General features: G+C 50.9%; 4 protein-coding genes across 7 annotated transcripts; 1 reads left to right on the top strand and 3 right to left on the bottom strand.

Annotated features, from left to right (window-relative positions):
- The first annotated feature begins 41,655 nt into the window (after window positions 1-41,655).
- Window positions 41,656-56,463, top strand: GALNT5 (polypeptide N-acetylgalactosaminyltransferase 5). The gene is made up of 10 exons (XM_074828218.1): window positions 41,656-42,761; window positions 46,575-46,741; window positions 48,552-48,671; window positions 49,037-49,172; window positions 49,551-49,670; window positions 50,151-50,268; window positions 50,449-50,772; window positions 52,913-52,993; window positions 54,414-54,575; window positions 56,097-56,463. Exons 1-10 carry the CDS (start codon window positions 41,656-41,658, stop codon window positions 56,235-56,237), a joined length of 2,475 nt encoding a protein of 824 aa, XP_074684319.1. The 3' UTR covers window positions 56,238-56,463.
- Window positions 56,464-60,133: 3,670 nt separating this feature from the next.
- Window positions 60,134-68,561, bottom strand: ERMN (ermin). Its single transcript, XM_074828431.1, has 3 exons — window positions 64,683-68,561; window positions 64,288-64,374; window positions 60,134-62,204 (listed from the first exon to the last, which is right to left on the bottom strand). The coding sequence occupies exons 1-3, from the start codon at window positions 64,927-64,929 to the stop codon at window positions 61,741-61,743; spliced, it is 798 nt and encodes a 265-aa protein (XP_074684532.1). The 5' UTR covers window positions 64,930-68,561; the 3' UTR covers window positions 60,134-61,740.
- A 3,308-nt stretch (window positions 68,562-71,869) lies between these two features.
- CYTIP (cytohesin 1 interacting protein) lies at window positions 71,870-98,721 on the bottom strand. 3 transcript variants are annotated; one of them, XM_074828430.1, is made up of 8 exons: window positions 98,594-98,721; window positions 80,099-80,148; window positions 79,713-79,767; window positions 76,886-76,988; window positions 76,660-76,753; window positions 76,122-76,191; window positions 73,221-73,287; window positions 71,870-72,716 (listed from the first exon to the last, which is right to left on the bottom strand). In XM_074828430.1, exons 1-8 carry the CDS (start codon window positions 98,594-98,596, stop codon window positions 72,244-72,246), a joined length of 915 nt encoding a protein of 304 aa, XP_074684531.1. In that variant the 5' UTR covers window positions 98,597-98,721; the 3' UTR covers window positions 71,870-72,243. The 3 variants fall into 3 exon arrangements, with proteins under 3 accessions (XP_074684531.1, XP_074684530.1, XP_074684529.1); XM_074828429.1 differs by lacking the exon at window positions 98,594-98,721 and adding an exon at window positions 86,955-87,020; XM_074828428.1 differs by lacking the exon at window positions 98,594-98,721 and adding an exon at window positions 83,326-83,543.
- ACVR1C (activin A receptor type 1C) lies at window positions 93,160-127,032 on the bottom strand. Of its 2 annotated transcripts, XM_074828426.1 has the most exons (10): window positions 126,898-127,032; window positions 114,966-115,196; window positions 106,334-106,378; window positions 103,535-103,780; window positions 101,184-101,414; window positions 100,809-100,976; window positions 100,145-100,301; window positions 99,602-99,726; window positions 99,218-99,348; window positions 93,160-98,896 (listed from the first exon to the last, which is right to left on the bottom strand). In XM_074828426.1, the coding sequence occupies exons 1-10, from the start codon at window positions 126,968-126,970 to the stop codon at window positions 98,771-98,773; spliced, it is 1,533 nt and encodes a 510-aa protein (XP_074684527.1). In that variant the 5' UTR covers window positions 126,971-127,032; the 3' UTR covers window positions 93,160-98,770. The 2 variants fall into 2 exon arrangements, with proteins under 2 accessions (XP_074684527.1, XP_074684528.1); XM_074828427.1 differs by lacking the exon at window positions 106,334-106,378.
- Window positions 127,033-141,198: the final 14,166 nt, after the last annotated feature.

Here is a 141,198-nt window from a genome sequence, read left to right as displayed (position 1 = left end):
AACCGCTTTGGCTGTTTTTGAAAATGCCCGCTCACCGTGTCTGTAAAACAGGTTTTCCATTTATCGTATGGTCCTTGTTTCCCTTTAATAAACCTGTAATTGTACATGCTCACGGATATTTGCTATGCTTCACGCTTTGACATCTCCTGCATGAACCTTATCCAGGTTAAGAGAGGTCACTAGTCAGTAATGATTTCCCAAGAGCCCAAAACCAGAATCTATTTTTTTGTTTGGAATATCTTTTATTTAATTAAGCACCGAATCAGGCAGACGGTGTTCCCTGCATAACCTACCGGTATAGGAAATATCTCAGTGAATTTCCAACAGGAGAATTTCTCCCTCCCGCAGCGAAGCCTCCCGCTGCGTGTCGCGGGCAATGCCCACAGCACCAGGCTCTGGGCTCCTGCTTCCTTTCCCCCCTCTTTTCCTCTCTCTCTTTTTAATTATGAAAATCAAGGAACCCATAATTCCCATGACAGCTGTGACTACATTCAGACTTAACCATAAACTATGCAGCAAATGCTTGGTTTGTAGAAAATCATGTTCTATAACATATGTTTCTCATTATGGGGTAAATTTGCAAAAGAATACGGCTCGCTCCTTCTGCAGGTGCAAAGCCAAGCCGTTGCATTTCCTGCTACCTGCTTCGCACCTGCAGCCCGGCGCTTGGAGGCACAAGGACTGAGACTCACTTGAGCGATGCAGCCAGAGGAGCAGTCTCTGCCTGCGTGTGTCTCTCACCGAGGGCACGGCTGCCTGTCGGTGGTACTTGCCGTGGTGAACCCACCGGGAGAAGAGCAGCACCATTTGTTGGTGACAGAGAAGGGGTTGGGTGGGAAGGCTGTAGTGGAAGCACCGGGGGCAGTGTGAGGCAGGAGGTTCTGTGCTTCTGCAAACTGCCCCTGAGCTCTCCCCTGACCCAAACCCTCCCTGTCCCAGCTCGAGGAGGAGGCACCACTTTGCAGGTATTTCAGCACGGGGTGTTTTGCCCCAAAGCGCTTTCTGAGGTTACCAGGTCAAAGCCAGCCTTGGCATCAGCAGCCCCCCTTGTGTTTGTACCCCTTGGTGGCTGGTGGGACTGACCAGCCCCCTCTGGACCCCAGCACCCTCATCCTTGGACTTGTTCATATATATTTGTGCATGACATGCAGCTGTGTCCTGCTCGGCAGGTGCGGAGTGCCCTCAGCACCACTTGACTGCCCTGCTCGCGGCAGGATTTGGGCATCGCCCGCAGACAGAAGACCCCCACGTGCTCCACAAACGAGCACAGAGGTGCAGCCGGCCCCGGAGCCGCCCCGTCCCCTGCCCCGTCCCTTTCACACGTGTTTACGGGCTGCCTTGTCTCCAGATTTGATTGTCTGCACCCAAAACGGGTGTGGGAGAAGGGGGTGGCTTGGCCCTCGCACAAACCAGCCCGGGTCTCTCGGAGTGTCCCTGAAGTCCCAGAACCGTGCAGCGGGATTTGGATTGTTGCAGTGGGAACTGTCTCTCAACAGAGCTCCAAAATCTCGGTCAGTCCCCTGTGCTCAGAAACAAGGGCTGCGGCAGTGGCAAACCTGCAGCGGCCGAGACAAGACTTGAGAGAGTGAATGTGGGACCAGAGGGAGGTTCATTTTCATCTGAGCACTCAGAGATGGTGACAGCCCCGTGGGGCAGATGAGCCGCTTTAGCCCGGTCCCCGAGCCGAGGGCAGCTCCCCCCGTCCCTCCCGTGGCCTCGGCTCCGGACCCCCAGGAGCTCGCACTGCACCCGCAGCAGGCTCGTGCAGCAGGGCTCAGCTTTAAAGTCCTCCTCCATCTCCATCCCCAAGTAAAGAACACTTCCTCCCCCTCCTGGCTGCTCTGATTTCATCCTTCCATGGCATTAACCGCGTGTCCCTGCTCTCCCATGATCGAATCTTTTCATTTCCATTCCCTCTCCTCATCCATTGTCTCCACCTGCCTCTATCCAAGATGCCTCGCTCCATAAAAAAGTTTGAAAAATTTGGCAGAAGCACGTTGCAAACGGAAAAGAGAATTTCATGTTAATCAAAACGAGTGTTGGCAAATTCACTAGCAAGAAAAATGAAAACAAAGTTTCTGTTTCATCTGGAGCAGCCAATCCCGCCTGCAGGAACCGCTGCGGGGAGAGCTACTTCACAGCTCAGCCCAGCCGAGGGCTCTGCGGGAGGTACAGCCGAGCCCTTCCTGTCCCCTGCCTCTGTCTCTGGCCATCATCTTCCCCACACCCGTCTCCCGCGCTGGCACGGCTCACGCTGCAGCTCCCCAATTCCTGGGACAGGGGCCGTCAGCTCGGCTGCGGCCGCTCCCGGGCAGCGCCTGAGGCTGAGCCTTCCTCGTTTCCCGAAGCAGAGCGCCCGCACACCTCATCCTCGCTGCAACCCACGCTCCTCTTCCTGAAGGACGCTTTCACTTGTGGGACGCTTTCACTCAACGGCTTTTGCCCACCTCAAAATCTTGGCTTCCCCTTTCAGAATTAGGGGGAGTGTTTTGCTGCAGGTAGTTCTGTGGAGAAATGTGTCTCAGAAGAAGCTTAGTCGTGCCAGTCCCTCTAACATATTGCAAAATGAAATGGCCCTCTTTGTCCTGAAACACCAGCAGAATAAGTCTAGCCTCAATCTATCTTCCAAAAGCCTCTTGGGATAGCATATTTGATCCTCATCACTCCATTTTTTCAGTTGAAATCTATGCAGATTGGGATTAGAAATAAAGAAAAAGAGAACAAAATATTAGATGTACAGAAGTATGCTTTCCTACAGATGTTATAAAATTGCTTCATTGGCTGTAAGAGCAGAGTTGCCATCAAGTATTAACTAGACAGGTATTAGCAATAGCCCATGTCACTGCTTTAAAGGAAATCAATACACAACATAAATGCAAAATCAAAAGGTTCTTCCCCTGATGGTATCATCTTACCAGCACCAAACAAATAAACCCCACATCACCTTTCACTACTCCCCTTAACCTCACTTGAGTTGCCCAGATGTCCCAAGACACGCCCATTGGGGATCAGCGCAGAGAAGGGTCCGTACATGGGTGGGCTCCGGCAGACGTGCTCCAGCCTTGGGTGGGTCCAGCCTGAGGCCACGCTGGAGCCGGCCATGACCCGGGGAAGCACAGCCACCCCAGCCCGCTCCTCTCCGCACAGTTTTGTGAGGACAAGTGGCTTTCCCAGGCATACAGGACATGTATTGCCATAGTTCTCAGATGGGTAGTGTTGTAATCCCAACGGCCTGAAAAGCAAAGCACTTTACCTGCTGTATCTTCTACAGGCATGGGAGGGCTGAGCTGCCCCAGGCTGCCCCGCTGGAGCAAATCCACGTGGAGCATCGCAGGGGACAAGTCTCTGCTCCTGCAGGTCCGCAGGCACCGCCCAAACAGGGGACAGCGGAGCCCGGGGCCGAACGGTGACCACTGCCACTGTCCACCACCAAGCTGGGTTAAGGCAGATCCACTGGATGGATATGTAATCTGGTTTTAATGACGAAGCCACGGGGGTGTGCTACCTCCCCTGGTAACTGCTCCATATGTTTAATTATGCTTGCTGCTAGGAAATTACATTTTCTTTCAAGGCTGAATTTGTCTAACCTCAACTTCCAAGCATAACTTTAAGTGAAGAATGAAGATTATATTTTTAGGATGTGTGATCATTTGCTGGGAGAAAGCATACAGAACACATAACATATCAAGAGAAGTTGCCTCATTAGATTAATTAACTTGTGCAGGCAAAGCCTTACATGCCAGCTCTGGAAGGAGCGAGAGCCCTCAGCTGCTATCGCTTCCCAGGGAGGGGGAGCGCCCGATGCTGCCAGAATATTCAACTTCTCGTGGGCTTGCAGGGGCAAAGTCCGAAATGTGTGGCCCTTGTCTGCAGTATAAATGGGTATGCAGCTCTTCTGTCAGTCCACCTGGAACATTTATAGAACATACGTGCCCTTCAGCAGTAGAAGAAAAGGAGCCCTGCGTGGGAAATGACCCCCCAGCCAGTGCAGTGGCTGCACCCCTCAGGGTGGTTGCCTGGAGAGCAGGGGGGACCTGCATCTCCAGGGCTGTCAGCATCTCCAGGGGTGCCGGCATCTCCCAGGCCACTGGCTGCTGAGGTGGCCACCGGCTTCCCCAGTCCCATCCCACCTCCCCGCGCTGCGCAGCCCGCCCCCTTCCCATCCCTGAGCCTTATCATTCAATGTCAAGGGGGCTTATGTAATATTTAGGCGTGTATTACACTAAATTAATCTTAACATGAAAAATCTTTTGATTACATAGTATGTTTTTGTCATTGATTGATTAATTCATTTATTCATATAGTAATGCTATGTCCAACTTCTATTTATATTCAGTTGTAAGAGAAAGTTCCTATTCATGTCAGAGGAGATGAATTAAAATAGTTATCACCGCTATTTGCTACCCTACTATTTAGTGAGGTCCCTTTCCAATATGCACTTCCTTCCCTGGACAAGCTGCCTGCCACCAATCCATACGATTCTCACCCAGCCGAGGTGTCTGGACCCGAGCGGAGGCACCGATCCCACCCTGCACGGGGACTGGGAGCACAGGGAGCCGAGGGGAGCCCTGTGGCCCGGGGAGCGTGGGCCTGGCAGCGGAGGCAGCATGACTCCGAGTGGCCCGCGGGACCGTGCCATGGGCACCCTGGCATCTCCATGCCACCCGCCATCACTACTGCAACATTCATTCCTGGGAAGCAATATTGCAGGGCTGAGCAATGGGAAAGGCTTGGTTGCCATGGCGTGAGATCACCCTGATGCAGGAGAGATTTCTCTTAATTTAAAAATAATGCTTAATTAATTGTAATTCTTTTACAGGCTCAATCATGCCGTTAAGGCCGAGCCACCAAGAGCCCCACAGGGCAGTAACGACTGAGACATGTGCATCTCCTCGGCCCCCAGCCCCACGGCCCTGGCCCCAGGTCCCCTCACTGTCCTCCCGAGTGTGGAGGGAGCGACCGGCTCTGGGATCGTGTCTCCCACCCTTCACCCGCAGCAAAGCTGGGGGACCCCGGCCCCATCCGCTGTCCCTTGTCCCTGTGTCCACACAGGGCTGAGGATCAGAGATGTAGCAGCGCTCGCCTTGTTCACTAACAATAAAGCAGGCTAAAATTATCATCAATATGTTATTTTAATTTCACGCACAATAATGAAGCCATTGGAAAAGCGGTTGTGTACACATGAAATATACCTTCTGCTATTTATATATGTTTTTCTAAATTAAAGGGAATATAAAACCGGTGAGAAATCAACTTGGAAACATTCCCCTTTTGGGTAGAACAAAATTTCAAGCCAAGCAATATTAGCCAGGAAAGGCAAACGCACCAGGGAGCAGCTCCACACGCCTGGGCGCCGCTTGCGATGGCAGCAGGACAGCCGGGGGGTCGGCGGCCACCCCTGACGTGCCCCACGGGCAGCACCGGCCTGGCGGGCTCCCAGCACATGGGGCTCAGGGCATCCCGCCGGGCTCGGGATCATCCCGGAGAGCTGTGCCCAGCTCTGCCGGTGCTCGGCAGGAATGCTGGGAAAAGAGCAGAGGTGATGTGGGGTGGGCTGGAAACGAAACCACTGCTCAGAGGGCTGGAGGGCTTATGGAACTCCACATAAGCCAGCAGCAGAGAACTCAGAGGTGACTTTAGCATCTCTAGAAGTAAAATTTTCTGTCCTCCATCAAAGGCACCTGGACTGGCAGCTAAAGCCAGGCCAGCCAGATCACAAATGCACCAGTTTCTTACATGGAGATAATTAACGACTGGCACAACATCCCCAGCGGTACAAACGAGCTGCATCGGGAAGGGCTGGGTGTTTCTCTGAGGCAACCCCATCCCTGCAGCAAACACTGCGGCCTCCTGTGAGGCAAAAGCTCTGCCCTGGATGCTCAGAGAGCGAAGCCATAGTGGGGGTCCCTGGGGCAGATGGGAGTGTGTCAGGGTACCCGGCGCTGCTGCACGGGTGCAGATGGAGCCGTCCCAGTGCCAGGCTGGCAGCTGGAAGACTCCTCGCTGCTGGAAACCGGACCCTGCAGGGACACAGGCCGGTGCCACGGAAAGCAAAGAGCCACACAAGGGTGTCTGATTGGCATCTGCTGATTAGCACCTGCAATTAGAGCCTCGCTGATAAGGATGGCAGTGAGGACAGGCTTTCCCAGCTGCAGGGCAGGTCTCTGTGCTCCCCCACACTGCTCCTTGTCCAAAGGAATCAGCAGAACAAGGCAATCGCCTTCTTTGGGCAGGGACATCCCAGAGCCGTTAGCCCTTGAAGAGGGTACAGCGCCAACTGGGCAGGCAAACTCACGGTCCTTCCCTGCACTACCCTTATTCTAATGCTAAAAATCATGCCTAAAGGTCAAGAAGACCCTTGCCCAGGTGAAGACCCTTCCCCTGAGCATGCGTAATAGTAGCAGTATTGTGTCAGCAGTGTTATAATTGTATGTAAATTACTAACCAGTCATTCTAGAGAGGATGGACTTGGAAAATTACCAACTCTGCAAGTTTTGTGTATAAATATAGTGTGGAAAGTCCTGTTGGTGGGAAACGACCAAGCACCCAGGCTTGCACAACCCTAAAATAAGTAATGTGTCTCCTGAGGGTGTGATTATTGACCTATTGCACACCGGGCAGCAAACCCGCTTTTCGGACAACACCAGAACTGGTGGCTGGAGATGATATAGTAAACTTCATATTTACTAGTAGCCAGGGTTAATAGTTGTGCCAGTAGCTACAGTTGGGGACAATGATGAGGTTTTGAAGCTTGGTTGAACAAGACTTTGAACCACGGTCAAGATGACCCTGATTAGCGATAAGAAGTTCATCAGGGATAGACTTTGATCTCCAAACCCTAGAAAATAAGCAGAACGTCCTGGAGCATCAAGACAATATCTGGGGTTGTGCTCAGGATGAGTTAATTGACAGCCTGGCAAAGGGACTAATTGGTTAATTAACTTGGCAATGAAACAAAGTTTTGAGTGTCCCAACAGTGAACTACCTTCATTATAATACTAAAAAACACACCCACAGGTCAGAAAGGCCCCTGCCCAGGCCAAGACCCTTCCCCCGAGCACGCGTAGGGGTAGAAGCATTGTGTAAGCCTGTTACCGGTGTATGTCACTCACTGACCAATCAGTAGCTAATAGGCGTGTTTGGAAAAGCACTAACCTCGGATTTTTGTGTATAAAATAAGCACAAAAACCTGCTGTTGGGGTGCTTGATTTGTGGAAAAGTCCCCCGAGCACCCAGGCCTGGATAAATCCAGTATCTGTCCTGAGCGTGGTAAGATCGGGGTGTTGCACGCTGGCACGAAGCCGCTTTTCGGAGAGCAGTGGCACGGGGCAGCGCGGGCAGGGCACAGCGGTGTGGAGTCTGATTTTAACAGCATTGCTCTCTGCTATTTGTACCTCTTAGGTGTGTGTGTACGTGTGAGAGCTATCAACCGCTGCAGCCCAGGCTCAGGAGGGCTGCCTGGGCTCGGGCTGTGGCTGTGTGACCTGCAGTGGCCACCCGGCACCAGAGCACACCGAGCTCAGAGCCCGGCTCTGAGGAACTGCACCTCTGGGACCCAGCATCACCCTGGGATTTCCACGCTGCAGGTACCCACTCTGGGCATCCTGCTCCTAAGCTCTCCCGTAACCGAAACCTTTAAGAGACAGAGCAGAGGAGAAGTGCACTAATTGTGCACTTACTGGCCTAATCTTGAAGCCACTGACAGATGAGAGCTGTTTCAACTTTTCAGCAGATTTCTGGGCTGGAAAATCGAGCCAGCTAAGGAGGGCCTGGCTGCCAGCTTCTCCTCTTACTGCTACTCCAGGGGAGACCTGGCCAGGAAAGGGCTCTGTGGTGCTTTATCCAAAAGCTCTTGTTGTGGGTTTTCCATCCATACACTCGCTGCTGTTCATCAATATTTTACATATGTAGGTGTACGTAATCTTCATTTTTATGCAAATCTCTCTGCAGCCAGACAGGTGCATTTTCTGATCTCTATTCATCATCAAGAAATCCAATAACTTGGCTGTGTACTTACATCTGGTTAGGGGTTGACCCAATGTGCACTTAAGCATGGATTTCAAATGTGGGCAGCAGGGAAATAGCTTATTTCCCCCCTGGCCTTTATAAAATTAAATGCAAACCCCCCAGTGTTAATGCAATGTTAATGTTGCAAGATCAAGCATTTAAAAGTCAGGAAATTCCACAACTGGAGGTTGCTCCAGTGATGCTGAGTTGATACATTGCCCATCCCATGTATTTTTTTTACCCTTTAACAATAAATATTAATCAATAATTAAGCAATTAAATAAGCAGTATTAAAATATTGCTAGTACTTCAGCAATACTGAAATAAAGGGAAGTCTAGCAGTAGTCCCCACGTCTGGTAGGATGTCCGTCCTTAGTACAGATAACAGTCCAACAAAAAGGTTTTGAAAAGGTAACCAGATTTTAGACAAAGCAGCGTGTTTGGGGACCGAGAGGTGTCTGTTCGCCGTGGTAATTTTTCATTTTTATTGCAGGAAAACAGCTCAAAACCAGAGGCTTTGGGAAGGTGCTGGCACACTGCTGCCCTTCATGCAGACGAGGGACCTCGTGGCCTTCGCCTTCACCCGGGCCAAGCCCCCCCTCAGGGGGACACCAGCTGCAGAGGTACTCCCAAATAGAATAATTCTGTTTCCTCCTTTTAATGAAAAAGAAAAAAACCCTGAACTTTTCAGGGAGGGTGCCCAGCCCCTGGCTCAGCACCTGTCCTCTGCACTGTAATGGCACGGCGGTTAAACCAAATGTGCTGGTGGCCAGGGAAATGTGTGGGTCCTCCCTCTGCCAGCCTTCAGACGTCGCCAGGGTTCTGCTGTCCCTGCTCCCTCCGAGACATGGCGCTCGGGCCTTGGTTTGCTCGGCTCAGGAGGGAACAGTGTTTTCTGTATCATCTTGGAAATAGAGAAAGAAAATGGATTCTTTTTTTTTTTGAAAACCGAGGAGCAAAAGGACATGTGGCCTGTGGAAATAGGCCAAAAATTAACTCCTTTGACCTAAGAGGGGAGTATTTCCCACAGACAGGCTTCTAGGTGGGCACTGGACTGGCTCAGCCCCTGCGCTGGGAGCTCCCCTGCGGTCCCCGCAGTTCAGCTGGGGACCCAGACCTGGAGCAATTCAAACTATAGCCATGGTGGAAAGTCATTTTTAAAGTTACAGGTAGGCTCCCAAATCACATAGGTGCTCTGGAGGGCTGTTGGGAGACTCGAGGCACAAGCCAGGCAATGGCAGCCTCACACCCCCTGCCCGTGCTCCCTGGGGCACCCGCCGGCATGTCTGCTGGTGGCACCACGGGGTCTGCAAATGAACTGGATGCCTCCCGCAGTGATTTTGCCATCATCACAAAACCACACTGTGTTTTGACCATGTCTGTATTTACGAGTCTGCATTTGCCTTGAATAGGCTCGGATTTCAGGTTTCTGGTGTCTTGTCCCCCGCTGTTTGGGGCAGTGTCCCCTTGCCAGTGCTGGCTGACAGGTCTGCAGTCCCCGAGCTTCCCGCAGCACGAGCTGGCCAGCTCTGCCTGTGGCTGACCTCGGCGAGGGCTGGGCGAGGTTTTCAGGTTTCCCTTGATTGCACTCACTCACCTGCTGCAGTCCCTACCAGAGCCCACGTACAAAGTCTGGGCTACATTCTGGGGCTCCTCGATATCCTGTTAACTTTGCGCAGGCTCCTGTGACTAACCAAAAACAGAACCACGCTTGTTTCTGGCCATTCAAGGACTCCTCTCTGCAAGGAAAGAAGGGAGGAAATCCCCTTACAAGGACGAAGGGCTCTCCCGCTTGGATTAATTCTCTTCCCCAAAGCAGGGACCGCTGCCCACTGCCTCCCATGGCTCTGGAACCGCCTGCCCACGCTGCCGTGCCGGAGGGATGCTGAGGATGCAGACCCCGTGCTTACATCCCAGCGCAGAGGTAGAACTGTGCACCTCCTGTTCTTCCTGCCTGGCTGCTGCAGCTGCTACGCCTCCATTCCAAAATAATATTTTTTCAAATGAAGTAGCAGAAAACAGCTTTACATTTTTGTTATCCCTTCCAGCACAAAATAAAAAATGCCTGTGCTGCCACTACCTGATTCAATCAAGTGGAGTACATTGGATACCCACAGGCTACAAGTACTGGAAAAAGCTGACTTGTATTTTAATTAATAATGCGATACAGTGTCTCAACAACCAGGCCTCTGGCAATATGCTTTGCTTTGTTCATTATTTCCTGTAAACAATTTTCAAGCAATGTGTAGACAACCCTATTTTTTAATTTCTGCTAATTCATAACATTAACAAAATGCAGGATTTTTCTTGTGCAATAAAGCAAGTGATTAAACCTCCTTTCTAGCTCATGAAAGATTTCAGAGCGGTTCTGATTTCAGGCCAAAAAAAAATCCACAGCTGTTCAGCAAGGTTCCCACTGGGCCTGGCAGTGCTACGGGTGATGCTGGCAGGAAGGGGGTTTGGGGGGACAAGGGACAGCCCCGTCTCGGGATGCAGGGGGTCGCTCCCCTCTCCAAGTGGCGGGTCCAGACTCCGAGGTGGAAGGGGAATGGGCTGTAAACAGCCCTGCTTGTGCTTGCCTGAGCTCTGTAACCTTGGCTGCAGCGTCGGTTGGCGATGGCTCGGCCAGAGAAAGCCAGGAGGGGGTGGGCAGCAGCACATGGTGGGCAGGGATGGCTCCAGCCCCCCTTCCCGGCCAGAGCAGGGCCTCCTCCTCCACGTTTACCCTGGCTGGTGCTGGTTTTCTGCTGCCTCTTGAAGCACCTTTGGTGTGTTCAATGGGTCCTGGGGGCCTCGTGTGCTGGGGTGCAGGATGTGACTGCACCAGCCCCCAGCCCAGGGGCCAGGCCCAGAGGCACTCACGGCCGTGGGGAGCCCCAAAGCTCAGCCAGAGGCTCCTGGTGCCTCCTCCATCACTTCCATGGGCATCTGCAGGCTCAGCCCCTCGCTCCTGAGGGACCGCGCAGGGACAGGGCGAGCAGTGGGCTCAGGCAAAGAGCTGCTCAGCCACAGTGACATTTTTCTTGCAGAGAATAACTTGTATTTGGAAAGAGCCGAGATCCAGGCTGCGTGCCTCCTAGTCTGCTTTCGCTGCTATTTGGCAGGCAAGGAAGGCCCTTCCAGCCTTTGCCGTTCTGCAAATCCTCCTCGCGAGCACAAATAGCAGGCTCCCGCATGCAGCAGAGCCCTGCTCTTAATTAATGTCTCTTCCCTGGGCCATCTGCTCAGCCCAGATCAGGCCCAGCCCTCCTGCCAGCCATGCGTGCCCCAGCCCCAGGGAAATCGCTGCTCCTCGGGGACGCACGGGCAAGTGAAGCGCCTGGCTCCGGGTCCCCACCTCGGCCGGTGCCGGTGCCTGGCCAGCGCGCTCATCTCAGAGGCACAAACCTGCACCCCACCTCCCCGCTGAGCCCCACAGGGGCCTGGCGCGGTCCCCTCGGGAGCAGGCACGTACAGCCCCATGCGTGCCCTCCCCGGCGGGGATCACCTCTTCTCTAGGCTCCCTCCTAATGACTTGGCAGCAGACTCGCTGTTTGACGCTACCAGGTAAGAGGCAATTGGTCAGAGCACAAAGTAAAATGTCACCCAAATGTCACAGCAATTTTCTAAGTGTCCACAAAATGGCAGATGCTCCTTTTCAATAGCACGTCGGCTTCTTCTTGGAACAGCAGCACCTCGCTCCTGTCTGCTGTCCCCCTTGTCATCGCTCTGCGCTAGCGCGGGGTGCTGAGGGACACCGCTGAAGAAGAGACGTTACCGCATCAAAAGAAGAGACCTTTCCTGGTCATGGAAGCAGGGATGTTCACTGCAGCCTTTGCCTTTCCCAGCTTGGCTGGGGGGCAGCTGGGTGTAGGCAGTGGCCGAGGCAGACCACTTCTGCCAGACTGGCTCTTCCTCCCTTCAACATCAAGCCCCGTAGCCAGAAGGAGGTCAAGCACTTCCCAGGGCTCAACAGAGAATCTAATCTATGTTTCTTCTAATTTTAGAAGGGCAGAGCTGAGGGGTAGCACTCTGAAACCGGTGGTCAACACAGGCAAACAATTGCTCACATGTGTCTCCTCGGGGCTGGGGGCTCCTCACACACACTGGCAACTACAGCCATGGCTGTGAACCTCTCATCTCCTAAACCGTTAACCACTGGATTAAACAGCGTGATCACAAAATTATCCTGGGCCATCGTCAGCACTTCACACGCTTTCTCTAGGATGGCCGCTCCCCATCTCCTCACCTGTGGAGTTGCTCTCCTAGGTGTGTGAGACCTCAGAGCCACCTGAAATCCTGCATGGACGCTTCCAGAGTGTGTTTGTGTTTAAGGACTTGCCAGAACCACTGCACACCAATTTCTGTGGACATCTGAGGTTGCTTGGACTGCACCAGGTGGGGAAGAGGAGAAATTGCCTCCAGCCCATCCTGTTCCCAAAGCCTCCCAAGGTCCATGGGAAATCCCTTGCCCCACTCCTCGGACATGGGTGATGTTTTTGCACTTCTGATTCCTGCAGGACTGGCTTCCAATAAAGACGCTGGGCAAACCCTGTTATCACCAGGGCTTGGTTCCTGATGGTTGGATAGCTCTTCCTGCTGCTGCGTCTCCCGACCAGCAGGTTTGCCACAGCAGCAGCAGATGGTGACCTGAAGAAGGGCTCCAGTTTGGTCTCACCTTCTCCTGTGCCTGGTCATCTTCATACAACACGCACTGCTGGAACTGCGCTTGTCTCAAAGGCATGGAAGATGCCCTCTGACGAACGTGGTCATGACGGCACACTGGTAAGGTGGATTTATCTTCACAACGTTGCTGCGTGCGCGGTGTCTTGCTGTGCCTGGCACTCCCGGTACAAGACGCACCACTCAAGTGTGAGCTGGAACATTTCTAAAGAGGCTGGCAGAGCCGCACAGCCTGCTCCCTCCTGGCAGCACGCTTTCTTGGACATGACCTCATGCAACTGAAAAGACGTTGCAGTAGGAACACCTCTCCCTTCTCTCCTGCTCATCATCAGCGTGTATGCAGCACAACACAACAGTGACACATGCTCACAACGTAAGACAAGTGTCAGAAACAGCGAGCTCTGACGGCTCTGATGAATATGTAAAAATATCACCAAGAGCCACAGAGGAAAATGGACCAGAAATAAGAATACATATTCTGAAATAGCATACCATCTGCTGCACAAAAAAATCTTATACAACCACAGCCAACCCATTGGTACGTGGTGTGTGGAGGCAGATCTCCCCTTCCCAAACTTCTTCAGCAGCCTATTCTTTACAGCCCTGGAGGGAAGCCACAACTCCTGCAAGAGCCGGAGACCCAGCAGAGGGTCCTGCCATACATGTTGTCTTCTTTCAGTTGAGCTCTGTTACCCACCTGACAGCGACCACACTGTCATCCCACCATGACACCAGCATGCAAACTTTGGACTTGGTGGAGATGAAACCTTGGCCCTGTTCAAACCAAAATCCCATTTGTGTGGCTCTGAGGATGCAAATTCTCTGGCTGAGTTTGCAGGCAGTATGTAAAGCTGCACGTTGACAGTTACATGCAGCTGCTGTGCTGAAGGGATTGTTCTGCCTGTGATCACCCCATTATTTTGTGACATTAATTCATCTGATCCCTTCATGCTTGTATGTGCATTTAGTTCTTGCAACTTCAGGATCAGTTTTCTAAATATCTATGCATAAATAGCTATACTTTCTATTTTGCCTGCTTAGTGCATTAAGGACTCGAGACACTGCTTTAAATGACTTGTCAGACACCTACGAAATGTGCATTAACATCATAGCTGGTTTGATGAGCTGCAGTTTGATAGCTCTGATGAAAGCCCCCGCCACTGCAAATACAGGAAATTATAGTATCACAGAACGCGCAGTCCCTGCGTGGCAGTGCTGTAATTATACAACTTCTAACAATTAAGTGCTTACTGATTATGTGTTGAAAGGAAGCTGAACACCATCAGATCATATCTTTGCTGATTTATTGAGTTATTATTGGCCACATCCTGAATCTCTGACTGTCCTTCCTTGATCCAAACTCCTCATTTACCTGAATAAAGATGAAGAATTTTGCCCTGTAGTATTTCAGGCTGTAGTGTGTAATCTCAAAACCTTTCCAAATGCTCTTTATAATCCTGAAGCATATTGTTTTATGCTTGTTGAGTCTTATAAACAACTATTCTTCCTGCAAGGATAAAAATAAAGTCAACCAATGGCTTCTGCATTTAAGTCAGGTCACCACAAAGTGCAATAGGCAGGATTTTAAAAGGTCTGGTTTTACAATTTATTGAAGGCAAAAGAAAGAACACTCTTGAGAGCTTCCTGATTTTGTGTGTGCTACAGTATGCTATGTCTAAAATAAGGTCATATATGCATTATCTTTACGCTAGACATTAGGCATGAAATGAAACAAAGCTGACAAGTGGTTTACTGCACGTTTTTTGTTAATTTCACAAACTTAATTCATCTGCAAGAAAAGTCTTTGCACAGAGCATGTCATTGACAAAAAGGTACTAGACAATCGTAAAGAGAACAAGGTAAGTGATCTTCATCATTAATATTATTATTTATTCCATCTCTTCCCTTTTCCCCCATTAAGCATTTCATTTGGAAATTCACTGGGGAAAGAGAATGGGAGGAAATGCGTTCTGCTTTTCCATCTGAATATCCTTAAGTCACATATGTTATAATATATTTGCATTTTTAAATAAATACCCCTCACAAAAACAAATTAGAAATGGTTATTTATGTCTTATGAAGCTCTGTTACCCTGCAGTGCTGTCAAAAGGTCAACCATTGCCTCTAACTTTGCTGTGCACACAATGACCTGGAAGTACCATCGATAACGACCCTATGGCTGCAAGTCTTGAAGACTTAATCATCTGACATACAAGGAGCCCTTCGGCATTCGTACTTGGCATTTGCCTTATTGAAATGTACACAGACAATATGCATTTTAAACAATTCCAAGCTGCGTGCCTAAAATAGTCATCGGGCCACAGATCCCTTTCTGAAACAGGCTTCTCGCTATTTCAGCTCTCTCGCCTTGATGAGCAAGTCAGCTAACGAAACAATCTGATGCATCTGGAGCTAGGAACTAGCTGCATTTATTATTGGCATTTGCTCCATATTGCAAGGGAAAGTTATCATCTGCGTCATCTGGAACTTAATTACTATCTGCCACCAGCCAAATTTGATTTTAAGCCTCTCTTAGAGAGAGTTCATAAAACACAACAACAAAAAGGGGGGGAAATTCTGCATTAAAAGAGAAACCCACACACAACTGCAAAAGCAGCTGCGTAGGTGTGGTGCTGGGTCAGCAGGCCCTGCTCCAGGTCTTAAAATGGTCCAGAAAAGCCAATTACTGCAAGCCTTCCTTTGGTCTGATAGAGCAAACCCAAACCTACAAGGAGGGAGATGAAAACTCCCTCGAGTCGGCAAGCCAAAGTCAACGTTAACTATTGCGATCACGAAGCACATTATTTAACGATCCCCTGCTCAGGAACACTTTTGCAAGACCACCATATGCTGCTGAGTGAAACAGGCCTAGCAGGAACATTTTCTGATCTATAGCCATCGGCAGGCTCCGCAGAGCAGATGCTCTCACCTTGAGCAGCCGTGGACACGCCGACGGGGACCAGAGCCCACTCGCCTGTTGCTGTGGCTGTCACGCTCCTTCCAGCTAATTAAAAGCTTCTCTGGCAGAGACCCGCGGCCGTCTCCAGGTGATGGTGAACCTCCGGGTCCGTGATAAACCTGCAGTCCTCTAGTAACACCCATATGATCCTCTTGAGAGGGTGTCCTGTGCCCCCCCAGCCAGGGGGGACGGAGGGGTGGGCAGGGATGGATGTCCCCCCACCAAGGAACAGCCACAGGCCACCTCTGCCCGCTCTGCTCCAAGGAGGAATTTTTGAGAATTTTGAAGATCCTGGAGCACTCACTGCTGACTGGGCAGAAGAGGCAGATGGTTTTGAGATGGCGTCCAGCTGGTGATGGGTAGGTTGGGCAAGGTGGGATGTCACCACGTCACCAGGAGTGACTCCTGTTGACAGGAGAAGCCCGTGCAAGGTCTGCAGGTACCCGTGGGCCCCCCGAGCTCCTTCCGTGGCTGAGCAGGGCTTTGCTGCGTGTTCCCATCCAGCAGCTCACCCCTACAAGTCCACATGGGCCATAAAGACCCTACCAAGGGGAGAAGCTGGAGCTGCCCAGGCCCCGTGGTGATGCCGGGGCAGCCAACCCACCCCAGGCAGCCCCAGGCCCAGCCCCTCGGTCCCTCACGCTGCCACAGGAGAACATGGAGCCGTGGTGGCTGCTTGGGAGAAGTGGCGACATATGTTAGTGGAGATGTCGCTGTTTTCTCTTGTGTGTTTACCCTCCTACATAGCTTCTCAGAGGCTCGAAGGAATTATGCTTGATACAGAAAAAAGAAAAAAACTCAGAAAAAATCTTCCCTTTTCTACCCACCCTTGAAAAATATGCCCAAGTGATGTCTCTTTCTGGTATTTCACATTGCTGGGAGTCAGGAAAACTAGCCCGTGCACTTTCCATGTCTTCTGTTTTAATAAACTGCACATTAGTTTCATTCAGCAGCTCCAGCCTCTGGCTATCCGTTGCGCTGTATATTAGTTTTAAATACACATTGCTTGCAATAACACTGGAGCAGGAAGCTGTGCCTCAAGTTAAGAAATGGTTAGGATTGCTTTACATTTGCAGTCTCATTGAAAACATTTATTCAATCAAAGGGAAAAATAAATGTGGTCCCTCCGCTCTGTCAAGTATAAACTGTTATTGATCCCCTAAATGAAATTTGTCCATGCTGATCGATCAAACACATTATCTTTTTTCCCCAGTCTATTACCAGCAATTGGAAACTCTCAAGCATCGATAGCAGCTTGACCACACACAACTGTAAATTTAGCCTATCAGCTCCCAAAATCCGAATTATTCTGGTCCCCCTCCTTTCTCTGCAAACAGTGGGATCTCTGCATTATGACCATATTCTTCCTGAGCTGAAGGTTGGAAAAGGTAAATTTCACAAAACACCAGTAATCATTTGTGTCATGTTAAACTCCAGTCGCGTGGTAACAGCCATGTGACAGCGTGGGGACTGGGGCCGGGTCCCGGGGACGTGCCTGCATGCCAGCCCGTGGCTTCCCGGACGGCCACATCTGCCAGAGCAAGCCAGCAGATTTTAGTATTTCCAGGTATTTCACTTGGGATGAAACTGAACTTTATCACGAATGCTCCGCCGTATAAGCTGCACGGAGTACACACATTGGTGGGTCGTCGTGTTACCCGTGCCGTTGGGGGTATTCCTCATCTCCCCAGACTAGCGAGAGCTGGGGAGGAGGGGAAGCTTTACACACCCTTTTCTGACTATCAGACTTTTTCTATGAGGATGTGGAAACGCCCTCTCACGTGAACCTGGCTAATGAGAAAGCTCAGTAGATCCCTAATCGCAAAATCTTTGTCCTGGCAAACCACCTGCCTTATGGACACCGAGGCCCTGGTGCAGCCTCCCAGGGCCCAGCAGAGCACCGATCCTCAAAAAGAACTTAATTTCAGGTAGGCTGTGGAAAAAAAAGGTAACGCTCGTCTCTTAATAGCCATCATGAGGGGCTTACTCTCCGCTGCTGTCAATAGCTCATATGTTTGTCTTCCGTCTTGCTGATAGGTAATAATTTTCCAAGCAAGCTTAGGGAGCAGTGGCTCTTTATTAAAACTAATAAGGGAGGGAGTCACGGGTTTTTAAAAATCACTCAGGAAATTATTACTGACAACTCTTTCTTACCTCACTCCACAGAAGGAAAGCAATGAGAAGTTAAGATGCCTTGCAGGATGTCAGGTCGTGGGTTTGCTGCCACATACGCTCAGGACATACAGGCTCTGTAATGCAATGCCTTGCAACAGCAGCTCACGTTGCAAATGAACCAGTCCTGAAACCTCACCTGGAGTAACAGAAGATTCTAGTGTAAGTTGTTACAAACGTCTAATTTTGGCTAAGTATGGCAGAAATTATGTTCTAAGGAAATAACTAACTGTGAAACATTTTGTGGGCTTTTTAGTGCCTGCTTAGGTACTGAAAATTCAAATCCTGAGAAAAAAGCAGTGAAAAACAGCACTGAGCCTGTGAAGACGGACAAGCGGAGTGCTGGCCTCGCTCACGGGCACGGCACCCAGATGCTCTGCAGGGTCCCTCTGATTCCCAGGTGTAAGACAAGGGCAAAGCACAGCAAAGTAGAGCCGACCCCCCCACCCGGCTTGACGGGGCAAACCCCTCCTTGTCCGTCCCTCCACCCTGGGGAGGGGGGGCTGCCCCCCACAGCAGAGCTGCCAGCGTCCGCAGCTCCAAGCCATCGTGGGTTTTAAAGGACCATGATATAACATAGCCAGAGCTTTTTTGCAACCAGACCAAAAACTTCATCCACCCGTATCAAGACCACATCTCCTGATCTCACATATCTCTCTAAAAAACCCCTTACCTGGGCGTAGCGCAAAACCAACCCTTTCCCTAGACAGGTTGCTCTGACGGTTCATTGCCTGCACAAATCTGGACCATATTTCAGTCTGAATTAATCCAGCTTCTGCTTCCCGCTGCTGCTCACCATGCTGCCATCCCTTCCCGCAGCTGGGGCCGTGGGCCTCCTCCACCAGGCAGCCCGCAGAGCTTGACCAGTTCGCCAGGATCAATGCGACTGACTTTCTGAGCGTCGCAACTCGAGCCCGGTTTGCTGCACCTCTGGCTACTCTCATGGCTGGTTTTGGGACACTTTGAGACTTCTAAATCTCCTTCCCAAGGAGCAGACACCGGACCTGGATGCAGCAGTCCCGTGACACTCCCGCTGGTCCCGCAGTGCTCATTGCACCTTTCCAAAATATTATTTAATATTTTCCATCACTTTACCCACAGCATTTATGGAGGGGGTTGACATCTTTCCCCTCCCAAGCCCCACGGTGGTATTTTCCCCTGCCCCATCCCACTGGGCTGGCCAGGTCCAAGCCCCCTCACCAAGCCCCTACTCCCAGGGGGGAACTGCCATGCTGGGTGCTCATTTTGGGTGCTATTTAGCCCAAAGTTTGCTGCTTCTCTTTCAGACCTCAAGAACAGCCCGTGTGCCCAAAGCCTTGTCTGTTTTGCAACTGCACAAGCAGGTCTAATATCAGCGATGACCTCTGCCCGCGCTTCAGCTGAGAATATCATCTCAATGAAGTTACTTTTATCAATCACGCTTTTAACCTAATAAAAAAGATGACGGGGGAAATGACATAAAGTCCAGTTTCTTGCCAATATTGTTGCATTTCATACTGTTATAACAATATTCTGTGGAAAAAAGAACATGACCATGTGTGGCCACATCCATTTCCGTCTTGAGAAATGCCAGCAGAAACGCTGCCTTATTACCCCCCGGGATTTGTCCCGCCGCGGGGAGCGATCCTTCTCCCTTACTGGTGGGGGCTTTGCCTCAGCCGTCTGCAGAGCTCCTCCTGATTTCCCCCATGGTGGGATTTTCCTCCTGTGCTGTTTCACAGCTGGACTATCACAAAGATAGCGATGTGATTTCTACTTCACCACCCGTGGAAAGGGAAAGATAGAGCCATTTTTTACAGAAGAATTTGACACATTGGCTGCGTTGTTGGAACAGCAGAAGAGGAGGCCAGAAACTGGCCTTGGCTAAGGGACGGGGTGGGCATCGCCGAGACACGGTGCCAGTGGCCACGGTCCCCACAAGGCTCCGTCCCAGCACTGCCGCCACCCCGGCAGAGCCCCCCATGCCCTGAGACGCTCCTGCACCCCAGACACGGTGTGGGCAGTGCTGAGCCTTCCTTAAAGACAAGCACCCAGCGCATCCCTGGGAAGCTCTGGCGGGCTGCCGAGGCCCGAGGAGCGGGATCCAACAGCCCCGGATCTCCCAGTTCAACTCGGTCATGCGCAGCCGCATGCGAAAAGCGCATTGTCTGCACCGCGTCCTGCCGGGCACGTCGGTAACAAAACTGCACGGGCTTTTCCTGATTTTCCATGTTTTGCATGGCCTTCAGAAAGGCAGTTGTGTGGCCACGGCAGCCCTCCCAGGGGGCCCTGCCCCACACCAGATCCTCTGTGCTGGGACTGACTGGGAGACTCTCCAGTGGCATATTTACAGGCGGGAGGAGGAAAACGGAGACGAGGACTGGGATGTCCTCCCCGCGGTGTGCAGGGATGTGCCCGCAATGTATTAGTAGCATCAGCCCCATGATACTACCATTGTTTTGCATTAATATTTCACTTTTTCACTCTCTTTGTGTTTCACTGCCAGGCTACAGGAACACAAGTCCCTGGGCCGGAGCGAGTGCCAATACTAGAGCCAAAGGGGAGATTGAAATCTAAGTTTTTAAGTGTGAAATGATATCGGATTGGCGGGGGGCGGTTTCTGCTGCTCATCCACAGGTCTCCAGAGGGCACAGGAAAGTGCTCTGTGGTCTGGGGTGGGGCCCCACAGCTGCGTTTGGTTCCAGGTAGGTTTGGTGGGCACCTTGTAACAAAGTCCTAAAGGTCTAAGCGTGGCCTGAGCTTCTACAAACAAGATTAAAAGGGAAAGAAAACTCTAAGAGTAAAGTGGCACAAAGCGCCCTTGGTGCGAGACTTGCCTTTGCTCTTTGGGCTGCACTGGAAGGAGGAAGGCTCCCCCAGTGAAGGTGACCTCAGTTACACAAGGGTCCCAAGCCCTGACCTGCCTCCAGGCGGTGGCAGTGACATGAGTTGCAGCAGGTCTCAGCCTGCCTCGGGTCCCGCCCTTCCAGCAGGATGGCAACTGGCTTTACCAAAGCCAACAGGGCATCAACTAATAGAGTAGACTAGAATAAGGATAAGGATAGACTAGATTAGACTTGACTACTCTAGACTAGACTAGACTAGAATAGAATAGAACAGAACTAAGGACTCTTAGTCCTGAACTTAGATTTAAGAACAAAAGATTAAATTTTAATATGCCTCTTTTTTCTTCCAGTTTGTCCATTGATTTAAAACCAGCTGAATTAATTATGCTCCGGTGCCTGTTCTCCCATGACCCCTTTGGCTCTTTAACAAATTGTGTCAAAATGTGGATGTTCTTCCCCAAAACATCCCTTATCTCCTTTACTTGCCTTTTTTTGGCCATGTGCCTATTCCATTTTTGGTGTGAGTGATAAATTCTCTTACCTTAGAGAACCAGACAGGAAAAGAAACCCACTTTAGGCGAGGCTTTCCAGAAGGGCCCCGCAGCTTCAGCAGCCGCAGGTGCTGCCGCATCCCCCTGCCTGCGCTCAGCCCCGGCCGGGGGGAGAGGGGCCTGCCCCACTGCTGGCAAAGCATTCGCAGGGCCCTTCAGACCCCAAAATTTTAGCAACCTGACGGTCTTAGTTTGCAGAAGAAGTAAGTTTAAACTTTTTTTAGTTTTTTTTAAATTCTAAGCGTGGAGCAATCCGGAGCGTGGCGTGGCTGCCCAGAGCGCTGCCGGAGCGGATGCCAGGCGCTAAGGCCTGAGACACAGCAGCTTCCCACGTGCTGCTGCCTGCCCTTCCTCTGACACCATGGGCTCAGTGGAAGCCTCGGAGCACTGAAAAATAAAACGCACCCAAAAGAGATGTGGCTTTATTAGGTTCCCAGCACCTCCTAGTTCAATAAGTTGTAATTATACAAGCCAATTTTTCTCTTTAATCATGGGGGGAGCTCTTAAAAGGAAAACAGCCAAGTCAGTCAGGTTCTATATGTGATATTTGCTGGTAGATAATTCAATTATTGTAGAAAATTATTTTAAACATTAAGATGCACAAAGTTCAGTTTTTCCCCGTTTCTGCTACTATCACACAAGCTATTGATAAGATGTCTAAATTTATTGCAGAATAATTCTGCAGGAAAAGAGATAAAAGGTTCCTGAATAAAATATGAGGCGAGAGCTGTAAATTGTAGCAATGCATATCATTTCATTCAAATGTAGGAAGCAATTACCATCTGCTATACTCATCAGTTCCCTCCTTTATGACTTAATTATATGTTTAATGCTATCAGATCAAGGAAAGGGCACAATAGATGAATGAGTGAAAGAAATAGAAAAGATTCAGCAACAAGACAAAAGGCAGATGAAAAGTAACCCAAGAACAGAATTGATTTCATTTGTTGGGAGAGAAGTTAATTTAAATAGTATATTCTATCATCTCCTGTGCTGTGCTGAGATAATATAAATCATGTGTTTGTGAATTTGCTTCATACAATTTTAACAAAAGCATTCAAGTTTCTGAAAACCTAGGGTCTGCAGGTTTTGATTTATTTATGAAATGAGTAACATTTACAAAGAAAGAGCAGTGACTGACAACCAAAGCATTTAAATTATTATTAACAGTACTTTGCTGTACAAGTACGAGATGACAGAAGGAAAGCTGACAAGCTCTCCTCCTTCCCCTCCTAGCTGGCTTTCAATATCTGCTGGGATCACATCCCGGCAGACCCGTGGCCGAGAGTGTGGGGTGGTGAAAGAACCCGGCCACTGCAGCCACCTCCAGCCACCCACCGCGGCCACCTCCAGCCACTGATGCCTTGGTCCATCCCCTGCTTGTGCTGCCCTCCAAGCAGCTCCCCCATGCCCCTGCGCTGTGCTATGACCCTGCTCCCTCAGTCTGGGACAGATCACATCTCACTGAAATAACAATTCACAAGCTGCTGAACCCCTTAGCGCCAAATATTTTCCTACATTTGAAGGTCCTGCTGCTTTAAAATATTTATCAGTTAAGTTTGACAATGCACCTGCCTGCTAAAGACTGTGTTTAAGTTGAGGGGCTGCATACTGCTGTGGAGCCTGGCCCCAGACAGAGGGGCTCCTCCTCGGCCTCAGGGGTGCTGCCGGGAGCAGCGAGGCAAGCGGAGGGGAGCGGGGACCCCACCGACACAGCCCAGCTCCCGTGTTGCCTCAGAAAGCCGAAACTGCCTTTTCTTGACATTTAGAAAGGATAAGCTCTCGATTTAAAGTAATCCACTTTAGCCAGCCCTCGTTTGTCAGGGATTGTTTTGACTAAACAGTGTGGCACCCACCAAAACTCCAGGAAACTGGTGGAAGAGAGTCCCTGGTTGCGAGCCCACCCGCCGGAGCACCCCGGGTCCTGCCCCCCAGACAAGAAGCAGGATTTGTGCCCAGGGCAGCGGCCAGTGACCCAGAGCCGCCTGGCCCAGCCCGGCCGAGCTGGGCGGCCACTGGTGGGGTGCCCAGGGTGGGGGTTCGGGGTGTGGGGATGGGGCACTTGAGCAGCTGCAGGTGGTGATGCTCGGGAGGGAACCTGATCTGTGCCGACGGGCTCGAGCTTTCAGCTGTCTCGGGAGCCCGTTTGCTGAAGTCCACACAGCGTACGAGCAGAACTCAGGCTCAACAGCTTTCCAGAGCAGCCTCGTCAAAGAGGCCGTATCCACCCCCTGCGAGAGCCGTTTGGGACAGCTGAACGCACCCAGGCACCTGTGTGACACTGCAGGTGAGACATATGCTGCCCAGCCAGGTCCCCCACGCCTGGACACAGAGGAGAAACATCTGAAGAGCCCCAGCTCCCACGGGCCGTGCCGGCCACGTGCCGTACGCCACGCCAGCCTCAAGGACAGCAGTGCAGAGCCTCCTGCTCTTCCCCGTTGGAAAGGCCACGGCTGGGCCGGGGGGACCGGGATGAGCTGGGGCATTTCAGAAAAGATGTGGGCAGGTGGGAAGCGGAGGGCGGTGGTGGGAAGAGCAGCGGTGCAGGACGCCGGCCTGAAAACCGGATTCAACAAATAATCACAAAGTCCTGCCTTCATTCCTGATGTCCAGAAAACTGGCCTTCGTTTTCAGGCACCCGATTGCTGGAGGCTTCCCACAGCTGACAGAGCAACAGCCGCAAAGACAAAGGCATTGCTTGCTGTGGATAACCGACTAGGAAATAAGAAACCCCAGAATAATCCTGGCAGCAAACATCCATAGTTCATCCAAGGGCTCAGACTTTCTTAATTTGCTTAGCTATCTATTTTTTCCTTCCCCTTCTCTCCTCTCCCCATCCCCTGGGGGTCCCAGGGCAGTCAGTCACAGGAGGGAGCTCAGGATGTCTGTGCAGCACCAGGGACAAGCTGGGGCTGTGCCGAGCCATGGGCAGCAGGGCTGGAACCTCTGGGCTGGAGAGGAGCCGAATCTGTATCACCGTGAAGAGCTTCCACGTGATATTTGAGACAAATCACGAACCAAAGCTGCTGTGGAGGCAGGGGCAGGGCTGGGGGGTCCACAGCTGTGCTGGCTGATGGCACAGGGGTGCTCTGTGCTTTTGGGGGGGGTAAGGAGAGATCTTGCCAGGGAACCCCCCTGCAGATGCCGGAGACCAGCTCTGATGTCCTCCTGCACGGTGCTGCGCCGGCACTAACTTCACTCCTGAATGGTTTTAAGGTGTAGCCCCATGTCGAGTCTATCGTATTAATCCATCCTTAATGGCATTGCATACGCCAGCACTTCATTAAGTGCCTTCCCTTCATCTGTGTGCTCCCACCAATGTGGATGGGTCTGAGAAACTCGCCATTGATTTCAGCGGGAACTGTCTGGTCCTCTCCGTGTGAAACAGTCTATTTTCCAGCAGCTATTGGAAGTGAAAATTAATGCACAGGCTCTCTCTTTCCCCACATCTCTGAGCGTTTCTAGAGCTGGGCTGGGCTGGGTTCAGCAGTGAGCACGGTGCTGGAGGGGCTGTGAGGGCACAGGGGGATTTGCGAGGAGGTGGAGGGGATGAGCAGAGGAGGGTGCAGGGTTGGGGGCTGTGAGGTGGCCTGGACTGCCGTGGGGGGACAGGGGAGCCATGCACAGCTCAGTGGCAGCCTCTGCCCCCCCATCCTCTCCCCTGGGTTTGCTCTGCAGCCATGGCCGCAGCCGCAGCTCCCCGGGGCCGGGACCCCCGGGGCACCCGCAGCCGAGCTCTGTGCAGGAGCCAGACAGTCCTGATCACACGTGTCCATAGAGGAAAATAATCCTGGAATAATGCAGTTTGCTTAAACATCACATGGTGGGGTTAGAACACAAAAAAGTATGTCATTCTTCAACAGACCTTCTGCTGCTTTTGATTTTCACTACTGGTTTCAGTAATGTGCGCAAGGCAATTATACTGCAGTCAGAAATCAGGGGCTTCTAGGAAGTAAAGCAGGATGCCTCTCCGGAAGACCCCAGCAAAGCTGGAGTTAGAGACTAGCTGGGCAGTTACAGACACAGGAACTCCTCACAGATGGTATCTAGACCTACCCATCCCAAGAGGTAAACATGATGGGCATCGAGTGTTCCTCTAAAAGAGTAAAACAAATAAAGGTTTAATACTTCTTTCTTGAAGTCTGAATCCAGGTTATATTCCGATCACAGCATCACACTGTTTCTTGCAAGCTCAAACAGCTTGTTTGTCTACAAATTATTTTCTCGCTTGCATGCATGAAGCACCACTTCTAGTGGCCGATGGCACCGAGAAGGCCCCAGTCAGCCACAGAACCGCTTCCTGAATTAAAATAAATATCTAGCTTGAGTTGCCAGGCAGCAGTGAACGTGCTGAGCAGCTGTTGTGGCAGGTCAGCTAAGTGTGCCGGAGCCGGCGCCACCGAGTCCCCCGGCAGAGTGCCAGGGGAAATGCCCCGTCCTGCTCTGACGTGAGAGCGCCCAGGGCATGGGCCGTCAGTAGGGCCCAGGGCACACAGAGCAGGCAGGGAGGAGAGAGCCAGCAGAGTTGTTACGCGAGGCTGCCCACATGCCGCGGGTGCAGGCAGGAGCCCAGCAGCCCCATGGACTGTACACAGTGTGCCAGCCCAAGGGGTCGAAACGAAACCTGGGCAGGTGGAAGCAAAACGCTGAGCAGCACTGGGCGCAGGGTCTGCAGGCAGGCCAGGGGCTCCGCACCCAGCAGTGACCCGCAGCATTCCCCCAGCCCGGCGGGGGCCTGGCCTGCGGGTTCTGCCCCCACTAAGGGTGGGCACGGGCCCTGCGAAGGGCTGAGCAGCCGCCATCCTGCGCAGCAGAGCTGCCCTTGGGCTGCACCCTCATCCCTCTGCGACACAGATCTGTGTGGGGAAGTCTACAAAGGAAGAACGCAGTTTTATACTAATTCCCTTAATTTATTCACATCAAATGTCAGTGCAGTGTCATATAAAAATCTTTAATGATTTTAAAACAAATGGTCCCTGAGGCAGGAAAATAGTTATAGTGCCATTTCTAAAATTAATTTAATTCTTGTGGAATAGAAATAAAAAAAGTGCCTGCTCAGTTGCATACGCATTACAAAATAGCATTAGAAAAATATCTGAAGAGTCTTTTCAGCTGAAATCACACAGGGTTTCCCAGCCTTTCTGCCAACTCTCTCGATGCCAGCGCTGGGAGCACCTCGCTTTGCTCCTTGCGCCTCAGGCAGCCCTCTGCCTGCCGCTCCCCCCCCCACCGCTCCCCTGGACCACACAGAGCACCCAGATTAATTAGTACCTGTTATTTTCTTTACACAGTAGCAGAACCTATTTTTATTACATTTCTCAATGACTCATAATAGTATATCTTCTCCACCATATGCGCACCAGCTCAGGACAGCGCTGCACTGATATTCTGGGCCTGGAATCCTTCCTCTCGCAAGCTCATGGGATGATCAGACGCGGCCCCGCTTCGCTGCCCACCACCCCGCTCAGATGCTGCCGTACCTACTCACCATATGGTACGTTGGTTTCACACTGGGGCGCTGCTGGCAGCGGCTCCGATGGGCAGCCAGCACCGTCTTCCTGCCACCGGCTCCCCCTGGCCTTCTGGCAGGGTGGGGGACACGATGCCATCACGCCCCGCTTGGCTCTGCCCAGCCAGCCCAGCCGTCTCCTGAAAAGCCCCTCAGCCCCCACAGCTCTGGGGGCAACGGGCCCAACTCAGGGCGACAGAGAAGTGGCGAGAGCTGCCCCCACATCCTCCAGACCGGGGGGCTGGGGGCCCGCAGAGAGCCCGGCCGGTGGGAAGCTCTCAGCCCGCTCGTGTCGGGGGCCGTGTGTTTTCCAGAAGAAATTGTTGTTAAAATTAAGCTCAGCCCAAGGAATCAGTAGGAAAAGCCAGTCCCTCAGCTAGCGCTGCCACGGAGCTGAGGTTTGGCACAACAACCCCACCTGACCAGCTGGGACCTCTGGGGACACAAATAATAAATTCAGCATAAGCACCAAGTGTTCAGGTCCTTCACTGCCCCCAACCCATGAGCTTATCTCAGAAATCAAGCACTTCTATTTTAAACATGATACTGTGATACTGAATTTTCAGCTGCATTTTTAGATCATTTGTGTACCCCATCATGTCTGAATTTGTTGCCAGACCTCCTAAGTGCCCCGAATGAGATGAATTTAGAGCTAATAATCCTCCATGCTGCCTATTTGTACAAATTTCCTAGTCTCTCCCCACACTTCCAGATCCTAACTAATGATTTTTCCCCTTCCCCCAGCCCTGAAATGAGTTACATATGCCTCGGTGGTCCCCCACCAAGAGGCAAAGTAACTCCAACATATCTGAAGTTTGAAGTGTCTGACTTTGCAAGCTAAAAGAACTAATCTTCTGGCTTTTCCAATGACGCTTTTTTAACAAAAGCATCATTCATCTTGCGCAGCTCAGCCCCTCTAAAGTCAGAAGTCGTTCTGCCTTGCCACTGTGGCAGCTGTTGGTTTCCACCACGGCTCCTGGTGGTTCTCTCCCCCCAGTGAAAGGGTTAACAGGAAAGCTAGGCAAAGGAAAAGTACATCTTGCCAGGTTTCTCTACAGAAGCCAGGAAGGGACAGCATCAGATGGTGCTGCAGAAACTGGCAGCCCCTTCCCTGCGGTGCGGGGCAGGGAGGGGTCCCGCTGGAGTGGAGGGACAGGGGTCCCTGTCAGGTGGTCCCGCAGCAGCTGGGACATCGCTCGGCACCTTCCATGCTGAAGTTGACAAGGGGCTTCCAGAATTTACGGGCTAAGTTTTGGCTGATGAACTGGCGGAGAATGTACAGAAAAGAAGCATCCAGCAAGGAGCCCCGCCATGAGAGGGGCTGTGGGGAGGCTGCGGATGCACCCGGTTCCCACCTCCCTGACTGATGAGTCACCTGGGATACCAGGGCCTGGAGCTCAGTCAGAGATCCAGCCTGTGCACCACTAAGGAGAGGCTGGTGCGTTAGGGAAAAAGCAAAGGGAAGAGCTGGCCATAATCATTTTCAGCCCCTTGAATGAAGAAATGTGTTTCCTGTTTGTAAAGCATTTTTGCTGAAAGGGTTTCTCAGTAATTCCATGGTACCTGTCACCAAAGACGTCGCCAGGATGTCGCTGCCTGTGGCTGGGAGGACACAAGCATGCAGTGCTTTTCTCCAGGAACAAAACAGTACCCTGACCGATCCTTTTATCTCTCAGCCACTGAAGTCTTCACGGCACATTCTGCATGCACAGCTGCAGCACGAGACCACCTGTAAAGGCAGACCGATATTAAATACAGCAGCCTTTTTAGGAAAAGGCACCTGTGATTGAGAAATCGGCCATTAGTTCCGTAATTCCACCTTCTAAGTAAATTTCTGGGGCGGCACAGGGCCAGACTACTTGAAGGAGCAGCCTCCTTCCCAGACTTGCCGTCAGGGCTTGCTCAGCCCCGTGCGGGCAGGGGGGCAGTGGCTGGCTGGGTGCTGTGAGGGCAGTCTGGCAAAGCCACAACGCCAGCCCCTGCCTCCTGCTGACACGGGCGTCAGCGCTGGGACCCGGAGGGGAGCGCTGGGAGGAGCACAGAGGTGGGAGATTTCCTGAAAACTGCCCGTGTGGATAATTAAAATAAAACCCAAACACATGAAATTATGTTCCGTGACTCAGTCCACACACTCCCACTCTCCTCCCACACGCCTTCTGATGCTCGGGGAGAAATTAAGCACTTACATTTTTTTCATGCTTTGTACTTTTCCCATTTTCTCTCTCCTCCTGCCCATCTGAGGCCACCTCCAGCGTGACAGCAGGTCTGAAAACCTACCAGAGATGCCTTCAGCCATCCTGGCTAACCTGAAACCCTTCTGGAGAGAAAATCCACAGCAGTGCAGCTGCATTTTAAAGATAATTTTACATTACTCACGGTATTATTTAAAGTACCCAATGGGTATAGGCTTCTTTAAAAAAATTGAGAGATGATTTAATTACTGGGTTCAGGGTTCAGAGCAGAGCTGGAATTTATCATGAATTATACTCATTATGATTTTGATGGACTTCTGTGGAATAATTGTGCATTCATGTTTCAGCCCTTCTCCCATCTGCGTGGTGGAAGGAGTTCACAAATCCCTCAGGTTTGTGCCGTCTCATGTGGAATCGTTGGTTGGTGGAGCTGCTCACCAGGAGCCTTCTCTTGGACCTCCTGGAAAACCCAAGAAGATTACAGGCAGCGACGTGATGGGTGGATCCTCCGGCCGGCACGCAGTTCCCTCAGCTGGGAGAGCATGTGTGCTGAAAGTCAGGAACCTTGAGGAAGAGAAAAAGAGAGAAATGCTCTTAAATACTTCAGTTTAATTTCAATTTGACTAAATCAATTACCATATAGTCAGTCTCTATTATGGAGCTAACACTATGTTTAAAGGAAAACATTTTCAAAGTCATAAAAGGGGGCTACGTGCCTAAATCACATTCATTTTAATTAAGGAAGAGGTAAACAAATCTGTTTAAATGTATATAAAAGATCTGCTGTCAACAAATTCAGTGCCCTTATTTCCAGCACTGCTAAGTAAGCTAAACACCACGATTTTGAATTAGTGGCTGCACTTAAGCTGAGGTGCCAGGTTCTAATTATTAACAGATCCGATAGCATCCACATGACAGTACATTACATTTCAAACGAAGATTTGACATGTTAATTTCAGCTGTGCCTTTAAATTTATTCAGGTGGAAAATAGAGCAAATGACCATCTCCAAATACATCGTTAAGCCATACATTCTTAGCCTGACTCTCCTTTCCTTTAAAAACTGAGCTAAAATGCATGTGTGCTCTGAAAAAGCTCCAGTCCCAGCCGGCTGAAACCCTTGATTTCACCCAGGGCAGCCACTCTGCCTGGCTCCTTACCAACGGACACAAATTTCTGAACTTTCCTGGAGCCCGGGGAGAGGACAGAGGCGTTTGAAGGTGGAAGCAGACTTTGTGTGATAGGGGCAGCCGTGCATCCCCCACGCACCCAGCACCTCGCACGTCTCCTGCCCACCCTCGCCGTGCTGGCCGGCCCTGAGCACCAAGGACTGCCGCAGCACTAGCAACGCCTGCACAAATGGGTTTTCAAGTCACGGATCAAATCAATTCCAGGTCTTTGAGAAACCTGTCTGTGTAGGACAGGGCTTGCTGAGGGCTGTATGGCTTAGAGCCACAAATCCTTCTGACTCCTGAAACGCCACTGTGGTCCCAGCTTATGCTCCCTGCAATATGTTTTCCAACAGATCTTGTGCTCCAAGATCTTTTCAAGCATTTTACAAAATCTGTCCTCAGGCTCATCACCTTCTTCCGCACTGACCGACCTCTGTAGGGTGGGAATCATTCTTTGGCCGCGAACATCAGGAAGATTTGAACAAACCGCAGAAATCCTCGGCGTCCTGGACAGATGATTGACCATCATGTCCAAAGCCACTGGTGCCATTCGCAGGATGTGCAATTAAGGAAAATAACGGGGGGATAAGGAGTCAGGGCGTTAAGTGCTGGTGGTGTATTAGCGGGAGACACAGGGAGAGACAACGACAGACTTTTAACATTGTTTGTGCATGGAAATAAGCTCTTGCAGCTCCACGCACAGAGTCACACCCAGATTTAGTGCTCAGATGGCTCTTGAAAGTAACTTTTGCAAAAACCGCCTGATGCACTTTAACCAAACCACCCGAAAGTGGCACCAGCCATCGCCTGGGAAATCCCACAAACCTGCCCCCTGGCAGCACCAGAGCCTTTGTAAAAGGCAAATAAAGTTATATTATAAACCCTTAGAAAAATTTAAAGATCACTAAACTTGGGACAAGCGAAAAGAGGAAAATGGTATCGTTTCCAGTCTAAACATTTTTTGGCAGGGCAAGCCGCAGCGTGGAAGCCCAGGGCTGGGTACCTCAGTCTCTGCTCTAGCATCACCCTCCCTGAACCCACGAGGAGGAGCCTGCGAGATGTGAAACTGCTTCGTTTGCTGCTGATTTGCTTTATTTGCAGTTTATACAAATGCCCTCCCGGGGGGCGGGCTGCCCCGCCGCCGGGCCTTGCCTCAGCCCCTCTGCCCCGGGAGGGGCCCGGGGGCCGCCCGGCGGGAGGGACGGCACGGGGGTGCCGGGGCCGGAGCGGGTCACCCTCTGCACCCGCCTTTAGTCACCGCGGGGTGCGGCGGAGCCAGAGCCGGGCGCTGTGAGGCGGGAAGCCCCGGTCGGTCGCACCGGAGGCCCCGGCCGGTCGCTCCGAGGCGGGAGGCCCCGGCCGGTGGTACCGGAGGCCCCGGCCCGGCGCCGCCGCGGCCCGAGCCGCCATCCGGCGGGCAAAGGCTCCCCCCTGCGGCGGCGGGGACGTGCGGCCCTCGGCGGCGCCGGAGGCCTCGCCCGGCCCCCGCTTGCCACAGCGCGCCTCGTCCTCCCCTTCAGAGCCGGGGTGCGCCCTCGCCGCCCCAAGCCTTCACGGCCTCCCGACCCCGAAGTCCCCTCCACGTCCCGCGAGGGAAACTAGGTAAACGCCGCAGGTAACGGGAAGAAAAAGGGTATTTCCAGCCCAAGGCCTTGCCTTAGGCCCAGCCTCACCCCAGGGAGGGCTCCGGGCCGCAGGGCACCCCCAGCTCCAGGCAGCCCCTCGCAGCCCGGCCCGACTGTGAAGGAAAACTTGTGGCGGTGGTTTTGCTTCAGTTTGCCCCGATCTGCAGCCGTCTCCTCCGGGAAAGGCAGGGCAGCAGCCTGCCCTCACGCCCCGCTGCCTCCCTGGACCATCCAAGAAATGCCTCCTGCATTGTGTCTGTAGCCTGCCATGCCAGATCTCGACCTGACCAGCCTCGGTTTGTCGGTTTCTCAGTTTATTATCACCGCTACGATGAAAAACAACTTTAAAATACCCTGGTTATTTGCTTCTTCCTTGCTATGCAGCGAGGCCAGCAGCAAAGGCCTGATGTGCCTGTTCCTTCCTACGGGCACCGGTGTGTGACGGGGACACTTGGGACTTGATTTTGGATGCACCGGGAACACGACCAGGAATTCATTTTAAAATAACCTATGGGCCTTTGAAATTGCTTAGGAAACCGCTTTGATTGGCAAGTCCGAGGAGGTGTACATTACATATTACTGATTACTTTCCCTGGCTTGCAATAGATTACTGATTATTTTTACTTTCTTATGCATCATGCATGTGAATTGCTCAGCAAGACAATGACAGACTGCCTTATGGCAGTCGTGCTGACTATCTTTATGTGACATATCGTTTCATGGCCATCAAACTACCAAAACATCGTCACTCATTCTCAGGACAGGACTGTCAAGCAGAATGACCGCCTGGCTACCCCAGATTTCATGGGAGGGTTTTTTAGATTAATCCATTTCTGTGATCACTCATGTTAAAATATTATATAAGGAATATACATTTGCTGCTATCAGTTGCTTTACCAGTTACAGCGCTTTTTAAATATTAACGTATTGCATGAGCGATTGAGGATACAGAGCAGACACTGCCCAGTGTCTTCCAGGAAAGATGAAACAGATAACTCAAAGGGAAGAGTTAATTCAATGTCGGAGGAGCCAGGGCCACGTTCAGGCAGAGCCGCGCTTTCTGTACGTGTGCAGAGGCGGCTGCACTGCCCTGCCCTGCCCTGCGCTGCCCTGCCCTGCCCTACCCTGCCTGCAGTGTGCAGGACGGCATCTCCTCCCGGGAGGAGGATGCTCACGGTGCGGGTAGCCCCAAGATCTGTGTGGGGCTCTAGTATATCCCAGAGGGTTTTCCAACCTTTGCTCACCACCCGAGAGAGGGAAGTACTGAGGAAAAAACATCCAAACCCAATCATTTTGGCTTTGTTAACTAACCCGTTTGAACTCTCTGCTGGTTTTAATTTCTGCCAATGTCCTAGGTGAAGGGATTAGCAAGGACAGTGACCAAAACATTTCAAGAGCATTTGGCAGAAATATCTGTGTTAAAAAATTACAAATTCCTAAATATTCACTTTGCAGTAGAAAAGCGATGCTGTGCCGAGAGCAGGAGGAACCAGACTTACGCATCTACCTGCTTCAGACAGGAATGGGGAGCTGCTCCTGCCACGCTGTGACACAGGAGGTAGGACCAAGCACACACCCGCGTACTGAAGTAAATGTCCCCCTTTTCTTAAAAGATTGTGTGCAGAAACTAATACAAGAAGTGATTCATTTTAATATATTTACCCAGCAGCTTTAGTCCCCAAACAGTAAAACATTATCCCTCAAAGAGAGATGAAGGAGTAAGCTGAGACTCAGAAGGGAGGCTCTTATCTTTGATTTTACATTGATAAAAATAAGCAAAGCTACAAGCTTATTTTACCAGACTTCTGGCGATGGGCTGCCCATACTTGGGGAACAACCAGGCCTTTCTTCCCCACCTGCAGGAACTGCCCCCAGTCTTCACATCTTGCCTTACTCACGCGCTGTTGCGAGTTTCACCCAACGTCGCTCGGATATCAGGGAAGAAATCAAAGGGTGGGAGAAGGGGCTCTGCCCACCGAAACTCTGGGTGCTCGGCTCGCTGGGAGCGGGTGGGAGAGCCCCCGCCGAGCCTCTCTGCATCACCTCAGGTGCTGCACGGGGCAGCAGTGCCTCGGGAGGGTGGGGTGTGCCTGCTGCCAGCCAGACGTCCCCAAAACGGTGTTTGGAGATATTTGTATGAATTCCCACTGGCGACGTAGGTCAGCTGTGTCCCGCTCCCCTCCTGTTTGCTGTTCACTAACATATGTGTGCCCGGTCCTGCTCGTGCAAATATTAGAGGAAAGTTGCCTTTGGTGCTCGTGTCCACTGTCACTGGCAAACAGTGGTGGACATGATTGCACACCTCTAACTCCTTCCATAGAGCCAGTACTTCTGATACCTTTATTAACGGTTTTAGCCTTTCAGGCAGGAGGCAGAGAAAATAATGCATAGCTGAGGTGAGCTGTCAAGTACCTCAAATATTAAATCATTATTTTGAACAGGCTTCAAACCCCCTACCCCATGAGCTGAGCACATACAGAAGTATATATTTACAAAAATCTGGATCCGTCCACGCATTAATCAGGCTGAGAAGGAAAGGTTGAACTCTCCTCTAATGCATTCATGGAAGGGCAGCTGTCCTCGGCATGCAGAAAGAGCTGCTGCCTCCAGCAAACAGCCAGGGTCTGCCATGCTGGCAGGGCTGGGGACCCCCCCATTCCACAACCACCATGCCAGGAGGGCTGGGGATCCCCACACTCCACAGCCACCCCACCAGCATGGCTACAAATGCTGGTTTTGGGGTACACCCTGCAGATGGAGTGTCAGGAAGAAAAGTGTTGGGGAGCGGGATGGGCAGAGGGCAGCCAGTGGCCGCAGGGGCATGCAGGGGGTTCCTGGGCGAAAGGGGAAGGTCTCCCCTAGCTGCGGGGAAGGTCTCCCCTAGCTGCTGGAAAGGTTGGGGCAGGACTGGCTTTCCCGAGTAGCCCAGGAAGGTGTTGCAGTGGGTGGGAGGGAGAGGTGGGGAGCTAGGTCCACCCTGTCTGCACATTTGCTAAAATTTAGTGTAGAGAAAAAAAAACAACGGTCCTATCAAAATTCACATCCTGGTGTCCTTGTTGCAATGTTGTTTCTTTTCTGAATTTCCTCCTTTAATAATTCTGCAAGTAATTTCTCTTATATTCTGTTGTGTGAAAGACCCTATTTTGGAAGTGATTCTAAGTGATTATTCTGAAATTTTCTTTCTTTGGGCACTTTTGATAATAATTTGAGCTCAAAGTTGCTGAAGTGTCAAAATCCTCTGCAGAAGGTAACTTTGCCCCTCCGGGAAGCTGTGCTGGGCAGGAGGAGGAAAGGCTGCCCCTCACACGGGAGGAACACGGGGCGACTGGATCAGCTGGGAGAGGAGGAAGGGCACCCTCGGAGGGATGCTACCCCAAGATCGTTGGGCTGTGAGGGCACAGGAAAGTTAGGTGCTTCGTATTTCTTTGGCTTTAGTCAGGTATGAAAGGAAAGAATTCAGGAAGCTTAAACCAAATGCTGCTGTAAATCTGTTTGCTCCAGCAGAAACGCGCTGTGTGAGCGTATTGGTGTCTGGGACTGCAGGAGCAAAGTGTATTCGGTGCGTTAATGCCACACTTGGGATTCCTCACCTCTCCTTACTCCCACCGCAGCACATAGGGCCTATTTGTACAGATTTCTGCAGGACGGGCGGTCAGTGAAGCTTCTGGCTCACAGCAGACACTAGTGCAGGTGCGTGCCCTGTCTGAGTCCATGGCTGGAGGTTTCACTTCGGGTACCCCAGCAGACCTAGGCAGCGTTTGTCTACCACTTGGTTTTGTTTTTATCTTCCAAACTTCCTTTCGTGGCTCCAGGTCCAAAAAAAAGGGAATCTCAGGAGCCTGTGGCAGACGTCCGGAAGGTCCCTGTGCCCCACGGGGAGGTGGGGTCCGGGGGTGATCCCACACCGTGGCAGCGGCCCCAAACATCCCAGCGCTTCACCGACAACTTGACAAATTTAGTTTAACTATTTTGATGTAATAATGTAATTAGGTAAAAGGGTTCAGCAGCCGATTGCGTTTCACTGATTTCAACCATCTGCTTCAACATTTGTTCTTATGTGTACCAGATTTCAGAGTGCCTTTGCTCTAATAGTAATTAATGAAACTGTTAATAAGCTACATATATCATATTATGCTGCAATAATTTATCAAAGGATAATGTTATGAGACAAATTATATATAACAATTATAGAAAATGGCTTACATTACTAAATGTTGCACACTGCTAACTAGTTTCTTTACTCTTCTCTTCTTAATGAATTCCCTAATTAATTTAATGCATACTTTATGCATAATTTGAAATTTAAAAACATTGCTGGGTCAGGTTTTAACCATCCTCTTTTACATGCTGTCTGCTTCTACAAGACACATATTAGCAAAACATGACCTCTATGCAAATTACCGAGCCCCGCTGCTGTTTCCATTCCCAATCCCAGCAAAGGCTCTCCGGCGCTCTCCCCTCGCGCGCGGGCACCCCGGCCGCCTCGCTGGCATCCTCGTGCCCCTCACGAGAGCCACAGTGAATCTAGGTCACTGTTCAGAACAAAGAATAAACTTAAAAGGCTATTCTAATCTTTTATTACGTAACCAGCTCCATTTTGGGGAAAGCTGCTCTCCGTCATACTTCGTGCCATCTAAAAATAGAGCTTTGCCGCCATCGTGCACCACAAAGCACCCCGCCCCCAGAATAATGAGGTCAGCTGAAAAATCTGGGAACCTTTCAAAATAGAAGTGAAAACTTTAGTTTCTTTATCTTCAGATTTTTAAGCGTCCAACACACAATTGCCCAGTATCTCCCAGTTCTCTACATCTACAGCTTTGCAGTTTTCCTGCGGAACACAACCGTAAACTTTTCTTTCAAAGCCAAAGCTTCCATTCTCGTCTGACTGTGTGTGGAGACTTCAGGAAAATCCCCGAATACCCTGGCAGTACAGATGAACTGCCAGGGGATTCTAAATTCAGAGTTTGCTAAGTTTATATGGACTGAATTTCCGGGTTCAGAGAAATAAGATATCCCACCGTGGAGGTCACAGTTAGTAGCTCACGGACCGGGCTGGCCACAGAACGCACCATGAAGGTGAAACTCCTCGTGACAGTTCCACAAGAACCAAACTCATTTTGGTTCCATGAGAACCAAAATGAGAACCAGGGGTGGGAATCCTGAATGTTTTTTCATAAACTGCTCTGCAGAAGACGAAGCAAACCAAGCGGTTCCATGACCAGAGGAACGCGGGGTTCTCTGTGCCTGCGTGTGCCCCAGGTTTCCCCGCCAAAGGGGGTGAAGCTCCAGTGAAGCCCATCCTGCAGCTGGGCCCCCCGTCACGGCCCGCCAGCGTGGATTCCCTGATGTCTAGTAGAGCAGCTCAGCATTCTCCTTCTCCCTCCGTGGGGTGCTGAGCTGGGGCTTGCTTTCCTCTACTTCATGTCCTCAAGTCATGTATCTTTCTGTCAAATTCAATTAAAGTTAATTAGCAGAGTCAAAAGCCAGCAGGACCTCAGAGAGGACACACAGACAGAGAGAGAATGAGATTTATCATACCACTCTTACTTAATATAATTAGTATCGTATGGAACTTAATGAACAAATCATTCACCAGTAATTCCCTACTATTCTAGTAGTTTATTAACATATGGTAGGTATGGTGCATTTCAGAAACGAAAACATGATTTCATAGCTGGGAATGTGTACGAAGATGTGATGTGGACTAGATGGGAAGAGCCAGCATGCTCCGGCAGCGGCCACGTTTGAGATGCCTGGGCTGCTGGGAGGGAGGAGGGAAAGGCCTGTCTTGGGGCCTGCTGAGGAGCTCTCACAGCTCCATGAGGGGTCAAGTAGCGCAGTCGCAGCCGAGGCTGGGGTTCTGTGGGCAGGTGTCCTCCCCTGCCTCCTGCCACAGCCACCAGCTGGCCCGGCAGGAGGGTGACAGACCCCACGACATTTTAACCACCTCGCTACAACCAACACCCCGATGCCCGCAGCGCACAGCGGCGTGCCGGACTGCTGACCTGTGAGAGCCCATGCAGATGTTCTCTGTGCTCTCTTCTCCCCTCCTCACTTGTTTTTCTATCAGGATTTCCCAGTTTGTACCTTTTGCTTTCATTAAGGAGCATTTGCCAGATTTCACCTGAACATCACACCAGGTTGCAGAAAGCTTCTGCTTCTGTGCTCAGGAGGGAAGGATTAAAGTTACTGAAAAGTCAGATAAGGAAGATCTGAACTCCTGAGATGTATTTCATTTAAAATAGCTTCTGTTACTGTGGGCAGCCCTCAACGATGGAGCAGCCTGAGCTACCACAGCCGTGAGCAGACGTCACACTGCCAAAACCCCCCCAGCCCCAGACGGGCGCGGGGACATGGCTTCAGACCTGGCACCACGGAGACATCACCCCTCGGGGCTCACAGAACCGAGCAGTCGCACCTCAGCAGCGTGTGTGGCCATTCTCCTGGCAAAATGTGGCCATGTGTGTGGCTGCAATGACAAGAAAGAAAGGTGTCCTGGTCTTCTGGCAGGTTACTACAAGTTCAGTATTTATCTATTCTAGTGTCACCCTTGCTGTATTTGCAGGTTAAATTTTATACACATACACACAAATACATATACCAGTTTCTGAGTAAGATCCTTAATTGTTAAGTCTTTCCTTCTGTTTGCTTTCATGCTTAAATATTTCTTCTTTGCTACTGTCCCCTTCCATGCACAGAGCAGGTTTCTTTGAACAAATGACTTTTTCAACATGATTTGCTGAATGTGGTGCCCGTGTCCGTACCCACGCTGGTTACCCATGCAGAGCACACTGTGGTGCTCTAGGATGGAGGAGCAATTGAGTAATCAAGTAATTAAGATATAGCAGGTCCTCCCTTGTGGCAAGAGGAAGAGCTTGATGGCTTTTTGCGCAACCTGTTTGCACTATTTTCAGCTCTTTTCAGCCAAAAGGGCCCTTGTCCTCTGCACAGTGGGGTCAGCCACACGTGTCTAATCTTGCCCTCCGTGGATCACTGTATTGGCTTTGACTCTGCACCATCCCTTATGCTCCAGAAAAGAAATACAATCTATCAAGCCAGCCAGGCTTTAGCAAGAGATCATTCCTTCACGACTTCTTTTTGGGCAATTTTTTTTTTTACATTAGTAGATTTTATACGGAAACCCAGAGTGACTTATTATAATGTTACCTCATCTTCTGGGAGGCTTCTGGCTGGAAAAAATGTTGAGTTTTCATCTTCAAGTCAGCTTGCTTCCATGCGTTTCCATCCAACACTTCAGATTATTTTAATGATGGAGTAGCCTTGATTAAATTAATTTCTCCCTACAAAAGCAGCTGTCTTGTGTCAAGGAATCTGTTCAGCTATCTGGAACATTTATTCTTGCCAGGGAGGAGAGCCAAAGCGCAGAGTTAGCAGCAGGAATGCCTGACCATACCAAAACAGCCACGACTTTGTCATCACTCGTAAGCGCGAGGCCAAAGCTTAGAGGAAGGTCTCGGGTCTCTCTCCCGGCCCGGCGCAGGGCTGGGCCTTGCTGGCCACGTGCCCAGATTTAGGAAGAGGCTGGCAGCCCTGGGGCGTGCTGGCCCAGTCCAGCATTGGGGACCCCAGCCCTGCCAGGACAGCACGGGAACCGCGGGGAAGAAACCCAAATTAAAATGAAAAACCAGCACCAGCGCAGTCAATGAACCCACAGTCCGTGGTTTATCTTAAACTTTTATTTCTAAACCGACCCACAGTCCGTGGTTTATCTTAAACTTTTATTTCTAAACCAAACGTATTATTTCCTTTAAGTTTCATCTTAACTCCCAGCTTCCTTACTCTCCAACAGCTACTCATTTTTTTCCCCTACTAACAGTCCTTTTGCGATCTTACCCTTCACTCTTACTGAAAGTCCTGAGGCGTGCACCATCCACGCACGCAAATCCTGCTGAAATCAAAACTGCCTGCCATGTCCGAGGGGAGTTTGCTTCACAAAGAAAGGCCTTGGAAAAACCACAGAACTGCCATTTCTTTTGTTTTCGATCTTGTAATACCACCATAGGCTGGACTTTGAAATGATTTTTCTTTTAAAGTTTGAATATGAACATCATTTTTTTCCACTCCTTTCTTTTCAATATTCATATGCACTGCAGTGGGTTGGAGCCCGTTCTTTAAAAAAATCTGCTTTGTGATTTGGGATAACATCCATTGCTTTTAAATTTATTAATGCCAGAGTTTAAGAGAGAGCTGCAAACTACTGACCTTACATTTACTGTACTAGTGTACAGTACTACCCTTACATTTACATGTACTACTGACTACATTTTCTAGTAGCCAGGGTTAATAGTTGTGCCAGTAGCTACAGTTGGGGATAATGATGAGGTTTGGAAGCTTGGTCGAACAAGACTTTGAAGCGATAGGAAGTTCATCAGGGATAGACTTTGATCTCCAAACCCTAGAAAATAAGCAGAACGTCCTGGAGCATCAAGACAATATCTGGGGTTGTGCTCAGGATGAGTTAATTGACAGCCTGGCAAAGGGACTAATTGGTTAATTAACTTGGCAATGAAACAAAGTTTTGAGTGTCCCAACAGTGAACTACCTTCATTATAATACTAAAAAACACACCCACAGGTCAGAAAGGCCCCTGCCCAGGCCAAGACCCTTCCCCTGAGCACGCGTAGGGGTAGAAGCATTGTGTAAGCCTGTTACCGGTGTATGTCACTCACTGACCAATCAGTAGCTAATAGGCGTGTTTGGAAAAGCACTAACCTCGGATTTTTGTGTATAAAATAAGCACAAAAACCTGCTGTTGGGGTGCTTGATTTGTGGAAAAGTCCCCCGAGCACCCAGGCCTGGATAAATCCAGTATCTGTCCTGAGCGTGGTAAGATCGGGGTGTTGCACGCTGGCACGAAGCCGCTTTTCGGAGAGCAGTGGCACGGGGCAGCGAGTCTCCAGGCGGGCAGCAGGATGGTGCCGGCTGGTGCCATGGCCTCTGCTCCAAGGCTCCTGGCAGCCGTGGGGTGACAGAGCCCCCCACGAGCCCTGGCTTGGCTCAGTGGGTGCAATCCAGTCATGGGGATCCTGTGCGACTGTCCCAGCATGCCGAGCTCGCCGCGACCGACCCCCTTCACCCTGCATCTCCCCAGTACCCTCCAAGATACCCAAATACCCTCCCAAATACCCTAATACCATCCCAAATACATCTCCCACATACCAAAATACCCTCCCAGATACCCAAGTACATCACCCAAATACCCTCCCAAATGCCCAAATACATCTGCTAAATACCCACTTACCTCCCAAATGCCCAAATACCCTCCCAGATATGCAAATACCCTCCCAAATGCGCAGACACCCTCCCAAACGCCCTCTCTGCAGCGCAGCTTCTGCTGACGAACCCGTGCACAGACCGGCCACCCCGACACCGGGGGACACCGGGGGTCACCGCACCCCGCCGTCACCCCACGACGGCAGCCCTACGGACCCGGCCGGGCGCAGTGCGGGGGTTCCTCGGACTCCCCGCCGAGCCCCCCGGGCCGGGGCCGTGCAGGCAGCCCAGCCCCCCCGCCACGTCTCAGCCTGCGAGCCCGGGCAGCGGCGGCGGGGGGAGTTCGCGTTGTCCCGGCTCCGTTTCTAACCCAGTTTTGTCCCGCCGGGGGGCCGCAGCGCTTCGCCTGCCGCCCTCCCCGCCAGCCCGTCCCGCCGCGGCTCCCGCGCCCCGTCACTGAGGTGGGGGTGTGAGAAACACCCGCGTCCTCGGCCGATACACTTCCCCGCGGGCTCCTGCCACGTCAAACACTTCCACCCGCGCTGCCGCCGCCCTGGGCAACGACCCCGCAACCCCCCGCCCCGAAAGGAGCCGCTGTGCGCCCGGTTCCTGCCGGCACGGCCCCTCGGGGTTTGCCCTGGGGTGGGGTGGGGCGAGAGGAGCCCCGGCCCCGGCCCGCCCCCCTCGCTCCGGTGCCGCCGGGCAGGGCCGAGCGGCGGCGGGGCCGGTCCCTCCGCCCGCCCCGGGGATGAGCGGACTGCGGCGGTTGTTCCGCGGCAGCGGGCGGGCGCTGGCGTTCGTCTTCGCCGCCTCGGTCGCCTGGCTGCTCCTCGACATGGCCGCGCTCCGCCTCTCCCTCGGCGAGCCCGGCGGGCGGCTGCTGACGGGGGCGGCGGGGCGCGGGCAGGAGCGGGCAGGGCTGTGGCGCGGCCCCCGGGCACCGCCGGGCAGCCCCCGGCCCCCCCCCGCCCGACCCCGCCGTCGGGACCTCCCCCCGCCGCCGAGCCCTCCGCCGCCCCCCCCCGGGGGGGTCCCCGCCGCTCCCCCGGGGGCTCAAACGGCCCCGCCGAGGGCGGTTGTCACTTTCTGGGGGGGCGCGGGGGCCACGGAGGCGGCGGGCGGGCCCCCGTCGAGGGCAGCGGGGGAGCTTGTCACGGGCCCCCCTGGAAACGGAGCGGGGCCGCGGGAGGCATCGTCCTCCCGGGCAGACCCCCGGCTGCACCCCAGCGACCCCCCTGCCCCCGGGGTGGGGGTGACGGCGGCGGAGGGACCCGGACACGTCGCTAACGGGAGTCGGCAGCGACCTGCCAGCCTGGCAGCGCGGGCAGCAGGGCTGGGAGCCCTGCCTGGACCGGAGGAATCCACCGTGGGACGGCAAGAAACTTCCTCCGAGAATCACTTGGTCCTCACGAGCAAAGAGGGGGCGAAGCCCGTCAGCCCAGCAGCCCCCCACCTCGGGGCCCACTTCGCCGGGAGCTTCGCGAAGCGCCAAGGAAAGCGCCAAGAGCGGCAGCTCACTAAGGAAAACGGTGCCCACGCCGTCCCCGGGGCTGCAGGGCTGGAGGGCCCCAGGGGGACGACTCGAGGAGCAGCCCCCGGGGGGGCAGTGGCGGCTGGCAGGGACAGGCAGGAGCAGGCAGCGGGCAGCAGCCCCGGAACGCACAGGGTCTTGTCGGTGGATGCAACGCTTGCCCCAAGAGACCCCCAAGCTCCCGGCCAGTTTGGGCACCCTGTGGCCGTCCCTGATGATAAACAAGAAGAAGCAAAAAGTAGATGGAAAGAAGGAAACTTTAATGTCTACCTCAGCGATTTGATCCCTGTAGACCGAGCCGTAGCGGACACCAGGCCTGCCGGGTAAGATCTGCTTGCCTTGTACAAAATACCTGCGCCACGGCCCTGGGGACCTGCTCGGTGGCTCCCGGGGAGGGCGGCTGGGCGGTGCTCACTTTCCCAGCTTAGAGCAGCTTGTTACTAAACCTAAAACTGGGCAAACTTTGCAGACTGTCTTACCCTGCTAAGCCCTGCTGTCCAGAGAGCTCGGGGCACAGCAGGCGGGCAGTGAGGCTTGGGCCTCTTTGTGCCTTAAAACCTGGTTTAGCAAGCGCAGTGCTGAGCGCTGTTTGCTTTCGGTATTTGTGCATTCGGTTCCTGGGGTGTCCCACACCCCGACGCTTTGTCTTGGCAGCAGAAGCGCCCCCCTGCCCGGGGGTGCTCTCCCACCTGCAAGCTGCCACTGCCCTTCCCTCAAGGCAGAGGCACCCCACGGCCTCCCCTGCCCGAAGGGTCCGAGGGGGCTCTGAAAGCCTCCACAGGAGATGAGGCCATGTTCTGACGTGACTGAACGAGCACACGCACCAGCCTGCAGCCGGGGTGGGCCGGGGAAGCCCCCCAGGAGTGATCCTTCATGCTTCAGAGCACTGCGGTCACTGCCCGCTCCGGGGACCTAGACCCGTGGGCATGTGCCCACGGCGCTGTTGGTGCTCGCCTGTGAGCCAAGGTGAGGCCCTGCGCGGACAGAGTGGGGCAGGGAAGGAAGGACACAGCCAGGGTGCCAGGGGCAGAGGATGCCAGCTACAGAAGCCACCGGCACACGGAAAAAGAGCCACAGCAGCTCAAAACGGAGCACCATGGTTTGGTCTTTGACAGCAAAACCCTGGAGCAGAAACCACCTCCCGGGAGCGCCTGTAAGTGCAGGCTGCCTCCGGTGAATCCTGCTCCTGCCCAGGAGGTTACGGCATTGCTGTGTCACCGGCAACACCTTGGCCAAACAGGGGTGTGTCCCTGCCAGTGCTGCCCGGGGCTGTGTGCTGCCGCGCTGGGGCATGGGGACCTCCCCTGGGCACCCCGGCGCTGGAGGAGCCTGTGCGGGCTCTGCCCTCGGCCTCGGCACGGCAGAGATCGAGCCGTCAGGGCCAGCTCATGGCAACGGCTGACAGCCACCCTCGGTGGTCAAACGGCACGTTACTTCTTTGCTGGATCGTTCCAGTCTCTCCCAGTTTAGACCCCAGTTTCTCTCTTGATCCTTGCTGGAGTGCTGGACTAGACCGCTGAAATTTGGCCAACAAGAGACTTGTTCTGTGACAGCCTTCAGTCTCCCTGTCTGGGTGCAATGCCGGCTGCTTCACGAGCTTTACTCACTGTGCTGGTGCCCACCCAGCCCCGTGCCGAGGCAGAATGCGTGCAGGAGGAGTTCCACCAAGGCGGGACCCCTTGGGTGAAGGCTGGGGGTGGCCCGGGCTCTGCAGGGGCCTGGACCCCGTTTCAGCCCAACACTGCGGCACCAGAGCGAAGGTCCCTGTGGGCCTCTGACCTCCCCCCAGGCTGCCACCGTAGTTTCTCTGGGACATCAACTTACCCAGGTTTAGACAGGGACCCACATTTCCTGGCCTGGCACAAAAAAATGTCGCATGCTGCGTGGCACGGTATGGCCTGGGTGAGTCAGCAGCCGTGCCGGCAGCCGTGGGGAGGGACCCGGCTGCGGGAGGCGGGGGCCGGGCACCCCTGCGGCTGGGTGCAGCGCCAGGCTGCTCCCGAGCTCGGAACCCAGAGCTGCTTCAGCAACTGAAACACCTGCACTTTGCTGACTTCCAGGGCGATGGCAACAGAAATGGAGCCCAAACTCACACAGGACATTGTGAAATATCTTTAACTGGGGGTCAACAATAACAAAGCCACCGCTCTCTGCCTAGAAACAGTACTTTTTTAGGCAAGAAGGCAGAAGACGTTCCTCAGTTCGAGGTTTCCCGTCAGCCTCGCGCGGATGCTTTCCAGCTGCCCGGGGTACATGCAGGCCTTGGCCAACAGCCTGTTTGCTGCTAACGAAGGGGTAAAGAGAGAATTCCTCGCAGCAGGTAGTGCCTGGCTGCATGCAGCCGCCACGGCTGGGGTCTCAGCCGCGTTTCCTCAGCTGCCCTCACATCCCTCTCGCCGTGCAGTGGAAGCCATTGTGCTCGGCAGCTGTCTCCTGCCTCATCCACGGCCTCTGTCCCTCCTCCCTCCGTGAGCTGCTTCTTGGGTTTGCTGTAGGAGCAACTACAATTCATCTCTTTTCTCCTAGTTTAGCTGTCCCTCGTCCTGTCTCCTTTTTGCCAGCAAGCCAGGCTAAGCCCCCACACTGCAGAGAGGCCCCATTCCCACAGGCCAACACCCCCGTGGTTTCCAACCAAACCCCATCAAGCAGTGATCCCCGCCTGGCTGAGCCAGGCCTGGCTGCTGCCAGGGTGAACCAGGCTGTGGAAGGAGATGAAAAGACACATCCCAAGGATTGCAACAGAGAGTAACTCAGGAGAGGTTATTTGCACTTGCCCAGAGCACTTCTGATTAGCTGCAAAGCCCTGAAATACTCTGAATTTTCTTCAAAACACCACATGGTCTGAGCTGTGCAGTGCCCTGGCGTTGGCATCTGAGCCAGCACCAGCTGAACCTGAGGGCCCGTGCATTGAGGCAAAGAAAAAGAAGTCAATTTTCTGTACGCTTCCATATACCTGTCCCTGTTTTTTCTCTGTTGTTGGCAGCAGAGTGAACAGTGGTTGTGATTCATCACTGAGAAATTAATTTTCTGTGTCCACAGATAGGCCGGCGCCTGTCCTGCCTGCGGGAGGTCTTCTCTGGAAGGACAAGAGAGAAAAAAGCAGCTATCAGACTTAGTGACAAGAGAGAGAAAGCAGGTCCTGGCAGTTCGTGGGTATCCTGGGATAGAGCAGGCAGCGTGGGGGAGAGGAGCGCTCTGCCAGGCGTTCTGTAGGCCTGGAGATCCACTCAGAGATAGCAGAGCTGAGGGAGCCCCGCTCCCCAAGGCAGGCGGCTGAGCGCTGCTTGAATTGCAAATGGGAGATGAGAAAAGCTGCTTGTCGACCTTTTGTTCAAACACTGAAGACACAGGCCTGACCCAGCCGTTGCATTTTTGGCTGTCACAGAATAAAATGACAAAGCCATAAACACGGGAGAAAGTTTATCACTGCTGGGATCCGCCAGCGTGTTCTGCTGGCTGTTTGAAACAGTGTGGGCTCGGGGCACGGCTGGCCGGGCCGTGGCTTCGGGGGGAAGACATGGGTGCTGAGGGCCTGAGATATGGGGTACTGAGGGAGCGGACCCGCCAGCACTGTTGTACCAGAAATTCGGATGTTTGAATGTTTTCCTGTCCTCCACGGTTCCCTGGGTGAGGTGCAGGAGTCGGACTGGGCGACTCTTCCTTGCTGTCAGAATGTTCAACAGGTCGCTGTGCTGAGCTCATGGAAATAAATGGCCATTTCCCTGCATTTTGAATGTAATACCAGTTCTTTTCTTCTGACGAGGCTGCCTCACGCAGCCCGTGATCCCAAGCGCTGTGGGTGCTCGGAGCATCGCAGGACCCTGCAGGAGTCCATGAGACCAGTGGTGCAGAGCTGGGATCAGCCTGGCTCCGGGGGCCCTTCCACTGTTTCCTCACGGAGAGGAGAGATAATAACCTGGGATGAAATGAGGTGCCATCTGGAAAGGGGGGAGCACGGGGCTGCCCATGAGACAGGCCCCCGCTTGCCCCTCTGCTCCCTCTCCTGACAAAATCCCATTGTGGAGCTTTGCCTCTGTATTTCCCATTTGGCCTTTCCCCCCTCCCTGCACGTTTTCCCAGGAAACACCAAGCTGGGACATTTTCAGGAGTGCAACCGACCTGTGTTGCTGTTGCAGGTGCTCCGAGCAGCGGGTTCATGACGACCTCCCGACCACCACCATCATCATGTGCTTTGTGGATGAAGTGTGGTCCACCCTCCTCCGCTCCGTCCACAGCGTCCTCAGCAGATCTCCTCCGCATCTGATCCAAGAGGTCATTTTGGTGGACGACTTCAGCACTAAAGGTAGGTGAAGCTTCTTCTACCTTTATGAAACTAATATAACTTGAGGCCAAAATAGGATTTGTACTCTGTAATTCAATTCTGAATAGTAGACTGAAATCACGTTTTCTCCTTCGGATGGGTCGGAGCACGTCCCTGCGCTGTTATCTTTCTGGATGAGGGGGCTCAGAGGCCAGATGGGCGTTGGCGGGTGGCTGTGGGGGAATCGAGCTGCAGCTCTTGCCTGATACCCTGCCAGCCTTTATCGCTGGCATCCCAGCTCGCTCGCTGGAACTGCTGCTGTGTTTGCAGTGGTGTGTTGCTGGGTTTACACCCCTGCACTGCCTTGCACAGCTGCCGGCGGCAGCGGGGGAACCGCACGCGCTTCCCAGCCTGCTCAGAAAACGGGGCAGTTGCAGTAAAAGCAGCAGTGAGCCGGGCAGCTGCGCCTGCACAGCGGCTTTGGGTGCGTACTCCGGCATTTCAGATGATACCGGACCTCTGCTTTGTAACGCTTTGGCTCTCTGCTGACTTCAGCCCTTAAAAATTTAAGAATGACGTAATTTTCCAACTGCTGGTTCTTCAGGGAAAGTGCTGTCTCAGACGAACTTCAGAGCTCATGCCACGCTTGCAAAGAGCCCACAGTGCAACAAGAGTAGGTGCAAAAAAGAGGAAAACCACTCAGTTTGCTCATTTATAAAATAATCATTAAAACACACTCATACCATTTCCCCTCCAAAGCATTTTTTAAAATTTCCTCTTTACTTTCTCCCCATGGCTTCCTTTTGTGTCTGCTCATTAGCCAGGGAGCATCTGAAACACTGGGTTTGCAACCGAAACCTTGCGAGTGCAGATGGGTTCTGGGGAGCTGTGCTCGGCGCTGCTGTGACCCAGGGAGCAGCAGCAGTAACCTACAGCAAACCTGTCTGCAAATGTTCCACCTTTGGAGCCTGTCAAAGGTTTTACCTGGCTTTTGAAATGCAAACAGTGATATTCTGGAGAAAACCAAAGAGAATCTGTGAAGCCCCTGGGTGGGGGAGGTCGGGGGTCCTCCCTGCAGACCGAATGATGTCAGTGGGTGTGTGTCTCCAAACGAAGCGTTTGGCAGCACCGTGGAAACGGCCCGGCAACAGGGCAGCCCCCACCCGAGTGCCCTGGACCACCTTTCTCACCCCCGCTCTTTCCTGAGAGTTTGCCACCAGCTACCTCCGCAGCCACGGGAAACCTTGACAAAAGCAACCTGAAAAGTAGAGACGGGCCGCAGCAAACCCTCCTGCAGTTTAAACCTGGGCTGAGTCTTTAAATGTGGTGATTAATATTGAGAAATTTGTAGAGCACAAAAAAAATATTTTCTTAGGCAAAGGAAAACAATTCACAGCCAGATTTTAATTGCAATTATAGTGCAATGAAGAAAAAAAATTCATTTTGGAGTCTTTGAATAATCATTCGATACCTGGTTTGGATCATGAACTACCCAAGTGAAGCCACTGGGGTTTTGCTCATGGCAAAAAAAGCCAAAAAACCTTGGCTTGGCAAAAAAACCTCAAAGCCCTGCACTTGCTGCTCTCCGCTTTCCACGTCTCCTGTGTGCAGCGATCGCCCAGCACCAGGTACGGCTCCCCCTTTGCTGCGTCTGCGGGGTTTGTGCCGATGCCGAGTGGCTGCCCGCTGTGCCAGGAGCAGGGGCTGATGCCCCCACCCACAGCCCCTCCATCGGCGGGACAGAGCCAGGGCAGGTGGGCAGCCTGTGGCGAGCCCCCGGCACCAAACCCCCACCCGTCACAGGTGTGAAGTGGGTAAGTCAACCTCAGCCTCTCCTTCCCCTTCTCTGCAGAGTACCTCAAGGAGAAGCTGGACAAATACATGTCGCGCTTCCCGAAAGTGAAGATCCTCCACCTGAAGGAGAGGCATGGGCTGATACGGGCCAGGCTGGCGGGAGCACAGATTGCCAAAGGTAGGACAAAAGCCATTTTACAGCCCTGCCTGGCCCTCCCGCAGAGGTGCCAATGAGCTGTCTCCAGCATGGAGCTTTAGTCCCCTCCCAGTCAGCTCAGGGCACCTTTCTGGTGTGTAAAGCACAAGGCTCTGACGTGGGGATGGGGTACGGCTTCCCTCAGCGCAGCCCTAGCCAGCGGCCGTTGGGATCTCCAGCCATGCCGCCCCGCTTCGCTCCGCAGGCTGCGGGCTACAGCCAGGAGGCTGTGGGGAGCCAGGGAGGGTGGTGGCACCGTCAGCAGTGCCCTGAGCCCGTGGGGAGGCCAGCCGGCGAGGGAGGGCAGCGGTGCCCAAGGCCTGATGCCGCCCCGGCCTCTGCCTCAGGCGCCGTCCTGACGTTCCTGGACTCGCACGTGGAGTGCAACGTGGGCTGGCTGGAGCCGCTGCTGGAGAGGGTCCGCCTGAGCCGGGCCAAGGTCGCCTGCCCCGTCATTGAGGTCATCAGCGACAAGGACATGAGGTGAGGTGGCTCGTGCCCCTGGGAAACCCCAAATCCATGCCTGTGGCTTGAGCAAAACCTCTTACTAGGACCACCAACATGTTAATTACAAGAAGACACAGGTCCAGACCCCCTAACTGGCCCTCGGCAGCATTTCACGAGGGATACATAACATTGCTGTACACCAGGAATCAACATTAGCTGTGGATGTGGCCCCTTCATTTGTCACTCACACCTTTTCCCTTTTTCTTGACTTTTAGTACATGCAGAGGATTCCTGATGAAATTTGTTTAAATCTTGTTTTGATTATGTACAGATATTCATCTTCACTCATTAAGGGTGACATTTCAATCAGGAATGTGACTCAGAATTAGTCATCCCAATCTTTTCCCTGTTTAGTTACATGACCGTGGACAACTTTCAGCGTGGGATTTTCACTTGGCCGATGAATTTTGGATGGAGGCAGATTCCACAAGAGGTCATTGAGAAAAATAAAATCAAGGAAACGGATATAATAAGGTAAAAAAAGCAAAGGTGAGACCTCTGTGAACCAAACTGTTAATGATTTCGGAACAAAGGCTCCTTCCAGGCCACGTGTTCCTTTGGTTGTAAGGACAACAGAGGCGGTGGTTGGTGTGGGCATCACCAGCCATGGGCAAAGCTGAGCGAGCCCTTCTCAGCCCTTGCGGTACTGCTGGCATTTAGCCAGTGCCACCAGGGCTGGGGGGATGTACCACTGCCTGTTCCCCTTCCGTGCCCCATTACGGCTTTCAGGCTGGGTAAAACCACCCAAATACCGTCTGTTTTAACGTTGCATCTGCCAGCCTGCAGCAGAGCAACGAATCGGGCGGTCCGTGTGGTCTCTGTAGGTGCAGGCTCAGGCACCCTCCCCAAGCATTTCGTAGCCCGCAGCTTCTCAGTGGTTCCCTCGTCGAAGCAAGGGGAAAGGGACGGGTGCTTCCGACCAGCTGACATGCTGCGGGGTTTCTCTGTTCCCAGGTGCCCCGTCATGGCAGGTGGCCTATTTTCCATTGATAAGAAGTACTTTTTTGAGCTGGGAACGTACGACCCAGGACTGGATGTTTGGGGAGGTGAAAATATGGAGATTTCATTCAAGGTACGCACTCTCGGCAGCCCGTCCCTCATGCCTGCATCCCTGCCAGCCTGGCTGGGGCGATGGGGCTCAGCCGGGGGCTCCCCATCCCTCCTGGAAGTCCGCTTGCTTCTCTTCTGGCTTGCACAAAGCCAACACCCAACATTTGCCCATGTTTCTATCAAAGCAACCTTTGTTTCTCAGGTCTGGATGTGTGGGGGAGAGATCGAGATTGTTCCATGCTCCAGAGTCGGGCACATTTTCAGGAACGACAATCCTTATTCCTTCCCGAAAGATCGGGTGAGAACGGTGGAGAGGAACTTGGCCCGTGTTGCGGAGGTCTGGCTGGACGAGTACAAGGAGTTATTCTACGGCCACGCTTACCACTTAGTCTTGAAAAACTTGGATGTCGGCGACCTGACTCAACAAATCCAACTGCGAAAGAAGCTTCGGTGCAAAAGTTTCCGGTGGTACCTGGAGAACGTCTACCCGGACCTGGAGGCTCCCCTGGTTAAAGCCAGCGGGCTGGTACGTAGCCAAACGACCTTCATTGATTTCAAAACGTGAAAACATGTTTTTGGGGCAGCCAGACACTCGGTATCATCCCGGTGCACTGTCTCGGAGTTGCTTTCCCTGGCATTTGGTAACATTTCTGCGGATTTAACGTGTCACAGTGGTCTGGATCCCCCGGTGTTTTTATAAAGAAATAGGGCACGATTCCAGGAGATTATTTCCCGGTAAAGAGCCAGCTCAGTGCTGACGGTGCCGGCACAGCAGTCCTGGCCGGGGGGTGCCCCGGGCGGGGGTTCCAGCACCCTCCCCACCTGCCCAGCGATTTGCCCACGCCAGGAGGGAGAAATTCCCTTTCGGGGGAGATTAGCGGTGCCCGGGCAGCGCAGGCAGGGCGCAGGGCCCAGGGACGGGCAGGGTTTGTACCGGTGCTCTACTGCCAGCAGAGCGCAGCAGAAACCCGCTTTTCCCCCGCGCTGCCTGCAGCCGGGCAGGGCAGGGCAGCAGCCACCAAAAAGTCCCGTTTTGGGTTAAATCCTCCGTCCTGCCCCCGCAAGCCCCTTGCTGGCCAGGTGGGGAGCGTAGCCGGGTCGGGCTCTGTTTCTCCTCCACCGCCGGGGAGCTCCTGGTGTGCCCTGGCACTGGGTCCTACTTGTGCCGCAGCTCCACGGGACTTCAGTGTCACCTCACAAACATTAAAAGATGAATTAAACAAGAATAAAACGTGGGTTCTGAATTTGGCCCAGCAGAACATCATCTGCTGCTTTGAACATTCAGAAACCAAATATTTGGCCGAGAAAAGATAGAACATTGATTGCATGCTAGTTATGATTGCAATAGCAAAAGTAAAATACCTGGTTTGTCAGAAAAATTACAGCAATGCCAGGAATGAAAATGAAAGGGTTTGCTGCCTTCCCCACCCATCCCCATCTCCCAGTGCCATGGCAGGAGCGGCACTTGCTGAGAGGAGGTGGCCGGGAGCCGGTGACCGCAGGGCTGGCATGGCCGGGGGGGCGAGAACGAGACCTGCCCATCCCCTGGGTCCTTACCGAGGCGCACGGCCTCCAGCCACCACGCCGGCCCTCCTGGGAGCCAGCAAAAACCACAGCGACCATTGGGCCGCGTTTCAGGCTTGTCTGTGGGCCAGGGCCATAACGTGCAGGTTGCCTGTCACAGGGATCCCTCGGGATCGAGCCAGGCTCTCTGCCCGCTCCAGCCGGCGCGTTACTTTTCTGATTGAGTCGTGAAGGTGTGGGGGGGGCAGCTCTGCGGAGAGCGCGGGGAGGGACGCCGTGCTTCCTCTGGGTGACCTCTGGACGCTCGTGGAAAAGCTGTAGGAGACGGGTGGCTTGGGGCACTTCCACGGATTCTGAGCAGTGGATCCACTGGGATTCATTCATCCGTCCCGGTATGAGCGAAGGCTGTCTGCTGGGGCTGAAAGCCTGCCTCCCTGCATTGCCTCCCAGAAAGCACCGAATTAGGCCAAAGGCTTCCGTGAAACATGGGCTTAAGTGACCTTTTCTAAAAAGAGTTAGCAGCAATAGTCTTGAAGACATCAAAAAATGGGACATTTCTTGAGAAACAGTCACTTTTTCAGCCTTTTTGTTTCAATCAGAGCAATAAATCTTAACATCAAATTCAGTGCAAAGCAGTTAGACCATATGGAGAGACCTCTCTTTCACCTGAACCAAAACCTCAACTTTCCACGGGTGTTTGTGACAATTTTCAAGATGTTGCCTTGCTTTGGCCTGATTCAGGCCACCTGAACCATGCTTTTATCTTCATTCTCAAAATTTAGTAGGGCAGAAAATCTGTTTTGCATCTAGCTCTGCAAATTCCAGCTGTGCCGAACGCTATCCAGAGTTACTTGAGAACTGTTTTCTGAATAGCCTGTTTATTCACCGGGATTCACGCATGAGTTCTTCAGAAATTTTGGAAGAGAAAGAATGACATTGCAAGGAATTGGCGACGTGACCTTGAATGTGGCTGGAAATTATTAGTTTCCAGTTTCTCTCAGTAGAAAAACATTTGTAGTGGACCAGATGGGGATTTACACCATGACACAGCGGTGGGCAGTGTGGGTGTCCTGTGAGTCCACCAGCCTTGCCCCGCGCTTGGGAATTTATGTCTAAACTTGTGTTTTGGTGCTATTTTCTAGCTCGTTAACGTAGCCACAGCAAGATGTATCACTGTGGAAAACACCACCCTGGCTTTTGAGACGTGTGATGTTAACAATGAGGTAAGGGTACCCTGCATCCCAACTAGGTAATACTGGTTTTAGTGCGGGGCACAGATTCCCTGTACCCCCCCGTGCTGCCGCGGCCCCCGGGAGCCGACGCAGTCCCTCCCTCCACGGGACGTGGACAGAGCACTCCCGGGAGCAGCAAGGGGCAGGAATTGTCTCTGTTTGCAAAGCCTGTAGCCAAGCAACAACCCCAGAACCAGCAAATCGAGCTGGATTCAGGAAGTTTGATAAAGCCATGAGCCTGCACGTGATGAAAATGAAGAGAAATGTTTAAATACAAGCCTGGGTCGCTAGAGCCACTGTAGACAGCCTTTCCCTTCCGTTACAGGCAGAGTTTCTGAGGCAGGTCCCCGCTAATTGCTCATGGCAGGCACAGGCCGGCACGTGGATGGGGGTCTGCCATAGACGGGGGTTCACCCGTTTGCACCCCGGAGCCGGGGTGCGGTTGGGGGAGGTGGCGGGGCAGAGGAACCTGCAGCCACTGGGTTTGGGGTCTGGGCTGCCACAAGTTGCTCCCAGAGCCTGCACCAGGGCTGTCCTCAGCCAGTCAGAGAGGGACCCGGGGGGGGGGTTGATTGCCAGCTGGCTGAACAGGAGCTAGCAGTGTGCCCAGGTGGCCAAGAAGGCCAATGGCATCCTGGCTTGTATCAGCAATAGCATGGCCAGCAGGGACAGGGAAGGGATCTTCCCCTGTACTTGGCACTGGTGAGGCCACACCTCGATGACTGGGTTCAGTTTTGGGCCCCTCACTCCAAAAAGGCCATTGAATGACTCGAGCGTGTCCAGAGAAGGGCAACGGAGCTGGTGCAGGGTCTGGAGCACAGGTCTGATGGGGAGCGGCTGAGGGAACTGGGGGGGTTTAGTCTGGAGAAGAGGAGGCTGAGGGGAGACCTCATGGCCCTCTACAACTCCCTGACAGGAGGGTGCAGAGAGGGGGGATGAGTCTCTTGAGCCAAGGAACCAGCGCCAGGACAAGAGGGAATGGCCTCAAGCTGTGCCAGGGCAGGGTCAGACTGGCTCTTAGGAAGTATTTCTTTGCAGAAGGGGTTGTTGGGTGTTGGAATGGGCTGCCCAGGGCAGGGGGGGAGTCCCCATCCCTGGAGGGGTTGAAGAGTCGGGTTGACCCAGCGCTGAGGGATCTGGTGGAGTTGAGAATGGTCAGTGTGAGGTTCATGGTTGGACTGGAGGATCTTCAAGGGCTTTTCCAACCGAGATGATTCTGTGATTCTGTGATTTTTAGCTCTGCAAATCTGTAGGAAAGGTCTTGCCATGGATCACAGCTTTCCTCATGCCCCAGCCCCGGGTGAGGGCAGGAGGCAGTTGAGGAGATCCGCTGCCGGGAGCCATCCCCAGCAGCCAGCCCGGCCGATGGAAGGCGAGCGGGCTCACCACTCTCCCCACTCTCTCCCCACAGCACCAGAAGTTCAACTACACCTGGCTGAGGCTGGTCCAGCATGGAGAGCTCTGCATCGCCCCGGCCGGCACTGCCAGAGTGCTGGGCCTCCACCGCTGTCGGGGTGGGAGCCGCGGGCTGGCCTGGCTGCACGGGTCGCTGGCCGCCTTCCAGCCGGAGCTGGTGAGTGAAGCCCACGATGCCGGTGAGCGTGCCGGTGGGGCCCTGGTACCGTACCCCGACCCCCAGGACCCGGCTTTGCCAAAGCCACGTTGGCAGCCGAAGCACCGCGTGGGTCCCCGGGGGGAGGGACGCACACCCCACCCATGGGCTGCCTCGGCCCGACGCCGTCGATAGCACTTAGATGGAGATGACTTGATATTGATTGGCATTCAGCTCGCAGCGGTTTTTAAAAGGAAGCGTTTAGAAAAAGAATGGGTACTTACATTTATTACTCTTGCAAAAAGCAAGAACGTCGCGACTGTGTCTCTGTCAGCCTGATGTAAGTAGTTGTGCAAAATGCTGTGAAATGGGATACTTTATATTTAAGAAAGAAATACTCTTCATTTAAGAAAGAAAATATGTAGCTAAGTTACACACTCATCTTATTGACAAGCTCCCATTCCTCTTTAGTCTGAAAAAATAAAACTTTGAAAGGCAGAACGCCACAGCTCCAGGGCTCAGAAAGGCCAGAATGTTTGTGAGAGATACATGAAAACTGCCCCCGCTTGGGAGCCCGGACAGCACCATCAGTGCACGGGCAGTTTTTGTCACCTGCTCTGGCCGGAGCTTGCCCCGAGGTGTGAGCTGGAGGGGTTTGGTGTCCCGCCAGCACAGATGCTCTGGCCTCGGTCAGCGGGTTGTGTCGGCCTTTGCTGGTGCCAGCGACAGGAACGGTGAAGAGCAGCTCGATGGCTGGTGAGTGCTGACCGAAGGAGCTGCGATGCTTTACCTTCTGGTGTCAGCGTCACTGTATCGTGTTAGGGATGCGAAGTGCGTTTACTACATGCACAAAGATCCAGCTCTTGCCCAGACAATGTTCTGCATGTCATTTCAGGAGTGTTTAATCCAGGTATTAACCAACCGATCACGAGAAACGCTGCAGTGCTTGGCGGGGACATGGAAAGGGCCCCAACCTTTGGCGGCACTTGCAGCATCCCCTCGCTGGCCACGTGGCTTACACAGATAAAGCCAAGCAGATGTGAAAAGCAGAAGGGTGGAGCTCACTCTTCATTCTTTCATAATCTACCTTACTGGCCCAGCGTTTGAACTTCAGTGCTGAATTACCTAACGTCCTTTACAGCGCAGTACATGGGCTTTGAGTTAATCAGCCAAGAAACTCCAAAATAGGAGGGTTTTTTTTTTCTCCTGCTGTACGTTTCCGTGTATAGCAAGTACCATCTGGAGTGACTGCCTTTGCATGGTAATCACCGCTCGGACAGGGGGAACTAATCTTCCCATTTCCAGTGAGCAAAAAGCCACAGAGCACAGAAGGTGTGGTAGGATCTTGGGTCAGCAACAGGCACAGGCTTTGGGGTACACCCAAAAGTCCCTGTAAGTCAGCAAAAAGATCTTACGTGTTAGGGAAATGCAAAAAAAGGGGCACACCGTAAAGAATCAAGCTTCCTCAATGGAAAACCAGAGCTGCTGCTGCACGGTTCCTAAAACCTCAGCCTACCTAAAGCCCTCTCTCTTTCCCTGCAGACCGACCACATCGTCTGGGAGCACCTCCCGCAGCCGGTGTGCTTGGAAGTGGATCCCTCTCACAACGCCCTGAGGGTAAATGCCTGTGACTCTGCAAATCCTTATCAGAAGTGGCAGTTTGGCAATTACTATGCAGACTGAAGGGAGCACAGTTGAACCAGAAATGCTGTGTTTTCATCTTGTGAATCCAGCAAGGACATCTGTGCGACTTGTGACAGCAATTACAAAACTGGAAGTTCATTTCCAAATGATAATTGAAATCCGTAATTTAAACCAGCATATTGAGAGACCAGAATACCAAGAGCAGCACATCTGGTTTAGCGATGTCTGAAGCAGATAGGCGTGCTGTTCCCTCACTGCAGGAGACTGGCAAAAGCTCAAATAATTTTCTGTATTATTAAATGGAAATATTTTCTGAAGTCCCCCATCCTACTGTAAGCAAACTTTAATCGGTTCCCCCCAGACAACAGCATAAGCTACAGAAGTACTTCCAAGGCTCTGTAGCCTGTAAACAGCAAATGAGGCTGCTTATTCTTCCGCAGAAAATGGAAGTTTATTGACCAACGCATTAAAAAAAAATCCATCCAACATGCCCATGCTGGGTCTGGCCACAGAATCCCGCCCTGTGGGACCCGTTGCCTCTGACAGATGAGTATCAGGGTCCGTTAGGAATCGATTGTTTATTGAAAAAGCCTTCTTTTAATAATGGGAGGCAAATGTGGGTCGATAAACCACCCAGCAGACAAGGCAGACCGGGGCCTGCGGCAGAAGCAAGGAGCAGGCCTTGCCCGCGCCCCGGGGTCGGCCAGGACGCCTGCCTTGCTCTGCTGGGAGGCGAGAGGAGCCGCCAGCGAGGCGACCTGGGGGCTTGTCTGCTCCTCACCAGAGCCCAGCCCAGGAGCACCTCATCCCAGGGCAGCCAGGCTGTCCCCACCCTGGGGCTGCTGTCCCCACCCTGGGGCTGCCGGGGCCCCAGCCGTGTCCCCGAGCCCCCACGGCTTTTTAGGGGCTCTCCCAGGATCGCCGCTTTCCTCGGCCCCTGCCGGTGCCGGAGCCTGGTGATGCTGGGTGCAGCCCCAGGCAGGGTGGCTCACCCTGCTCCTGCCTGGGCTTTCCCAGGGGCAGCGTTGCCCGCCAGTGCTCGGGAGGGGTGAAAACGCCCACTGAACTCAACGCTTTTCCCCAAAAAGGGGCTGCAGAACACAAGTGTGTGTACACACGTGTCAAAGGAACCGTTGCAGAGGAGAACGCAGCGCAACAAGACCTCCCCCAGCACCAGCCACCACAGCCCAGGCTGCACGGCATGGCCAGGCTCCGCACACCAGAAGTCCCTCTGAACTTACTGTCATGGCAAATTTTTTTTTCTTACTGTGAAACTTTTTATCTCCAGAAGCCATCACCAGTTTTTGAAGGGGCAGATTTGACAGGAGAATAAATTCTGCTTTGACAGGGCAGCGAGATCCAAGGTAGGGAACACCAGCGTGTCCCAGGCAGGATTTCTTCCCCCATTTCCATCAGGAAGTTCCCGCTGTGGGAGCTGAGCCCCCACCATCCCGCATTCACAAATCCCCTCGTACCTCTCCTTTGGTTTTCAGAAGGCCCCAGCAAAACATTCCCTCTCCCGTGGTGGATCAACGCTGACAGTGTCTGACAGGCTGAGTCTGCCAAAATATTGACTGGCCCAACAGATTTTTTCCAGTTGGCTTCTATTCCAACTGTCTTGCTGATTTCCTTCCGCGCAGCCAGCCTGCAGTCACCATCAGGAAAATGCCACAGATGTTGTTTGTGCAGTCATCTTTTATCAGGAGCATGAATTTCATCAGATTCTGTTTGCTGACATTCAATCACTTGTCACCGAGTAGGCACCAAGCGGTCGTGTGTCACGGTCACATCCCATTGCCAGGCTTGTCACTCGCACTCCCATTGCCCGTTTCTGTTAAACACCCACTTCCACCTTGGTGTCTTTTGCTCAAAGGCCGCAACGTGCCTTGGGGGCTGCCGGCAGGGAGCTGGGGCCCTGCGAACCGATGGGATTGCACCAGAAACGAGCGGGGATTTTCCAGCACGCTCAGCAGACGTGGCGATCGGCCTCCAGCTCGTCCCCGGCGAGCTGCCCGCTCCTTTTGCCACCATCTCCGCTGCTGGCACCTGGATGTGCAGGAGGTTTTGGGGCTGTTCAGGGTTTGTGGGGCACCACGGGTGGGAAGGAGCTGCCATCGTCCCTGTGTTGGCAGCGGGAAATGGCTACAGCTTTTCCAAATGAGAACAAATGTCTCCTGAGCTGTGGCGTGGAGGGACAGGGCACATCGTGCTGTGCTGCCATCAGTAAGTGCCCCAGATCAGAGTGGCCACGGTTGAAGGGCCCGTTTGGTTTGTTTTAAAAAAAAAAAAAAAACAGGTTTAAAAAAAGGGAATAAATAAAAATAGATGAAGCTTCTTCCTCTGAGCCCTGTGTGTTAACTCTTTCTGACCAACCTGGACCCTTTCTAGGGGCTCTCCTGCCTGAGTTACCACCAGGCTGAACTGCAAAACATCACCCCAGGAAGAACCTTTAAACCCCCGATTTCCCCTCATTTATGGCCGTGCTTTGAGTGCCCGCTGAGCGTGCTACCAGTGCAGGCACTAGCCATAGCCAAGCTGGCTGCGGGGCCCCACGGCTGCTGCAGATGTTGTGGCAACTGGCAAGTTTCCGCCGAAGTGGTTTAATTCAGGTTCAAGTTCAGCTCACAGCGCTGCTCCAAAGAGCTCCCAGAGGTGAGGCAGCACCCGGCAGCAGTGCCCGGAGAGGCTGGGAAGGTGTCGCCACCCTCCGAAAGGCTTCACCTCTTGCTTACCTGCCATCAGCCCTCGTCTGGCACTCTGGATACGGAGAGAAATTATTTTCAGGCTAAGGCTGGGTCTAGTTACCGCGTCCTAAAGCGGCACATCCCAGTCAGCATCCCCACCCGCTTTTCTGCCTGACGGTGCCTCTGCTCCGAGGGGCAGATTCTCAGGTCTGTGGGTGGCCTTTCCCCTCACGCGCCAAGCAGGCAGTTCTCTGCCCGGCGCCTCATCGCCCCACTGACCGCGCTTTCAGCCAGACACAGACCCTGCCCTGTCCCCCCCACCGTGGCTGACCGTGCTCCCCAGCAGTGCCCCAGTGCTGCCTGCGAGCTGCCTGCAAGCTGCCTGCGCGCTGCCGGGAGCGCAGAGGACGAGCACACAGTGGGAGAGCGCAGATTCCTGCCTGGTTATTGCCTGTACACCCCTTGCACCCCACCACCCTGAGGGTTGGGCGAGAGGAGGGTGTTTGTAGGAAAGGCCCTCAGGCCCCTAGAGCATCCCAGGACTTTTATTTTTCCAGCTACCAAGGGAAGCAAGAGAGCGAGTTGCAGTTCTCAGCAGATCAAACGCTGCTTTCCAAGGAAGGTAAAAAACTAGTCCAAGTTTCTTGAAAGTCTTGGCAAGGCTCCACACTCAGCTGGAACCCACACTCACAGTCCGTACACCAAGCGTCTCCCCCCTGCACTTGCCCAAAAAAGGCTAGAAACTACTTTAACCGTCACCTGACACTGAGCACCCGTGTGTCCCGTTGGCTGCGGCTTAAAGCCTCCAGCTTTTGTCAATGCACAGAGCTGCTCAGTTTAGGTCCGATTTTTATTTCACTTTGGGGTTTTGCTGTTTTCTTCCCTACTGCATTTTTTTATCACAGTAAAGCAAATTTGTTCTCGACATTGTGAAGGGCACATCGCCCGGTCGGTGTGGCGGGGAGGCGGGGGGCACCGGCCCCACCTCGGCGGGCGTGCAGATACTCGAAGCTGCGGCTGCTCAGCTCAGCAGCCCTTTGCCACCCGCAACCTCAGCGAGTCACCGAAAGCCCAGGGAATGGTCACATCTTTAAATGTGCTGCTCTTCCAGGAACCGCTGCGAGAGGAGCGACGGGGGGCAGCTGTCAGCAGGCAAACAAACCCGCAGTATAAGTTCATACAAGCAAACCTCTGAACTTCCACAAGCCAAAGAGCGAATAAACAAGTCTGAATAGCACAATGCGGGCTGTGTCTGGTTTGTACAATACAGAATTGCCATTTATTATTTTCACGCTGCCAATAAATAATTGCCTTTATGTAGAACAAGAAAAGTCAAAACGATACGCAGTGCTGCTGGAGATGTAAAGCTAATCCTTAAAAAATCACTTATGGCGGAAGGAGGCCACTGCAGCTGAACTCGGAGTCTAACTTTGTTCTTACCTCCTCTCCCTTTGTCAGCTGCTCTCAACTTTCCCAGCTGCTTTCTGGGATGACATTTACAAAGCTTAGTCCCAACTATAACTGTAAAATATTTTAAATGTAAATAGTTTAAAAAAGACTGCATCAACAATCCTGTAGTTACACAAAGGTTTTTAAAAATGGACAAAGGTTGTGTTCAGATGACACAAAACCAAATTATGCATAAAACTTGCCTGCCTTTGACGAAAAAAGCTTTAAAATTTTGTGTCTAAACTTAATGTGAAAATGGAGAAAAGACATGTAAAAGAGTCTAAACTGGTGGCATTCTGAAAATCTGGGTTTCTGGTAGCAGCTGGTTTTGCAGGCGAGCAGAGCACGCAGGAGCACGTGCCATTGCAGCACACGCGGTGTATAAGCCCAGACCCCAGCTGTGCCACCACGGACGGCACCGGCCACCGGTACCACCCCCCTGGCTGGCGAGTTGGGCACTGTGGCTGGCCACCACCAATGGCACTGCCCACACCAGCCACCGCCGACGGCTGCCCCTGGGCTTCTGGGCCGGGCGGGAGCCCGCAGCATTGGGGCTGGGGGAGGGAAGGCTGTGAGGAAGAGGAGCTGCTTTGTCCCCAGCAGCGGTTTGGGCTGCCTGCACCCCTGGTTTCACGCAACGGCCCAGAACAGGCAGCGGAGTGCAGCAGGCAGGCGATGTCACACCTAAAGACGTCCACGCTGCCCCCACCGCGGGCAGGGGCCATCAGATGGTACCAATCCTGCCTGGTGCTGACTACCATGCTGTGCAAGGAAGCCAGCTCCCCCTGGGAAGTGTCAGGGGCCCTGACACCTTCTCATCTTGTCTAATTCCTGCACATCGGCCTCCATCCATGAATGCAAACAGCCCTCCGTCCCACCAGCACAAGGTGGAGATGGCCAGTCGCTAGCAGGAGGCCGTCGGGGCGCCCTGAGACACCGGCGCGGACGGACAGCGACACAGAGCACGCTGCGGTCGCAAACAGTTGTCTCTTTTATTACTCACACTGTCCTGGGCACTGTCACCGAGCTGCTGCGCTGCCAACTCATTACCAGCATGGCTGACGGCATGGCCCACGTGTGTGTCGGCAGCTAGAGAAGCCCCAGCCAGTTCAAGACATCCTATTGTTCGAATATGATTACAAAAGTTGGATAGAAAATAAGAGGATAAACTTTAAATCAAATGGTATTATATTTAGCAAACTGATTATTTATTTTCCTGCGCTATGGATGCCTCTGCCTGCTGTCAAAGCAAAGATGTTAAATTTTCACAGTGTATTATGAAATCATATACAAAAAGGAAAAAAGCAGTGACCTCATGTGGTGTGAAGAGACATGTCTTGGGGGAAACAAAAAAGAAGAACAAAAACCAGAGTGAATGCTCAGCTTGTTAAGCAATTCTCCACCTCAGTTTATAAGTGCATCATGGATTCAAATTCATCAATTCGCTGTTTGGTGTTTCCTTTTCTAATCCTCCGGTAGGAGATTGTGTTGTACCTGGAATAGCTGTGTCTGGAGATATCATTTTTTTTTCCCAGGCTGGGCTGCTCCCCCGGTTTCTCCACCTGGGAGTTGCAGCCGGGGCTGGCCAGGGGAGATGCCTCCTTGCCACTGTCTTGCTGCTTTAGACAGGACACCTCGCTGTTCTCCTTCTTGATTTCGATCACCTGAACTTCATCCTCTTCAGTGTCCTCCTCCTCCTCCTCCTCTTCCTCCTCCTCCTCCTCCTCCACCTCCGCCTCCTCCTCCTCCTCCTCGGCTGCGCTCCCTCCTCTCCTGTCGGCGCTGGCTGCGGGGGTCTCTGCCGCCTCCCCGCCGGGGCTGGCCGCGTTCCCCAGCTCCCCGCTGCCTGCAGACGGCCCCTTGCTGCCCGGCCCTGCAGCAACACAGAGGGAGCGCGGGCGAGGACGGGCTCCATACCACCCTCACGCCCCCGTCGCACATGCCCTGGGCATAGCATCGCTCCCAGGGCCCTACCAGCTCCTGCCACCACAGCACCCAACCTCCAGAGACGGCCTGGGGGTGGTGGGGGGGAGGGTGCCCCACATCTCCAGGCTGAACCCCACCGCACGGACACTCACAGGTTCTTCAGAAAGGCTTGCCAACAGTCTCAAACTCACCGCTTACGGCAACCTGCCCTTGCGTTTTTTCATGTACCACCTTTCCCATGGAGCCCCCCCACTTCCTTCCTTTAAAAAGAGATGTCAGCAGTTGAGCCTCGAGGAGGGAAGAGCAGCAGAGCATCCCCCCCGGGACCGGAGGCAGGGGATCCGCTCCTGCCCTCTGGCATCGAGCCGAGTGCTGGGCCTTCAAAGGCCTTTCCCAAAGCTCCCTGATTGCCTTGAGTAGCTGCTGGACTCAGTTAAGCCAAACTCTCCATTCTGGAGTCGCTGCCGGGGGCACAGGAGGGTCCCATCTCCGCACAGCTCGGTGCTGGGTGCCGGCTCTGCCCGCCGTGCCGGGCGGGAAGGGAGGCGATGGAGCGGGCCCCAGCACAGCCCCATGGGACACAGACCAGGTGGAGATGGCCATCTCCTGTTCGTCCTGCCTGGCACATCTCGGGGTTAAATGATGCTTTAGCGTCGCAACAAATGGTCTATTCAACATTTTGCCTGTGGGGTCCTGACTATTAATTAGACTAAATCGGTAAGGTACTAAAAAGCTGCCTGCAATTTAGAGATAAAGTGCTGGTGGCTGGGGGGCAGTGCAGGGCGGGGGTGCTGTGTGAGATCGTTTAATAGGTTTTATTGTGCACTCATAAAGTGACACAGCTGGAATATGGATGTCAGCTCCAAGTGGGAAAGCCTCCATCATGATTCACCTCCTCGCAGCCTCTGCAGCTGCTATGAAATATTATTTTGCCCATGACAAACGTTCATATATTTGTTCCTTCTCTTAATCGAAGCAAAGTTCCTGTTTACAAGGCATGGCCCATACACCTCTCAGAGCTATGCTCAGTGACTCCAGCTTTGCCAGGCCTGTGACCGTTACTCTGGGTTGTTAATCTGCTCTTCTCCAGGCTGGGGTTTCATATTTATGTGGCAGCTGACATATAGGAAATACCAACTTACTGGGTGGCTGTGTAAAGGACAGGAGGGATGCACACGGCCGGGTGCGGGAGCAGGCAGAGCCGCCAGCCCTGCGCCCCGCCGTGGCCGGCTCAGCAGTGGGGATCGTTAGCATCGTTAGCAGCCCGCGCCCAGCCGTCCCTTGTTCCGCTGCCAAAACCAGAAATGTGGAAGGGCAGCGGGGCTGAAAGCCTGCCTCTGGAGAGACATAGCTTTCCTCCTTTAATAATACTCGATAAAATCCCCCTCCTTTTTGGAGGAATGGCTGCATTCTGCACAGTATAATTAAATACATTTGTCTATATGTATATATATTCAACACATTTTAACTTGCTGCCGGGGCCGGGCAGTGAGTGCCGGCCTGCAGCCCTGCTCACTGCAGGAGGCTGGTGCGAGCTCCAGCCCTGGCTCCATCTGACTGGTTTTACCATTTTCACCTAGGAATGAGGAGAGAGAGACCCAGGAGCAGATGATTAGAGAGCAATTTTCTGCTCCATACTGGGGTGTCAGGGGGCTTTAGGCACTTGCTGAATCAGGCAGGAAAAGATTTGGGTTTTAAGGCCACACATTTTTGACTGACAGTCTCCCAAGGTTATCCCCTGAACTCCCCTGCATGGAGCAGAAGATAAAGCAGCTCCCAGCCTCACCAGGCTGTGGGAGATCTCCTGGCCAAAGACCCCACAGTGCTTCCATACCCCCGTGGTCATGGAGCTACACGCAAACCTCAGGAACAAAGATGCCAGCCATGTTTTCTAAGGTGCAGCAACTCTACTGACGAGAAATGAGCCACTGGTCTCCAGAATGTAAAAAAAAATACCACCTGTATGTCATTGTCTCTGAAGGCTACTCATTGCTATGCTTTGGGCAAACCCCACATCACACAGCATTTACCTTCCTCTGATTCCTGGCTGTCGGTCCCCGTGTCCTGGAGATCAGCTGATCCCTGCTGTAGTGTCCCATCGTTTGCCTCTTGCTTTTCTTTAGGAAATACAAAGCACAAGAAATGGACTGATGGAGCAGTTAGTGACGATAATTAGGTTTTAAATTGGCAGTAGATTTTCAGAGCGGATTAAAAAATTGCTTGCTTATTTAGTTACATACTTTTTTTTGCCTCCTGTGTGACTGCTAGCTCAAATTTGTCCCTAACTCTGAATTACTCATTGTCACAACTACCACATGTTAGGAATTTTGACTAACACACATAATACATCCTGTTATTCATAAGGCCATACATAACTAAAGCTTTTCTTTCCAAACACTTAAAGAAAGGCAGCCTTGTACTTTACCTTCGCATTGCTTCTCTCCATCAAAACCCCCACGAGCTGTGTCCTCTGCCAATGAATTTCTATTTTCCGCCTGATTTTCTTCTGCAGGTGGAGCATTGGGGCTTGTTTCTGCATTCACGTAAGAAACCGTCCCGACAGACTTTGCTATTTCATCGATGACACCGATGACCTGCAGTGGGCCCTTCTCCGGGGCTACGCTCCCGTTGCACTCAGGCATGCCGGACGCCACTGGGACTTCTTCTGTCATGCTTCGGGCCGTGCCGTGCCGTGCCCGCCGACTGGGGTCGTGGACCTCTGGGGGCCCTGCTCCTGCACCCCGGGGCAGGGAGCGCTACTCCTCACCCCTTCTCCCCCCGGGGGGTTTCGTTCCTCTGCGCAAATGGTCAATGCCTGTCTCCTCTCCCACGGGCGCTGCGGCAGAGCAGGGTCCACGGCCGCCCCGTCAGATGTGCCGAGGGCTTGCCAGCGGGCTCTGGCCACGGGGCGATCCAATCAGCACCTCGCTTGCTCCTGAGCCTCGTCCCGTTGCATAATTAAACGCACCATTTTAATTTACATAAACAAACAATCTGAAGCAAGGCAGCTTTTGTGCTGGCATGGAGAGCGGGTCTTTCAGCATGTCAGCCCCGTGGTAATAAACAGAGATTTTGTACTCCTGGCACAATGGCCCTTTGTGTCTCGGCCTGGTCACAGGGACGACGATTGTTCTGACCCCTAATCCCCGGAGGGTGACCACCGTCCGTCGTGCTGCTCCCACCTAACCCGCTTAACATTCCCCATCGGGTTTGCACGCCGATAAACCTCGCCGTGCTGCCGACCGGACAATGAGCGCATTTTGCACTTGTCGGGGAACCAACGGTCTGGTCGGAAGGGCACATGCCCCGCACACACACAACGCTGCGCTCCTCCGCGGCGCAGCCTTAGCCCAGCCACACGTGCTTGGCAGGCAGGGCTGCATCCTACCGGGTGCTGAGCACCTGCAGTTACCTGCTCAGCGCAACGCATCTCAAGGGCTGGGCCCTCAGGAACAGAACTAGAAGATGAAAACCAAAAGCAGAAGGCAAAGGAGGTTTTGCGAGGGGATGTGAACTGAGGTGGCAGGTCCCCGAGGCCGAGTGGGACGCTTGCTGCCTGCTGACACCCCAGCGGGAGCCCCCCCAGCACCCAGGCAGGGCAGCACAACCCCCAGTGGCAGAAGCAGCTTCTGACCCCAGCAGCAGAAACTCTCTTTAAAGGAATATCAAAGGGGGAAGGGATGAGATTAGCACTTACATCAGTCATTATCAGTCAGACCTAAAGTGAGCAGGAGGGAGAGGGGAACATTTTGCAGAGTGAAGCAGCACCGGGGCATTTTCTGACCGCAGCTGAACTCGACCCTCGTGCCCAAAGCCAGGTTTATGTAAGAGTGTAATCTCCTGCTGTGAATGACTTCTTGTGTTCATACAATACAACATTTTTGACACCTTTGGGCTTTAGGGTTTGAAAATCCTCTTGTCAAGTTCAGACCTTGATTAGAAATGGACCCAAAGCCTTTCCACTGGTTTTGTTTGTCTGAGAGTTTGCATCTTTAAATCAACAACTTTTCGTCACTGTTAGGAAAATGAGTTTGGTGTAACTGATTTATAAAATCAATCCTATGCTGGAAAAGTTCATCCAAGAAAAATGGATGATGAGGTCTGAAAGTGAGTTGACGACACTCAGTGGTAGGTGCCCTCGGGAGAGGCCGAGGACCTGGCCTGGGCTGGTGGCTGCAGAGGAGAAGGTTATTTTCTGTTCTTACCAAGCTGGCATCCCCCCGAGCAGGGAAGCCATGGGGGTGTCTCTCCAGCCCGGCTCATCACTGGCCCGGAGGCGGGTGTGAGGGCAGGGCGGGGATGCAGCGAGGGGCCGCGGCCACCCCGGGATGGGCACCACACCCCGCTCGGCACAGCCAGCACGAATCCTGCACCGGGGCTCGGGCGTGGGGCAAACTCCCAGCCAGGCTTCAAAGCTGAAATAACCCAAAGCTGAAAACACAGCGCCAGGCTTGAGAAGCGGGGAGTCCTGCTGAGCCGGGAGCCACATCGGCTCCCGCAGGGACGGGGACAGGGATGGGGAGGGGTCCTGCCCCCATCTCCCCAGGAACCTGCTCGCCTGCCTTCTTGATTGCAAAAAGATATTGAAACACTTTTAGGTATTTCCTGATGCCATCTATTGGTTACACAACCAGTTCTCGGCAATTCACATTTTCCCAAATGAGCACGATTTGCATGAATCTATTATAAATCATTTTCCGTGTGACCTTTAACACAGGAAGTTTCCGTTCCAGATATCTACCCTTTGCTAAAATTTCAGAAATAGCACCTGGGATTTCAGAGGCGTTGGGGCACAACAGGGATTTGAAAGTCGGTGAAGTAAATCATTGGAGCCACAGCAATTCCAATTCATTCCAGAAACAGGAAGAGGCCACCATGGCAAAGTGTTTGCAGGCTGTTTGCAGGGTGTTATTGCAGAGCTCTGGAGGCTCCTCTGCTGTTAACTCTCAGCCCCCCAATTTCTCCTTTGGTCACAGGTTTCCAGGAGCAGCTCCTGGATGGACCTGGCTGCCCAGGGGGGCACGGGCACCACGTACAGGCACCAGAGCAGCCCTGGAGCAGAAGCTACATAACCCCAGGTCACCATGGGAGATGCAATGCCACCCAAAAGCCAGGGCAGGATGACAGGCATGGTGGCACTGGACACAAACGCTCCCACCAGGAAGCCAGGAGGGATTACACTTCACTTGAACACCCAGAGAAAAAGTCCTGTGGATCATGTCAACAAACTACAATCAGGCATTTCCATTTTGTCAGCAAGGTGTTAAAGGTGTTAAGGTGTTAAACATAACACCTTATGTTTATGAAAAATCATACCTTGGCATTCCTCTACTATAGAAAATTTCAGAATTTTTACTTTTCACCCAGAGGAGGAATGAAAGGAAAGGTGGAAACACGGGCATCCCCCCAGCAGAGCTGTGTCAGGTACCAGCCAGCCCTCGCACGGCCCCGGGGCTGAGATGCTGCTGGCCCGATGCTTGATGTTCGTGCTGGCCACGCCGGAGGAGCAGCGTGTTTGCTCTGAAAACAGGAATACATGCCAGAGGGATGCAGCAAGGACACCCTATTTACAAACCATGGGTACATGCAGAGTAATGAACGTTTTGATGGTGTTAAAAATAGGCAGCTGTGGCTGTCTTCCTGGCCAACACTGCAAGGAGCCCGAAGGGATCGCTGGTGGGGGGAGAGCAGCTCCTGCCTGTCTGAGGGCATCTGCCCATGCGGGTTGTTCTCCCCAGACTGTCCCCAGGAGCTGAGGGGCTGCTCGTCACCCCCCGGCCATCACGGTGACTGAGAGCCTGGGAGCTGCTCGGATGCTGCAGCATCCCCAGCGGTGTTTTTAAGCAGGGAGGGTTCATAGCTGGACTTGGGAAAAGGAAAAAGTAGCTGAGGGTTCCTCCCACCGCAGGCAGCTATTTATAAACAGAGCTGGGCAAAATCACCTCTCAAGGACAGGAAAACATTTCATTTGCACAAACCTGAGGTGGTGCGATTTCTGCCTTTTTAAGCTTTTAAAAAAAAGAAGAACAAGCCTGTGCTGAAAGAGCCAAACTTCACAGAAGCAATTCAGGTTGCAGAGCCCTCCCTAGCAGAGCATCGCCAGCCCTGCTCGCTGCTCCCCCGCTCACCTCCACCCGGCTGGAGACGCTCCCATCCCACCTTGCAGTGGCAGGCAGGACAAGCCCTGCCACCCACCAGAACGACGTTTTGTGATCTTCTTCTCAATTCTAGGGAAGCTGGGTGCAACCAGCTGCTACACATGAAAACGTCTAAAACAGCTGCATGAGAAAGGAACCGCCGGGTGCGAAAGCAGAAGGCAGCAGAGCAGAGCTGCAGGCAGGAGGGCAGGCACAGAGCCCTGCCTGGAAAGCAGCGGCTGAAGCAACGCCCCAACGGAGCGAACACAGGACACACAGACACAGGTCGGGCAGGGAAACACAGAAACTCCTCACATATTCCAGCAGCTTCCAGGGCTGCGAGGGGAGAGTTTTTGCAGGATAGTATGGCCTTGAAGCCAGTATGATTTTCCACTGGATTTGAAATGTTCCCAGCAGAAGCCACAACCTGTTTCATGGTTTTGTGGAAAAAAAATATTCTGCAGTAGAAATTACAGGCCAAGAGAGCCCAGGAAAAAAAAAGAACCCTGAGATAACACAAAGGTCATAAAAAGGGCAAGGCTGGCTAGAGAGCTGCAAGCCAGCACAAGCGAGGTGAACAGGTCTCGGGGCAGCAGCAGAAGCACCTCTAGGCCCTTGCAGGGGCCCAGTATTTGATGCAGGGTCTGGAGTTCAGGGAGGGGTTGCCTAGAGCTGAGCACTGGGCAAGACCTGGTTAATCGGTTCAGAACCCTTACAAGGTCTGGTTCAGTAGCATTCAGCAAATTAGTTGAAGTTTTCAGTTTAAAATGGAACTGCATTCTTCGGAGCAGCCGCGCTTCTTTCTGCAGTAAACTCACATTGCCTCCTTTATCCACAGGGGCTAAGAAGAGAAAAGGTAATTCCCTGGCTGTTAGGCAATCAGTGAGAACACCTCTGCTGAAGGTCAGAGCACCTTCCACACACACTGCTTGGAGCTTCAGCCCCGTGGACTGCAGCATCACCACGCAGCACTGCCCATACGCCCTCCCTCCTCCTGCCCCAGCTCCTGATCCTTTCAGATTTCTCTCTGGAAGGAGAAATGCCATTTTAAAAGAGATTTCTCCTTTGTTTTGCTCTCTGAGCCATTTGGTTTGGCTGTGAGCTCCTTCCTCCCCTCGGAATGCTGGGGCACTGCTGATCTCGCTGCCCGCCCGCCGCAGCGGCCCCGCAGAGCCCGCCTGTCACCCACATCCTGTTTTTGATTGTGGCCATGAACGTGACACGTCGTCCTCTCGTAGCAACCAAAGCATGCGCTCACCATTGCTGGAAGAGCACAGTTTTTTGGTCTTTCTTAAGGCCTTTCTTAAGCTTGTTGGGCACTCAGGCTCATTCAGCCTTTCCACACTAAAAGCAAGCATGTATCTCCAAGGTATGACAAATTAACTTTCCATACCAAAAGGAATCCCTGCTTTGGACCGTAAAGCTGCACTAATTTCCACCAGAGACACAGCCTTAGGGGCTAGAGTTTATACAGTGTTTTAAATACCCTTTTTTTTCCCCCTCTATAAAACAAGGCGGAGGATCTGGGCTGTGACCAAGTGTCCCTGTCCAGCCCCACCTTGGCCACGGGGTCTCTATACGCCAGCTGCAACAAAGGCAAAAAGAGACTTTAATTCAATGCTTGTTTCTAAGGAGCTGTGGGGGGAAGTGAAGCAGACCCCGGCCAGGCTGGTGCGTTTTTGTTGGTCTCCGCAGATCAGTCAGCCCACGCTCTGGCCTGGCTTTGGCGTACACTGATTGTCACCCAAGTGAACGAGCCCATAGCACCAGTGGGCAAAGCTTCAACCCCCCGCTCAGACGCACCAGGTTAGGAATATTTTGTTTTCTGACACCAATGCATGCAACAGTCATGGGGCCAAACGCTCCTTGGCCGGATAGAGAGGAGTGCTCCCACTCGTGCAAGGCACTACAGCCACGCGCAGCCAGGGCCAGCCCGGCTGGAAACATCCACGTGTTTCTGCAGGCCATGGCCAGCGCTCTGCCCTCGGCTGCCCGCCTGAAACCTGGAGCCAAGCATCTGAATCGCACCATGGGACGGAGTTCAAGGTCCCTTCCTAAGTGCTGGAGCTGTTTGTTCTCTGTGGGGCACTACAAGCTTCACCAGATTTTCTGGTTATTGTGCCACAGTTGCTTTCACACCCATATATCTGGCTTTAACCCCACAGTTTGTCCAAATAGAAACCATCTCTACTTTTTTTTCTCCTCTCAGCTGCTGTTATTGGCAAAGCACAGTAAAGCTCTATCTTGAGATAGCAAATCACAGGCAAAACACTTGATGTCCAGCCATGAGCTCCAGAGCCCAGACCAGCACCCGAAATGCCCCAGCCTGGGCTGATGAGTGGCATTTGGGTGCCAGGCCAGAGCCCCCCTCCAGGCCAGGGGCTGGGACTGAGCCAACTGCAGAGGGGCTCATGGGCTGAATGAACCACAGCTGCTTGCTTCAGCAGCGCTGACACAACATCAGTCCCATACATAAAATCTCGTGAGCTGCTCTCCCGGAGACTTGCCGTATTGCCATCTACTTAATCCTTTTAAGAGAAATTACAGATGCCAGTACAGATTCTGCTGGCTTAGCAACATTCATTAATTAGAGAAGTATTGGGAAGGGGTTGTTTTTATTTGGGGTTCATCTTGGATAGAAGCTATTGGGTTCAGCCTGAGCTTTCTGAAAAGACCAGGAAATCCTGCCACAGCAGTACCCGAGTGGTAAACAACCGCACGGTCTGCTCGGTTAAAAGACGAATGAGTCACACAAGGTATTTAAATTATCTTTAAAATTCTTCCAGTTGTATTTGAAGAACATAATTAGATTGCTTGGGCTGAACAAATGGCCTATTTCTGTGTTGCCTGAGAGGGAGATAAAATTTCTCTTTTTCTTCACATCTATGCCGTATTTATTAAATCACTTCATATGAGCCATCAAGTTAATCTTACTGCCTGAAGCCTCTGCTCCTGGAGAAATGGGAACAGTTGATGAGCTGCCTGAGCACGAGCAGCAGAAACACCAGCCCAAGGGGCATCTCCTGCCGCCCCAGGGCCGCAGAGGGAAGGGGTCCCCGACAGAGCTCTCAGAGGTCCCCAGAGTGCAACCTGTGACCTGTCACCTCCTCCAGGTGCAGAACAACCCTGCCCGTCCCTGCAGCACAACCCTCTGCCGTCGCCCCACTCGCCTTCAAGAGGTCAGATCAACCTGCCGGTGCTCTCGGGCGCGCTCCTCCTGCTCCAGGCATGCGGAGCTGCTCGGGGCACCACCGGCTTCCCCTGCACCGGCACAGCAGAGGGGCCCGGGGCTGTGTGTGTGCTTGGGAGGGTCCTTTCTACTCCAAATCCCCTGGAATAATATGCTCCAGCACACCTGCGTAAATCACCCACTGCAAACCACGGGTGAATCACTGCCCTTCGTTTCAGTATGTTACTGCCCAGGGTCTGTCTCTGTCCTACACGCTGGGCTCTTTCGAACGGGACTGTCAGTGGGTTTAGTTGAAGCACTTGCTTTATTAAAGACCTTTGGAAGACTATGACTTCAGTATCAGGAAATAAATAGCTATCATTTTTGCATTCAATTAAAAACTGTTATTAACACTAAAGTATGGTGAGGAAGTTCTGCAAAGGTTCTTCACATTTCAGAGTTAGTAATTTTTTATGTTAATGAAGAGGTCCACAGTGTGCCCTGATTAAAAATTAAAATAATTAAAAAGCCCAGAGCTTTTTAAATATCATCAGTACTGTTGTCTGGAGGACTGCCATGCCACGCCACCCTGCGCGCTTCTGGGCGAGTTCTGCCCCCGTCCCAGGCCACGCAGCGGTCCCACGTGCACAGCCCCAGCCATCAAGGATGATGGTGCAATGTCAGACCCGACTTTCTTCCTCTTCCACCGCCCGGTGAAGGCCAGGAATGAATTTCAAAAGCTGCTTTCGGACACTGGATCTCCTGCTTTTCCGCGGGAGGGTCCCAAAACTACTGGTGCAGCTGCTGCCCTCCCAGAGCGGGGACATGGAGCCGCTGCTGGCCAGGCTGATGCTGCGGTTCCTCCGCAGGGAGGACCTGCCGGCAGCGCCGTCCCCGTCCCTGGGGAAGAAGCAGTCGTCGTCCACGCTCGACTGGCGGCTCAGGCTCTCAGCGGCTGAATCCTCGAAGGCACCGCTCAGGTAGAAGCTGTCCTCGCTGCCCAGGGTCATGGAGCTGAGGCGGCTGCGGGAGCTGCTCTCGCTGGAGAAGCGAGGCTGCGTCGGCAAGAGGGGTCCCGGCGTGCCACAGCCACTGAGCAGGCCGGGCCCCTCCAGCTCCAGCGCACTCGGCAGAGCGTTGTCGTTCACCTCCCCTGGAAGCAGAAGGCGAGGAGGAGCGTTATTCACTGGTGTCTACTTGAGGCCGGAGCGCAGGAACCGCCATGCCCAGCGTCTCGGCGCAGGGAGCAGCCCTTTTCCCTCGGGGAAAGCTGCTTCCCGGCTGTGGGGTGCTCTCTGCCCCACCTGCAGGGTTAAAGCTGCTCCCTGGGCAACCCATTTAAAAAAACACCCCAAACAAACGAAACTCTCCCCTGATAAGTCCAAGGTAAGAATGGAAAAAAACTTTGCAACCCACATCAACTCCTTTCCTAGAACTCAGGCAAAAGAGCCTTCGGTCTGCATTCGTCAAGCAGCATCCAAATTCATTACTCGCAGAAAAAAAAGCTACCCCAGGGCCAGCCCCATGCCTTCATTAACAGGGGAAAAAGAAAGCAAATGAAAATCAGGTTAAAGAACTGCTTTTTTACTGATCAGACAGTGTTTCCACAGGAGGACTCGGCAGCGCTGCGGTTTCCTACCCAGAAACGAGAACGTACCGTGCAGCAAGCGCTGTTCCTGTAAGAGCAGAGAGCGCAGCTCCACCCATTTCTGCTGCAGAGTTTGCTGTGGAGGAGAAAGAAGGCTCTGTCACTCATACACTTTCACAGAAGTATGAAACGCTTGTAAAGAAAACAGTGTATCTAGAAAGTACAGGTCACCTACAGGAAGCACTTGTGTGTTCCTCTTTTGATCGAGACAGTTTTCCTGGAGTTTAGCAAATACCTTGCAGAAAGCACAAGTCCACTCGTGCCCTGGGTGCTTCGGCCAAGGTACTGGGCAAATCTGATTTAAAGAGAAGCAGCCTGAAACCCGGCAAGTGTGCCACTTGCCTTCAGCCAGCCACGGGACCCCAGCTCTCCATAGGCTGCCCCCCTCCACCCACGGGACCCCAGCTCCCCACAGGCTGCCCTCCTCCAGTCCCCGAGGCTCCGGAGCAGGCCAGGATCGGGCACTCTACTCCTCATTCCGGGGTCCGGCAGCGCAGCACGGGGATGGCGCAGCTAGCCGTGGAGGACACACCGCCCCGTGCAGCCTTACAGCTGCTAGCCAGCCAGCGCTGAGCAGCACCCTTCTTTCCCTCTGTTGCAGGTCAGCTTTTGGTGTAAAAATAAACTATTGCGTAGCTGATGAAAAAAAACCAACAAGAAGGTGAACCTCTGCGTGGAGGCACTTCCCCGGTGATCTGCATGAACCCCGTGCACCTCAGACCTGCAGCAGGACCGGCTGGCAAACCACACATTTACACACCCAAATTGGTCTGTGTGGGCAAACCTCATCCACATTTTTTCTCTTTTCCACATTTTGGAAAAATCAATCACAAAATGAAAGCCGGCACGGCAAGCCCCAGCCCCCCGCCAAGGCCCAGGAGCCCCCCAGCAGGGCAATGGGTCCTGGAGGTCCCTCAGCCATCTACGAGGGCTCCGGGAAGCAAGCCCTTTCCCGGTTGCTCTCCTCGCTGAACCCCTCCCCAGCGGATTTGGACACGATGTGTTGGGGTGCTGGTGCCTCGGGGCTGGCAGGCGCAGGTCGGGTGGGCAGCCATCCCCAAATCCGGAGTACAGGGGGCTCCAGCCTCCCCAAAACTGCCATTCCTACAGCACTAAAAGAGGCTCACCTGCAAAACGGGAGCAATGACAGCTCTTCAGGAGAATTAGTCTGGAGAAGTCGGCTTACACAGTGTTGAATAAAGTAGTTTTAATTCAACTAAATCCAGGAAATTGTATGCAAGAGATGCTGAGGAGTTGCCCAAAGGTTTTCCCCATCTGCACCCAGCCAAAAGAGCAACCACCTCTTGGGTTTCTCCCACCTCACTGAATGGTGGGACTGTCAGAACGCTGCAACGGGACGCCCGTTCCCCTGGCACGGCCGTGCCTCCCGTGGGTGCTGCGCTGGCTGCAGCAGCCGCCCGGCCGAACTGCTGAGGCTCAGCACCCGCGGGCACATCGCCGTCTCACTGCGGTTATGGGGGTTTGCAGTGAGCGAGCACACCCCTCCATAAGGCAGCGGAGACAGCTATAAACAGAATTAGGTTCTTTCCACTTCAGCCATGCTGGCGTGAGAGCGCAGGGCCAGGCACACACCCGTGTTTTACTCTGTAACAACGCTCGTTGCAGAGGTTTGGCACTTCTGGGAAACAGCTGATATCTAAAACCTCCCCTCTTGAAACAGAACCTTTCACAGCAGATTTTGAGATGTTGGTGTTATAATTTCCCCAGAAAGGAGCAGGGGGGAGAGGGATAGCCCATTTCTGGTGACTTTACTTCTTATTTCATCCAGATTTCTAAGGGACCGGCTTGCCATGGGGCACTGAGTGTGGCCAGGATGGAAGCGTCCTGCTGCTGCATGCTCACTAACACAGTGATGAGCTCTCTGGCTCTGGGGTCTGGCTCATTTCTTGCCACGTCTGCTGGCTGGCTGGGCAGTCTCAGCATCCCCATCCACCGCCCCAGCTCCCACCATGCGGCCCCTGCGCTCGCACCAGCCTCCCAACCCATCCCACCGCGCCAGACCCTGCTGGGGGTGCAGGGGTTTGTCCCAGCCCCAGCCCCCAGGGAGCACCAGCAGCAGGGGAGCAACGCCTAAACCCATCCCAGCTATTCCCAAAAGCAACTCCATAGCCCCCACCAGCTTAATGAGCCTCAGAGGGGAAACCAAGCTCATGGAGCTCTCACCCTGGTCTCCTTGCTGCGACCATCTTCTAAGGTGAAGTGAGGGTGACCAAGACATGACCCACACAGCCAGGCACTGCCTCAGCACCCCGCCAGTGCAGACCGGGAGAGCTTGGGACTCTCCAGCCCCCCAGGCTACCATTTCCATCATCTACAGCATCAGTGGCACACAGCGAATTACAATACCCTGTGCTGTGCTCTCATAAATGCAGCACGAACCAAATTAAATGAACATTGTTTTAAACATGCTAAATACTAAATATGAGATCGCCCCCCTGGCCATGGCACATACAGCAAACCCTGCCCCTGCCGCTCAGCCCTGGCAAGCCCAACCCATTTGGCATGAGGGTTATTCTTGCCAGATTGATTTTTAACGCACTTTTTAAAATACCACACTCCTGTGTGGAGGGTTTTGGCACAGAGTTGCCGTAAGGAAAAACTCCTCACTCAGGCTGACCGAGTCCCGGCTTTGGCAAGCCCCGGCCCCTGCGCGGCTGCAGTGGGGTGAGCGGAGAGCCATGCTGGGGTGCTAGCACCCGAAATTACTGTGGGGGAAAGTATTACCAAAAAAATATACAGAAAATATTACAGGGCCCGCAGCTGGGGGGGCTGGTGACAGGGAACACATGGGTGTGTGCCCCCCTGCCAGGACACCCACCTACCCCCTTAGCAGTGAATCCACAACAGCCCTCTCCGTTCAGCAGTGGATGAAGGAATTCATTATATTACCTTCAGTAACTGCAGCTTGGTCTCGAGCTCCATTTTCCGCAGAAACATGGCCCCATTGACAGTCTCTAACCTGTGAAGAGCAGGCAATGTTGGCACTGAATGGAAGAGGGGCGCTGAGCACAGCCAGGGCTGATGGGCCCCGCACTGCAGCTCACCGCAGCACACCACAGCTCACCACAGCTCTGCAGCACAGTGCAGGGTGCCACAGAGTTCCCAAGGAGTGGCTGCAGGTGGGGATGGGGAGCACCCACCCATCCGAACCCTCTCCCCCACGCCTGTCCTCAGCAGCAGCAGTGCTGGTGCAAGACAAGCAAACGTGTGGCAAGGGCAGGAGAAAAAGGACCAGGGGGATCAACACCAGGGCCCCTTCCCAGAGCCCCGGTCCCCCTCCCGAGCCCTCACTTGCTGTAAAATCGCTGCACAACCAAACCTATGGGAATTTCTGCCCCTGAGACAGCACAGGCCCGCAGGGTAGCATGAGAAGCTTTCTTGGCTTCCAGCGGGAGAGACTATTAAGCTAAAAAGGAGGGATGCCTACCTTAAATAGTTCCCTGAAGACTTTATCAAGTCTACTATTTGCTTGTGACTAAACCCATCCGTGTTCACACCGTTGATGCTGGCGAGGATATCACCTGTTAGAGATACAAAGAGGTGAAAATTAGCATCTGCAGCATGCGTACACCTTCCACATGCTCTGCAATAAAAGTAATTAGGAGAAAAGCAAGACAAGGCCACCCACAGCAGGAAAAAACATGAATAGTTACCAATCTGAAGGCCAGAAAGATGGGCAGGACTTTCTTCTTGAATTTTGCAGACACACGTGCATACCTCCAGGGCGTTATCATTTTGGTGTGGAAACCTAATAGTCTGTTAATACCAAAGTGACAGTGTTACCGATATTAAAGCCATGAAAACAATTTTTAAAACTAATAGCCTTTTTACACATTTTTTTGAATTAAAAGGCTGTGATGAGCAGGGTGTATTATCATGCAAGTGAGAACACCAAAATGTTATAACCTAACAATTAGAAATTGCATTCTTATGATAGAGAACAGCAGACACCTGACAGATGCCTGTATGTTGTTTTTGAAAAAAAAAAAAAAAAAAGAAAGTTTTAAAGCAAGTTGGTTATTCATTCTGAAAAACTGAGTGACTTCAGTCAAGAATATCTGTTAGCACAGATGTGGATTGCTGTCTGGAAGGGTATTTCACATTCCCAGGTGCAGCAGGGCAGGGTGACTCAGGCTGTTCAGGTGGCTGACTCCTACTCATGGCGAGTGCTGTGTGAAGGCAGCTGGTGCTGACAGATAAACTGGGTCCGAATGAGAACTGAAAAGCAAAGAAGAGTTGAACCTCTTCTTTGGCTCTTCTGGCCTCTTAAACTCATTATCCACACACGGCCCCACACTCCCTCAAAAGTGCTTTTTATTCTTGACTTACACATTTATACATACATTAACTAATTCTCAGTATAAATCCATCATGTGATTATCAGTGCTGACACGTATTTAGAAAAATGCAGAAGTAGGTGATGACCAGATCTTGCACTGACAGGAAATGTCTTCTTGCTTACATGCAGGTATCAGTATTTAGCCACATCTTCCTACAGAAATTTAAGACTGAAGCTGAACTTCCTGAAAACCTATGACAGCCACATCTAAGCCAGATAGAAGAAGTCATGTTAGATTCCCAAATTTCTCAGTCAGCACAGAACGAATAAGGATGAAGACCAGGTGAGTTCAGAGCTTATCTGGCCAAATCACAAGGCAGCGATTTCAGCCCTTAGACCAACACTAAAACTTCTGGCTAAACTAAGAGTGCCAAGTGAAACACGAGGGTCTTGGAGGACAAGCCACTGCAGGTCACACTTGCCTTTTTCATTTTTACTTATTGCAGAGTGGTAGGTCTCACCTACCAACCTGAAAGATTGGGCCAGCTTGAGCAAGACAAGCTGGACAAGGGGGATGGGGCTTGTCACACCCAGCTGGAGCCATCTGGACAGAGGTGTCTCATCGTCCCTGCCAGAGCCACCAGGAGAGTGGACATCTCCAGCGTGTGACTGATGGCCCCAAGAGAAGCACTCCAACCAGGAGGGTGGACTTCCCTCTCGTGTACATTCTGCTCCTCATGGACAGCAGCAGACAGCTGGGCCATGGTTTTGGAGGGGACATCTGGCTTTGAGGTGGCTGCACTGAGGGGACAGATGTGCTACCACACGTCCGCATCTCCCCAGGCTCTGGTCTGTGAGTGGGAAGGAGGAGAAGAAGCGGTAACATGCGAGAAGCTCTGGCGTTCGGCCATCACTGCAGTTCTCATGTGCTCCCTGCAGATGGTAGACCTAGAGTTTCACATAATCTTGTTCTGATTTGCCTAAATTTAACTTGTAGTAATGAAATTATAGCTTCTAAATAATGGCTTATCCTTAGTATCAGACAGATGCTGCCATTCCATAGCCCGGACTTTCTAGTGAAGTGCTCGTGCTGAATGTACATTCAGGAAGAAAATGTGCCAAGAACAATTATTTTTATCAGAACGTCACATATAATGAAAATCTGCCCTGACAATTTATACAAAAGCCCAATAATTGACTCAATTATCCTCCCTTCTGAAAGCTCTCCACTGTTCTACAAGCTGAACGCTTACCCGCTCATTAGTCACAGAACCAAATTTGAAAAAGTTAAGCTTTTCCCTCATACACTCATTTCACTGAAAACACTATTTTCCCTTTGTGCACAGATACAGGCAAGCACTTTGAAGATGCCCTGCCGCAGCAGCCACCGAAACCGAGGGGGGCGTGGGAGGGCCTCGGGGGCACAGAAACGGGCTCCTGCCTGCAGGTCCCACTGTCAGCCAGAGCTCTGTGGTATTGTCACATCCCACTGCTCCCAAAACTACATCCTTTTATTCCTGGGATTATTTTTTGTTTATAACCAGGATTTTAGCAGGTTTACTGATCTAAGAGTTACTGTTCTTACAAAAATCTACAGAACAATAATCTCCGATTAGCAGCACACCCAGTAAGATTCTACTTTTCCTATTTGATGATTTACTGACTTCTACATCTAAGAGAATGTCTTTCTATATGGTTTAGCCCCCCAAAAGTCATGCTTAGCAGTTATTTATTAAAAACCATACCAATACTGTACATTTACTTCAAAAATATGTATGTCTCTATATATGTTAAAGGACGTGGTAAAATGCTAGTATAAGGTATTACTTGGAGAGGGAGTTTTTTGATCTCTCTCTTTTTATATGAAAATATTCTCATATACAATTCTCCCCAAAAATGTTCACTTACGGAGGTAAGAAGGCATTGACATTGCCTCATATTTGGATGAGATTTCTCCTACGTTCAAGGCTCTGACTTGTGAGCAGGCCAGAAATTCTCATCTGTGACCTTTGCTATTAAAAAATTCCTTGGAAATGCATCCTAGTTCTGTATCACTGCTGTAAGGTCTTCAAATTTCACGAGGAACTGACAGATACCTTTCTCTGCTCTATGCTGTCTTAACTTAATTTTGAGGATGTTACACTTACGAGTTTGCACCATGTTTTATTTTTAAACGAATCGACTTGTCATGTAAGTCTTACCTGGATTTCAAACCCAAACGTCTCTTTATCTTCTTTTAATATAGCAACGAGGTGTCTGGAAGGAGAATACACAGAATTCCCTATGAACACCGGGGTGCTGCGCTTCGTGCACTCTATTTCTAACCAAAACAGTCGTGTCCCCCCACTGCCCCTCCCTGTGCCAGCAGGGTGTCAGCACGCCTTCCCCCAGATGCTGCAGTGGTGGTGCTTGCTCTTTGCTGACTCAAACTGAATGTCACAATTTCACCTGCATGTCCCAGGTGTTGAGCACCACTCTCTGCCTTGCACCCTTATCACATGAGGGCTGCTAAATGGGAAGATTCCCAGGACACACATTTCATGCAGAATAAGTAAATAACAGTGATTAGAGAAGAATATCTTCCTACCTTTGTGGCCTGGAGGAGTCACCCAAGGAGCTGGATCGGGCTAAGGCAAGCTGGAACCAGAAATGGGAGTGGAAACGGGTCAGTGAGTTCATGGTTCTTTGAGGCACATGGCTAAAATCAGCAGTTTAGAGAAAAACTGAAACTAGTTGGTGGCATCCCAACACCAGCTTGCACCAACGCAGCCTTCTCCCTCAGTCAAATGAGAATTTAAACTTTCAGATCAGGAGGAAGAGCAGCTAGGTCTGGGATGCAAGACAACCCATCGTCATGGCCAAAGCCACCCGTTAGATGCTGGCGGGGAGCTCAGTCAGGCACAGGCAGAGTCAGCAGCCTCTGGGCGCGCTGACTGCTCCCTGCAAAGCTTGGAAGTGGTGCTCCCTCCTGCCCAAGAAGACTTTCTCCACCCTATGGTTCCTTTCCAAGTGAGCTAGAGAGTAATTTTACAGAGTAACAGGTCTGATATCGATGCCTGTGGAGGACGTTTAACTGGCATTGCTGCAAGATGAAGTAGCAACTGTGACACGTTCTGGTGTGAAAGATTGCATTAACCTGCAAGAGGCTGTTGTTGAAGGAATTCATGTTTCTTTTTCTTATGTTGGAAATTAAGCCCTGGAAAACTGGCTATAGGTCAGCTTTTTCATTTTTCCAAACCTTTTAAATATAAAATTGTGTATTTCAAAAAAAAACCCCCCACATGGGTACTCTTAGTACATCATAGTATTGTTTCAGTTGTTCACCTCCAGAAAACATCTGGGCATCCTTGCTGGGAGATGGTAATGCAGTACCCGTTCCAACTTCAGTAGAAAAAAATTTGCCACCTGTTACCTCTCCAATCTTTCCTGCAACAAGTTAAAACTGAGAGCTGAGCTACCACCAGCCAATATAAGAAGCAACACAAGGCTTTTTTTGCACAGGGGTGATAATTTGACACCTTCACAATTTGCTGTCATAAGCTCACAGACACCTACTTCGGAGGGGGAGAGAGGTCTGGAACCAGAAGTGACTTGGCTGAGAGATGCCTGTAGCAGTGGAAGAGCCCGTGGCAGCAAGGTGCTGTTTAGCGTGATAGAGATTGCTGTGAAAAAGCATGAGAACAAGTGGGAAAATTCAGGTTGAATCCCAAGGAAAATTTTCTGACAGCAAAAGAGCTTGGAGGAGGAAACTCCTTCCCGAACTGCTGGAGGTGTAATTTCTGTGGACAGTAGAAATAGGAAAGACAAGAGGCACGACTGCTCAAGAGAACCCCTGCATGGACAGGCCATCGGAGATGGACCTCCCACTGCTCCTTGCAATGTCCCCAATCCTCTTATTTTGCATAATTATGAAAAAAAAAACAAAGCTACATGGCAGCCCTGTGTTTCCAAATAAGAGAAGGAATATTCCCTCTCTGTGGATCACCTGGCTTTATTGCGGCACACTTGGGGAGCAAGGGGCCAGCCAGGGCCACGGCTGGGCAAGTGGCCACCCCAGGCCACGAGCTGCAGCTGGGCTGCTCCGTCCTCGGGGTGCACAGGCACTTGGGCTCCTGTGGAAGGACGAGGGGCTGACGGGCACACAGCACCGGGGCATCTCTCCATCAGCAGGGACCCCTCAGAATGCTGAAGCAGGTGAGTCTCCAAGGTTCGGAAGGCCGGGGATTGCCGTCATTCCCCTTCACGCTGTAACTAGTGCGCCCAAATCACATTTCTGCTGTGCTAAGACCTCACGTTTCTTTTGTACCTTTCCCCTAAAAATCTGCGAGCGTTTATAAGCTTAATGCCCATCAGAAAAGGCAGAAAGCACACCTAAATCAGCCAGTTATCTCTGCAGTTTCTTGTGGCGGCTGCGTAGCTTTTCCGAGCCAGTGCATGAATGGTCATGGCACCGAGCCTCCGGGATCCCTGCCTCAGGCTGGGTAGGCCTGGGCCTGAACGGGTCTCTGGGAAAAGCCAGGATCAGTGTTAAATGTTGATCCTTCCCATAAAAATGACCCACGAATAAGGAATTATAGTATCACTGAAATGGTTGCAGTCAATATGGCCAAATGCCTTCAGCAGTACAAAATGATGCCACAGCCTGACCACCTCTAGAAACACCCAACTTTATAAACATGCATTTACTTGGGGAGAGGGAAGGACAGGGGGGAGAGGCCACGTGTATAATAACAAACGGCACGGCGGGTGAAAGAGCCCATGGTGGGCGCTCGCCTGGGCTGCTGGGCCCTGCAGCACCTGGCACCGGGCACAGCCCATGCAGAGCCGGCCTCGGGCCTGACGCCCGTGTTGGAATTCATCTTTAACTGGCCCAGGCGCGTCACAGCCGTGACCGTCAGCCTCCCCCTGCGCGGGCAGCAGCTGCCACACAAAGGGCTGCTCCGTCACAGCCGTGGGAGCTGGATGCCACCCAGCAGCAGCGTTCCCAAGATTAGTCTGGCTCTGGCTTCCCTTTATCTCCCCACACTTGTGCAAAGAAAAGGATTAAGTGCGTTTCCGTTACTGAACAAAGCAAAGCCTTAAGTGCACAGATATTATGTACCACTCTTCTGATAATACTTTTGGATTATAATGTGTCTCAAACATTTTCTATTTAGGCTTCTTCATGCCAGACAAATAGACCAAAGCTGGGATTGCTCAGCTGGCAATTTACAGCAACAGCAAGAGTTTTGTGGGAATCCAGTTGCGAATGGCAGAAATGTGCTGTTCTGGGAGAAACGCCCAGCTGAGAGAGACAGCCCAACCAGCCCCAACAGTTTTAGCAAAATACTCCAAAATCCGGATGGAAATAACTCATGGTAGGCGCTTTCTGTCAGCATTGCAGAACAAAGGACAGCCCAGCCAGGCCGCTATACTGAAGTAAATGCAGATTTAAAGGAACGCCCGGACAGCAAGAGCCTCTTTTGATGCGCAGCACTGCTGTAAATGGAGAAGAAACGCAGCTGGGGCAGGATCTCGGCTGCAAAAACACTTCATGTGCCCAAGCCCCCGCAGGCAGAACGCCTCTTCGCTCACTCCTCCCAAGAGCTTCCCACGCTGCCAGCGCTGCAAAGATTTCACTGCAATCCCACAACCAGCTAAAGGCGCCCGGTGGGAATCCTTCTAGCACCCTGAAATCAGGAGTTGCAGTGAACCCCGGGGGGGTCACTCGGGAAAACTCGACCCTTTCTGCTCGTCCCTGCAAACGCGGGCAGCAAGCGGCTCTCCGGGCAGGAAGGAGCCATCGGCTCCCGGAGCACAGGAGTGTCCCCATACCTGCTTGCGCCCACGGGGCAGTGTCCCCACCGTGTTGGCCAGGTGCTGGATCCTCCTGCTGTCCATCGGCAGAGCCGGGTCCCCGCCGGCGGGGCCGGCACCGAGCCCTACCAAGTTGGCGTTATGGTTCTGCTGAATGAGCCGCCTTAGAGCCATCTCGGTGGAAGGACATTCAAAACAGCTTTGCTAAACTCTGTGGCATGGCTGAGGAAACTAAAATACGCTCGTCTCTCTGCAATCAAAAAGTACAAGGCCGGAAAGCCAGCCACGTGACCTGTGGTTTAGGTGCACGTTACGTTAATCTCTTCTAGCAGATCACCAGGGCGCTGGGTATGTGTTGTGCTCATAGGAGAGTTAAGAATTAGGCTTGGCAATTAAAGAAATCTGCTTAATTTTTTCATTCCTGCACACAACAATTCTCACTGAACGGCTTCTTCTCTCTGCAATAATTTGTCCTTAAAGCACTACTTGCTTCAGACACTTGCCTGAATTCAACTTGTTCGTCCTCTCACTTGCTCAGCATCCCTTGCATTGTTCAAATTACCTTCTGGCAAAGACGGAAGAAGAATGCTTTCTTTGGATAACGGTGCCAGTGCGTGACTTTCCAGCCACAGGGAGGGAAGCAAGAACTGAAGGCCACAGCCTGAGAGCAGGAGCTGAAAACACCGCAGAGCAAGGGCGGAGCAATGCCCACAGCACAGCGCTTGCATGTTGGTAAGGAGCAAGGGCTTACCCAGCAAAGCAGCAAACAGCAGAGTAAACGCAGGGCCTGAAGGAAGGGACACGAGGGGCTGCCTTGGCAGAGCCGGGGGCAGGCACGGGGCCAGAGAGAGCCTTGGCCAGACGGCACCCTTGCACCTCTCCCGACTGGCCGGGGCCGGAGGGCGATGGCAGGGGCTGCAGGCAGGCGGAGGGGGAGGCAGCCACGCTGTGCCCAGCTGGGGCCATGCACCGAGCCCAGCCGGGCGGGCAGGGGAGGTGCGATGGCCAGCGACACCCCGACTGCCCTCCAGATCCCCCCAGGCATCGGCCCCACACACCCGCCTGACGTGCCATGCTGGCAGCCAGGGACCTGCCAGGAGTCCGAGCTCAAGATTTACAGGGGGTTCCTGTCTTCCAAAGGATTTTGTCCCAGCAGAAAACACATTTGGGAGGATTCACAGCTCAGAATTTTTGGCTGGTTTGTTTTTTCACTACAGTGAAATTTTTTCACTACAGTGAAAAAACTGCCCGCTGCCGGTGGGCAAGAGCAGCCGCTGAGGAAGCTCAGACATCCTGGCTCATCTAAAATACACTGTCATTTTTTGCTGAGTCAGCTGGAGAAATACCAGGGTTGGTAAATGTACAAAGGCACCAGAGTTCATCACGATTAACCCTCGCTGGCATTTGAACCTTTGCAGGGGAAAAGCGAGGCTATTGCTATCAAAACAGGGAAGTAATAAAAATGTACAAGTTACATTCATTTTTTGCAGTAGAGACTTTTTATGCACCTTCACAACGTATCGCTGCCCGCGCCTCGGGCACCCAGAGGAAAGGCTGGCAGGGCTGCAGGCAGCGCTGGGCACAGGCAGGGAAGGGAGGGGGGCAGCCAGCACCGCGGGGCGAGGGCTGTCGGGTTCTGTCTCTGCTCACCTCGTGGAAGCTGAGCGAGGCCTGGGACGCGCTGTCCCGAGGGGGAACTCAGAGCTGGTTTCTGTGCCTTTCATAATGGCTCTGGCAGCGGAGGCGGCGCGGGGACAGGCGTCCGGCTGCGGCCGAGAGCACCCACCCACAGGAAAGGTAACAGCTTTCAAGTAAGGGATTGTGAAAGCAGCAGAATGAGTTTCTGAAATGAGTATCGATTAAAAAAAGAAACCTGTGTCTCCTCTTATACTAGAAACCATCCGGTTTTGGACTGCAGAGCACTACAGATCACATCACGATCTTGGCAGAAGCTCAGAGTAAATAAAACAATGAGCATGGTGGGACAGGCCTTTCAGCTAAAAGATAAGTAAAATTTAACTCCTAGCACAGGAGGGTTTTGTTTGCTTTTTAAATTTTTTTTTAATGGCTGATTTTAATCATCTTTCTGACACAGTAAGTTTATTTTCCTCCCCCTACTCGCCCAGCCCCTTGCTGTGTCACCTCACCAGGGAGGAGCTGCCTTCCCCCTCGCTCCCCACACCGCCGGTCAGCACAGCCTGGCACCGGCACCGGCACGGGATAGCCACTGGCTGCTCCTCCCGCTGTGCTGGGAACCAGCCAGGATCCATCCCATGCCCTTCGAGGTGCTCTGCCATGCCCAAAAGGACAACCCGGAGAACATTTCACACATGTTTCATGTACCTGCACTCACAGCCCCGTGGGCAATTAGCTCCTCGCCAGCGGTGGGCAGGCTGTCCAGCCAAGGGGGGCGAAACAGAGGGAAAAAGCAGTGCCAGACTGGAGAAGAGATGGGAATAATCGAGCCTGGAAAATGCCTTCCTTTGCAAAGCAGGCACATAGCTATGCCCTGTGTGGGGTGATCTTTCCATCCGATGAGAATTAAAGAATTTTTTCCACATTGTTGTCACGTCACAAAAGATTTTTAAGTCACCAGTTTTCACCAAAAAAAGGACCTTTTGCAGAATTGGGCTGGCAGCAATCACCACCAGTACACTGTGGGGGGACCCTCTCTGGGTGCAGTTTCAGCACTGCTGGGGAGACCTCCCCTTGGCCGTCTGAAGCAGCCAAGGCGCAGACCCAGAGGCCTCCTGCAGCTCGACAGACCAAACCTTGCCTCTCCTCCTTGCCTCCCCAGGTTCCTCCAGCTGAATGGGTGCACAGCTCCTGCCTTTAGAAGTGGGGTTTTCTGCCAACCCAGAAGGCGGCAGCTGCTGGCAGACCAGCACTTCTTCCCAGCACCCAGCTTCTAGTCTGACAAACAGCAGATAAAACCCAGATTTTGCAGGAGATATTGGTGATACAGCAGGCAGGAGAATGGTATTTTCCACTTTTGAAGCAGTGTTGGCAATGCTTTGGGATAGAATAGTGAAAAGGATTTTTGGTTTTATTCTTATTTCATAGCAGTCCTGATGCCTTGCCCTGAATGGCCTGTAACTGCCCAGGGAGCCAGCCCGCAGACATGGTTGGGTGTTTGTGTGAAGGACATTGCCTACCCGTGTCTTCCTGGGGATCCTGAGGAACATCATTTTTTGCTTCAGCCAAAGGCTGGAGTAGCGTTAGTGTATATTATTCAGTATAACCAATTTAAAATATGGCCACTGAAACATTTTTATATTTGGCAGCTATCTGCAATGAAAAAAATAACATATTCCGGCCCAAGCTCAAACTATTTCAGTCTGTAAGCGCTATCAGTGCCACAGAAGTTCATGTTTCTGGGTAATGTTCCCCCTTTACACTGAACTGTCCCAGCTCGCGCCGCTCCCCCGTGCTCTGCCCTCCTGGCCGCTGGGCAAGGCGTGTGCCGCAGCACAGGAACTCCTGTGCCAGGAGAACGTCGACACGGGGCTGCCCCTGCTCCAGGGGATCTGCTCATGGCCCTGGACTGCCCAAGTGTTGGTACGTTCCCATCTTAAACATTCATCCCTCGAAAACCCAGCATCTTGCAAGAGAAAAATACCCCATCAGAAAACATCTGGTGCACACACCTGGAGGAGGGTTTGTGACATGTGACGAGTCCCTGCGGGCCCTGTGCCTCTCCTGGCAGACAGATGGGGACAGGTCTGTGTTGCACATCACAGCAGCACCACGGGGACGATTTCAGATTCCATTCTTCACCTCCAAAAAGGAGAACGAGCTGCCGGGCAGATCCAGGGGGAACCCCTCCAGGATAAGGGGCAGCACTGACCCTGCTCTCAGTTTGTGTCTCTCTCACCTCCTCCACCGTGCTCCTTCAGACAAAAAATGTTAAAAAATCAATGCACGACAGGGGGAAAGCTATCTCCTTTTTCCTGAGAAATGTAAGCTGTATCTCAGGGGTAGCATCTGCTTGCTAAACACGCTGAGTAATGTGAGGACCATGGTGACTCAAAACCTCTTCCCTTTTCCTGCTCACCATCACCCTGATAAGTGCCTTTGAAAACAAACAAAGTGCATTTCAGTTCCTCAGGCAACCCTCTTTTACGTCTCTGAAACCGAGTGACTCATCTCCAAACAAGCCGAGAGAAGAAACAAATGAAATCTCCCATCAGAGCGAAGAGCGGGGCGGTGGTGCCAGAGCCAGGCGCTGCCCCCAACCTGGGGCGATGCCATGCCCCGCACCAGCCCCGCACCCCACGTCCCTCACCCGCACCCCATCGGCCACAGACCGACAGACGCCTTGCAGGCCAGGTCACAGGGATGCTCCGCTCCAGCCTCCTCCCCGCATGGCACAGCACTGGCTCTGCGTCGGGCCTGAGCCCCAGGTCCTCTCCAGGAGCAGGCGGGAGTACTGGGGCAGTGCAGTAGAGTGGTTGTTCAACCACAACACCCCGGAGAGGCAGAGCAGGAGCTCTGGGGGCTGCCCACCGCCAACACAGACCTCTGCGGCTCTTCAGCCGAGCCCAGCTCAGCGCTGAACTCCCAAGCACAGTACACGCAGAAACATAGAGGTGCCTGGCAGCCCTGCCAGGTGATGTTTATCTTGCGCTTCAGACCTCTCTAGCACGCTGTTAGTGCTAGAGCAGCAATACAGCGCCACGGACACACAATCCTTCCATCCCTCTGGTCCCCTCCAGTGTGCCCGTGGTGCCAACGTAGACACGAGCGCTGGTTCCTCATGCTGATGGCAAAGGGAAGAGCAGAGGAAACGCGTTGGCAGAGCTCTCCTTGTCTCCTGCCAGTTCCTGTGGAGGTTTAAGCAGAAAATCCTCGTCTTCCATCCTCAGAGACCAGAGAGCGCTGCTCCTTTGCTTCTCCAGGGGGATCTAGTCCTTGGCCAATCCCCATCTCAGCCCCTCCAGTCCCAGAGCTCCCCGTCTCTTTACAGACATCCCAAAAGTACCATCTCCAGCACCAGTGTCTGCAGAGGCTCTTCCCGCCACACATCAGAGCTCATCCCCACCACCCTGCAGCAGCTCCCACTCGTGCCCTCAGCCCGAGACTCAGGGCACAGCACCATCCTGAGGGGCCCCAATGCTGAGACGCCTTTGGGTAGCTCAGTCATGACTGCTTGACTGCAACATTATCTGTCAAATGGGGCTCACTGCTTTCTCCGTGTCGTTCCCTTCCTAGGTCAGGCTTAGCTGCCCCAGGCACATCCAGGCTCTGCTCTGACCATTTCTCTGAGATACAGCTTCTTTGAACCACAAATTTCTAGCTCTTTTGAAAGGAAACTAAAACTGTTGTGACACTAAGGGACTGACTTTGCATTAAAGCAATTGGATGGATGACCACAGACTTAGGATGGATTTGCATTTAATGAAAAGAGAACTGGGTTCTTCGGTGATCTTGCTGAAAGGCAGCGTGAGGATGTTCCCAGAAATTGGTCTAATCTGAATAATTTTGTATGTTGAGATACAGACTTGTTTTATGAGTGCACAAACCCTCCTTGCGACTGTGATGAAATCTGCTGCATGATTTCAAACAGCCTCTCTCCATATTTTTCGAATAAGGTTTTGTATTGTCACACTTTAACATGCAGACAAATTTTAAGTACCTAGTCCTTTGTACTACCAACTTTTCCATTTGACAAGCAGCTGACAAACCATGCAATGACTCAGAATAACGGTTTGAGTACCCAAATGAGTGTCACCCATACGCCTCTCAGCAGAGCTGTCGATCTATCCCCTGTACTCTTCTCTGCTTTCCCAATCAAAACATACATTGTTCAGAATACCAAGATATGAATATAGGGCTCATTTCAAAGATGTCTTGAACAACAAGCCTCTTGCTGAGGGTTGGAATTGTCCTGAAAGTTTAGATTCCTAACCTCTGCATAACCTCAGTTTCTGTCATTTTAGATTAGATTTTCAAACACTTGCAGAAGTGTAAGATAACTATCCCAAGCAATAATCTTGGTGACTTTTAGAGACAGGAAATTTCCAGCGCCTCCTCTTTAACTTACCAATGAAATCAGAAAGGTGTTTTATAATGAATCAGACACGAGCAGCAATACAGAACTACGCCAAATATCTGCACAGTTCATTTTTAAACAAATACATACCAAGGACGTTTAAGGAAAATAACCAGTTGCAGATGGAAAACAAAAACTCCAACAAACCTCTCAATTTTACCAAGGCACTAGAGATTTTCATGTTTCCATATGATACATGTGAGCGGGTGTGTCTGCATACAAACACTTACAGAGAGGTTTTATACACATGCAAGAAGACATGAAGCTCAGCAGTTTGTGTGCAGTGTCACAGAGCTGGGGTCCTGCCCACAAGGGCAGAGGAGCTGGGCCCCTCCATGGTGGGGAAGGACCCCGAAAGTTACCCCAAGCAAACCCCCGCCACGCCAGGACCTCCCCTCAGCCAGGGACTGAGCACCGTGGGGCAGGTGTTTCAGGAAGGCAACACCAGGTTTGTGAGACCGGCGCAGGTCAACACGTTTGACAGCAAAACTGGTGTGTTAAAGGGGATTTCTGCTACCTCTGATGGGAGTTGATTTAGGGCGCAGAGCCCAGCAGCTCCACCCCCTCTCGGGCACAGGCAAAGGGCACTCAGACGCACCTATATACAATAATATATATAACTGCTTGCTCATAACTGGAGATCCTCAGACAACTGCAGTACCGCTGTGCTGTAGCATCCCATTCATGTTGCTGTCTCATTAAAAGATAAGTTTTCATCTGTGTTCATCTTATTTGTTATTCAAATTAATCTCAAAGGGTTTAAAAGAAAGTAGATTTTAGTTTTACATTCCCCCCCACTATGAAAACTCAGCTGAGGATCAATTTTGTCTGAATTTTTTCCATAATTTTGCTAGTACCAAGCCAGCAGTCGGACCCAGCCCCTGCTGTGGTGCAGGTCTGTAAGTTAGGGCTCCTCAGCTGTCGTGCTCCAGCCCCGAGGGGAATGAGACAAAGCCCGTAAGTCTCGCAGAACCCGAAGCCCATCGTTGGCTCATGTCACCGCACCACAACCCAGCACGGTCTGGCTTTATGGGGCTGTTTCCCCACACTCTGCTCCCACTGCAGAGGCCCCTGCACCCACAAGAGGGCCAGAAATGTCAAAACACCGATTTTTACCCCCTGTGATTTGTTCCTGGTTTCACTGGAACTAAATTTCCAAGCAGCAAAGGCAGGTGCTCCAGGGGGGGCAGTGCTGTGACACACAAGTGCTTCTCGGGAAGGCATTCCCCGGCTCCCGGGCAGCTGGAGTTCTGGCAAACGTCCCAGCTGGTATTAAGGACAGCAGTATCTAAGGTAAATTCTTTAATGTTAAACTGACAGAACCTTAAAATATAGTCCCTTGCTTCTGGTCTCCAAAGTCCTCAAACTGTGAGGCAGGTGCATAAAACGGTGTCCTACCCCCCAGAGTGCTGCAGCCATAGGATGCCCAGGCAATGACAGAGACTGCAATTAAATTTATACCAAATAATTAAGAAGCAATCAAACACTTAATGGAAGAGGAAGAGATCCTGCCTCTGCAGCATAATAATGCCACAGCCTATTGACTGCAGATTGCTCATTTTTGCTATTTTCTCCCTTTTCTTGTTCTCTTTATGGTCTACCTACACTTCCTGGGCTCTCATGAACTCACACACTTCCTAAATTCCCACAGTCCATCAGGCTCAAGAAAGAATAAATATTCCGAAGAAAACAAGATGCCACAGCTTTCTAAAACCCACAGTCCTTTTCCAAGGGGACTGTGCCATTCCCATAGCTGTGAATTCGCCGGTGACAGGGCAGGTGCTTGGCAGGTCCTGTGCGGATGCACGCTTCTCCGGGCACACCCTGCAAGTGCTCAATACTAATTAGTGCACGTGTATACATCCTCCTTCAGCTGCTTAGAGAAGTCATAGAAATCGTTAAACTTTATAAACAATTTCCATTACGAAACAAAGCCTTTCTGTACAGCACACTGAGTTACAGCAGTTTCTAGTCTGACATTTCTATGACTTCAGCTCACAGCGTAACGGAGACAGGAAACAGCAGCTACAGAGCTCGGAGGGGACTTGCACCCCAACGAATAAAAGAGCAGTGGTTCGTGTCTCAGTAAGGCTTTACACTTGAGTTCACTGTTAACCAACCCTAAAAAGCACAGAGAAGGGTGGGACATGCCCTAGGAGCAGAGCTCATGCATCCATCCTCCTAAGGCTGAGCTGCCTGCGGGGTTTCTGCCCACGCTCGTTGCTGGGGCAGGAGCAGTGAGCAAGGCCTCATCCTCCACAGGACATGAACCCGAACCTTCAGAGGCCCCTGAGCTGGCTCTTCCCTCGGCTACCAGGGTGGTACCGATGGCTCCTGCGGACTCCTGCGGAGTTGGTTTACCTAACAATAAGGAAATGAAGAACCAGCCCTTTCTCTCTTTCACACCCAAATCCCCCACCGAGCAGTTTCTCACGAGCACCTCTCCCCACGTGAAAGCCCTCGGCAATTTGCTGCCGAGCTGGGATGCTGCACCCGCGCCATGGGGGTGACCCACTCCCCCTTCCACACGAGCTGGAAGAGGGCACCTCCGAGGAAGCAGGAATTTCTCAGGCTGCTGAAGAGCAGCATTTTGCTCTCCCAGGCGATAGGCACCCGCCTGGTGCTGGCCAGGGGATGGCAGCCAACGCTTGTGGACGAGCCACAGGCTGCGGCTGCTCCACTGGGATCAGAGCCAGCACCAGACCTGGCAATTAAAACCTCCTTGAAATGTGCAGTTACCAAAAACTGAGAGTGCTCTTATGAGCTCACCATCTGTTGCAGAAGGACCAAACTCACAAGTAATTGCCTATAATACAATGGTCCTTTTAAGAAAAAAAAAGCCCACAGTATGCTTCAAAAGCCCTGGAAGTCTTGATACTCTTGGGTAGTGGCATGGTGGATTTCATTTTGACATGCCTTTAATTTGAATAAAACCTGACTTAAATCCCTAGGTTATGGTTACGTTAGGGGGGTTTTCAAGCCAGCAGACTTCAAAATTGAGGTGCTCTACACGGGTAGGTCTCCCTCAGACTTACACCACTGAAAACCTAAATAGCTGGGAAAGTCAGGTCCAGGGACTCTTGTGTGAAAGGCAGCTCAGCCAGAGTTCCCACCAGCACAGCAAGAACAGCGTGCTGAGGCCCAGAGCAGGCTCTGCACCCCACAGGTACAAGACAGTCACCCTGTGTCTCAGGGAGGGGATCTCTCCAGCCTGGGGGAGAAGTTGCCATTTCCAAGACGGGGAGGCAGGAGGGCACAGAGAAGGCTCTGGTTCAGCACTGGTGCTTGCGGCCGGTTCCTCTCCCTTACTAGAATCAGGGATCGTCGCAGCCATGCGCAGAAGCTGGATGTTCCAGCTGTGAGCTGGATGTTCCGTGCACCCCCCCGTCCACTGCCAGGTGGCACACGGGCAAGCAGGAAGGGCCAGGCAGAGCTCACGCACCATCGCCACATGCCTCCCTACACGCCGGGGTCCGGAGAGCTCGAGGATGCCTCTCGGGGCACGGCTTACCCCCATCTTGCAGTGCACAGGCCAGGAGCAGTGATGGGAAGCCGAGGACGCGGTGGCCAGCAGGAGCTTGCCCTTTCCCAGTCTCTGCAGAGCTCCGAGAGCCCCGTACTGGGTGGCATCGCCCCATCCCAGCCGGGCGAGGGGCTGGGGGCACGCACTGGCCGAGAGCTTTCGTTCACGTTTGAAACCTCCAGCGCCTACAAGCTACCTGAAACAGCCCTCCACCCTTTTCCCCCCATCACAAAAAGAACATTGAAAAAATAGGTTTACACTTCACAGGAACACAATGGCAGAGGGTGCTTAATTTATTAAAATCACCACGTCTTTCTTAAAGTATACTGGTATGTAAAATATGCATACAAAATACAACATTTAAACAAATTATTTACATCCAGGGTAGCTGCAATACCAAGCAATAACTTTAGCAATAGTTCTGAAAATAACTTGTTGCAGTGTACACTCGATTAGGTATTTCACAATATGAAGGCTGAATTTTAGCATTGTACTGCTATACTAAACTCTAAAATATTACAGTACTTCCAGATAAAATATTAATGCTTCTTTAAAAAACAGACAACTCAAACTGGTTTGTAGATTGACAAAACACTACACATTTCTCTTTGGGGACTGAAAACCACAGCAGATTTAGACACAAATGTAATAGCTACATTCAAAATACATTCAGTCTATTTATGCCAAAAATACATTCAGTATAAGTTACAACTTATTGCACATTTCTTATATTCTGTAGAAATATATTGTACCTCTTAATGCTTATTTCCCATACATTCATAAACTGTGCTGCCTGTTAAAACAGAACACGGATGTCTTTCCCTAGAAGCTTCCCAGGGATCGGGGTAGCACACATGTAGGGATGGCCCCACCATACCGTCTGCAGTCCCAGAGGCGCAGCGTTGCTCGGCCAAGGTAAGACCCGCCCGATCCACAGGAGACCACCAGCTCCCGGCAGCACCACGCGCGGTGGCACGGGGCTCCGCACGCAGCCCAAGGGCAGCTCCACAAAACCTACACAGAGCCACAGGAGGGACCTGGGAGCCACAACCTTCATCGACGCGCACCACTATGCAGAAGGGCGCTTGCTGCGTAGACCACAAACAAGGCGATGGAGCGTCTTCCCACCCGTCCTCACAGCGGCACCCCCGGCACGGGGGGGGCCCTGCCGAAGTGCTACCTGCCACAGACCGAAGCCCCGGTGCTAAACATGTTCCTGTAGTGCCGAGGCAGTTCGCCAGACACCGTTCTCAGCAGCAACAAATGGAACACAAAAACTTCCTTCCCATTAGGCAAGGATGTGCTGGGGACATCCCTAAGCCCATCAGCAGCCACAGGAGATCCAGGCAGACAGGGACCACGAAAAGATCTTGCTCTGTTCAATGTTAAGACCTGTTGTAGGGACTAGACATGTTTCTACACAAACCTATTTATAATTCCTGATTCTATTACCAAAAAAAAAAGAATTGACATAAGGATGACTAAAATATTATAAGGTTCATTATGGGGTTACACAAGGGAATGACCTTGGTTAAATACAAATGACTATACAAGTAGCAAAGTGCAAAAGAGACTACAGTTTGAATTTCTCAAGGGGCATTTGGGGAGAGCAGTTAAGGGAACAAAAAAAAAATAGGTCCTAGGGAAAATGTTAGTTAACTTTCCCTTTCAGTTCATATTCCATGCATAAAGTTTTAAGTTGTTATCAGAAGCAAATTTAAAATATTAGCAACTCCCCCAAACTAGAAGCATCAATTAGGAGAGGCTAAATGTGGTGACTGGTCTTGAGCATCCTTGATCTTGAGAAGTTTTACAAGCTTAAGAAGTTGTGCTTTAAATGAAGATTAGCAGGAACATTAGTAAGCTCTCAAGAAACCTAAGCCTCCCTAAAACTCAAAGAACTGTCTCAGCATAACCTCTGTTCTTAAATTTGAACAGGACAAATCTACATTGAGGGAAAAGGCCACTAAAACAAGGGGGATTTGTTGTTTGTTTGGTTTTGTTGTTTGGTTTTGTTTTTATTTTAGAAGGCGTGTACAGCTTACAAACATCTTAAAGCCCAGTACAACAACATCAGCCCCTTGGCTCAGTTCTGTTTAACTCCAGTTCGCTAAAACATACATTTACCTCTCAACAACAAAAGAAAAAAGGAAACCAGTGCAAAAATATTGAGCTAAGTCAAAAGCTACGGCAGACCATAATGTCTCATGCCATGAGATATGTACAGGAAAGGTTTAAAGTATTCCCGGGTCTGGAGGTGTGACCCGAGAGGTGCAGCTGAGCCAGACCGGCTGCGCAGAGCATCCCCCCCGCACACCTCCCAGCCTGGTGCCAAAAGGGTCTTGTTCAAATTCCAAGGTTGTTCAACAGTTTTCAGAGACTCCAGGAGGGAAACTGAAAAAACACAGCCTCAAAATCCACCACTGCGTAAGACTGACCAAACGGATAGGAAAAAGCAAGGGTGGACCCCAGGGCCAACCACGGAGGAGCCACGGAGCAGCGTGGGATTGTGCTGGTGAGCTCCCCCTGCTCATCCTGCCCTTTCCATTACACCACGGTGTAAATGAAAACTGTAACATCCACAGGAGCCTCACAAAGGCGGGGACCACATTTATTTCAGCAAACACAACACACACAGACCACAGCCCGGTCCCCAGAGCAGGAGAGGGCTTTGAGAAACACCCGCAGCGGCAGAAGCGCCGGATCCGCAGCGGGTAGTACCGTCCCCCATCACCAGTTCACTAACGTGTTATCCCTTAAACCCTCTAAACATCCTCCAGCTCTACCCCGGGAGGGGGCCAGCACAGCACCTCATGCCCAAAAGCACACTTCTTTAGTTTCACAGCACAACTTCAGTCCAGCATGGTTCCTGACCAAGAGGAGCTTCTGCACAGACACCAAATTCCTCCACGTGTGATCCAGTTCACAGGGAAAGAACACCCAGGAACAGCTATTGGATACACTCCAAGGGCACAGATACTTTCAAAAGATAATATAAAGTGCATAGGACTGAATTTAAAATGGAAGAAAAATCCCTAGAGAGCATTCTGATCGCTCGCCCCATGAAGTTCAAGGAATGCCTCCATTTTAGGAAAAAAAAAAAAATTTTAAAAAGTGGTATAAGAGACGCTAACAATGTCCCTTGGTCATCTTGCATTTTGCATGGCAACTGATCAAGTCTTCGCTAACACGTCTTACTGCATCAAGGCTGCTGCAAACATCCCAGGCTTTGCTATCGAGACGGTTCCCTTACACCACTCAGCAAACACCCACCTTTCCTCCGCTCCCCCCCAACAGCCTGAACCTGCCCAGCCAGGAACCACACTGCCAACAGCCGAGACCGCGCCTGCCGCCAGCGGAGGGGCCGGGGCACTTGGGAGGAACCTGATTCTGCTGCATTCTCCTTCTGAGACTACAGTATTTTCTGTTTTAAAATGATTTCCTTCAGTTATTTCAGCGTTATTTTAAACCACTTGGTGTTTCGTGATGTAGAGTCCCGCGCGGGGAGGCCGTGCTGTGCCCATGGGACGGCATCGCGGGCAGGGGCACGGGGCTCCCCGGGCTCACGGGTACCCCACCCCGGCAGGTCACCCTGAACAACAACTCTGGCGCTTCAGGAGGCTTCAGTCTTTCATAGGTTCTCCTTGTTGTTAATTGTTCTAAATGACTGGCTTTAATGCATATTTTAACACACTACTCTGGTTGTTTGCAATCATTTGATTCTTTTTTTCTCAGAAGAGCTGACTGGGCCTGCAAGTGCCGGGAGCTCTGGAAAGATGGATGTTTCCTTTTGGGCACTTCCTGAGTGCTAAAGCAATTCTGAAAAGTTCATCTCACCTGCACAGTTTAAATACTTTTGAAGAAACAGACTTAATACTATGTAAAATTACTCCGCTACCATTGACTTTAGACACCTTACTCTGCAAATTCAAAAAGAGTTGATTTCAATGGATAAGACATTTCCTTTTCCCACTTAAAAAAGAAATAATCTTTCAATGTTCCTTTTTAACACGAGGATTTTTTTCAAGTTACATTCTACAAGGACAAATGCTGGATCTTAGGTTTGCAAATCTTTTGATACTCAAGTCAACATCACACAGTTGCAACAATTGCCCCTCACACAGCTTAGAAAGTATGTGTCTCTTGAGCTCCTGGCTGCAGTTTATGCAACTGAAGCACGTAAGAATTAAATCTGTAAGACAACTTTGATTATATCTCAGAAAGCATACTGGAGAAAAATCTATTAGCAACCTAGCAGAAATATTCCCCGCCCTTCAACTAACAGACCATGCAAAGACTTGCATTATTTAACACAAGCAGGATCAACTAGTGCAAACAGGTAAACTGCATTAGAGCCTAATTAGGGGGCAATTAACATCCATAAAGGGTCCCTAATATCCTGGGGGGTGTGTGTCAGGATGAAACATGGAGTACTGATACTACTGACTGTCCCACTCAGTAAAAGTTTAACCCGTTCTTCCACGTAAGAGCCCCAGTTCAAGAGGTTTAATGTCAAAGATTGATCTTAAAAAACCTTAATTAGCCAACAGCTTACTTCCACAGAGCTGCACGTGCTACACGGAATTTTTGCAAAGCTTTGACATCTCTAGGTTTAATTTACATGGATCACCTGGATTCAGAAACATTTAAAGAACCATACTATTATGAAATGTATCATCTTGGCTATAAAAAACATTAGAATACTAGCTTCAAATGTGCGGACTGTGGAGTGGGGCAGAATTCACAAAGTGCCAGAACATCAGTGAATTTTGAAAAAGCAGCCCGCTGTTGATAGCTTGCAGTACTACGGAAATATGATTAGAGATGTTAAGACTTTTCACCAGCCTGGTGCTATCACCGAAACCCGTATGAAACCTCTGAACGGGCTGTACTGGCACCGTGCAAAGCCACCAGCACTTTAAATTCACCCTTTGGCAGGTCCCTAGGCCGTGACAGGCAACAGCAAACAGCGACCAGTCCAGAGTGCGGGTGCATTCTGCAGTTTCAACTATTTTCCAAGAATTAACTTTGTTAAAGCTTCCCCCTAAAACATCAAAAGGCACTAAAAAAATGTTACTAGTGACAGATTGGCAAGACACTGCTTAAAAATATATACTTTCTCAGTTTAGGTAGAATTTCTCACATTCCATCCCTACGTATCTATCAGAAAAATATTGCCTCTATTATTTTTCCTGCTAACCGTTAAAAAGAAAAATTGTGCCTTGATCGATATTGTTCAATGAATGAACAGAGCAAAATAACTCCAAATCCTAACTATAATACTGTATATGAAATCAAGGCAATAAAAATAAAAGTTAATAAAAAACTGACTAGATGCTTTTGTTCACAATATATATACTTAGTGGAATTTTCATCTTTTTTATTTGCTTAGGTCATGACAAAATTAGTATTTAAAAATGCATTTTACTGACAGCCCCTTTTCAGATTTCTGTGTAAAAATATGTAAAAAGCTGGATTATATTTGGTCTTCTACTTGGTTTGAGGACAAAATATGTGGTTTCTCATGCAAACAGGCTTTAATCAGTACCAGCTATTTCCAATACGCTTGGGGTTTGACTAGGATAAAAAGCGGAATAGCGAAAGGTATTTTAACACCGTCGTGGTGTTTTACGCTCTTTTCTGCGATTAGTGTCTTAGTGTCTAATTAGAGAACCAAAGCAAGTCATTGACTTGCTGTACAAAATACGAACCATGAGTCAAAAGCTGCCCCTTCCAGTGGCCAAATACGAAGCCAGATGCCAGTGCGCTGGTTTGGGCACTTGAATACTGAACCACGTTACCTGAGGTAGACCAAAAATAAAAATAATATCACATGTTAAAAGATGAACAGAAGAATTCATTCCCCTCTCCTCCCCCAGGGAGCTGCGTCAGGCTTTGGAGTCCTCCTGCGCGCCGAGCTGCGAAATCGTCTTCTTGACGCGCAGGGCGGTGAGCCGCGCGGCGCCGTTGGCGTACCAGCATTCCCGCATGATCCTGCCCATCACCCGCAGCGCCTGCAGATCAGGAGGCAGAAGAACGGGTCAAGAATAAAAACATCACCTCCTGCTCTTCATTTTTTTAAGTGCAATACTGGAAGGTAAAATATAGCTCTCTGAAACGGTAATACAACAGCAGTATCATAAATTAAGACTGATATTCCAGGGAGTTCAGCATTCAGTGCTAAGACAGTTTTCTCTGTATTGATCTGGGAGCTGAAAAAGAGCCAAACATCTGACACACGTTTAAATCCAGGAGAGGCTGGACATGGAGCTCCCTTTGAAAAATTCTGTATTAATTTAAATATGCTTTGTAATAAACTGGAAAACTGCTTTTACCTCACAGCTTTGCCACTGGTTTGGAATATTTGGTCTCAGCTTCTGCTCACAAACTACCCTTCTCATATCTTCTATCGAAGGATCAGAAGGCACAACGTCATAGTAAGGCAACTGGTATTCCTCAGTGATTCCTAGGGAAGATTTATCGCGTAGGTAACAAAATCCAAATCAGCTGCTCCAGAATCAAGTCTTAATTGTTTGTTTTTACAGGCAATAAGAGAGAACATTTGGGGCCACCTTGAACAACTGTTCCACAACAGACTTCTACCACCACATACCACCAAGATAATTGAGAGCACAGGGGTGGGGACACAGATCCTTTAATTAATTTTGTTTAAGATAAAGGCGGTCTGGATTGCAAAACAAAAAGGCCAGAAACCTCACCTCCAACGGAGCACCTTCGGGCTATCTCCCAGTACACCAGCCCAAGAGAGTAGATGTCTGCACGCTTGAAGGACTCGAAGATGTTCATGTTCATCGCATCATCCAGTATCTCAGGAGCCATATACCTTCAAAGCACACAAAGGTCAGTTTGCCAGAGGGAGCTCATGCAAACGACTGTGGCTGCACTGCCGCGTGCCGGGGCCAGGTAGCAGCCGCTGCTACTGGGAAAAGGGGGAAAGGGAAACTCCTTTTGACAGCGATTCTGAGCGAAAGCAAAAGGGCTGGCCTGGTGATGGGTTTAACGCTGCAGCCGCCAACACCCACACACATCGCTCACGTGATCATCACCCACACGTGACCCCTCACGGCGCTGAGAGCGATGCCCTGACTTGGCCCAGGCCCAGGGGTGACGACACGCGACGCCCAGGCCGCAGAGCCGCTTGGGCTGGTTGCCAACGCTCAACAGACGCCAAAAGCAGAGGGGGAGGTCACCGACAGAGGAAAGGGCCGAGGAAAGCTGCCCCTCAGCCCACCCTCACCCACCTCCTGGTGCCCACCCTGGGGTTCTGGGGAATGTCGATGCTGTTCAGCACCGAGTCATGCTTCACGGCCAGGCCCAGGTCTGCAATGGCGCAGCTTTCGTTTCTCTTCACGAGGATGTTCTTAGATTTCAGATCTCGGTGTGCGATTGCTGGTTTGCCTGTTCACAGAAAGCACCATCAATTTTGACAACAGTACAAATTTTAATACAAGGAGCAAGGACACAAAACCAGTTTTATTCAACTTTGTTACGATACCCTGTAAAGAAACATTGAAGCCTATTTTGCACCCAGCAAAGCTCTGCTAAAGGCCATCAAATCCAAAAAAATCCTTGAGGGCATTTTTGTTCCAGTATCTGTATTTCAGGAATAAAACACACAAAGAGAAACTGTAAGTTTGCCCTCCAAATTCATTTAGAGAATCCTTCGTTAGCGCTCCCACAGGCATCCACTTAAAGATGTGGAAGGGGGCGCAGACAGTGAACGTGGGAAGACAATATTCCTATTCTCTGTTGACACCGTACCACACACGCTTACACCAATACTGTTTCTTGCGGTGTAACAGTTTGTACAACGCTTTGCTATACCGCGTCGCCCATAAACCTTTTTGCAAATACCACTGAAGCTTCTCAAAATACTCGAAGGACAAACAGGCGGGAAGCACTTGCCTTGCGTGCCGACGATCTCCATGTGGAGGTGGGCCAGGCCGCTGGCCACCGACAGTGCCAGCTTGACCATGCCCTCCACTGTCACCGTGCCCCTGTTCAGGTAGTCAAACAGGGACCCTTGCTCGTGGTACTCGGAGACAAGCCACAGCTGAGTCCATGTCCCATTATCTATGCAGAGGAAGCAAGATTATTCAGCTTTATTAAAAAAATTACCCTGGAAAAGCCTTCCCTGTTATGTGGCCAGCTCAGGCATGCAAACGAACACGTTTGCCAGCCACTCCACCGGGAAGGGGCTTGGGGTGGCTGCAAGGCTGGGATCGGTGTTTCAAACACCAAGACAGACACCCGGGACTTGGCACAGGACTCACAGCGTACCCTTGTTATCGGCAGCAATAAAGCCCAGGATGTTTTCGTGTCTCAGCATAACCGTCTGATAAATTTCTGCCTCCCGAAACCAGGACCGTTCATCTCTGGAGGAGAAGATTTTCACAGCTACATCTTCCCCGCACCACTTTCCACGCCAGACTTCGCCAAATCGGCCTTTTCCTACAATTTCCTGTAGGACGATAGTCCTGGCTATTGTTCTTTGTACAAGCAGAGGTAAACCTAGTTTAAAAAGAAGAGATGGGTGTTTGTGAAATAGTTCAGCAGCGATCTTTAAATCCCCAAGTTGGATATTTCCCAGTGAGCTGTACTCACAACTTTGCTTTCAAAGGGTACCAAGGGAAAATCCTCTCCCAGCCAAAACCTCCTAAAATCCTGCTTTTTAATGTAATGTGCCAACTGAGCATACGTCATGCCTGTCACTAGGTACAAGAGGCAATCTCAGATCTGAAGCAAGTCGGGTGCAAGCCCTCCCTGCCACCAGCTCTGCTGGACCGAAGTGCGTGGCAGTGACAGCCCAGCACCTGCTGCTCTGCCACGGGGTACTGGGGAACCCCCTCACACTGGGGACGAGCCCCACGCCTTCCTTCAGGAGCCATGACCCAGTCTGGGTCACAACAAGAATTACACACCCTTCGGGTAAGGGGGCAGGGGACAGAAACAGAAAAGGTCTGAAAAACTGGTGTGTATGCCACAGCCTGCCTGGAAAATAAGCCCAGCTTTGCTAATCTGTTGACAAAGGAGAAAAGACTGGCTGTGACCAATGTGTAAAAAGCCAGGACAGACTGCCATGACTGCACTGGACCTCAGCCCTGCCAGCCCCCACAGTGAGCATCGCCCGCCACCTCCCTGGTAGCCCTCAGGGCTTCCAACCCAACCCTACACGGGTATATTTTCCAGCAAAGCCAGGAGACCCATATGACACCTTTCTTTCCCCAAACTCTACCTCCCTAATCCCAAATAAATTTAAAAACCATAAAAAACCCCAAGTAAAAAAGCAGGCCCAAACTACTTCATTTGGCTTCGTATGAACTACAGTTTATACAATTAGTTGATCTGTTCTGGCTGAAATTTTCAGAGCGAAAAATAAATTATCATAGCAGTTTCATTTTGTTTTGCTGGCCATAAACCCCTGCCTCGTTTGATTTGATACTGTATTTGTTTGGGACTTAACAAAGAATTATATATTCTTTTTTAAATCAAGACAGCCTTGCTTTTAACAGAGCAAAATAATCGGTGGGAAAATCTGTAGTTTGAAGGCCAGCTTACTCAAATTTATTCAAATTTTCCCTCTGGTTTCCTGGACAGAGCTCTCACACGGGCTTGTCCTGGCTGCCTGTGGTCAAGTGCTGGGTCGCCTCTGAGCAGAGAGGAGCAAACTCGGTTTGGCCAAAATCAGAACAAATCACACCAGTGCACACAGGGCTCCTGTGCCTCCAGGATGGGCCAGCACAGATGAAGCTGTGATGAGCTCAGCGATGTCTGTGAACAGCTGAAACTTCAGGGTAGATAAAGCCAAAGCCTACCCATTATATCCGTGGAAAAGCATTAGGGAAGTACAATAAATTAATCCTGAAAGGTATATAGTTCATGGAAAATAAATTAAACTAAGCACCATTTATAAATTTTTCACTTAAAAATAAAAGTAAGCATGATTTACATGTTTTTCAAGTAAAAAATTCTCGTTACAGAAAGCTGGGCTGTACACACCAGACATGCCACCAGCCTGATGAGCTGGAATTTTTGAATTCCCACCTCATTTTTGCATTTCTTTGATTTAACAAGATCTCAGTAGCAATGGAGGCATCACAGTAGATAGAATATCAGAAATGGGAAAAATATTAAGAAGGTTGGCGTTCTGCACAAAACAAGAATTGGGAGTAACGTTATTTTGGCACCGCTATAGAAATTTCAGGAGCAGCATCCTGACTCATTCAGTTAAATTTAGTACCTTTTACCATCAGCTGTGCCAGCAATGTTTTGTTTAACACCTGAAACTGCCTTCTGAATTCATTTTTTAAGTTCTTCCATTCAAAGACTCAAACTTTTGCAATTTGACAGAAAAAGAGCAAACAAAGCTCTGTTGCCACTGTAAGGTGTGGCCAAGCGTATCAGCACAAAACTTCCCTTGATAAAAATCTTGTCACCGGCATAAGAGCCTCTGAGACAAGACCCCCAGCTGCACCCTCTGCCTGGCAGGTGACGTTCTTCATCGCCCTCCAAGCAAGGTGGCACATTTGCCTTTGGTTTAAAGCATCACGAAAATTTGCTCCGAAAGTTGGCAGCAATGCCACGCCAGCCACGCCGCAGCGAGGGGGGCGGGCAGGGCGGCCCCCACCTACCAGAGCCGGAGCCGGAGGTCGTCATGTCGTAGATGAGATCCTTCAGCGTCTTGCCGGAGCTCACCAGGGTGCACTCGGCGAGGGGCTCCTCCACGTTGGGCTGCTTGGCCCTGCGGCGGGCGCCACGCCGAGCCGGGCAGGCGCAGGCCGCCAGCACCGCTGCCAGCGAGAGGGCACAGACCGGCACCGCCACCGTCACCGCCAGCACCACGGGCCCCGCGCTGGCTCGGCCAGGAGGCTCCGACGCTTTCGGAAGACACAAGGGAGAGCAGGGGGAAGGGAAAAAGACGGTAAGTGAAGGGCTGTGGAGCGACGACGTATTAAGATTTCGTGGTTTCCCACAGTGAGGCAGACCACGTTCCCCTGAGTTCCAGGGTCTTTACCCCCCAGCGGCTCTTTTGCAGGCAGCCTGGGCTCAGGTCAGCGCTGTGATCACCACCCAACACCACCACCTCCGACAGATCACCCCAGAGCAGTCCCCAAGGAAAGACCAGCAGAGCCGCTCGGCAGCACGTGGCTGGCGGCAGCACAGCCGGAGGTGAGGTGTTGTTCAGATCACCACCGCACCTATCCCCAGGAACAGCCCCAGGAAAGCCCCTCAGACACGCCGACCCCTCCCTACAGGGCACCATCCTGTTGTAATTCCTCTTATCTGTTACTAACCCCCCTCAGGCTTCCCGCAGCACAACGTGTCCTGGCCACCAGCTCCTCCAGCTGGTCCCACCCCACCTCCCAGTGCCATTCAAGACAGCAAACACCTGAAGAATGTTTCCTTGCAACTGTAGTTCCAAAAATGCAGCAGGGACTCTACAGAAGACACCGGTTTAATCTGTTTGCGTTGGCAAAATGCCGCTTGCCTGCAGTCAGCCGATCCCCCACCACCCCACTGCAGAAGACCGAGGGGGGACCAGCAAGTTCACTGCAGGACCCCGACCGAGACACAGCCCCGAGCACAGGCTACGTCAGCCCTGTTTGTGTATTTCTCAGCACGCTGTCCCTGCTGAAAACAAATCCTTGGAAAAAACTATTTCCTAACACTTAATGCCTATGGGAATACCAAGCTCTAGTAAACGAGGCATTGAAAGGATTTCTAAGACAGAACACTTTGGGAACCTGTGCTCACGAAGCTGTATTTCACAAGAGTCAAGAAACGGGACCGTCCTAGATCATTTTCCATTTTAAAACTATAGGGGTAAAAAACACATCAAGAAGCTATAGGAATCCATTACCACGGTATTTACTTGCACATGCACACACACACAACCCCCTTAATGCCCCCAAAATTGTAAATGAGCTTAAAACAAAACCAACCAATCAACCAACACCCTCCCCCCCCCAAATTGAAACAAAACGGAAACACAACCCATAAAACCCCCTCAACACTCAGAATCACAAGTACCAAACACTAGATCTAAAGGCTACAGAAGATTTAAGGATCATGAACTCCACACTGTGCAAAGTCACCCCTTAGCTGTTCTAGAAAACAAAAAGCCCCTCTCTCCCTTTGGGCAAACGCTCAGCAACGTGTACGCTGAAATGTGAATTTTGAGAGGAACTGCAGCAGCCTGCCTGCCCTCAGCGCAGGCTGTGACTTTCCTCCAGCCAATATTACAACAGAAGCTCTTCTTCAAAGGACCCTCTCAAGCCGTGCAGCCCATCACTCAGAAGTTCCAGGAGCAGTTAGCTGTGCAAAATCAACTCATTCCTTTTTCTTCTCTTCCTTATATTTTAGCACTATGCACTTTAACCAAGTGAAAAAAGAAAATAAACAAAATGTTAACAACCGAGAGCCCTGTGTCTATTCACAGCACACAGTTCAAACCTTTCTGAAAACACAGTTTTTGTGTCTTGCCCACGGGCTTTTCCTTTAATAGACTTTGCCAGGACATCAAGGGGTCATCTGGCAGATTTGTAAGAGGATTTGCAAGCAGGATTCCTCCTTGCAACTGCTGCCTGTTAACCGATACACAGTGATTTCCTAAGCTGTTTTTAATTACGTTTCCACAGGGCAGAGGTTTCCCCTGGAGCAGGCACGCTGCGAGCATGCACCCTCTGTGCCCTGCGGAGCTGCTCCTGCCGCAGGGGACCAGGGTGCTGGCACCATGTGTCGGGGTGAGGAGTTGTCCCTCCCCACACCCAGGTGGTGTTCAAAACGCAGCGCTTCAGCGCGTCACCCAAACCCATGTCCTCAACCGCAGACCTGAGCGGATTCGTTACCTGTCACGGGGGCTGTTAGAGACAAACACACACAATATAAAACATCAGCTCTTCCCACCGACCGCTGAAAAGCAACATAACGTGAAACAAAGAAGATACAAAACTTTATTGTTCTTAGGCCAGCGCAAACAGTAGCAACAGGAAAATAACCAGGAAGCTTTGGACAGCAGCAGCCGAGGCCGTGGGCAGAGAGGCTCGGGTGGGCGCCTGCGCGGGCTGGCGCAGGACCTCAGCGCCCCGAGCCACAGCAGCAACCAGGATTCCTGCTGGGAACAACCCGCTCCCAGCAGTGGAGGGTGGCAGGCGCCTGCCTGCTCCTGCCGAGTGTCATCAGGCCGGCGGAGAGCAGCTGCAGTCCCGGCGGGACACCCCTCACCTCCAGCTCTGCCGCTCGCCCGTGCCAATCCTGGCCAGTTCCACCTCACCGGCACACAGATGGTCATGGGTGTCCTCTATCCCTCTCCCAGTCCTTCCACCTCCTTCCTCCTCGTCCCTCTTTTTCCGCAGCTCCCTCCATTCCAGAGCACCACTTCCAGAAGCAAACTTCTTAAAAATCTCCGCTTCTGTTCTCTTTTTATTTACCTTCAAGACTGTTTCCTTGCAGTCCGGATGTTACAGGTGGCAAACCTGTCCAGGCAAAAAAGAGCAACAGTTATTGTTGGCTTTCTTTTTATCTTAAAATTATATACATAGCTACGCATGTGCGCATATCTATATATCTATATCTATCTATAAAAACTTTCCAGGATCTCCTGAAACAGGGAAGCAGCTCCAGCAGTACTTCAAATGGGAGAAAAGCCAAGTTTGCTAAGGGCACAATATGTTACTTCACTCAGCTTTAAGCTGTTCCTGCACCAGTTGCTGCAGTGACACCTCTCCCTGCACGGGCCGTGACTTCAGACTGGCAGCCAACGGAGTAACTGGGTGACCACAACAAGCCCAAAGGGTTGAGGCGTGAGGCAAGGCAAGTGGAGAAGTGTGCACTTCCACAAGCACTCTTTGCGTTGCAGGACACACTCCTGACTCGCGAGGAACCTAAAAGTAAATACCCATTTTTGAAGGGGTTTTAATATTAAAGCCATATTACTCTACTGGCTATGTCTGCACCACCTTGTCATACATTCTGCAAATCCAGCTTCAGTTCCTAAATTTGCCAATGGAATTAAGTGAGACAACGATGTGCTCAAGGTTTCTGGGATGTGACAATTTGTAATTTGTACACTGTAAACCACTGAAACAGGTTTTATAGCAGAATTTTAAGGGGCTCATAAAAAATGCTCAGTATATCTTTAAAAAAAAGCAACAAAACCATTCTTACCAGAAAAAATGTCTGCAGTTTTAACAGAAAAGTGATCTGATACACTTTTACTGAAAACTTATATAAGCACCATTTCTATTGTCAATGAACTGCAGAGCAGGCTTTGTGAGAGAACTGCAATAGCGCTTAACTTTTAGAGCTCTTTCCCTCCCACATGGCATTCTGGGAGCCAGGCAAGCAGCAGGTCTAGCAGGGACAGGGTGAGCACAGCAAGCTCGTGTTGGCACTCTAGGACAAAGAGCAGGAGAAAGCTTGGCTGGAGGAGGAGGACGGAGGAGGGAGCACAGAGCCAGACGCTCACGGCCATTCCGGGGATGCAGAGCGGGACGGCAGAGCAAAGCAGAAGCAAAATTCAAAGACTCTCCCACTCAGGAGGGTGACACCAGCAGCAGGAACACAAACAGATGCCAGCTTTATGACTCGTTCAGAACAAAATCAAGTTCAGGGATGCTTACAGGTCTCTGAGATGCTGCTAAGTTGAGAGAGCTCAAGTGCAGAAGGCAAGTTAGCAATGAGACTGGAGGCTGAGGCGTCCGGGCCAGTTTACACAGGGTCTCCACCGAGTTCCTGGCGAATGAAGAGATCCGGAGTGTCTAGAGAAGTTTCTCGGAATGAATCAACAGAAACCTCCTTTGTCATCCTTTAGTCTACTGGCTGTACCAAAGACAAAGTGTGGATCGAGGCTGGTGGCAACTACTCAAACCCTCTCCAGTTCTTCACAGAGCACAGGCGGGAGGTTTGAGAAGGGCCAGCGCTGTGGTTCCTGCTGTACAGTTGGCTGTGGGCCGTCTTCAGCCCCGACCCCCTGCAGCACGGTGTCGTGCAGCCATGCCCACCACCGGGCTTGCACACCACGACCCCCAGGGAGCCCTAGGGCTTCCTGCAGCCCAAACCACACGCAGGAAAAGGGACAAACAGTGCAAGTGCCAAATACACAACACACAAGGTACAAACAGTAATTAACGGCAACATCACCAGATAAGTGTGGCAATGTTTACAGCAGTTGTGCAATGTTAAAACTCTTTGGGAAACAAGAAAATCCCTCATGACTACCTAAAACCATCAAATCAACACCATTAATCATAACATTTTGCAATCTGATTTCAAATGGACTATTCAATGACTTACTAATCAAGAGTAGAAGCTGAAGACGTGTTGCCACGTATGAAACAAAAATAACACATCTGGCAATATTCAGCAATTTCACAATATGGCATAGTTATATTCCAAGTTGTGTAAACAAAATAGTACTTTTAGGCAGAAAAAAGGAAGGATTTTTTTTCCCCTCCAATGGAAAAGACATTCTCACACACAACATTTCCCTTGCTTTTGACATATAATGGGCACCATAAGACTTCTAAAAGCCCTGTTTAAGTTCCTAAGCTAATCAGGGGGAAAAAATGATGTACTCTTTCCAATGTAGCAAGAAAATATATTGCATCTAATGCAGAGCTCTAGTCAGACACACAGAATAATTTTTAAACAATTCCAACAATACACAATTTGGACTAGAGTCTAAAATCAAGTTCCTCCAGCTTCCACCATAACTACAGACTAACCCTCTCCAAACATTCAGAAATCAGCTAGGAAAGGTCTGCTTAAGGATCCAGAAGTCCAAGTAAACCCATCAGGGATACAGCCACGAGATAAACACATTATCTGAACTGCTGTTTCCTGCCGTGTCTTTGCAGGGCTGTATTCTTACCAGTCCCTCCAGAGAACACGAATCTGGGACAGCCAAGATGGACAAAAGTATGTGAAGTATTTGTGGAATGAGACATCCACAGAGCAGCTATGACAGGCTGGAGCTCTGCCCACCAGGGTTTTGCTGAAGAGAACCTCTGGAGATCCGTCCAAGGGGGAGATGATCTCAGGAACTGCACCAGCAGGGCAGCACTCAGCTGCACCGACACGGAGAGGAAAGGGGTTTGGTGCATCTCATGCAGCTATTTCCATCTCTGAGCAGCTCTGCACCACCACAGCCCCTGCCAACAGCCGCCTTCTGGGCTACGGACAGCCAACCTCCCAACAGCCGGAAAGAGGACGCCGTAATTCAGAGGCTGATGTGTTTGGGTCAGCTGTTACCAGACTGAAGCACTTCTCACACTGGCCTACACTGGTCCCAGCATCAACCACATCTCCTCCATAGCCCCTGGACAGGACACCCCCGACCAGGCTCAGCCCACCCCTGGCAGGCCAGAAGGCATGAGATCCAGAGGGAGGTTGGTCACAGCAGCTCTTCCTCCCCACTTCTGAGTCCTGACCTCCATCCGCGGCTGTCTGTGCCACAGTGGACAAGCTCATTTTCTTCATCAAAAAACCCCAAACAGGAAACAGCCAGCTAAATCAAGCTTCTGTTGCTATTTTGCAGCAGAGTAGTAACACAAACTGTTAATGTTGGCTGCTGAACTCTCGCAGTGGCTTTCAGAAACCATCAGTTATGAGGAAACAAAGTGGCCACACAGAAGAGAGAAACAAATATATAAAAATATTTCCCCTCCTCTTCTTTTTTTGCTCCATTCTCCCTGTCCATAGTCCCATCACTAACATTTTAGGAGAGTTAGAAGAATTGTGTTTTTCCTCTTCAGTCATTGTCCAGACCCTCCTTCTAACTCTACTCTTGGACCAAGTTTGTGCTGGGAAAACAAAGTGAGACCTTGTTCATCCTGTTCAATAACAGACAAGGAACGTCAAAAATAAAGGAGAGGGAAAGCCAGAGCTTTGCCCTGAACCACACCCTGCATGTGTCTGCCCTTCAGGACCCGGGGAAGCTCTCAAGGTCCAGAAACGATTGAGGAGATTTCCCTTACAATTTATATTCAAGCACTGGGTTTTATTCAGACAGTTATTGGTTGAAGGCTGATTTTTCTCATTTTCTGCACCAATACACACCTTACAAAACTTTTGGTACAGTACTTCTTTAATACTAACACATCCATGTATATCATTCTCCTAGAAGAGCTTTAGTGCCTTTAGGCATTTTCAAACAGGTAAATGAAGAGTAATTATTTGTTCATGCAAAACCTATGGATGATATTAAAAAAAACTAACAAAATACAAGACTCTTGCCCAACAACTAGTCTAATCAGTACGATTTGTCTCTCTTGGCACTATGAATATACTCAAGGGATTTTTGTCTTAGGAATTCTATTATATTTCCCTTTCTTTCATCCCAGTGTATGCCACTATAGGTGATATGAGGGCTATTTGTGCCTTTGTACAGTTTGGGCAATAGGAATAAAGAGAGCTGGCAAATTACTTATTATACAGTTTTTTAATCCCACTATTAGCTTAATCTTGCTGCATAAAGCCTCCGTTCTCCTCTGACTCATTTTCCATTGTGCAAATACAGAACAGAAATCATATGCTTTTTCTCTCAAGTTCTAGAGATGCTGGTGTGCCAGGTCACCCAAAACAGAGCAGAGAGGAGACTGCTCCTGCTGTGTGCTGCCTTTTGCTGGAGTGACAGATGTACTTTTGAAGGAAAAGCCCTAAAAGCAGGGAATTCTTTGCTGTGCTGAAGTTCCCCCCAACTCACAGACACGTGGCTGCACACACTGAACACACCCCCATGGTCTTTCTTAGAGAAGCTGACATTTTCTTTCTCCACCCTCCGCAAGCAGCCTGGTCAGAAAGCCCAGAATCCTGGGAGAAATTTGCAAACCCACCTGCACCCACCTAGCCTTCATTTTCAGCACCTGTAAAGACAGAGACTTAATTTGCAGCATCACTAGGTGTTTCCAAATCACGAGGTTAGAATGAGCAGCAGCCTGAACTCGTCTGTGCACACCCACAGACACACAAAGACACCAGAGCTCAGGGAAGTCCCATTAACTACATCTGGTAACGAGCATAAAGCGCCTGAGCCTTCGGGCTCTGGTTCAACAGCTGCTGAGTCGCTGCCTCCACCTAAGGAGGGAATTGAAGCCAACATCAACTTTGCTGCTTTGGAGAAGGGATGGGAAACAACTTCCCCAGCCAGGTCTTGTCTTCCTGGGGCCAAAGACCACCCTCCACCATGACCAAATGTAAGAAGCTCCAGTAGCCTACTCCAGGGCTGCAGGTAAAGGTCTGGCATCTATCACCAGGCTTGTGAGTGGGGTAAATCCCGCTCACAAGTGGGGTGGGGGCAGAGATCACAAGCACCATCTCCCAGATCTGAAATACGGCCTGAAAAATCCTCTGAGACATGAGTCTACAACTGGAAGAAGTCTTCTTGCTCTTATTAGCAACTCCTCAAAAACAGCCTGCTACACGCTGAGGTGCACAGAGGCAATTTCTCATACAGAGACTCACAGAAAGGGCCATCGAGGAAGCAGCATGCAGGTTGCTTTCTGCAGCAGGTTGTTTTCTGCAGCCCGGTTATGACATCCCACTGACAGGGGAAGGTCACCTCAAGTCACCTGCTGGGGCAGAAAGTATCCCAGTTAAAATACTAGAAACCTGGAAATGAATTTAGGGTGGCACAGAAAAATCCTAATTACTGCAAACCAATCCTGCACTTCGAAATGTAGCACCTGTTAATGAAAAATACGGGAATGAAATCTCTGCCAACAAGAAGTAATATATAAAAAGTAGATATCCAGGTTGAATCTGTGCTTCAAGATGTGTATTTTCAGACATTGTAAAAAAACCCAAACAAACCAACTCCACCTCCTTTCACACAAGGCAGAGTTGCTCTGCTGCTGAGGCAGGCAATGCCATCTACAGTTTCACTACAGAAATTCATGCACAGGCGATCAAAACAAACAAATTGTTTTCTGCCCTCAGAGATCCTCGTGCTGCAAGTCATTTGATCATTTTGCAGCCACTCCTGATACAGGTACAACGTGGTAATTAACGCCGAGCTGGGGCTCGTGTCCCCAGCTGGACGCCGCTGCGGGACCCGGGAGGGAAGGGCCAGCCAGAGCTCCCGCCTCACCCGGCAGGGACGTGCGCCATGCTGGACCTTCCCAGGGCTTCTCCTCCTCCCCGAGAGCCACTCCTGCCCAAAGGCAAGCTTCGCTCTACTTCTAAACCAGAATCTGCATAGTGGAGATAGATAGATATAATATAGACAACATCATACACATATGTACCAAGCGTCAAGCTACATGTATTATCACTCTTTTGAGAGAGGGTGGTGGGAGGTGGGCTGGCTTAAATAAGTACCTTGACAAAGCAGGTGTATTTTAAAGAGCAGCAAGGCTGTGTGTTAAGTTAGGCACTAATAAACAGACCTGGTGGCTTTGCCACCCACCACAGCCGGCAAGGGACAACCAAGCAGCACGAGACAAGCCCCAGAACGGCACACTGTGACATGCCGGAGGACGAGGTAACATTAGACACGAACCTCTGGGCCAAGGAACTCCCCTCCCCCCGGGGCCTTGCACCAGCACAGCCTGAGCACGGCAAGTCCCAGCTCTGTGAACCCTGACCTAGCCCATACTCAATGGTGGAAACAAAAAGACCATGTCAGTAAGATAAGAGACTAATTACTAAACCTAGAACCACTTCCACGCTTTGTCAGACCCGCTGACACCACTTGCTGTGGTCCCTCTACTTTAAATTTCTTGCCCTCAGTCAGAAACAAACCCAAGATCCATATTTGGATTTCCGAGTGCATGTAAGACCAGAAGTGAAAGAATGCAAGCTGAGCAAGGAGTTGCCTAAAAACTCATTTTGGAAATAGAAATTCTCTCAGCAGAGGAACACAGCTACAACGGCAGTGGCATGCAAAGGTTTCTTCCCAGCCCGCGGGGCACGGGGGCTGTGGGGGGACCCCGGACAGCCCTGGCTTGTGCAGCCCAGCTCCCTCACCTGCATACGCAGCAACACCCCCAAGAAAGTTTATTTTTACTGTGGCCCAAATGAAGCTTTCCTACAACGGGAATTATGTGAAGAAGGACTGTCAGAAAAGACCAGCAAACAAATAACACTGGCACTGTTAAATTTTCAACTAACATGAATTCCCCCAAATGTTTAGAGCAAAGGGCTCAGGCTAAAAATTAAGTAATTTTCTCTGGTACTGAAATATGAAACCAGAGGTTTTGCAACTACCAGGTCAAGCACTAGGACGACAGACGTGCCTCTGCCACTCCTCTATAAATAGCAGTTTTCTCCCAAGACTCCAGCATCTCAACTTGAAAAAAAAAAAAGCATGGTATTTTATTTCTACATTTCTAGCGCATGACCACTATTAGTATCTCCCTTCTGTTGTCAACCAAAAGAAAAATACTGAAATAATCCTTATTCCTGCCCAATGCAACAGACCAGGTCAGGTCCCGGGGCACAGACTTCTCAGCTGTGCAGCTTCTCCCCCGGCGGGCTCCTCCTCATCTTCCAAATGAGGGGCCAGTGGGAACAGACCTTCCCCCAGCAGCACCCAGCACCTGCCTCTGCAACGGGAGATGACGGTCCCCAAGGCCACCGCAGGAACTCCCCCATGGCCTCCCTCCTGTCTCTTACATCGTACAGCAGTGCTTCCATAACGGCCTTTTAAATTCTGTTAAGTACTATACAACAGTGACTTAAACGCAATTTATAATTGTAAATTATGTATTAATTTGCATCTTTCTTACCTGTAACATCTCTCACTGGTACAAGTACATGAAAAGGTATCATCTGGTAAAACTGTATATTTTGCAGCTTTTTGAAAAAAGCCCAGTCTTGGAAAGAAGAGTCAAATAATTAAACCTAAAAATAGTATAAATATTTATTTTCAAAAAGCACTGGATCAACTTCATTACAGAGTTTTGAGTCTGGCAGACTCAATACTGTGCCAACTGTGTAATACACAGAGCTCCTGGAAGTGCAAATCTTTTTCCTCCCTCTAATTGGGACCAGGAATCTTACACATTCTCATCCCTGCTGGGCAAGAATCAATGACACCGATCTAACACCGAAGAAAAGCCACCTTATGAGCTGCTAAAATGAACTGCAGAACCCCAAAGCTCAAGACAAAAAGACTGCTGAAACGGCATCAGCCAAAGATGTCCCCCCCCTAGGACTTGGTGGCCGTTACCCTCTCACCCCCAGCAGACAACCCCATGTGCCATACGACCCACGTTGGCAGAGAGGACACACCTGACCACAACGGTGCCGCCGCAAAGCCCCGGATCCTCACGCACCGGCGCGCCGACATACGCTGCGGTAACCGCTCACCAATCCGGACCCCAAAGACACAGTGCTGGGCAACAGAGTGGCCAAGGACAAGGAGGAGAGCGGCTCCTCGAGCTCCAGGGGACTGCCCCACCACGGGTCAGACCTCAGCACCAACCCAGACACTTGCCCCATATACATTTCACCATCAGCACCTACAACTAACCGCCTTCTTTCCAAACCTCTCCAGTCTGAGTTCTCACCCAAGCCATCTAAAACAGGTCTTCTAAACTGTGTGCAGGGAGGTCTGAGGCTGCAAAACTTCAGCCAGTGGAAGGTCTTCATTATTTCCTTGCGATGCACCAGTTAACAGCTCTCAGCTCCTCACAACTCCTGATTCACAGCTGCTATACGTTGCTGACCCAAGCCCCATGGAAAGTCTCCAGTACATCAGGTATCATCTTCCTAACATCTAGGCTAATGCCAATTCAAACTACAAACCCCCTTAAGATATTCCAGCCCATAAGATCTGTGAGGTTACAAGTCTTGTTTCCTTCAGATGCCTCCTTTCATCTTCACAGTTAATGCCTCATGGGGTATCAAAGGCAGCATCTGGAGCATCTTTAGGTGATGCAAGAAATTCACTCTTCCCCAAAGTTGCAGTTCAGATTTTCCTGTCTGAAACAAGTTGGGAAAAAAATAGCTACTGTTTTATAGACAGCCTTTAAAACCCCCATCAGCTGTCTCTCATGGTTGCATCCTCTCAGGATATCACACACGCGTTTGAGAAGCAGCTTGCACTTGGACGGCACTTACCAACGGGCAGGCGGAGGGTGATGTTGTTGCAGAAGTCAGTGTAGCAGCACTCGGTCTTTGTGATGTTCTTGGAACTGTGGCAGAAGACCTGGGCGTTCAGCTCTGGGAGGGAGACGCAGGACTTGACCACCTCCTCCCGCCCATTGGTCAGCATGACCGAGGCCCAGCAGGCTCCCTCTGTCTGGCAGGTGAAGTTGGTCTGCTCGCACAGCTGGCACACGCACTTGAGACCTGCAAAAGAGGTTTCCAGCTCTCGTGAGAAGACCCCAGGAAGACAGAACCCCACGGCACCCATGCCAGCTTGTCTTGCCAGTTGGCCAAGGCTAGCCGGTTCACCAGGAGCACCCCACCGGAGCTCCCGGGTGGGTCCCGTCACCTGTTCTGGGGAACAGTGCCTGGGCCACAGCGGGAGGCTGCTCTGGGAGGTCCCCAACACCCACGGGTGACCCGTTCTTAAACCAGGTGACCCTTGGTCACAGGAAAGCGTATAGCATCTATCTTGTGTGGTGGATAAGACTGACCACCCCAAAAAGAAGTTTCAGTGAGAGCTGCCTTTTGCCTTGGTGGGGAGATGGAGGTTCAAGACTTCAAGTTTACCTTCTCAGCTCCCCCAGACCCAAGATACCACCGCTCAGGACAAACACAGGCGCACGTGCTCAATTTTGAGGTGTCTGTTTAGGCACAGCTACGTTCATCACATACTGAATTTTAAAGAATACCAGCAGCCGCTGTCTGGTGGCTGCGCTGACTTCCCTGAACATGGTCACCCCTCGCCTGTGCCAGCCAGCCCAGCAACATGCACGCCTGGCCAGAGCCGCCAGGGCCAGAGCAGCGAGTCTCGGGAGCCGCTGGGATGCAAGGCCCGGGCACGCACCACCCGGCACCCTACCGACAGGCACGGGCCGGGACTAAGGACCCTTCCTCCCCTCGTGTTCTGAGATGATGCACCTTTTTCAGGGACACAAACAGCTGCCCAATTTCTTTTGGCAGGGAAGTCTGCTGAATTCTAAACTTGGCATGTTTTGCCAAATCAAACAGAAACACATTTAATAACTACTACATTTTTCAGGCTTTATTGACTTTTAGAAGATGAGGGGGAAACCGAAGCCACATCATCTCAGTGAAACACCAGATGTCAACAACAGATTTTTTTTTTCCCCTTGTTTTCTTCACCTGCTTCATAACAAACAATTTCTGCTTGCTTCATGCCAAGTTTAGGAGCCCATATCAGCAGTGATAATCAAATCACCAAGATGTCTTGACCCTGGGCTGAAAGCAATTTCTACAGGAAACCCTTCCTTAAGTGCACTTTATATGGCTATTTTGTTTCTGTAAAAAGAACAAAACCAAAACACCTCATTTTAGAGTACAGAGACTTGATCTCTTCAACTTTTGACTTGAACAGTTCTTACCCCACCACAGGGTCCCCAAGTGCATTCTGTGTACCTTCCCAGTCAGTTATAACTCTGCAAGATTGAATCCTGCTCTACTAATGGAAGCCAGGGTTATTAAAAAAAAAGTAATTTTATCCATAAATCCATTCTGTTTCTTTGGGAATTGGGCAGGGGGAGACTGTTTCTTAAAGGTAACAGACATCCAAGAAGTAAAATCATGAGGAGACTAAGATGGCCACCAGGAAGAGAAAAGCCTTCCTCTGATCACTGGCTACCCCCCGACAAGCCAGCAGACACCAGAACCTGCTACGTTTCTCACTCTGACTCCTTTCCCTGATCAAAGCGGGACCTAGACCAGCCTCTACCATCACCCCAGGCTGGCAACCAGCCAGAGGTTTGTTGACGCGAGAGCACCCTGGCTCTTGGCGTAATTCCCTGTGTCCCCTGGCCGAGGAGGACGGCGCGACGCCCGACGGCTGCGGCAGCGCTCGCCTCGTGGCGGGAGCAGCAGGGGCTCGTCTCAAACAGAGTCCCTGGAGGAGCGGAGAAGTCCTGACAGACGTCAGTGCAAATCCGATTTCTGTTTCTGTGACTCTATTTGTTTTCTTTACAACAATCTTCATCCTGTGCTACCCTTCTGAAATAACAGCTTGTAGTGTTTATCCGCAGCTCAGGCCCGCAACAAACTTCCTTGGCACCATATGTTCGTGTTTATCCTGGATGCAGGGTACGCTAGGAACCATATCACTGTCTGCTGCTCCGGCTTTCTCTCGGCACAGGGAGCTAGCACAATCAATCACCCAGCCATGGAACAGGTGAATTTCTTCCTTAAAGATATTACCATAGCCCCAGAAGAGATGCCAGGAGCAAGACTCATCAGATCCAAACAAATAAAGAGATCTAGCAGAAGAAAAACAGACACATCACCAATACTGCAAAATAAAAGCATTACTTGAGGAAGTGAACATAAAACTGTCGCAAGCGTCTTCAGTGTTTCAAACACATCATTATGCTGTTTTTCTCCCCGTTCTCATGGCCTAAAAATAAAATGGGAAACGGTCTTTACGACGTCATCCACAGTGGATAACTGGCAGTTTTATCTATATTCTGGTATTTTGCAGATGGCTCGAGAGAGGAGCTGATCAAAACTGTCACTGCAAGTCCTGAGCAGCTCCAAGGATATTCCTCTGAGCACCGTGAACGCAGGGTGAGGAAAGAATGGCGAAGGGGCTCTGTAACCTCACCCTGACCAAGCTGAGACAGCCACTTATTTCCAGAATGAAAGGGGCCCTGCTCCACCTCGAGCCCATCCGTAGCCGGAGTTGGCTGGAAGTCACACTGGCAGGCAGGTCTGACGGTTGGCTGGCTTGGCAAGCGGGACCACTGCTTGAAGATCGGTATTTTCTACTGTTGTATCCAGAGAGTGTTTTACTCTGCTGGATGTCCTTTTTTCTTTTGACATCACTGATAGAAAGACTCTAACTCCATTCTTCCATTTAGTTCTGAGTGTTTTGCTCAAAACTGACTTGTCCAATCTACTGCCCACAGCTCAAAGTTCACAGACCTGTGGAAATCAGCCCTGCTCCCCACAGAGTTGTTTCTGTGAGAAGCCATTACACAAAGAACAACAAAAAGAAATAAGACTTTTGGTCAAAATTCTCAATAACACCCAACCACATTATTATTGCTTCTGAAGGTCAACGCATTCAGCCACCTGATGACAAGGTGGGAGGAGCAGGGACAGGAGCACATTGAACTCAACACTTGCAGAGAACTTCCATGCCACTGGAGAGTAGAAAGTTCTGGAGACCAAGAGAGCTCGAGAAGCATTCCCTCTTCTCCTTCGGAAATACCAGGCTCACAGAAGTCACGTGAGACCGGCACAGAAACTGCTGATGGGAACACTATGTTCACTTTGGAAGAGACGGAGGAGCACATGAAGAGAAACTTGCCCACACCCAAAAACATTACATCCTAAACCCCATTTTAATGTATGTTTGTCCTACCACACTTAGCTGTTGCCTTTTTTAGTCCTTCCTTTTAAAAAAAGCTGAGAGCCACTGCCCTAGCAGGCACAGAGCCTTCAGCCTGTGCTCCTCAACCCAGCTCCTACTCTGGTCCTGACTCTCACCCCGCCCCAGCTCCCGTCCCCCCATCGTTGGGCAGCTCTGGACTCCCACTGCCACCTAATCCCAGGAGCTCTCCCCAGCAGTCCCCTCCGCTGCATCCTCCAGTCACCTTGGCTCCTCCCAAGGTGGCCCACATTCACCATTAGCACCCCGCCAGCTCCCAGAGCCTCACTGACGGATCCTCCCCATCTCTTCCTTCGCCCCGTGAATCCTCCCAACACCCTGCACTAGTCTGCGTCTGAGATCAGCTACTCCAGCCAAGTCTTCCTAAACCGAGACTCTCCGGGCTGGAACAAGGTTGGGCTGTTGGGCGATGCGTGGCGAAGTCAAACAGACAACACCGGGAGGGCTGGGAGGAACACACCGGTCAGAGAGAATGAAGACTTCACATGCCTCTGCTGCTAACGGGATTCAAAGGGGTCCTACTGAGAGGTGAAATGAAATCTGTGCTCCCTCCCCCTTCACATTTCAGATTTTCCTAGCATCATGTCTTCTGTCATCACTCGTTCAAGGTTAAATTCTGCCCTGATGCAGGAAAAAAAACAGTCAGGAAAACAGTGTGGCTGGATCTATTCAAAGACAAGATCAGAGTCTGAGCTGCGGGCAAGCCAAGACTCCCTCTTCCAAGAAGATTTACACAGACCATTTTTAAATATAATTCTACAAAAACAGAAGTCTGAGGTTCCCCAGATACCTGCCAGTGCTACTGGCTAATTTCTCATGTAGAAACTTCTCCAGCTCTGTTCCCGGGGACAGTCCCTGCAATATTACCGGCGATGCCCTGTCACGGGAGGAGTTGGGACTTCCACCACCGTGGAAACCAGAGAAGTGGAATAAGGTGATGATGAAGGAGTTGAAGAGAAAAGGATCAAAGAGGCAGGAGGAAAATGTGCTCCCCAAGTTTCAAAATAAGGCACTCTAATCCAGTAACAAACACGACTCCTTTATTTACTCAAGCACAACATTTCCCTTAAAATGTTGCATCCTCTGGTTGAGAAATTAGGAGAAAGTGAACAACTGAAATAGGCCACGGCCTCAGAGAGCTATGTGAGGCATCCAAACTTGGTTACCAATGGTTACAGTTCTCTGAGCATGTAATTCTCCAAGAGTCATTAACAAATTTATCCTGAATCTCCCCAAAGCACCACACCCCGCAGAGGCTGCACCCCAGAGGATGAGGCAGCCGATGTCCTGCTGTGACACAGCCCAAGGCAGGGCCGGGGGCAGAGCAGGAGAGGACAGGCCGTGGCTTCCTTCACTAGGGACGGCGGTTCCAAAGACACATGGCATGACAGGGGCGTGCAGTTCCTCTCAGCTTCCAGAGAGGAGTGTGGCACTCGTCAAGAGCCAGGCAAACAACATGAGAAAGGAATGGCCAACCAAGGCGACCGGGAAGTTGAGTCACAAATTCTCAGATGCACAAGGAAAGCAACTTTTAGATACAGAGACCATGAGGAGCAGGTGTTCCCTGGTTTTAGCATTTTTAAGACATAAGTAGTTTTCAAGGATTCTTTTTCTGCTGTTTGCAGAATAGGAGCTGAGACTATATACCAATTTCTTGGATGAGACCCACTATGAATCAAGGACAGGATGACTTGCTCTTCGGAGCAGAAAATAACCTGCACGACTTCATAAAAGCAACGGTTTTTTTCCTTCTAGTTCAATGCAACTGTAAGAAAATGCACTGTGCAGGCAAACACACTGTGCAATTAACTTGTGTAGCAATAAGAACTGAACCAGCATCCAATTCACAACAAATCAACACAAAGATACACAACAGAAGATTTTTTTGTTTGTGTGTTTCCACCCATTTTTCCTCAAGTGTCAGCTTCAAATACATGAGTCACTAGATAACTAGGGAACAAGAATGATACTACATGTGAACAAGATGGAAGAATAGGAGTTTAGACACCAGCTTAATGAAAGCAGCTAACAATTAAAACAAGTAGACATAGCGCTACCTCAAAAGTTAAATGGAAAGAATTGAGCATGTAATTGGCATAAACTGACTAATACTGTGAGACTAAAAGAAAAACGATGGGGAAAAAAAGCCCAGGCCTGCTATCTCTTATGAACCAGACGTGGTTCTACATTTCACCACAGGCTTTTTACTCTACAGATTAACAAGGCACTAATCTTCCATTAAATCATAATCCAGCGCTACCCACAATAGTTAGCCGTTTCTCCTTGTGACTATAGGGCAGTAGTAGAGCATTTCAAAATTAAATTGGAAAGCAAATATTTAAGTGGCCTTTAATCGTGATGGGAAGCGGGGCTGAACATCCAGAATATTTCCATCCTCGATCATTCTGTACTGTGCTTTTCTAGACAGATTAACACTCCCAAATTAAGGGATCTGGGCTCCCCACACTGCCTGTGTCCCCACCTCGGGCACAGACCCCGGCGCGAGGACACGCCGCAGCACTGCCGGGTGCACCCTGGGCCTGAGCGACCAGCCAACCCGCCCACCCGCTCTCGGGAGGCTGCCAGGCGGAAAACCTTCATGTCTGTGAGAAGGGCTCAGGGGAGGCCCCCGAAACTACAGACCGGCTGTTCCCCATTGTCCAACCGCTGCTCGCGATGGAGCTGGACCAAGGACCAGAGCAGGCACTGGCAAAGGTGCCACCGGGCCAGCACGGGTCTGGCACAGGCCCTGGTTCTCTGGCGAGTCCCACCACCACTGGAACCGGCCACAGCAAAGACGCTTCACTGCCGTGAGGCCAGAGCTCAGCCCACTTATCTGGCAGCAGCTGAGGGAGAAGGTGGGGGGGAGCCATCAGCTTCCCCAGCAAGAGGCTGTTACCCGCAGAGTCACACAGGAACACGCGCTGTGTGCTCCAGGGACCTGGGAGGGAAAGGGGAATTGACATCAAAGCAGTAAGGTTTGCCGAGGATAGGAAGAGTAGAACTGAGTTCAGAGCATTGCAAAGAAATCTATGTTGCCATGCTGAGGGATCAAGTAGAGTAAAATCATCCAGGAGAAAAAACAACTCCAGCTGTGTAGGTGCAGTAACCAGCCCGGCATCAGCTAACAGCACCGGGAACAGCGGCTGCGCCTTCCTGGGGGGCTCTGGAGAGCAGCAGCTCGGCTCACAGAGGGAGGCACAACCAGGAGAAACCAGGAGGAGAACCAAGGCCCCGCTCTGCCGCTTGGGACTGGCTCCCGTCACCCACTGCAGAAGGGCACAGAGGAGTAGAGAGAGTGACGGGACAGATGGTGAGGGGGAGCCTTTACAAAACCTCCACATCTCCCCAAAACTGCCCTTGACACAAAAGAGCCCACTTTCTTAATTCATGGAAGGGATAGTGTGGGGCTGTGAAATTTATTCTCTTTTAACACATTTCTTCAGAAGAGGAAACCAGAATGTGAGCAATGACAGCTCTTAAAAAAAAATTTAATTTTTGGACTACTATGAAAAAGACAGAGAAGTTCCCTCTCTGGAGAGAGCTCTGGAAAAAATATAGTAAGATTAATAATAGATTAAAAGCTCACGCTATAGACATACTGCAAAAAAGGACTGATACCAAACAGGCAAAAACTAGAAAGCTGTAGAGAAGTAATTATTCCAGAACTGAAGAAAATGTCTTAGAACAAGAGACACGAAATAGTTCCTACGCTTTCATTTCTTAAAAATATGTATGGGAAGTGATTTTATTAACCTGTACAACAAGTATCTTAATTTTGGATAATGGGTACTGAAAATCCCTGTTCTAGAAGAGCTCAGCAACTGTGACAACAAAGCAGTAGACAGAAGCTAAGGCCAGGCATTTAAATTAACATTAACTGATCAGGGAAAGGGCAAAAAAAGCCAGTGAAATTATTTTTGTTGGAATAAGCTGTCAAAAGATATTTGCTAATTTCTCGTTAGCTTTGAGTAGGCGAGGCACCCTTTGAGAAGTTACACTCTGAGAGGTGAGCTGTGCGGCAAAACACCACGCGCACGGGAACTGTGTGAAATACAGCACATACACAAAGCTGAGGGAGAATCTGCTGGTCTCAGCCTACGAGGACCCTCTGTTGACAGAGGATCCAGCGTAGGGCCGAGGGTACAAACTCCATGGGGAGGCAGCTGTGATAACGCTGTGCTGACAGCATTTACTGACTCTAAGTCTCACATGAAAAAGAATCCCCAGCATTGAAAGCTGAATAGAGTCAACAGCTGAAAGCAGGCTGGCACAGTATTTAACGTCCAGGAAACCACACTGTCTTTTCCATGGCCACACAGCTCCCCTCCAGTTTAACACAGCCTTTTTCACAAAAAGTAGGTACTGATGAAGAATGAAATTTAACTTTGAAGATGAACGTTTGAACGGTTTAGAATTACTGTATTAAGAAGAGCAAAGTATTTCAAAACAACACTTGGCAACCAAAAATATCCCCTTTTACTTAACTGTCACTGGTTTTGCCCCATTGTATGTCAGACTAAAAACACGTACTGCTGGAGAAGCGAGGGGGACATGAGTGCCACAGACACTGCTCTGATTACCTAGAATCAGCTTCCTGGTAAACATGGAATCAATAAAACATTGACTTTTTGATGTACTTAATTTTGGTGGTGGCAAAAATAAAGATGAACAAAAAAAGTGAACAATAAAATGCCAACTGCATTCTGGCAGCTGGACAAGACAGTCATTGTAGGCCCCTTCCAACTGAACTACTCTCTTCTGTAAGAAAAACTTAACTTGCAAAGACCATTTATTCTGGAAAAAAGCATTCCCAAGGCTTCACCCAGCAGCGAAACGCAGCTGGCTCTGCCTGAAGGCTGGCACGGGTGGCAGCACAGCCAGGGTCGCAGCCCTCGCTGTAGCGCCAAGGCAATGGAAGGCTTCTCCCACCTTGGGGGACAGCGGGGCTCAGCACCCTGAAAGAGCTCAGGACAGGACAGGACGGGAGCTAACGCAACAAAAGCTGCCAGCCTCCACCAGAGCGACGGGCACATGCCCAGATTCCTCTACACATGTCCAAAATTGCAGGGGGGGGTATCGCCCCCCTCGACAGGTATTCACAGCATCTAAATTTAGGCATCCAACTTGGGCTTCAATTAGGACTTTGTCCTCTGTGTGATAGCTAGAGACAATCCAGGATAATTCAGAGCTAACAGCACTTGAGGTAGAGAAGAAATTGCATTTTTGAACTGGGATGGAGTTATTAGCTAAGTATCTCTTCCCTATCATCTGCTCACTGCTCAACACTTTCATGTCACGGTTCCCTTAATTACCAGGTTATCAGAACCTTCACAACCAGGCAGAAGCTGAATTTTTAGCCTACAAAAATAAGCATGGAAAAAAGCCCTGAGCCTCTCCCTCCCAGCACCTGGTACAGAGAAAAATATGGTAACAGACTACAGCTCTGAGGGGCTTCAGCACCATGTCCGGGACCCCTTTTTCTAGGGATTTTTGCTGACAACTCTGACATCCCAAAGCCATAACCCAGAACTCGAGACAGACTTTGGCTGATGCTCCAAGCCAAATGTGGCTGAAACAACAGGCACGTCTAAGAGCTCAGTCCTGTCCTGAGAGAGGGGCGGCCGGCACGCGGGGAGCAACCGTACCATGCTCGGTCCCACAGTGCTCTTCAGAAGTGACGAAATATCCCGGCTGGATTAAAGCCCAGAATAATCATTTGCAAGCACCTGGTAAGGATCTAGAGCCTACTCCAAAAAAGCAGAGTTAAATTACACAGATAGTCTTTTATCTGTGTGAATGATGGGCAGACACCCTGGTAGCTCATGGAGTTGGGCCATTAAGTGCTTATAGTTCTCATCCACGTTGTTTCATTAAAGCTTTTTTTTTGTTATTACAGCTTTTTACTAAAAGCTAAGAAAACAGAGCTTCAGTGACCCACAGAAAGGATAGCATCATACTGATGATTTGTTACATCGCAGTGAATTAAATTGTTTAGTGAAGTACAACTGCTTTGCTACTGCGGTACTTCTTTCCACGAACGTACTATTTCTGGTGCTCGACAACATGTAGGCTTTTCAGTACTACCAGTTAATAAGGACTAAGCAAACAAAATTATTAAGCTGGAACAAAGCTGTTTTTTGCAGAATGTGGCTCTCCAGCCCTGCCAGCACGTGCTGACGCAGATGTGCAGGGGCTGGTTCCCAGCTCCGTGTGTGGGCAGCAGCCATCGGCGTGCCCGGCCCATACCTCACACTTTTATTCCAAGTTACATTCTATAGGAGTAAACGGAGTGCACCAAAAATTCAGGCTCAGGGTTCACGGGGCATTTTCAGTGACTGTTTATAACTAAATACAGGGTATTGTACAGCATGGAAAAGACGACAGAGTTGTTTGAACACAGCACCGCTCATGCATCAAGAGTCCAATTTTATGCTATTTTCATGTATTTATCCTTTTTCAATAGCAACCTACCAAGCCCCTCCCTTCCTGGCAGAGCTGACCGTAAGCAGCGTGCGCTCGCCCTCGCCCTCGGCCGTGCTGCCGCCCAGACCCACGCGTGTCACTGCACAGCCGCCCGTCCCGCCGCGCGTACACCCACCTCTGCCACGCCTCAGGGGCCGCTTATGGCTGCCAGCATTTGTTTTTTGGAGGATTAACGTGCATTTAAGCAGGAAACAATCTCCCGCAAACTTGGAATATGTCTAAAGGCCCCCTTAAGAAATACCAAACGAGACAACGTGGTGCTGAGCACTGCAAGAGGCTTATGTGCCACCACCACGGAGTAACACGTTTCCTTCCAGCAATCGCACCCTCAACTCCTGTTTATTTGGAAACGCTACAGCACACCGAGCACTCTCTGCTTCCCTGAAATGACGCTGTGAGCATGTGGAAGGGTATGCAAAGCCTTTAATACAACACAGATGGAGGTGATGTAGAATAAAGGTGGCAGGAGCCAGGAGGGGCAAGCAATCCTGAGAAGCCAACACGAGGTAAGCAGACTGGAAACAGCAGGACCAGTCACCACATCAGTAGCAAAATACTCTTCCCCTTACTGCTGTAAATATTTCTGAATACTGGGGCTCAGTGGAAGCTCCTCAGGAGACTTGCCTTGCCCAGCACAGCATCTCCAAACTTGCATGACAGAGAACAGGGGGTAAGAAGTTTACCTGAGCATGCTTCGTCGTGCCCTGTGATCAGAGCGGTTTGTGGTAGGGTATGAGCAGATGTAGAGTACATCAATCAGATGCACAGCTGAACACCTGACACGCAACAGCAACCACTGCTTGAGAGCTGAAGACCCTTTCAAGGGACATGTAACTCCCCTTGGTGCCCCCTCCAAAGAGCTGGAGGGGTGAAGAGGCTCTCTGCCTGTCCCACACCACACACCCTACACCTGATCCAGGCTCAGAAAACACAACTAACAGGGTCAGAAACACGGGGGACAGCACCACTGCAACTTCAGAGAGCAGAGCGACGCAAGGTTGTTTTATATAAACAACAATCAAAGCCAGTGAGATCCGTTAGTGCACCCAATGGTCCCCAAAGGGGAGCGGTAACGGCGCTGGTGATGCTTCAGTTCAGGTTGGTACCAGGGAAGAGGGGCGGTGGCAGGGGCTGCCTGCTCCTGTGCGTCACGGCAAACTCAAAGAGTAAGAAACTAGACAAAGAGAAGAGCTCTGATTTTACGCCCCTCAAAGGTAACAAAGATTTACCAGAGGTACCACACTGCACAGAATTCCTTCAAACATCAACAGCCGAGCTTTGTTAGTCCTCCCTTCCCAAAAGGGGGGATTGTGTGAGCACTTCGCTGGGGTGTGGGCACCGTCCTGCCTTCCAGCTCGGGGCTGTGCCCACCCCTTGGCAGGAGCATAACAAGCATCCCACCAAGAAACTCCTGCGGTAAAGCACCGAGAGAGGAGTAAACTGGAGTAAACCTAATAGAAAAATTGTAAAATATCCTAATTCAGACTGCAGGTTAACAGAGCGTTGTTTGAGAGCACAGGTTTGGTTTCTGAAGGGAAGGCTGAGGGGAAGAAACGTTTCATACCCCCGGCTGCGGGAGAGGAGAACCTGAACCTGCGCTGGAAGAACGCGGACGGCGGGGCCGGGAGGGGGCACGACGACACCCCCCGGGGACCCCCGCCGTCACGACCGCCAGCGCCCAGCCCCGGGGGACGCGAGCTGAGCTTTGGGCGGGCGCTCAGCACCCTCGGGCGGGCATCGGGCCATCCCCGCCGGGCATCGCCCCCCCGGGCAGCGCCGGTACAGCCCCGGCGGCCGGCGAGCGTGGTCCCGGGGCGGGGGCGCTGCGGCCGGCTCCCCGCAAATCCCCGCTGACCTATTTCTGGCGCGGAGCGTAATTAAACGCCTTAAAGCTCCTCGACCTCCCGGGAACCGGCGCTGACCCCGGCGGGCGGCGGCCCCGCGCCCCCAGCGCCGGCCGGGGGGTCCCGGTGTGAGGCGGCTCCCCCCCTCCCCGCCCCGCGGCGGTGCCGGCCCTACCTGCGCACAGCGAGACGGCGGCTCCCAGCAGCGGCAGGGCCACCCGCAGCGCGGGGCTGGTCGCCCGCCCCATGGCCGCGCTCCGGCGGCGGGGCCGGGCCGGGTCCTGCCGCTGCCGGTCCCCGGCCCCGCCGCCCCGCGGCTATAGGGGGGGGGGGCGGGGCCCCGGTGGCCACGCCCTCACCTGCCCCGCCCGGGCAGGGCCCGCCCCCAGTACCCCCCGAAGGTGGCTTTAACCGCAGACCACCAACTGCCCCGCTTTTATCTCTTGTTTGTTTCCCCCAATACCTATTAGTGCTTTTTCAGCCTCTCGCCCCTAGTTGCGGCATCAGGCTGCTGTGCCAAATTTTGCGCAAACAGCACAATTCTAAGCCGTTTCTGCAGGATCTTGTTCCGATCTGTTCCCCGCCGAGCCCCCCACACCCCCCCGCCCCATCCAGCCCAACAGCTCCCCCCCCACCACAACCACCGGGCCGGTCCGAAGCCAGCGTGTGCCCCTGTAACCCAGACGCCACGGGGGTACACACATCAGAAAAATCAACCAAAGTTCAGTCAACTCTATTCTAAAGGTGTCAGCAGAGCAGCCGGGGTGGTCTGAACCATCTTTGGGGAGGTGTTGCACATGCTCCAGTTCTCTGTATTTTAAAGTAAAGCTACCAGCCCGCTCCCCATTTCCCACACATGGTTCGAGGCAGCCCTGGGTTTTTCTTACCACCATGCAACACCCCATTATGATGATGACATCTCTATTAAGCCGTTTAGACTTCCCCAGACAGTAATTCCTAGCAGCAATCTTTTTTCGGTTTTTTGAATACTGAAGTTGGTGACATTTGTCAAATCAGCCTTTTGCAGCCTACCTTGTCCTACCCGGTATTTCCAAATGCGCTGGCAGAGGTTCCACAGTGGTATCAAAATGCCTGGAGGGGAGAAAAAAGAAGTCATCACTATTTGTTGATTTTATTCATGTACTTTTCCTTAGATATTTATTGAGGGTCACAGCACCAGCCATATTGGCAAGGTCCTTCCCAGCTCCTAATCCCAGAGGTTTCCCGGCCGCAGGGTCCCAGCTGAGCTCCGACCACTCACCAGGCTGGTTCCACACACCGCCGGAGCTGAGCCAGTGTCCTCCCAGGTGCCTCTTCTGAGGCAACTCCAGCCAGGGAGCTTCAGCAAGGTCCTGGGATTTGGGAATTCAATGCATTCTGATGCTTTGCTGCTAACATTAGAAAATTAATTCAGGACTGGGTTCAATTAAGAGTCCAATGCTGGGGGGTGGACACCCAAATATCGTAGCAAATGCGACGTGCACAGAGGTGCCGACGCTCCCGCTCCGTCCCGCTGGGCTAGGGCACCCAGCGAGCATCATCACTGCTGACCGGGAGCCAGAGCCACGGGGCCTCCTCCACAGGGAAAACTACACAGATCCAACTAAATCCTTTTAAAATATGACAGAGGAGGAGCACCCAGTTGTGTAAAAGTAAAATCAGTGATGGAAGCATCAGCCATTAAATAAGACCAAAAAAAAGCTGCTTTTTTTTTTTTCCCAATTGTCATCTAAACATATCCAGGGAAGGTATTCAGGACTTCCATGTGACCCATCATCGGTTAAACGCAACGGGAATTACAACATCACTAGGGTCAGGCCCAACATGTTGACTATTTCATAGCAGACACTATAGGTACATGTAAGATGATACTGAAATATAACAGCAGCATGTTATACACCCTACTGCTTTATATATAGTGGAGAGTGATTGGAAAATACATGCCAAGATCTAATTAAAAGAAATGCAGGTTTGTGTGTGTCATGGCAATAAAATAGAGGAAAAATTTGCAACTCCTTCCCTTCTGAAGGCTCAGAGTGGGTAAGTGCTCCCTGACTGCGGCTTCCCAAGTACCTCTCAAGCCAGCCAGTGCTTCCCCGTAGATCCAGCCTGCGCGTGGGAATGCCACGAGAGCAGGTCAGAATCCTCACCGACATCTAGCCACTGCTCTCCTTCCAGACAGAACTAGATAAATGTAACGCTGCTCTTGGCAAGTTTTCTTTCTTTCCTTCTGAAGACCTACAAATCATTTACGTTATTTGCTCACTGCTACTAGAAAGTGTAGTTACATCTCATTCACTCACCTCTGGCTCACGGCATGTAATTATCGCTTCTGCTTCTCTGATTGAAGGAAGACAGAATTATGAATTATGCAATTAAAGTAGTTACGGTTATTCTTCAGTTCAAAAAAACCACTCTGTAGAACACATGTGCTCATCTTTTACAGATATGAAGGAAACAGATCTCCTCTACTTGTCAAGAATGAGAACCAAAGTTTATAGAAGGAAGTTTGCAGCACACATACTTGCAAAAACCAGTTCTTAATAAATCGTCCACTCTGGTTTTAAATAAACATTTCTGATAAAATAACAGTTAGCTATTTATTTTAATAGCACCCCCAAATGTACTTTTCATCTCACTACACAAATAAAAGGGAAAGGCATTTGTTCTCCAGTTTTCCACCTGCATTACAAGCCCTCAAGGGGTGCAGCAGGAAGAACGTTCCACACTTTCTCCCTCGCGGTGTAAGCGGGGAAATTGCGGGGCTCTGCTCCCACACACCCTTTCTCTACCCTTTCCCTGGACCTCGCAGCCTTTGGATAAACTATTGTGTAAACTTACTTCCGAGCAGGCGAAGGAGCCAAACTCATCTCTTCCCTGGCGCTGAGAGCACCCACCCAGACTCCCAAAGCCCTTCCTGGTGTGGCTGAAGCATGCGTACGGGTTCTTCCCCATCCTAGGAGCGTGGCCCTGGAAGGGAGAAAGGGAACGCTAATTACCAGCTCCTAATTAGTGCTGCCCTCTCCTCCTGCCTGCCCCGTTAGTAACAGTCTGGGTTGCTCACTCGTAATTCCTCCAAAGCATGGCACGGTGGAACAGCCACGCTCCATGTTCTCATCAGCAATGCCAAAATCAGACTCCATTCGTCCTAATTAGTTTGTCCTCAGCACACCATGGTTTTTATTAAGTAAAATTTGTGAATGTTAATGTTTTTTAGTTTGATTTTCAGAAAGGCAAAGTGCCTGACCTTGCATTGAAATCAATGGGAGCTCAGGTTATAAATAGCTAAAAACACTTGTCTTGATTGTACCATCAACAAATTACATGAATTTGTACTGGGCATACTTCTCTGAGCTTGGTATCGTTAACCCTTGCACTTCCATCACACAAATATAGAGCAGCTACCAAAACAGCTGAACAGGACAATGGAGAACCCTAGTTTTCATTTAAAACTTCATGAAAATGTCAGTCTCATGTCTCTTCCTCACCCCCCTTCCCCATTGTAACAGTTTTTTAGCTGCATCTACATTATTCGTTGAATAATACAGATACTGAGGGGTTTTTCAAGCATTATTTTGTTCTACGTCCTGGCTTTTGGGTTTTGGCATTTATTTTGGTTTTTTTAGTATCTCCTTTCCTTCTCACATCCACTATCATAACTGCAATTTTTCTTGAGAATCCTTAATATATAAATATTGAAATGATGAAATTCTCCCACAATAAATCTGCCATTTTAATTATGTATTGTGGCAACCTTAATCCCTTCCTTCCTATTCCACCCTTCCCCACCAACCCTAATCACATTTGTGCATGAGTTTACTCGCTGATACCAAGAGGCATCTTGTAGTTAAACAAATCTAGCCCAAGAAATGCCACCTACAATTAATATATGATTAGATAGAAAACTCTAATCAAATCTCTACTCCTTCCAAAAAAATGAGGGCTGCTCTAGAATACGATTTCAAGCAAACATATGTATAATGAGCACCCTAGAAATTCACAAAGGATAATTTTTTATATATATATAATATATAAATTATTCACAACCAGTCAGTGGTTTGGGTTGTGGCAGTCAGTCACAGAGATAAGAGTATGAAGTGGCTTATTACTCCAGAGTTTTGGTATGTTATGTAGCTGCCAAGTTCTACATAACTTCTCAGAATTCTAAATCTGATGGCACCTCTATCAATCAATAACTTCATTTTTTTGTTTGGACCAAGTCTAACCAAAACCATCAGGCTGAGATGATGCACAACGATTACCAGATTGTTTTCCAACTATATCAGTACAACAGGATGGCTGTGTGGTTTGTTACTGATGAGGAACTACATGACTAGCTCTGTGTCCCATTATTATAAACCCAAGAAGTCAGTTTAAAAGCCAGACCCTTCATCCTCGCAGAGTACCTTGCTCAGGTGTGGAAGGAGGGTTTCCCAGGTCTGCCAAGGGATTTGGGGGCACGAGGTGGTGTGAGTGATACTCTACCGTTGTCTAGTGCCAGTTTTTAAATCCAGCCTACTTTTATCCTTTTTTGCAACATTCCCTTTGTATTTAGGCTGCAAGGCATCTCTAAACTCATACCCTTGCACTCTTGCTATACAAAGACAGCAGCCTACACAGAGATCACATGCGTCTGTTTGCAGCCAGCAAAGGAAATCACACTAGTGTGGGGTCTGTCACCCCAGGAGCAGCCAGTGATGATGATGATGCAGTGAGACAGCAGCAGAGCTGAAGGAACAACTGTAAAAGCATGCAAGTGCGGTTGTTCTGACGTCAGAAGTCCTGTCCCTAACCAGGATAATCCTGTCTCTAACCAGGGTGATCCTACCCTCCCAGGTATTTCATGGAGGAGTGAACACAGGACAATTCTTGAGCAGCACAACCTTGCCTGAAATTGAAGATAACAAATAGAAACCTTACCCCCCTCCAGGCTTCCTATTTTCTACGACAGTTCTCATCTCAACTTTTTTTCCTTTTCCCCAGCAATCTTCTATCCCCAGCTCAATATAACATTTTTCGGCTGAGGAGAGTCACAGAAAATTATCGCTCACCTGAATATACTCCATTTCAGAACATTTTTATCTTCAGGTCTTGACGAGACCTGGATGGGCAGAGTTGCATCAGGAGCAGCAGACACAAGTGGACAATAACTAAAACCAAAATAATTTTGAAAAGGAAGTGCTCGCATAAGAAATCCTGCTCACAGTAAAATTAGAACTTCTTTAAAAAAATATTTTTTTAAAAAACCAAACACAAGTAGCCCAGACATGCCCCACCAATGTACCTCAGAGGACAGAAACGCATCCCACAATGCCACTGTCAGGCGCTGCTCCGCAGCGCGTTTTGTGGAAGAGCAGGGGGGGTGTAACTGTTTGAGAAGACCCCTCCCTCTATTCCTCCTTGCTCAGAACCTGCTGAAAGCGAGGCGAGTACTTTATTTTCTTTCCAAGTGCCCCATTGCTCAGAGAAGCTCACATGGTGGGGGCTGTTGCCAACTACAGTCAAAGATGCAAAAAGGTGAAAATTGTGCCAAAGAAAGTTGTTTGCGAGAAATTGTATTTCCTCTTCCATCACGATACCAACTTTGTTCCAAGGTAACATCTATAACGTCAGCGCCACGGAACCCTGCACAAGAGGTGGTAAGTCACTTTTAATACACTGATGACAAATTACATAAACTTCATAAAAGCAATGGATAGATTTTTGGAGTGGATAAACCAACAAGTCTTGTCTTTTTTTGATTTGAGTTATGATAGAACACTGATGATGCGTTAAGGCAAGAAAGTTTCACTGAAATACCTACTTCAAATCTAGTTCCACTAAAGCAGACAGCAAAAGCTCCACCCAAACTGGAGAGAATTTATCCATCAGAATGTAACACCCACCAGCTTGGACAAGTAGGAATATAGTTGCATCTATCCAACCCCCACCAAGAGATTACATTATATGTGTTATTTTACACAATTTATATACACATGGTTTGAAAACTCTGGCTTTATTTGTACCATGCATGTTGTGAAATATCATGACAAAATTGATACACCTGTTAATTAGCACAGCTCATCCCAAGGGATTTCAAACCAGTCAGTGAACGGTGACCACCACATGGCCAAAGACTGGGGGCATCCGGTTGCTGTTCAGGGACTTCAGCAGAGACAGCTCCATCTTAGAAGAGGTTTGCTGAGCTAAGGAAAAGATGCCAGACGCCCAGTAACTGGCAAATTAACTGGTACTTGTGGCCCAAGTAAGAACTCTGGTCTGGGACAGGAGGCCTAATCCCCTGGCAGACACGACAGCGAGGAGAGCAGGGCGGGTGGGAAAGTCCTCTCTAGAGCTGGCGCCAGGCAGGACCCTGCCCCGCTGCTCTGGATTACATTTGTTCTGTTTTGAACAAACGTTTCACCAACAAAAGGCAAGTTTAAACACTAATTACCAGTTTGCAGACACAAGCCATATATATGTATTTTTATATATATATGTATATATGAGAATCCTATATATCTATAGAGAGAAATATCCCCCATACATATAAGAATGCTAGTAGGGCAATGGACTGATAGACTGAATAATTCCAGTGACTGAAGACTTGTTTATGAAAAGCAGTGTTGCAGATATGCGCATGCCAAAGCTGGAGGATTTTATGTGGGACCTCAACTCATATCTATTATAAGCTTTAAGGCTTGTTGACACAAATCAATCCGTATCGTTTCGAATGCAGATACTGGCAGTGTATTTAAATCTCTGACAAGTGTTTCCATTTCTCCCCTCGTTTATAGTTGTATTTATGAAAGGGAAGTAGCATGTCAGAATACCAGTCCTATTGCTCTATCACACCTACCAGGTCAAATGATCTGTCCCACTTTGTCACACCTCAGGTGGCAACGCTGTCAATGTCACGTATTTTAAACAAGGCCCCCTTTGCCTGATTTAATACTGATAACGCTGGGTGTCTTCAAAACACACTTGAGACCTTTTGTTTCCATCTAGGCCATTAAAAACTAATTGTCTGGGCACTGCATATGCTATTGTGTTCTGTATTATATAATGCCTGTGAAATCTGGAACAAAGCATTTCAAATTGTCTGTCAGGTTCGCACCTCCTTCTTCAATAGGTTTCATGTAAATAAATGGCATTATCAGTGTAACTATTATTAATACATTATTACGAGCTGCTTACATTTTAAAATTGTTTTGAAACTGAGTTTAAAACAAAAAAACCCACCGAACCCATTGGTATTCTCTCAACCCTTCTCTCTACTTCGATCTATTTGTTTGCCTCCGGCCCTCAACTCAGCTGCTGTGTAGGAAGTGCCTGAGGTTTACTACAATACATAATAAAGCCCCTTGTTAAAGCAGCTGCATAAATGCTTCAGTGCCTTTTCAAAGCTTGCGCTGTGAACATTGGCCTTTTTTTGTTTTCTTCAAAGATTGCCCATGTTGCTTAACTCTACAGCCGTGAATTTGGTGAACTGAAATGCAGTAAGAGTAGAAAATACAACTACCTGAGTTTAAATTGAGCTTCTGTAATTTGAAAGTAGCATTCTCCACGTTTGTTTTCATTAGCGTAGAAGTAAGAACGAAGAGCAGTGAGTGCCCTCCCTCCTCCTGCCACCTCCCAACGCCACCGGTCGGGGTTCGCTCGCAGTGCCAGGAGCAGCTCCTGCTGAAAGCGCCCGAGTCTGTACTAACGGGCCACGGGTTGAAACAGCCCCTCGGGGACTACTACCAAGCACACCTGAGGGCAGAGGGGGGTGTGGGGATAGCCAGTTACTCCCACCTTGCTGTGTTTCTAGAGCATTCGGTGATTTGCAGGTTTGGGTCCCCAGTCATCCATGGCCACGGAGCTTTCACCCTTGGTCTCTAACCCTCACCAGGCCTTTGACACACCAACGCCAGTGACAAAAGAACAACAAAACAAGGGATAGAGAAAAAACCTCACCACCCTTTGAGGCTATTGTGAGGCAAATGTGCTCCCAAGTTCCATGTTTGCATGGCATGGTTCATAGTAGGACAGAAATAGCGTATCCTGGGGATTTAAGAGTCTTTGGAAACGGGTAACACCATAAAAACATTTGCCAACTGGAAGTACTTCTAGGGTTGGCTGGAAAACAAGAATTCTGTTTTGTAATTTGTTTTGCTCCACATCAGGACAAGATTAAGACCTACTGAAATCTTGTGCAAGCAAAACAAAAGGAGATCTACAGACATCCCAGAACGGCCAGCAAGTCAGTAGTTACCACTCACCTTGCTCCTCGCAGTGTCCTCACGATGGAGCTGCCTTGCAGTGTCTCCCGCTCTGCTCATCCAGAAATGCCACGAAACCTTCCAAAAACTGCCATCAGAATGATACATTCCTGCAAAAACATTATATTGTTGACCACAGCAATTAGAAAAAGAGTCAAGAAATTCCCAAACTGTTCCAAGAATCATTTTACAATTCTTCAGCCACACACAACTCCCCCAGATGCTGCTTTCTACGGCTCTGAAATCTATTAAACAGTAGCCCATAAATCTACTGAAAACCTCAAAATTAATTTGAGCGGGTGCCTTTTGATGAGGAGGGCAATAACGCAATGTCATTCAGATGCAAGAAGTGTCCGAAGAGTGAGCATTAGTGTAATTAGAGAGTTCATGCTCTAACAGGACTGCCCGCCCCGCTCCTTACCTCATGGTCATCCTGCCTTTCTGGGATGACTGGCAGTGTTCTCCCCTCTTGCCACCCCAGTGCTGACATGCCTCCTCCTCCTCCTCCTCCCGGCGATGCCACCAGCGCCGAGGCAGCCGTTGCTGCAGGCGAGACGGCGGCAGAGCCCGAGCAGGACAAAGGTGAGACTCGGGCGCTTGGTCCTGGCTCCTTGTCGTTGCCTTCTACAGTATGAAGCGTAAGCTAAGCCCAGGCCGGCTTTTTAGCTTGTGCTCTGCTTCGTGCCTGACCTAACACAGGAAGGACTTGACCTTCTGTCCATTATCACCAGTGAAAAGCACAAGCAGAGGGGCCGCTGCTCGGAGGAGAGCAGTTGCTTGAGGCGCTCCTGAAATGGTGTCCTCCCCACTCAGCTTTACACAGGTGTGAACAAAGCCACCTGTTTCAGGCTTCCCATCGCTTCGTAACACCAACCCTGGGCTTTGGATCAGGTCGGGATGTGCTGGGCACCAGGGTGTGCTGGGCATCGGGGCCTACTCAAGGCATTTTCTGGGGGGGAGTTATGTCCTGGTGGCCCATTTTGGAGCCACCTCCCAGGGGAACGGGATGAGAGGAGATTCACCAGGAACAGCAATAGGAAAACTGAACCATCCGCTGGTAACTGCTGGAAACGGCCAAAGGAACATAGGAGTACAGGAGAGGGCTACAGCCCCTTCCCTAAAGGCCTCCATTTTAATTCAAGATCCTTATAAAACAGAGCAGAAGACACTAACAATATTGAATTCTGTGAAGTTTCTCAGGCCATTTTTAAAAAAGGTGCTTGCAGAGAAAATGCAATTTAAGATTATCTCATCTCAGTGAGCAATTAGAAACACTACTTTTTTTTTTTACTGTTATCAATGTTCTTTCTCGTAATGAAGATAGGTAGTCATGTATTTTAAATTCACACAGAATCTCATTACAAGAGAACTGACATAGTAGATTTGCCAGTTTTCAGCTTGTTTTCAACACAAGTTGAAATACAACCACTGTAACTCCAGCCACGGTATCATCAGCTGCTGTAGAGTTCAGGCACTACATTGTCTGAGCCTGTGCCCAGCACTTCAACTCCTGTCAGAAAACACCACTGCTTCTGTTCCACTCCTCTTAAACGGCTCAAGTGTATCACAAGTATTAAGCTATTTTTAGCTCCATGCATTAAAGACTGCAAGATCCACACACAGTAAGTAATCAAACAACAATTAATGCGTAGACAAAAGGCATTATTTTTCCCTCCTTTGTACACTGAGTTATGTAAGTTTTTCTTTGCTAGCAGTTCCGCTATTCTTATAAACTGTTCTTTCCGTTTCCTCCTTTTTAGCACTTATGTTAAAGATACGTTCCCTATTGAAGGCAGACAATGTAATACAGTACCTATTTTTGCAACTTTTCAGAACAAAATCCCTGGCTAGCATCCAACAGCTCACCACCCTGTCCCCCCCTCCCCTCCTTTGGTAGGTATTGCAATTCTGAGGCTCCAGGTTTTCCAGGAGAACATTCCAAATGAAAGAGATTGATGTCATGAATCTGAAATATTGATGATATTTGGGGTAGGGGTTTTTTTGGGTGGTGAGGAATAGAGAAGACTGCTGCAGAGACCTATGGGGGAAGAGTACAGAGTCCTTAAACCTAGGTAGCAACAGCCATCAAGCTTCAGCCAAGCATGTCATGATTTTTTAAGATCAAAAGAACAAGCTGACCGCAGGTTTTAATGTCTTTAACAAAGAAGCCTCTGGCCTACCTCAGTTCGATCTCCTTCTGGCACAGCTTTCCATAGAGAGCGCAATCCTGTCACCCACCCCATTTCCAACAACAGCCACAGGCTCCCAGGGTCGCACACACCAAGGCCCGGACCAAAGACCCTTGGCAGGGCGAGCCCCACCGCAGCTCGGCCCTCAGCGCTCCTGCCGGGTTAGCACAGTGTGTTACCCAAGTGACTCCCTGGGGTTAGATCTTGATTTTTCACTGCTACACCGACAAGAGAAGGAAATTGCAGCCGTACTCCACTAAGGCACTCCAGTATCTTTAAATCGTAGAAACAACACCGTGAAGTGCAGCATTAACTTAGGAACAGACCTGAAAGCAGTGAAGCACCGTGACCTCCTTCTCCCTTTCCTAAAGTACTGCCTCACCACAGTTAAACAGGTCAGAGTGTGTTGGCTCCTTCCATGTCTGTGAAAGCTACAAAAAAAAAAAAAATTTAAAAATTTCAAGCTCTCCGAGATGCCTACAGAAAAAAGAAAAATACAGGTGTTGAAGCTGAACGCAGCATCAGCTTTTCGTTTTTTGAAAGGAACAGATTCTAGCATAGTAACACACACATGGAGCTGCTAAAACTGATGCCAGGATCTGAATGCTGTTGATTGGAGGAGTTCAGGGCTTCGGGTCAGTGAAACCCTCTGTTGCTGCACTGGGAAAGGCGGCCAGCGTTTTGGTGGGGACTGCAGTTGGAAAGACAAATTAGTAATTATTGATGTTACGTAATTTTTAAAATCTACCTCACATCAGCTGCAAGTCAGCTGCTCCCTCACTCATGCAGCTCACAAAGATGACAAACCCCGGGACAGAACCTCAGCATGCTCTGAACCCCCCCAGGAGGCGACTGCCCAGCCAGGAGGAGGACAGGGTGGTTTTTCAGTCACCGGCACCACAGGACACAGCCCCCCTCTGTCCGGGGACACCGCTCGGCCACATCCCCTCGGGCTGAGCAGGGACCTCCACTGGCCTCCCGGCAGCGCTGCCTGTCCAGGCTCGGCGAGAAGGTGGGGACGGTTTGGTCAAGAACAAGTGGTGATATTTATTAGACCTGTAGGCGCAGGGACTCCCAAGGAGCTACGCCCAACCAGAGGCGAGGACGGGGACACCGGCCCTTGTGCTGCTCTGCCAGGGCTACACCCCAAGGTTTACACACGCTGCTGGGACAGACACCCCTACACACAGAGCAACACATGCAGCAACTGCGGTGGAACGAGGGACACCCTTTTTCTTTTTTTTTTTTTTTTTTTTTTTTAAAGAAAAAAACCCAACAACTAGGTCTCCCCAGCCTGAGAGCTGGCAGGCACTTTGGTGTGTCGTGTTACAGGCCATCATTGCCAAAGGACCCTGGTCCTGGACCTCGAGCAGCCCGGCTGGTGCAGAACAGGTTGACCCCGTGCACAGACATCCCAAACCCTTGGCGGATCCCTTCTGCGGGCTCCACACAGCTCTCCACCACGCAGGATCCCCTTTCCACCAAGAAGGTCCAAGACTGACCTGAACCGTGCAGGGCTGTACTCTGCTAGTCCTGGCACACGTTCTTGGTTCAGGCACTGGAAGTGTGGTGGGCTTTTTTCCTTCCAACTGGGGATAAAGCAAATACGCTATTCCCAGGTGAGAGCACCTGTCACAGCACATCATTAATTCTAGATTTGATAAAACGCTTACTTTTCCCACACCAATCTTAGTTTTAAAATGCAAAAATGTACTCTATGTAGAGAGAAGTTAAATCTCTCAAACACAAACAGAAGAGCACCTGTAACATTTTTCTTTCCTTTCCCCAGTGCCAACCACTACACCATGGCTGATCTTTTTGCACAGCAAACGTTTCACCCTGCAGGGACGGTAATTCCTCTGTGTCCCTCCCTATTAAAACAGTTTAATCCAGGTAAACAAAAAATTGTTGAAGACTTGATATGGATTTTTTATGAAAAATTCCAGCACAGAAGGCCCGTGAGGAAAGTTACAGACAAGTGGGAGGAAGCTTTCAGTGAGTTCATTGCAGCCACACAAACTGGAGCAGCTGGCCCCAGGCTGCTTTGGGCAGCTGCCCCAGGACACCTATCGAAGTGCAACATATTCCTGCTCACAGTAATAACCACGCCTTCTGCATAGGGAAGAGAGAAACCCAAACAAAAAGCAGCAACCTACCCCCCCAGTCTGAAGTACCTATGGTTTTGCCCAGCCTGTCTCTCACACCTGGCAGGTGGTCACACCAACCAACAGGACAGCTGAATCGGGCAGTGCTACTTGTGTGCCGACGCATCATTTTATTTATTTTTCACATGCAGGGCCTCCTCTCATGAGGGCTCCGATCTGGCCAGGTGCTGTGGAATGACAGCAGCCTGGATCCATACTGGCTGTGCACTGCAAATCCGCCAGACACATGAATAATTCAGCTGCAACCATGGAACTGCCTGTGCCATCTCCATAGTAATAAATGCAGCGACGCCCTTAATGCAGCAGATTATATATAAGTATTCAAAATCTCCTTAGAAGATTAGATTTTATGGGGGTACTAGAGGAGCATCGATTAATAAACATGCTGGAAAAACAGTGTGGGAGGTGGGGGGAGTTATCTCCATGTACATCACTTGGAAACTCTCCCCCCACTGCCCAAGCCATGACACCAGGAGGGGAAAGGCAGCAACAAATTTTCTCCTATAACTGTCCAGGCACTTAAATATGTGATTAAATAACAGATAATCCTTCCCTGGCTATCAGAGCCTTCCCTTCTGTGCTCCCGGGTGCACCACCCTCTAGTTCCCCAGAGGACAGTTCAGAACACTGCTATTTCTGCAAGCACAGACCCTGACTATCCTCACAGTGCTGAATGACTTACCCCGAGTCAAAGGATAAGAAGCTGCTAAGAAATTATTTCTTATTATTATCTTCCACCCAGTTTTCCTGATTCAAGTTTGCCAAATAGTTACCTAATTTAAAAAAAAGTCAGTTAACATTTCAAATAGTTCAGTCAAAGCCTGGACCACCGATAGCAGGGCACGAATGTGAATTTTGTTTAAAATCATCCCTGGATGGTTTAATATGCCAAAGGAAGCTACGAGCAGCAGCACCAGTGCCAATGACCTTGCCTAGCACATCGACCAGCGCCGTGGGGCCCTAACACTGGACAGACTTTTTTACCCTGCCAGAGGCTTGCCTGGATAATCCTCTTTACCTAACACAGGATAAATGGGATATTGCCGGGGTGTTTCTATAGTTTGTGTTTTTACCCTTCAGTTGGTTATCCCTGCTTTACAGACAGGGAGAGCCAAGGCTCCAGTTTCAGTTGTGCTGAAGTTCCTCAGCCAAGTCCATATCCAAACTGGGAAGGGGCCGGCAGTTGCCAGAGCCCAGCCCTGGAGAACCATGTGTTCCCTTCCCACAGGCCCCGCGCCCTGCAGCACCCCAACCCCTCCTGGCACAGCCGACAGACCCGTCCCCAGTGCTGCGGTCGGAACGTCCCCACCTCCAGGGTCAGCAGAGCAAACCGCTGCAGAGCACACGGAGCCATTTCCGAGCTGGAGTCACGCCGTTCCTCCATGTCCACCGTACTGTTCAGAAGATGCTACAGCCCAAAGAGAGGGATGGAGTATTTAACATGAGCATCTTCCCCAGTGTCTGGTAAGACACTGTGACTCAGTACGTCAGCATTCGAGAACGTCACCGCAGATTCAGCCAACACGGCCAGAATTGTTATTAATCATCAGCATGACAGATCGTTTCTCTCCTGTATTGGAAACGCTGGGGACATGAAGACTCAAATACAAAACCCAACAGCCACTTGAAACGCACGCTGCATGCTGAGCTCCGACCCGGGGCTCTGTCCCTGCCGGTAGAGCCGCCTCCCCACTCACCCTCGCTGCCCCATGCCCCGGCTGTGCTCACCTCCGCGCGCCGCAGCAGCCCGGGGCCTCCCCAGGCCTCACCTCGCTCCCCGTGTTCTGAACACCAATGCCTGTTCACCAGAGAAATACAGGGGAAAGAAATGTGTGTGTGTGTGCGCACCAGGCACCGGGAATGGAACAACTTGGGGCAA

Source organism: Strix aluco, chromosome 6, assembly GCF_031877795.1.
Source record: "Strix aluco isolate bStrAlu1 chromosome 6, bStrAlu1.hap1, whole genome shotgun sequence".
Taxonomy (NCBI): domain Eukaryota; kingdom Metazoa; phylum Chordata; class Aves; order Strigiformes; family Strigidae; genus Strix; species Strix aluco.
The sequence above is the reverse complement of the archived record's forward strand: the minus strand, read 5'-3'. Positions and strand labels throughout refer to the sequence as shown.

Excerpts from the sequence above, each read along its gene's own strand:
- GALNT5 (XM_074828218.1), top strand. The coding sequence starts at position 41,656 with ATGAGCGGACTGCGGCGGTTGTTCCGCGGCAGCGGGCGGGCGCTGGCG. Across the intron at positions 46,742-48,551 it reads GGACGACTTCAGCACTAAAG|AGTACCTCAAGGAGAAGCTG; the intron begins GTAGGTGAAGCT and ends CCTTCTCTGCAG. Across the intron at positions 49,671-50,150 it reads AAGGAAACGGATATAATAAG|GTGCCCCGTCATGGCAGGTG; the intron begins GTAAAAAAAGCA and ends CTCTGTTCCCAG.
- ERMN (XM_074828431.1), bottom strand. The coding sequence starts at position 64,929 with ATGACAGAAGAAGTCCCAGTGGCGTCCGGCATGCCTGAGTGCAACGGG. Across the intron at positions 64,375-64,682 it reads TGGAGAGAAGCAATGCGAAG|AAAAGCAAGAGGCAAACGAT; the intron begins GTAAAGTACAAG and ends TATTTCCTAAAG. Across the intron at positions 62,205-64,287 it reads CAGCCAGGAATCAGAGGAAG|GGCCGGGCAGCAAGGGGCCG; the intron begins GTAAATGCTGTG and ends GTGTTGCTGCAG.
- ACVR1C (XM_074828426.1), bottom strand. The coding sequence starts at position 126,970 with ATGGGGCGGGCGACCAGCCCCGCGCTGCGGGTGGCCCTGCCGCTGCTG. Across the intron at positions 115,197-126,897 it reads CGCCGTCTCGCTGTGCGCAG|GTCTCAAGTGCGTGTGCCAG; the intron begins GTAGGGCCGGCA and ends CCTCTTTTGCAG. Across the intron at positions 98,897-99,217 it reads ACCAGTGGCAAAGCTGTGAG|GCGCTGCGGGTGATGGGCAG; the intron begins GTAAAAGCAGTT and ends CCTGATCTGCAG.
- CYTIP (XM_074828428.1), bottom strand. The coding sequence starts at position 83,481 with ATGGCTCTAAGGCGGCTCATTCAGCAGAACCATAACGCCAACTTGGTA. Across the intron at positions 79,768-80,098 it reads GACTCCTCCAGGCCACAAAG|ACACCTCGTTGCTATATTAA; the intron begins GTAGGAAGATAT and ends TTCTCCTTCCAG. Across the intron at positions 73,288-76,121 it reads CCAAGCTGCAGTTACTGAAG|CAAACTCTGCAGCAGAAATG; the intron begins GTAATATAATGA and ends TCTCCTCCACAG.